General features: G+C 40.7%; 2 protein-coding genes across 9 annotated transcripts; both read right to left on the reverse strand.

Moving 5' to 3' along the window:
• Positions 1-4,413: 4,413 nt before the first annotated feature.
• Positions 4,414-8,615, reverse strand: CER1 (cerberus 1, DAN family BMP antagonist). The gene is made up of 2 exons (XM_057406281.1): positions 7,337-8,615; positions 4,414-5,914 (listed from the first exon to the last, which is right to left on the reverse strand). The coding sequence occupies exons 1-2, from the start codon at positions 7,862-7,864 to the stop codon at positions 5,621-5,623; spliced, it is 822 nt and encodes a 273-aa protein (XP_057262264.1). The 5' UTR covers positions 7,865-8,615; the 3' UTR covers positions 4,414-5,620.
• A 7,613-nt stretch (positions 8,616-16,228) lies between these two features.
• Positions 16,229-80,503, reverse strand: FREM1 (FRAS1 related extracellular matrix 1). 8 transcript variants are annotated; one of them, XM_057406255.1, is made up of 37 exons: positions 80,123-80,498; positions 71,992-72,489; positions 67,114-67,208; positions 66,246-66,547; positions 65,544-65,740; positions 64,563-64,886; positions 63,675-63,783; positions 62,443-62,571; positions 60,068-60,412; positions 59,258-59,400; positions 58,480-58,676; positions 57,220-57,310; positions 56,052-56,219; positions 55,324-55,532; positions 54,386-54,479; positions 53,651-53,903; positions 51,529-51,726; positions 49,532-49,717; positions 48,326-48,522; positions 47,267-47,495; positions 46,073-46,217; positions 43,796-43,937; positions 41,920-42,115; positions 40,902-41,166; positions 37,011-37,425; positions 35,524-35,725; positions 34,933-35,077; positions 32,464-32,593; positions 30,976-31,048; positions 28,505-28,654; positions 27,086-27,324; positions 25,049-25,096; positions 24,577-24,759; positions 24,205-24,330; positions 23,390-23,505; positions 18,197-18,282; positions 16,229-16,602 (listed from the first exon to the last, which is right to left on the reverse strand). In XM_057406255.1, exons 2-37 carry the CDS (start codon positions 72,220-72,222, stop codon positions 16,403-16,405), a joined length of 6,558 nt encoding a protein of 2,185 aa, XP_057262238.1. In that variant the 5' UTR covers positions 72,223-72,489; positions 80,123-80,498; the 3' UTR covers positions 16,229-16,402. The 8 variants fall into 8 exon arrangements, 6 of the variants coding, with proteins under 6 accessions (XP_057262238.1, XP_057262239.1, XP_057262244.1 ...); XM_057406256.1 differs by lacking the exons at positions 67,114-67,208; positions 71,992-72,489; positions 80,123-80,498 and having other exon boundaries at positions 66,157-66,310; XM_057406257.1 differs by lacking the exons at positions 16,229-16,602; positions 18,197-18,282; positions 23,390-23,505; ... (7 more) ...; positions 34,933-35,077; positions 35,524-35,725 and having other exon boundaries at positions 37,394-37,478; positions 80,123-80,501.
• Positions 80,504-124,837: the final 44,334 nt, after the last annotated feature.

The raw sequence follows: 124,837 nt of genomic DNA on the forward strand, positions 1-124,837 counted from the left end.
AAGACAGAAGACAGCACTTCCTTCAGAACAACCTATATATGTCCCTAGGAACAGGTACCACCAAAAATAATAGATATATTAATTGGACTATTAAAAAATATGGGGAAAAGAATCCTAGAAAGGTTGTTGTAATAAAAAGAACTACCTCTGCTTCTCTTCCATGACAAATTTCACATTTGAATTTATGGCTGCATGTAAAAGAATAAAAGGTGAAAGCTTTTCACTGATTTGAAGAATAAATGTAAATTATGGCAAACAGACAAGGAGTGGAAAGGAAGTCAAGGACTTGGGAAATAAAGAGGAAAGATAAAGAGGGATAGTATGGTTGATGAAGCTTTTTTGGTAGAATGAAGAAGAGTCAGTCAATGATGTAATCTTCTAATGATGTACCAGGTGTTTGCATTTCCATAGTGGTACACTGGCAATGGCCAGACATTAGATTTGTTGTCAGACAGATTGTGATTTACTTTTTTCTACTCATGTTTGTGCAGAGTAAATACAGGTTGCAGAATAAGGGCAATAGTCTATTCTGGCTCAGTCAACTGCACAGCAGTTCACATTTGTTAGTATTTCTTTTGGGGAAGCAGAGCACAAGAAGAAAAGCAGGCAATCATCTGCTGGACTCCCCAATTGAACTTGCAAAGGTTCAAACCACAGAGATTACTTGACACTCTTGACAGAGAATCAAATCCAGATAGCTAGATTAGGAGTCTTTGTGGTGAGCTCCATTCTGAATGAAAACAACGTACCTAGCGGAAATAAGAACTTTGCATAATATAGACTTTACTTAAAGTTCAGTATGGATGCCTTACACAGAGATTATTAAAAGTCTACAAAATTAGAAAATAACCCACATTCTTCAGTGTTGAATATTGCACAATGGCATAGAATTCCTCTTGGAATTTCTGATGCCTGTGCTGTGTTGTTGTTGCTGTTTATAAATTACCACAGGAGCCACCAGCTGTCATCATATAAATTTTATTGGCACTCTGTAAATATTAAATCAGCATGCTAAAATGAAGCCATGTGCAGTAACAGCTGATGCTCGGTTATGGAGAGCACATGCAGGAGAGAGGTATGCGCTGTGACTCCAGTGATTCTTAACTGCTTACCAAGCCCCCTGTTTTATGAGACTGTTTTCCAGGATTCATTTTGAGCCCAAATGTGCCCCTTGTACAGAAGGGATGCTGAGCACAGGTATCTCCTGGGTTGAGAAATCAGCCTTCTCAACAGTGCTCATCTTCCTATGTCCTTCTAAATTGTACGGTTTCCCACTGCCACTTCTTTTCTGCATTACTATTGCATTGTTACTTCTTTGTAAACCTTGCTGATGGCTGAAGGAGACATGTTAACTCTAGAATGGGAGCAAAATCCTTCGTGTCATGAAGATCCATGTCATAAAAACATAAACAGGTCTGTGTTAATGGCATGCTGTGCTGAAACAAAAGCTGTCCTGGCCCAGTTTTGTCAGTCATAAGGTCACATACTGAGGATGAAGCAATAGATGTGAAAGGAAAAGAAAATGTCTCTCGGGCTACATTTTCTGCCTGATCTAATTCCCAGAAGAATCAAAGGCAAGGTATGTTTTATGAACTGTCTGCCTCAGTAGATATAAGGAGCTCTGTTCGGATAATGCCCAGTGGGCATTACAGTAGATGTCCTAGTATTAGCTCTTCTAACATCTCTCTCCTTCCAGGAGTTGCTGACTAAAATGCAGGCAGCACACTGCTTGAATGCTTCTGTATCTATTGCAGTACGAAGGGAGTTTAAACCAGCTTCAGCAGAGGGTTAAGCTGAGATACTGCCCTTTTCATAAGGACAGCTGAGGCATGTGCCGGTTCTGTCTGAACACCCCGACTGCAGGCTGCAGCCGCCAGCTGAACTAAATGGCTGGTAATAGCAACATCCTAAACCAGCAGAAGTAAAATGCCTCAGAAAAGGCCTCAGAGAAACATAAAAGCTGTCCTTGACTTTTCCTATTATTATTCATTTTAGCTTTTGTTCCATTTTTAGTTTTTCAAGTTGAAGTGCATTTTATTGGTGACGTGGAGCACAAGGCACTGTAAACAGGATGATTTTTTTCTCAGTGTGGACAATTAACATTTTTATTGATATTCTTGCAGCAGGCCAGCTACAGAGTCTTCTTATCCCTATTCTTTCTCATCTGAGCAGAGGGAGTGTGTGCAGCTGTCAGGGAGAGATTTCAGGGGAGCTGAAGTTGGTGGCTGCATACCAGATATTCAAGGAGTTTGGTTTAGCAAAACAGCAAATACAAAATATTTATAATTCAGTATAAATGTTTCATGTTTCCACTGGCAAGCTGCCTGATGGAGGACCTGAGGTAGCCTCAACCCCACACCTCTTCACGTGCACCGTCCTGAGCAGCATGAGCTCGCAGACATGATGTGATTATACAGCTGTACAGACTGGCAGGGGGCTTCTGAGTAGAGAATCTTGTCGTCTTGCCATTTCAGCAAGGAGCTAGTACATTTAGGAGGAAGTACCGCAAGAGATTTCACCACCTGTCAGTAAAACATTTTAAAGCTTGTTAGCTGACAGCCATGGGGTTAGCTGTGAATATTTCATAAATGGTGAACAAACTACCAAGCACAGCATGAAGTACTGAGTGCAACTTCACAGTCTTTTCCCTGGAATACATAGTTGTACAGAATTTATTTACTGTGTGATGTAATTACATTAGGCATTAAAGTCAACTGCATAAAAACCTTATTTAAGAAAATTAAGATTTATTTTGCTTAAGCAGTTATCATAAACAGTTATTTTCAATTAATTTCAAGAGAAAGCCCACCCATTTGGAAAAGAAGCAGTAAGTAAAATGAAATAGCAGAAGTGTACAAACTCTGCTTGGAATTGAACTGAATTTTCAGAGACCTCTGCAACCATGGTCTTTCAGACAGAGTCTTTCTCTGTATGGTAGGTTTGTACAAGGAGTGCTCTGAAATGGAAGAGATCACATTAACTGCATCCGTTGTAAGCATGCAGCCTCTGTGTGGACACAACTGAAGTCATGCAGATTTGCTGCTTTAATGGAATTACTACTGGAAGCATCCATATAGTGATGCGGATCACACCCTTCACCTTTCTGACCCACGTCATTATACTAGTAGAGGCCATCATAGTTGTGCAGAGAGAGCAAAATCCTGCTAGCCCCTGGGCACAACATATTCCTAATAGGAAATTTTTTAAAGGCTGAGAAATCTGATCCAATTAACACATTTTTGATTTTGCAGAATACTGTGCTAATTACATGCAACCAGTCATTGCTGGGTTAATTAAACATTCATCAAAAAAACCTACAGCACTAATCTAATTAGCAGTTACTACAGCTGTCACTACCTCTTCTCACCTACTTTTAAGCTGTGCAAATTCACACTAAGAATCTGGTCCTGCAAACTCCTTATATGAATATGTTTCTTTAACTGCAATAATACTTCAGCACACAGAAGGCGCTTTAAAATTTAGGCTGAATACTGTGTAGTCCACAGGATAGCTTCAGTTGTGCCATCCTTATGTGCAAAAGTCACAGTTCAGTCAGCCATGTCAAAATTACAAGACTGGCAGATTTTTCTTTTTAATTGACTTGTCATCTTACAGGGAGTGTATGTAGGTCCTACGTTCAAGTGGTTCCCTGCAAGTATCAAACCTAAAGCATATATGCATTTCAGAAAAAAAGAAAATGCAGGCAAGCATTCTTATATATTCACGCAGCTTTAAAACGTCAGTGGTTAGAAGGCTCAGAAGATTTAGCTTTTTCAGATTAAAAAAAATAAAATTGGGAATAAAAGAGAAAAAAGTTGGGAACTTTGATGCCTTGTGTGCTTTTATTCCTTAGGCACGATTAAAAATGAACACTTATAATCACAATGACTCACAAAGTTTTAGTAAGGTGCTGAGATTTGGACCTCATGGTAAGGCAGGAAGCTGTTTCTTTCCACTTCCGTACAGTGTGCTTTAACAAAGCAGTAATTGTTAAGGTTGAATGTGCAATTGGTGAGGAGGAATCTACTGGAAAAAGCATGAATTTTAAAGAATTACTTTCTTCTCTGAAACCATACAGTTGCTAGCTGGTGCTACTTTGCCTGTTAGAAAAGCTTTTCTTTGGTCATAACATGAGCCCATTCATGCTTAATGCAGCCTAACCTGGGAAGGTGGATTTCTGAATCTGAGTGCTAATTCACTGCACTAGCATCCCAAGGATATCGATCAGCATTATAAAGCTATATTAAGTTAAAATAAGTGTGTCCTTTATTGCATTCAATACAGGGATGATAAGGCCTTGACTGCTTGTTATGTGGAATTACATCATATATGATGCCACAACATGCAAACAGCCATACAAAATTCGCACATCAGTCCTTAGCATAAAAGGATCAAGAGAAGGCTTTGTTCAGTTTTAGTATACAATTTTTATTATTTAGAACCAGGTTTATGTATAATGTAGGATAATCGTATACTAATCTTGAGTTCGCTGACTGCAACTGACCTGCAGAAGCAAACAGCTATTGCAGCAGTTCAGATCCAGTAGCAGAATATCATTCAGGTGCAATTTTCAGTAAATATTAAATGGGACTTGCGCTCCAAAGCCATGCTGAATGTATTTTTTGACAGGCTATGAAGACACTTCTGATCACAGAGCAGTTCATATACAAGGAATCATTTACCCAAACCTTGGCTTGGCCAGCTATTTCAATACTGATTTCCAGTGTCCCAAAAAAGAGCTGTGGATAGTTCAACAACAGAGGCTCAGGTCTGAGAGTTTGGCAATAGCAGTGGAGCAGATTTCCAGAGAACTGAATGAACTTGGTTAGAAATAGGCTGAAGCCTAGTTGCTGGAAGCTGATCACTGCCTGGTGTGCCAGGTTTGTGAGACAAATTAAGGGAGAAGCAGCTGGAGGGAGCAGGGAAGCCAGAAGTTCAGCTAAAAAAAGCCATGCATAGCAAATGCAGGCACATAGAAGGAGAGTAAGTGGTTTCTATGGCAAAAGAGCCTTTGCAACCACTATCCTAGTGTGTAATTTGTGAAGTATATTAGATTTCACTGGGAACTGGACCCCAGCTACAAGCTGTCAGAATGACCTTAACTAATCACAGCCTTCTATCTGCCTTATGCACATTTATATTTTATATTCTTCAGGCACTATCTTGATTGAAAGTAGACCTGTTTTTGCAAGGAAAAAACTAAAGCCTTATCAGTGTTGCCAATAAACCTGTGTTGGCAGTCTCTGCAAGCAAAGGGAATGTAAACCAGCTAATACATCTGGGTTTTGCACAGATAAATCTTGCTAGTTCTTCAGCTATTGTTTACTGGCATCCTAGAAACAGTGATAAGAAGGGTGGAAAATTTTTTAAAGGTTTCCCTTGTTAAAGTAAGAACTGTACACATAAGCCCAGTAATCTCATCTCCGTTTCTTTAACAACTGCAAGGAAACATCTGTTACATGTTAGGTAAATTTATTGTTGAAGCAGAGAAGCAGTTCAGGCAGTTTAATATTTTTGTGTATCAGTGTGATGAAAGCTTTAGTTTTGTTGTTGGGTTTGCGTTTTTTTTCTTCATTTACAAATTCTTATGATCAAGTTGTTAAGAGGTACTTTGCACAGATTAATAGTGCTGATGTACATTTGCATGCAAGTCTGATTGTAGACATCCAGTTGCAGAGCCTTTAATCTTCTGACTCTCACATTTACACTCTTCCACAATCATGACTTCTTTGACCACTGGAACAGAACCAGTGCAGTTGAGATCCAGGCGCTTCATGGAGAACTTGCTGGGCAAGCAATGAGAACAAAATGTATAAAGATGATCTTCTGAACCAGGAACATGGAAGGAACTACATTTTCCAAAGCACAGATTATTCTGCACGATCACCTTCTCACAGCTGTCATGAGTAACACCCTGAAACAGAAAGCAGTTTTAAGTTTCTGGTACATGGGCTTTGCTAGTAGGCATGAAGGCAAAACTCTCCCCTCATATCACCTCCCCACACCCTCTAAACACTATATTTTTCTTCTCAGAACACTTACTTTAAATTTGTTTATTTGTTTCTGTCAAGCAAGCAGCAAAACATAAGAGCTTTTAAAAAGAAATTATAGCCCTCCTATGAGCAGTTCTTAGATTGAACAACAAAGTCAAAGTCAGTTTCAGTCAGAGCCTTTGTGAGGTTATGGAGGAAATTCTGTTAGTCATATTTTCCTTTTAACTATTCCTTGAGTTCTACATTTCTGACATGGTTAAGCAGTCTTACCCGCATAGTAGGACTTAAAATAAAATTTTGGCTCAATCTTCTTTTGTATGAACCACAAGCTAGACTCAGCTGTAATCATGAAGATTTGTCTTCAAATCTTGTGGAAGAGACAATGTTCTTTAGCAGTATTTGGGTTTTATTTTAATGAAAATCTTGAAAGTGCAATAGAAGTTCTGTAATCTCTTGCTTTGCAAGAATAACAGTGCCTTGTATCAGGAGGGCCTACATCAACTCTCAAGCCTTAAAAAGCTAGACTGAAGTGAGCCCTTTTATACTGGCATAACTGCATCTGTCCTGGAGAAATCTTGCCATGTTACATGACAGAAGTAAAATAGTACAGGTTTCCAGGCCACATCTATATTTAATAATTTACATTTATATTTTGTCAGCTAGTGAACTAAATTTACTGAGGGATGTGAAAAAAACATAGTCCTTGATGGACTGTGAGTACAGAAACACTGAGAATAGACATTTCCTTACAAGTAATGCAGCTCTTATATCTATACTGTTTGCTTGTCTTTGTGTTGCAATATGACAGAATGGCTTCATCTGTGCATGAGACAATTACCAGTTCTCTAGCATCCTTAGCAGAGAACTAGATGTATGCATCAGTCTTCCAATTAATCCACCAGAAAGAAATCCTTGCTTAGGTCTAGGCAAACAGCTTCTCCTGTAAATACTTGCCCTGGAACTCTGTGTATTTGAATATGTGTATCTGAAGATACTTATTTTTATATAGGTAATTAATGTATAAAAGCTGTTTAGATATGTATTCATTGAATAGGTAATTACTAACCACTGCCCTGCTTGCTCAGACTGGGTCAGAACATCTTTTCATAAGAATAACTGAAAATTTAATGTGTGGCTTTCCAGTGCTGCAATTTAGCAATTTGCCTCATCATACTAAAGCTTTTCCAGACTTTTTCAGAAGTGTTTTTCAGTCACTTATTGTGTGTGAATGTTCTAAAGCAGCCCCATGACTTAGCAAATGAAATAACCCATGAATCTTTAGTCTCTGATTACAAGGGGCAGGGAAAAGGACAAGTTTATTGATCTTGGACACCTGATCTTACCTGGGAAAAAGGCAGCGTTCTGCAGTTTTGTTGGTGCATTTCATTGGTCTTGATTGGCAGGACAACCTCTTCAGATGCTGAATTTTTCTTTAACATGAAGTGATCCCAGAATTTCTTGGCATCTCTTCTATAGGAAGGTTCAACCTCCCTTTTGCTGGAAAAGGGGGATGGAGAGGTGTTTTCCAGAGAAGAGATCTCTCTGGGTGCTGCCCAGGTTCTCAGGCCTTGTTCTACATGGAGTTTTGTATCAGGAAGGATGAATCTGGACATTTTTTTCTCCTTTTGCTTCTCACTTTTAAATGCCATCTGTGGAATTGCTACAAAAAAGCTTGGTTCTCCCAGGGTTTCCTCAACACCTACTGGGTTTTCTCCTGCCAGCTCACGAAAATTCTGACTTTCAAGCAGTTTTTTGTCCAGATAGAGGAGGTGCTGAAATGTCCTTCTGCTTTGCTTTTGTGGTGAATCTCCATCTGGCTCTGTGGCTCCAAGACATGAGAGCACTAACAGCTGAAAGAGAAGCAGTGACATGACCCCGTAAAGTGCAAGCCTGGAGACCTGCTACTATTAGAGTGTGCTAGCTTTATACAAGAGCCTGGTGTCAATTTATGGATGCCGTCTGAGTGCAGAGGAGGGGAGTGCTCAGGGGAGACCTGGTGTGGCTAATTGCATTCATTTACTGTAGATTACAATTATGATAGGGGAGCTTGTGCTAATGAAACTCTGCTTTCAATCTGGATTATGTGTATTAGAAGTTCCTATCTAAAATCCTGTAACCCAGGATGGCGTGAGGGACAGAAGGAGTCAACAGGAGAAAATGTTTGGATAAGCTGTCTAGTTTAGGCCTAGGAATTAAGGAAACATTTGAGGTTGTGTATTAGCATGTTCAGTGTGGTCTTCATTGTTTATTTTGACTTTCCATTCCACAAAGCTAGAGACTGTCAAAACTGGGACTGTTATTTCATCACAACAGGAAAAGGCAAGCTGATAAAACTTTGTTAAAACAGAAAGCTGGATCTGGAGACATCAAATCAGACTGTGTTTTCAAAAGCTGAGTCTAATTCACCTCTGACCCAAGGCCTGCAGCAGCACTACCGCAAACTGGCAGACTGGTACTCCCACACCCGCAGGAATCTGGCCCTTGTTTCACTTCCTTCGCAGCAGGTTTGCAGCTGCTCTATTGCAGGCGTAACACTAACCCAGAATAAAAGGTCCTGGGGTGAATAAACACTGCACCCCATATTCTCAAAGATTAGTTAGCACTGCTACATCTCTTTTGGGTGCCAAAGCCACTATAAAGTTGGTATACAAACTGGGGATTTAAGCAAAACTGCTTAAAACTGACGTATTTTGTGATTCTGGACATCAGTGACTCAACAGAAGTATTTGAAGACTGCCACACCCCAAACCGGAGATGTCTTTCGCAAAATTACCATGCAATATATAAGGAAAAAGAGAAATCTGACAGAACATACAGAGGAAAGTGTTGGGAGGAGGAAAACATTTTCGGTCAACATTGCAAACATTGATCCTCACCTGAAAATACTAAAAGGAAATTCTGCTTCAGATAATTTGTTGTTTAGGCACTCTAATCTCTACAGACTCCTGTTTCTTTCAGAAAGAATCTATCAATAGACTGTAAACTTTGTAGCTAATCTCTTTATTATTCTTGACAATTTAGGTGGTCTGTATTAGGTATACAAGGTTATTTGACTTTCATTTCCAGCAAATAAGTTTATTGCACGATAATTAAAGTGGACTAATTTCTTAGCAACATGCTTGTGGGGCACTTAGAACATTAGCAAAAAGTTGGAGGAGCTCTAAAGCTTTTCCATACTTCATAATTCACTTGAGCTAAAATTTGCTGTAATCCTGACATCCATCCTGGGACAGGAATGCATGGAGCTCCAGCAAGAATGGGGCTCCCACACCAATCTTAGAGTGTATTTGCTCCTTGACCTCAGTGGGATGATCTTATTATGCAGCCATGAAGCACAAGCTTTATTACTCCTGTCATTTCAGCTGAAGGCAGTTTAATTCTGCCACTGATCTGGTGCCTTCCTGAAGTCTCAAGTGTGCCCTGGGAGGGCAGATTCTGTCACTGCTATCAGGAGTGAAATCATGAAAAATACTGGCATCTACAACAAGATGGGTCCTTCCATCATATTTACACAAGCATGTACAGTATTGAGGTGCAGCAACAGTGAATCAACAGGGTTGATTTGATAATTAATTAGCTTGGTAGGTAATTAAGTAGTCTTGAAGTGCCATTTAAATCCCCGTTTTATCTTTATTGGCCAACAAGTTAAACTGAAGTAATTGACCTTTGGAGCTAAAATTTCTTGTACCTGGTGCACGTTGGTAGTAGTTACGCAAAACTATTCGGCAAGAACAAGGACATTACATTTTGAGTTTTACTTTTTTTTTTTCCTCTTTATTTTAGTTGCTAAGAGAGTTACAAGACTTGGCTGATACTCAGACCTATGTATTATATTGTATTATATAGACACAGACGGGCCTTGCATTTGACGGTGCCTTTGAAACACAAGATTTGACTGTTTGAAGCAACATATGTTTTTGCAGCTCACCTAAAAATGTCTCTGTCAGTGCACAGATAAAAAATAAGTAAATAATAGTACTGGAATAATTGGGTTGCCAGACACTTCTATCTAACTTAAACTGGTCTGGGTTTTATTGATGTAGTCCAGATATTAGCAAGGAATGTATAAAAAAACCTAGTATTGACATATATGCATAGATGTTAAGCTGCTAGTGTTAACATTTGCAGTGCAATGGCACTGAAAATAACCTGTTTAGGATCTCTTCATGGTATGTACTATTCTATACTATAACATACAGAAAGAACAAAGTCCTGCCTTAGAGGGCTTTGGATATAAAAGCAGAAAATATTTTTTACAAAGGGTAGGAAAGAAGGCTGAAACAAAGCAGTATCAGCAAGTCACTCCAGAAAGCACTCTGTCACACAGAGGCAGAAAACAGAGCTCTCTTCCTGTCGAGGTCAGGCCAGTTCTAGTTCCTGGGTTTTGTTGGGTGGTTTTACTGGGAGCTGTTGAGAGACAAAAGGAGCATACTCAGCTCTGGTTCTGCCAGGCCAGTCTAATACTGCTCCTTCATGCCTATGATAGTAAGCTGTGGCTGCTTTCTGAGAGACCAAGTTGGTAAGAAATGGAACCTGGCACATCTCAGCACAGTTTTTTCTGTATTTACATATTGTCTAAATATGTTTTGGAGTCAGCTGCCTGTATAACCGTGCACAGGTAGCAGATTTCAGCCTCTCAGCTCAGGCAGGAGGCTGCCTGCATTATGGGAAGGCATCCCAGTTCAGACAGCAAGTTTGAAGAATCATTCTGAAGTTAAAAATAGTAAGTATTTAAAAGTCTCTTTGTGGTGTCATCAACTGCATAGAGTAATAGTTGACAATACAGATTGGACCGGACACATAACCATTATGTTACGAATACAGCTAATCTCAGATTTCTACAAAAAGCAGTGCTGTGTCTTTTATAAAAACTTGTTTTCCTGCCTGATTACCCTTTCATATAAGCATAGCACATGTTTTCACTGTATTTTGGTGGTTAAATCTTGTGGCTAAATGCAGTGGTGTCTTTCAAGCAGGCTTTGATTTGCCTTCATAGTAGCAATTTATTTGGGACATTCTGTTTTCACTAGAAATAGACACCATGAATATTTGCCCATCCTTCTAAAACTGTCAGATCTATAGATGACAAGGCCTATGCAAATGCAAAGTAGTCTTCATTTGTTTCTGAGTTGGAGTTTATTCAGTCATTATGGACATAAACTGAGTAATTAGTTACACTGCCAGTTGATGTCTAAAAATAATTCTTAGGCAGTGCTTGAATTACTTGCCTTCTGTTGAGCTAAATAGTCTCATCATAGCATGACTGATGATTAAATAATTAAAATGTATTTTATATATTAAAGCCCAATTCAATATCCTATCATTTTCAAAACACATCCTATGTAGACAGACTTGTATCCAGATATATCTTTTACAGAACCCATATGAAGACCTCAGAACTAATGAATTGGCACTGTGTACTTTATTCTTCAATAATTGTACTTATCAAAGAAAGCCATCTGTAGTCTTTGTTTTACTGAGTTTCGGGGAAACAGATCACATACAGGCCTCATGGGAAAGTTATAATTATGAAACCAAAAGGCTTTGTGTAAGGCATGATAACAGACTAAATCTGTTAGTTTTGTACCTTCAACCTCAGATACTGTACAGCATTAATTCTTTCCTTTGCTATTCAAGTCCTTTGTTGCATTGTTTCTTTCATCGCTCATTTGTAACTTCCTGTTCACATTTGCTTTCTCTTTTCTCTGTGCTGTGGTAACAGAACTGAGAACAGTCTTAAGTTTCAAGCTGGTGTCAAAATGGAGATGCTCACACTTGAAAATGTTCACTCATGTGTCCAGCAGGGCTAGGATAAATGTTCTTTTGTGTGTATTGGCCCATGTTTTCATGGCTTTTGGTACATACACATGATGCAATGGATGGTTTTCTTTCTATTATACTTCTCAAACTGGTATATTTTGGACAGGTGTCCACCTCCTGAGATATCTCCTGAATGGTACTGGCACATACATGCTGCCTGTTGAGAATGCATCCAACTCTGAACCCAGCCTGAGGAGCTATGTTGGGTATGTGTATGTGCTTGATTACTTCAGGTTGTTAAGCTGTGAGACAGTGAACCAGGGGAGAAAGAGTCTGGGCAAGGAGACATTTCAGTCTTCAGGGAAATGCATCTTTCTTAGATTGCCATGAATAGTTTGAAGAGAGCAGTGGTGATTCACTGAAGAGCGTGACACCACCAAGAAAATGTTTGTAACATAATACAGGGAGGAAGATGCAGATGGGGTTTCTTTTATTAAGTAAAAATATATTTAGACTTATCTGAACATTTAATCTGTGTGAATAAAATTATATTTTTTTGCTTATTGTAGTTATATCCAGTAGTTCAGATACCAGGTTCCTATTCATTAGGACTACTTCTGACTAAACCATTCTATGATTGTCTCAATGCTATAAAAATAAATAAACAAACCTATTGTGTTCTTCTGACCTTGTATGATTTGTGTACGGCTGTAGATGATAGTGGTTAAGCAATGGAATAAAAGTAAGAGTTCTCCTTATTACAATCTGCATAGCTTCCTAAAGGGTAATAAGAAAGAACTGACATCTGCATCTCTTCTGATTACTGGTTACTGAGGGAAAATTACGTTTAATCACATTCTCCTTTAAATCAAGGATCATATTAGAATTTAATTTTGTTTTTCTTTCTGTATAATTGCTACCAGACCTGTAAGTTTTGTTAACTTTACTTCTCAAAATAAACATAATTTTCTCTTTTAAAATGTTTTGATCATGGTACAAATGTCCTTTAGAGTAGTAATTCAGGAATAAACTCATGCAGAAGAAGAAACAGAATTCAGAAACTGTAGAATAAACAGCAGGTATATTATGCTTAACTGTAAGTTGTTTCTATTCTAATATATTTCTATATGCCCAGCACTATAGTTTATACCTCTAGAAGAAAAACTTTTATGAAATTATGAAACTGAAGAAATACATGTTCAGCATAATGTGTTTCAATTTTGTATTAATACACATAACAAAGTTAAACATAACAACATATATATTGTTCTGAATACAAGAGTTAACAATAGCACCAGTCTTGTGATGAAAATAATGTAGAATCACAGTATTAACTGAATTATATATATATAATTCTCTCAAAGTTATTTTTATAGTTTTAGAATGAGTGAATAAAGACTTGAAGGTTTTCAGTAAGTTTCAGTGTGTACAAAATAGATATGGAAAACTTTCTTGATTTGTTTTTTCAGATTAGAACCCCAGTCTCAATGAAGTTATTAATAACAGTACAAATGTTTTAGAGTATTCTGGTTTGGAAGAAGTGCTCCTGTGCCCAGTTGCCTATCCATATTTTTCATAACCTTTTTGTTTGAGTCAACTACTTCTCTGTCAAATTTGTTTGAAATTGCTCAACACATTTAAAAGATACTTGACGGAGAAGGTGATTACAAGTGATGGGCACACAAAGAGCTCATGTTGCCTTTACAGAGATCTGGGCTAACTGCTGAGTTCTTTTCACTGAGCTTTTGTGTCTTGGTTCTGTTGCTCTTAAAAGATATATGGACAGCTCTGATGAAATAAATCCTTCGTTTATCCAAAAAGTGTGGCATCCATAGGTGAATGCCAGATTTACATTGTTCTTACTTTCAGCCTCTTGAAATTCTTCTGCTGATCCACTGAACACTGATTTTCCTCTGAGTTTACTTGGAGCCTAAATCAAAAGTACTGAAGACTGAAAATATTCCCAATAACTTATCAGGATTTTAGGCCCTTCCTTTACTAAACCTCTTAGAGACAACAACTTCCCAGGCAGCAGAAAAACTGATTTATTTGTGCTTTCCCTGATTCGAGTATGATGTATTCTTTGTACTCTCCTATTATAATAAAAGCTGTAAAAGTTTGTGAAAAAAAAACACCCTCAATTTTTAAGAATAGAAAAATTAGAATTTATGAATAAATATTTGGAACAGTTTGTTGTATTGAGAGAAAAAAAGTCAGTAGCCTTTCAGGGCAGAAATATCCTTGTACTGCAATGTAAGAACTTTAGTCTCATTAGCGTATTAGATATAATGAAACCAATAAGCACATACAGTTTGTGCAACTGTCTATTTTGTACTAAAACCTTCATTCTCCTCAATCACTTTAAAGTGGTTCAAATGAAATCAAGAAGAGGGAAATCCTTCCGTCTCACAATAGCAAACCTCTGAGATCAGTGTTGTCTCAGAGTAGGCATGAGTTATTTATTAGTTACTGATCAAGTAATCACCTTGGTCAAAATTCCCTCTCTACTGATATAATTCATTTATTGAATAATTAGGAGAGATATTTAAATTATCTTGACAGATAGCAAGATAGCACCAATAAACTCAGCAGTTTCTATAAAAAGGAGGCCCTAAAGAAATCAAAGTTTATGTTTGTGTGACCAAATTCTCTCAGTCAGTTTACCCTGGAATTCCAGACCACAACAGCAAGAGTGCTTTTTTATATACCTTTTTTTTTTTTTTTTTTTTTTTGTCAGTGAAGACTATCAGAAGTAAAAACAGGCCTATATGGATATTCAGGGGTACTTGGTTGGGAGAATTTGAAGCAATTTATCTATCTGTATTGATCTAGAAGACTCACTAATCAAAAGTGTTGGTGTCTTTCAAAGGTGTCTAGAAGCTTGGCGTATAGATTACCAAGAAAAAGTAAATCTTGGGAATATTTTTGTCTCTGTCTGTTGATGCCAACAATAAAGGACAGGAGGTTCTGTCCACAATATTTTTCCAATTTACAATGCACTCATGCTTATCTGCAGCAGCCGTTTCAGAAAGGTTCTCTCCTATATAAAAAGACTGTCCAGCTACTCACATGCATATTCATTTAACATGGCAAGGAGGAAGGATAAATAATCTATGAAGCCAAAAGCAAGGAAGAGGGATAAATAATCCCTTACACAGTGTCCCTCAGCGCAGAGAGGAAACGTAATTATGCTGCATCTGTCCCTTGCAAGACTGAGGCATTGTGGTGAGGAACCTCAGGAGGAGAGTTTGCACTTCTGGTGCAAAGAGCGCACAGATGTGGTTGATCCAGAGTCTGACCAAATAGCCAGGCTGATGGGGGCAAGGGAAGAATCAGCTGCTGGCAGCAGGCAGGCAAATGGGAGCCATGAGAGCTTGTGAGGTGCAGGACAAATTCACCCTACTCAGTGCCATGGCAACAGTCACACACTCATTGTGTGCAGAGGGAGGGTTTGAGAGGACATTTGATTATTTTTTTTAGGAAGAGTGTGACTTGTTTCTTTTTCTGATTTTTAAGGCTGGCAGTGAGAATGTCCTAAAGCAAGATTTTTGACAGGTCTGATGTTAGGAAATGGTAACACTGCAACTGCATATATTTGAAATAAATTTAAGTTACGAGCAGCTGGATTTTTCCAATTACATTCTGTTTTTTAATCCTTTCTCAGAACTAAATCTGGATTTTTAATTATTATTTTAAAAACCCCAAATCCCTAATAAGGACTTAGATTAATACTTCTCTAAAGCTATAGATGCTGTAGTACAAAATATGTCTCACAATTACATTGGTTTATACACACATATAAATCCTATTGATGTTCATGTATCACTGAAGATAATATTCTAGGATTAAGCTTCAGTATTTTATTTTTTTTTTGTGTAAATCATCCTTGGATATACAGAGGTCCCATTATTTAATTACACTAAAAATTATAGCATTATCCTGCAACTCCAGAAAATGTTGAACAGCTTTCAGTAGGAATGTGAAACAATATGCAGCTCTGTGTTAGCAGATCCATTAGGATCTGTAGTTGAACTTGGGAGGCAGAAAAAAAGAATACAAGGCTTTGCTTCTGTTGGTACTCTTTCACTAAATCCTGGTGTTGGTATTTTTGTGAGAAATTGTACTAGGGTGTCCCCCAAGAAGCCCCAATCTCCTGACATAATGTCTCTCATCACCCAAAAGGGCCTGTTTTTATCCAGCAGAGTCTGCTGTCATTTCCACCCCAAGCAGTCTTCCTGCATTTGGGTAAAACTGCATTATCTTCTGCAGATGAAGAAACAGCCAATTCACAACCTTAAGAGCAAAGCACATTAACCAATGTGCTAGTATCTCTTCTAAAAAAAAGAAAGTACACAAATAAGTGATTAAAACCTTCAGGTCTAGCTCTTTGGTGTAGAACTACATAAAAGTGACAGATCCGAGTCTTTGGGAAGAGTTCAAAATCTTGGCCTGGACTGCAAAATCTTGGCCTGCAACTGACCTCTATTCCTTGGGTTAGAGTTCCATGCATCTGTGCCACTGGTAGCATATAAAATGAATCCTACTGATAATTAGGACAGTTTTCTGACTGCACACCCTTACATTTCTGAAGATAAGTAAAGCTGAAACAACATGAATGTCTGCACGCTTTTACAAGGATCCTATGTTCTTTACAGCTTTCTTGAACATATATAGCTCTTCCGTTTGACCTTCCTGCAGTCAGTTGCTTGCCATTTTCCTTGCTTCTGCACCAATACACAATTTCTTCCTTTCTTTGGAGAGTGGTAGGAGCCTCTCCTCCAGTTCATGTAGGTTACAGGTTCTCCTCCGTTCCACTCCCAATGTCCAGGATTGACTTGGTCACTCAAGCCTGTGTGAAATTGGTAAGAGCAAATCAGTGATGTTTATCCTCTCTTTAGCTGATGCCAACAGAGGCATGCTGTTCTATCCCTTTGTTAAAAAATGTATGCAGTATTGTGCTGAGAAAAAAAAACAAAAACAAAAACAAACGTTAGGAAGAATACTAGCAAATTACAATTTATATTTCAAAAGACCATCTAAATCATAATTGGTGTCATCTGAATACGGGAAAACACACTTTTCTGCATTATTGCCTATCTGTCTTTCCATCTATTGCATGTGTATCTCCTACCAAGTTTTCTTTTGATACTTAAGATGCCAAGCAGAATATTGTATTCAAGTCTAGGCAGCCCCAGATGCCCTCAAGATTCCTTCTGAAAATTAGATGCTGCAGATCTTTGCAGATCTTGTTTGCACTGTTGACATAAACAGTTGTAAAATTAGGTTGTGTTAGTTAATGCAGCCTAAAACTTGTCTTTTCACTTAGTGTCTGAGTTACTAAGACCAGCATGAGTGGCATATTTTCTAATGTGACTGTCTTCTTAGCTAGAAGAGACCAAGATCAGAAAACTGACACAATGGTCTTGTGGTCTTTGTTCTTATCAGAGGAGTTTATTTCTCTCAGGTTAACAGAAGCATCAGACCATTAAACCTGATCCCAAAGTAACTAGTTTTGAAAGCTAGTTTATTATAGCTAGTAAATCCATCTTATAAAATTACTAAGAGCTGAAAATTGCAGCATAGTTGGAGAACAAGAGCCTAAAATGTGGACAGTGTAGCAGAAACAAGGATTGGGAGAAAGCAGTAGCACTAGTCCATGAGCTAAGGCAGTCATTCACAGAAGGGGATCAGGAGGTACAGAGAAGGCCCAGCTGAGTGTTCTCTATTTCTCTTTAAATGAAAGATGCACAATTGATGGCTTGGCTTCGCAAGCGAAGATTCGGAAAGAGCTTTAACCATGCTTACTACAAGCACAATGACCAAGGGCAAGTGGGATATGCAAATCGGATTGGAAAAAAGGGTGCTTAGGCAATCAGGAAGTGTCCGACCAGGACTGTCATCTCCTGAGCAATTCGAGCTACCCATGCACTGGCCCGCCCTGTTGGATCTGCAGCTTCCCATGCACTTTGTCACCTACCGTTTTGACCCGCACAATAAGAAATAGCTAAATCTTAAGTAATGAGATTAAATCTTCTTTAGCTGATCATCTAACACGATTTCTGATACAGGATGACATCATTAAATTAGCAGTAACATAAATAATTAATGTTAAAAAGAAATGGAGATAGATAACAGTCAAAACAAAAGAGTAGGAGCTCCATCAGAACTTATTTAATCAGCTAGTATTAAAATAAGAAAGGTTTCAAGGCAAAACAACCGATCAAAGGGCAGCATGATAAACTCTTCTTTTTTATAAAGACTTATAAAATTAGCTAGGTAAATTATGGCTTGCAGCTTATGCCTTGCTCTGAAATAGGAAAATCAGCAGAAAGTGGAGGGCAATCCAGTGTCTGAAAACTGGACGGGAACTGCTGAGGCAGTTTCTGCTTTCCAAGGTGCAGAGGAGCTGTAATCCTCAGAAGTGACAGTCAGATGATACTTACCTATCCAAAAGGGCCTTCTCCCACTGAAGTCCCACAGCCACTGCATGTTTTGTTCATTAGCCACGCTGGCTAGAGTCCCAAGGTATCTAGGTTCAAGGAGAGAGCACAGAGTAATTATAATTCCACAGTGACAGACACCTCCCATCCACTTAACAACAAGGGCTACTGATTCTAGTAAAGCATGTAAATAACATTTGCAGGAAAACCACCACTTACTGGCATGACAGAATAATTGCATGAAAATAAAGTCTAAAAATTCTGTGTTTCTCAGAAAGGAATCTAAGTCCTAGTCTGACTTTCTAACAGAAAATTTAATCACGCAGGCAATTCAAAGAAGTGTATACAGGGAATATGTACCTCATACTCACAAACTGAGTTCTAAACCTTTGACACAATCATTGATACCTTCTTTTATTTAAAATAATAATCTGCTCACACTAAAACCCACTCCACTAAAAGATACAGCTTCATCCGTTTGGTAGCAGAGCAGACTATATCTTTTTAAATTTGCATTCTGACAAAATTAAAGCTTTGAGTAACCGTTAAAATCTTAGTCATGTTTCAAAACTGAACTAAATGCATGTAATTTAGGGGTCTGACTTGGAGGGGTAGTATGGTTCTGAGAAGTAATGTTGTTGGCAATGGCTACACACTCAGTTCAGCTCAAAGCAAATTGTGTATTAACAACACTATTTCAGAATGAAGCCAGTTCGTAAACTCTGCTCTGTGTTTGTAGTTAAAGTATGACAACCCCAAAGGAGGACTTGCAGACCTTTGCACTGAGAAGTCTTCCACCTAGAACCAAGCATGCAAGCCCCAGCAGGCTGCTCTTAAGCCATTTAGAGATCAGGCTAAATCATGTCGCATTAAGAGACAAATTGTATCCCTCATGTTTGCCAGGAACTGTCAGCCATCAGTGGCTCCACTTTCTTATTGATCCATCTTTTTGCCTGCCTTGATGTCATGTCGCGTTTTTACCTGTCGCACCTACTGTTGCCTTCCCTCTGATGCTGAGCCTCTCTTATTTCTGTTGTCCCGTATTTCTGACTGCCATTAAGTCTAACAGTGATGCCAACCCCTCCAGCTTCCCAGAACATCCTGGGTGATGCTTGATAGGGCCCAAGCAAACACAGGTCATCAAAGCATGTTTTAAGAGAGCTAAAAACTTTTCTAACAGTAGAATAAGTCAATGGCATTATGAAGATTTTGCTAATTTCATGACTGTTGCCAGATAACAGAGACAGAAGATCAGTGTTGCTCCAAAGGAAGTAAAGACTGTCTTCTTTCGGAGGTGGGACAACAACCAGACCTCCAGAGGGGCATGGCAAACTTGAATTCACTCTGGAGACCATAATCAGATCTTAGGGTGCAAGCCCACCACTAAGCTTGCTGCCCAGTTAGAGACCCATACCTGGAGCTCCATTCCTGTTTGCTGCCTTGTAACTCTTCTAGCAGTACTGCTCCCATGGATGCCATATAACACCACACAAGACAGGGAAGCAGGCAAATTTTGCATCAGGAGGAATTCAAAGTATTAGCCCACAGTATTCTTTACAGTCCCTACTGCACAAAATCTGGACCATTCCTTACACTGGGCACACGGTATGGACGAAATTCATTTTAATGCTAATGAATGCTCCTGCTGCAAAGGCCTCTTCCATTATCCCTGGAGTCAACCAAGCAGCAGGTGATTCGCTCTGTGCTCTGCTTTGCACAACAGGTCTGCCAAGGCCTGTGGGACAGCTGAGGGTTTGCCCTCACAGCTGCTGTAATCACAGCTGCCCTGGACCAAGCACTACACAGTAATGTGGGTACTGTCCTGGCCCCCCAAGTTCAGGGGCCTCCAGGCAACAAAGTGTAAAGGATCTTGCAGACATCTTCATACACTTTCCTCAGGTAGAGGTGTGGCAGGGTGGCCTCAGAGTCACTGATAATGACATTACAGCCTGTCCCAGCACAAAGTGGTTAGCAGCTGTCTGGTAGGGATCAGGATTGTGCACCCGCTTATGGTAACAGGCTCCCAGAAGTTCACGAAGGGAAGCTCCCAGCAGAGATTTTGACTGTGCTAGAGCAGTAAAAAGCTCAGGTTTAAGCTTTATCCAGGAAGGCAGGCTCAGTTAATTCAGGGTGTCTTCCCAAGGTAACTGAGTCAATGGCAGGATGCCATTCCCCCTCACAGTGACTATGGTTGGCCCCTGACCAAACCTGGGGCTAAGAAGGGATTTGGGCAGCAGTTTCTGTGGTGTCACTACTAGCTGAGCAAGAATAGAAATAGGGCATTTTATCTGGCTTCTACTTAAGGACAATCAAAGCCCTGGAACTAAGTAATTTACTTTCAATAATCATAGCTTACTTCCTGTTGTTTCAATTGCTTTAGAAAACGTAAAACCAAAAAGCGTCGATGTGTATCAGTAACTGCTGTATTATTTATGACATACAGGGGTGGTCTAAGCAATAACAGTCTCACACTTCAAGCCAAGTACCAGGGGGAGACTTCATCACTGTGAAAGGAAAGCACCGCAATAATTATAACGTTATCTAATCTTTTCTCCATAGGAGTGCATCCTAAATGCAGTCTGAAAAGCACACATGGCTGAAGAGAGAACAGCCACTCCAATTGTTAACACCTAGTCAAGGGTTTTGGTGTATTGTAGGGAAATGAGAACAGTCCTGAAGGAACATACCACTTAGGATAATATTACTAACTGTACCTCTAGGCAGAGTGCCAGACAAAGGAAATGACAAGATAATGTTAATTACGGAGTTATGTTAATCTAACACTTCCTAATTTGAATTACTCTAGAGAAGTGGTCATAATGTCATCTTGAAAAAAAAACCAAAACCCACACACATCATGGATTTCTGGGCTAAATTAGTCCATTTGAAATTATTCCTGTGTGTTTTGAAATGTTTGCTATCAACATTTAGCATCCATCATCTTAAAGCAGTTGCTCAAATTAAGGAAATATTTTGGGTAGCCATTGACCTTGAAGTATTATATGCAAAATATTAGCACAAAGACTTTGCTGATTTTACATCAAATTATCCAAGGATAATATTAATTGGATATTATTATCCAATAATAATATTAAAAGAGCTTTGTCCCATTCTAATAAATTTAACTTCAGCAAAAGCACACTTGACTAGCTATGAAAATCTATGCAGCACAGAAGGACATTTAATTTGACATGCTGAAGCAAATCCATGTCCTGTACTGATGGTGAAGGCAGGGGGGAGTGACTGAGAGGCTCTGCTTATCCCAGCCTATTGTTTAATCACCTACGGAGTAATCCTGTTGCCTTGCGATAGGTGTCTAATGTTGCTTACAATACTTTTGGCATTCAGGTGAGGCTGTCAGACATGACACAGAGCTTAAAGGAGCCCTGCACTTCCAGAATGGCAGCTGAAAATCAGACAAGGTACGCTGGGACTTTACATGACTCTAGGTACCCGAATCCCCATTCTGCAATCACTAGCAATAGCACAAGTTAAACCAGTCACTCACACAACTAGGACAGCATTAGGACAGGAGGGCAGCAGTTTAAAATAATGACTTTTTTTTTTTGTAGTAATAAAAATAATTCTTATTTTTTAGTGAAATGGAATGATTTAGTGAAAGTTGGTTCTAATATTTTTATTTAATGTCTATTTTTTTTTTGAGCTATTAAAAAAAACCTGAGGGTTGACATCTATGCTGATTTTATTTTCTTGTTGGAAATACCAGCTATTTAAATGTCAACAGTAGAAATATTAATAACAGAAGTACTACAACTGATGGTAGTGGTGATTGCCAGGGAGGAGCTGGACAAAAGCACAAAATAAAATTTATAGAGTTATCTTCTTGTATCACTTTTCAATGTGTGCATGGGGTTGTACTTTTGTAAATCAGTTCCAGATGGAGGTCAGGATTACTCCATTTATCAGGATAAAGCTTTTTTATTTTGTAATAGGCTGACATTAATTGAATCATCACTGCCATAGAATTCATTTCATTGTGGATTCAGTGATGCCTTGACTTTTTGTGTAGGTATTTAACACTGTCATTAACTTACTGTTATGCATTTTAACATCTACATTGCACACTAAATACTTCAGCAAGAAGTTACTTCCTATAAATATTCTGGATCACCAGGAGCACACTTTTTTAGGAAAAGGTGTATGTTCCCAAGGGATCAATTGAATGTTGAAGTCTCCGGGGAAAAAAAAAAAATAAATATTAGAACATTCATAGCTTACTTGATTACATAGATTTGCTTGGGTAAGTAACAAAATAAAGGCAGGTGATAGAAAAATATTTCAGAAGCCAAAATTTGAAGTAAACCATTCAACAATGTGAGATTTGTGGTAACCTCAAAAAGCAGGTAGCATTTATATCTTAGTAACGAATAGCTTCCATCGGTTGGGGGGTATGAGAACAAAGACTTCCCTTTTGTGTGTTACCAAGACAACATAATCTGGCATAAGAGTGGAATGAATCAAGGGTTGTTATGCATGCTGGTCCGTGTTTCATGTATCTGCAAGTTCTTCAACCACTTACAGAATACATTGTGTTTCTTTTATACCCAGTTCTTCCCTGTTTCATTTCTCATTTCATGGAGTAGTGGAGAGGTCTGTTAAAGCCCTACCTATTATTCATCTTGGTCTTCAACCTGGTGCTCACAATGCAACAGAAGGTACAGAACATGCACGACCCTAGGGCAAGCTCCATTCTAACATGGCTGGCAATCCTAGCATTCAGAAATCTACTGTTACGATTGAATGTTTTGAAGTAGTTATGGAATCTGAAGAACTGCATCTTCAGAAGAACATAGTGAAGCACACAGGAGCTGGCAACATTGTACTGTTTCTAAATAAAGTGAAGGTACAGCCAAGGAATTGGTGTGTCAGGGAGGACAAAAGACTGCTTTGTTCTATTTCTGTCTTCCCAGTCTAACTCTCCTGTTAGGAAAGTATCCTCACTGCAAATGGATAGCTTCAGGAATTCATGCTGTGAATAACGTGAAACAGTTTGAGAGTAGTAATATTGCTATTTTCCACTGGGTCTGAATCCCAGGGCTTGTTGTTCTTTTTCTGGGGAGTTGTGCAGCACAACCAAAGTAAGACTTATTTGAATGAACTCATCCTCAAGAGCAGCATTCAGCTCAGGGCAACAGCAGTGCACAGCAAATACATTCAGTCGAGCAAGTCTCTTACCGTTCTCTGCAAGCCCGAGCAGCAGTGTTCCAGGTGACCTTCTGATTCACTACCAGCAAGTAGCAGCTGCCCTTGTGATGGCTCCATCCAGGGGGACATTTCTTCGTGCTTACCTCCTAAAATAAAAGAAGTAAAAGGCAAAACAGACTCCTGCTCACAGCAATTAGGTCTGTGCACAATAATGAGGCTGAAAGATAGAGATGCTGCTTGTGGCCTCCCCAGAGTTAAGTTGAAGATGAACTTTGCTATATGTCAATAATGCTACAGCATTGATTGAAAGATGTGAAGAAATAAATGGCTGCCAGGGGAGCCTACAATTTATAACGAGTAGCTTTAAAAGTGACTTGATATTTCAGTTCCAAAACCCTCTTAAGAGACCAAATTAGTTTGGACACCATTTTCTGTCTCCTGCAGTCTGTGTAGGCAACGCACAGACATTATGTGCAGACAACATCTTATGTTGTGGAATGGATGTGGAAATGGATGGAAAAGGATACCCAAGTGAGCTAATTTTACTAACTCCCTTGCTCTGTCACAGACTTCATTCACTCACTGTCTCATCTACATCCCCACAAGCACCAAGGCATCACTGCTCATGTGTCTTGCACAGGGGCACCTATGGATGACAGAAAGGAAAGGCAATCAAACCCTTATCAGGTTTCTGGGAATCTTTTTTTCTGGGAATGGCAAACCTGACTCTGGACAATTCTTTTATTCACTATGCAAGTCAATAGTTGTTACACTTAGGTCCTTTGCTTGAAAGTCTCACTCATTGTAGACTCCATCTAGATGCATAGTTATGGTGGCATTTTTACCTTGCTTTGGGAATTCCAGAATTGCCATATTATCCCATCACACTGAAATAACTTTTGAGTGCTTTCTTCATAATGCAAGAGCCCCTTTAAATCTTCTGTACAGGCCTTTGGGAAAGAGTAGAAGTCCTGGAAAGAGAGATGTCATTTGAACAGTTGAAGGAGAAAATTACGGAAAAGAAGCTACTTGAAACAGATTAAATAGGTTTTATGTTAAACTTTATGCTGAATTGTTAATTTATCTGTGTATTGGTTAGACTCAGCTTTGGAGTGGGAAAGGTTAGGCTGCAGATCTGAGAAGTGTTAAAGCATTTTGGAAAACAGCATGTCTGAAAGCAGATGGTGAAAATGCCTATGAAACAAAAGGTTTCGTACCTGATGTCTTGAGCTTGGTCCAGATGCCAGTTCTGCCTTATCAGCTTGTGGGATTTCTGTGCTCCTAGAGGAGATGACATTTATCTGTGACTGTGCTTGGTTAATTACTGACACTTGAGATTTCTTGTTTGCTTTAGCTGATGAGGTGTCATCCTCTATTTTGAGTGATACCATCCCGTGATGCTTTGTTTCACAATATTACACACACAAAGAGAACAGGAGAGGGAAAAGCAAAGGTTAGCACATATAAGCAACTCTAAAACAAACCAAAACAAAATAATAATTAAAAGATAATTATAATAGAAATTGTTGCAAATCAAGGGAAAGTGATACCACAAAAAAAAAAAAAATAATGGTGCAAAGGAAAATAAAGTATGGGTCATAGTGAATTATTAAGAAAGAAATATTCTGGAAAGAACAGAATCAGAAAGAAATCATAGAAATCTCTGAAAAGTATTCCTAATACTCTTACTTTGAAAACCACGTCAGTTCCATTTCTAAATACAGATGAAGGATGAACCTGAAAACAGTAGAATAGCAGAATGAGATGGGCATATTCATGTATTATAGAAACAGAAAGACTTTATACGAGATTTACTACAAGATCTAGGTCACAGTTCATGCAGCACGTATCTTGGCTTTAGTTCTTTCTCTCTCAGAATGGAACCTGATCAACTCTGAAAACAGCCATTAAAAGTCACCTATTAGGAATGTGTTTATAAACAGATTTCACTAACCTTTAAGATTACAGTAGTGGAATGTTACTAAACCAGCTAGTTAAAGCAATATAATTTAAGCAGGAAAATCAATAGGCAAGTTTTAAGTAACAGTTTCCTGTTTAAGCTAGCAGTATTTTCAGCTCTAATACTTCAGGACCAGATGCACATCTTCTGTACATTTTCCTGACTCTACTGACTTGGGGCAGTCAACATGACTTCACCAAGGGGAAATCGTGCTTGACCAATCTCTTAGCCTTTTATGAGGAAATAACACGGCGGATGGATGATGGCAGAGCGGTGGATGTGGTCTACCTTGACTTCAGCAAAGCATTTGACACAGTCTCCCACAGCATCCTCACAGATAAATTGAGGAAGTGTGGACTGGATGATCAGGTAGTGAGGTGGACTGCGAACTGGCTGAAGGAGAGAAGCCAGAGAGTTGTAGTCTATGGGGCTGAGTCTAGTTGGAGGCCTGTAACTAGTGGAGTGCCTCAAGGGTCAGTACTGGGACCGGTATTATTTAATATATTCATCAACGATTTAGATGAGGGAATTGAGTGTACTATCAGCAAGTTTGCTGATGACACTAAGCTGGGAGGAGTGGCTGACACGCCAGAAGGCTGTGCTGCCATCCAGCGAGACCTGGACAGGCTGGAGAGTTGGGCAGGGAGTAACTTGATGAAATAGAACAAGGGAAAGTGTAGAGTCCTGCATCTGGGCAGGAACAACCCCAGGTTCCAGGATAGGTTGGGAAACGACCTGTTAGAGAGCAGTGTAGGGCAGAGGGACCTGGGGGGTCCTAGTGGACGACAGGATGACCATGAGCCAACACTGTGCCCTTGCGGCTAAGAAGGCCAATGGCATCCTGGGGTGTATTAGAAGGGGGGTGGTTAGTAGGTCGAGAGAGGTCCTCCTTCCCCTCTACTCTGCCCTGGTGAGACCGCATCTGGAATATTGTGTCCAGTTCTGGGCCCCTCAGTTCAAGAAGAACAGGGAGCTGCTGGAGAGAGTCCAGCGCAGGGCAACGAAGATGATTAAGGGAGTGGAGCATCTCCCTTATGAGGAAAGACTGAGGGAGCTGGGTCTCTATAGTTTGGAGAAGAGGAGACTGAGGGGTGACCTTATAAGTGTCTATAAATATATAAAGGGGGAGTGTCACGAGGATGGAGCCAGGCTCTACTCAGTGGCAATGATAGGACAAGGGGTAATGGGTACAAACTGGAACACAAGAGGTTCTACTTAAACTTCAGAAGAAACTTCTCAGTGAGGGTGACAGAACACTGGAACAGGCTGCCCAGGGAGGTTGTGGAGTCTCCTTCCCTGGAGACATTCAAATCTCGCCTGGACACATTCCTGTGTAACATTATCTAGGTGTTCCTGCTCGGGCAGGTGAATTGGACTAGATGATCTTTTGAGGTCCCTTCCAATCTCTGGCATACTGTGTGTGTAACTGTGTAACTTCTTTCTTCTATCTGATCCATAATTTAGACAAGATTAGAAACTGTGTAATTGCTGAAGTTGCCTGGTGCATGTTTCTTCCCCCGACTCTGTTTTTATTCTCTTGCATACATGGATCATCAAAATTATGATTTTTATTATTATTAATAATATTATTATATTTTTATCTCACAGTATTTTTAAACACCTCTCACTTATGACTCAGAGAAAATTCAGGTAGCTTATGGTTATTATACAGTCAATTAGGATGACTACAAAAAGCACTAAATGAAGATGTCACATCCCAATTAATTTACAAATCAGTCCATCACTGCATTACAGAAATGTCTTACTATTCTGCCATTTCCAGTCACTCTCAGCCTGGTCCTTTTCTGATTCACCAAGCTGTGTTCCTGCTGTGGGTCCCCTCCATTCTCTCTTATCCTTTTTGAAGGAAGCAGTGGGATCCTTTCCAAGGGAGCATTGCCAGGCCTGGGAAGTGATGAAGAGCCCGAGGAAACTGGAAACAGTGTGCCTTTCCCCCAGTAGTCATGCTTGCTTTGGCCAGAAGAATGGGAATAGCTGCACTGACCTGAAAGCATAAAAAATGGCAGATGGTCAGTTCTAACTGCATGAGCAGATAACTGGTCACGTTGACATGGGCACATAAACAGCTTGTCATTAAAAGTTGGATGATTCTTTCACTTGGTGTAGTTGATTTGTTGTTCATTCAGTCATCCTTATTTGTGGGGTTTGCTATGACTATGACTGCAACTACTACCTGTATATGTGTTTTTATGCATAATGTGTTTATCTACAGATCAGAATTTCAGTCAAACATCTGCTGAAATTACCTGTTTTCATGCACAGATTGGGGTTTGGAGTACTAGGATTCTGATCATGGATAGCCAGGTGTGTTTGGCTAATGTCAGTGGTACTTCTGTCACACCCAGATAACTTTCCAGTGTCCAGAAATCCAGGACACTATTGTTCCTACAAACGAATTACATGAATTAACTCCTGATTTACATTATGATGTTATAAAGAAAATAGGTCTGAAATTTTAAAAGGATTTTTTGTAAACTGAAGCCTAATTCATTGCAACACAAGTATTTAAAATATTGTTTCACTAAGGACCAGAGTTAAAAAAATTCTTGTGCTTTCAGAGGACTCTGCTGCCTTGCTAGCTATTTCAAGCTTTCTACAGTTGCTTGTTTTTCAGTGTGATTTTAGGAACACCACATTTGATGACTGAGAAACAGCATAATAGTGCAGGCACAAAAGCCTGAACTGTGATGATCACTGCTGTGTGCTTTAATGTTGTGGACTCTGTTTGTTAAGCATTAGAAAATGTATTGCTAAGAGCTGGGTTTAGTTGTTAGGATCTTTTTTGAGAGGAAAATAAATCTTTTTTTAGAGGCGTGCAACATTAACCATTGAACAATAACAGGGAAAAAATTCTAATGGACCTAAAAACATTATTCCCATTTTAATAAATGGGAACTGAACTCATGTTGTTATGAAAAGTGGTTTTTTTTCTTGCACCCTTCTCATTTTGTACTTACTGCTTACTGCACGCTGTGTTTCCTAAGAGGATGCATATGACTGTGTGAGAGAATAAAGAATCTGCAACTGTCAAGCCTGTTTTCCCGAAAAGAAATTAAGCATTTTGATCTGAAGGTGAGTGTTAGGAACTACTTATGGTTGAAAATAAGTAGCTACTCAGCCAAGATTGTCCCACCTTCTTAATGATGAAGATCAAAAGAGAATACCTCCTTTTGAGTCCAAAATTTTCACTACAGCTTTTGTCTGGGTGCCAAGAACAGCATTCACAGGGGAGTTTAGAACTACTTCAAAGACTTCATCATCTTCCTCTAATCCGTCATAGGTAATTGCTATATTCCATGTCTTGGTTGACATTCCTAATAGAAATAAACATTTTAATTACTCTTTAAGTGTTATTTCAATCAATCAGGGTGTCAGAGGAATATATTAATTTAACATGTCTGCAGCTAGAATGGAGTAGCTGGTGTATGCTATCATGCTCTTACCAACTGACTGGACTCCTGCTGTTCTCCCAAGTAACATTAAGTTCAAATATTTTCCTGAACAAATTCAAGTTCAAGTGCACATACTGTAACAAAAAATTGCTGCAGATGTGCAAAATGACATTACAATGCATAGATTTGGGACTTCCATTTCAATTTCTAGGAGAAAATCATATGGTTTTTATCTTGAAAGATCTATTCTAGAGACTATTTAAAATACTTGCAAATGGATCAAAGACTCTCTTAGATTGAGGTACAACTTTTGAGGCAGATTTTATACTTGGTTACAAAACTTTTGCTGCGTTGCTTGCCTTTATTGCATAACTTCAGGCTTGTATTATGGAAATGATCTTTTCAAGATAAAGGACGAGGCTAGTTATTAACCCAAAAGGCTAAAATTTGTTCAGGAAAGGTCAGAGGCAGCAGGACAGAAACAGACCTCAACATACCCATTGCTGTCAACAAAACTTCTTGGGAACTATTTCTGCATCACAAAGTCAGCACTGACATCCAAAATTAGTATCAAAGGTACATGTGCAACATTGTAAAAATAAATCTCTACATCCTTATGACACTGCCTAAGCTCTATTTCCTTCGTCTTTTCCAGTATGAATCTTCTAGCTAAGAGAAGCCGTGTACAGTCCCATATACTTGGTTAGGGTCTTCTGCCCCTTTCCCCTACAGTTTATTGTTTGCAGTCCGATGTGCCTATCAGTCCAGTCAAGAGCACAGCTGAGGGTTGTTTTTAAAGCTTTACTAAGTAATTATAACTATCAAAAACTTGATTTTAGAACTAAGAAACTGATACCTTGAACATAAGAGTTTGGAGGGTGTTTCCCTACAGTTAAGTCTAAATAAAGAGCCACGCAAAAAGGACTGTGTGAGGGAGCTCAGCAGGCTTAAAACTGAGAAGGTGGCCAGAAATGGGAAACAGTGTGTATCTCCTGTCACAATTTCTTTGTAACAATCTTGAGCCATTTTAATTCAGAGTCTGGCAAGCCTGCCTGTGTAGTACATTAGAGGAAAGAATGATGGAATCCTGGGTCAGCACAGTATTAAGGACTTTTAACACTTACCTCTCAGATCTTTCTTCCATCTTCTAATTTAAAGAAAGCAAACAAAAATCTAAGGATAGATAAAAGGGTCTCAGAGAGTGGCTTATTGGTTTCAGAGGTTTCTCGTGTGTTCCACTGGAAATTAGGGCAGATTTTCACCTTTCCACACAGGTTTTTTTGTTTACTGCTGTCTGCTGGGTGTCCTCTCTTATCCACCTCTGAAAAATAACCTGCATTCGCTCATTCTATACCTTTACATAAAATCTCAAGATGGACTGTAGTTGAAGATTTACAAAGTAATCAGATTTGTGATTCAGAACTTAAAGCCACATTTTTTTCTATGGAATAGGCAAGCAAAGCTTGGGTATATATGAATTAACCCATGGGATGCAGTGTTTTTTTTTTCTAAAGTCCCCAGGCTTTGGCTGGAACTGATGTATTGTATTCCCCATATCTGCTTTTCAAATGCAGGTAAGCACTTAGACCAATTTTAATTATCAAGTAGATGTCATTTATTTCAGCCTTTCACACATGATGTATTTTGTCTCCTCTGTAGTCACTGTGACTTTCTGCCACTGAAATCTTACTGCTTACAGTCTTGGGATAACCTCTGCTGACACAGCAGGAAGCATCCTGGGAGGCTTGTGCAGACCCCATTTTATAAACTCAAATCCTGGACTCAGCAAAGGTCAGACTGCTGTTATGATTACAGTGCAAGCAAGATGAAGTCTAACACTTATCAGGTTCCTTTGCATCTTTCTGGTCTTGGATACCTTGTATAACTTAAGTTGTATTCAGTTTTGTCCACATTTAGCCAGCATCCTGCATTTTACCTATTATGCCTGAAATCTTTAAAGCATCTCATGGCTCAGCTTAGGGTGAGTCCTCTGCAGCTTAGCTGTAGGGGGATAAGGAGGCATAATTACAGCAGTTTTGAAACTTTAACTATAATAAGATACTAATTCACAAAGAAAGCCCAGAAAATTCACAAAGAAAGCATTTCCAGAAAATGAAGTGTCTTTGATCGCACTCAGGTCCTCTAGCTACAGAAAGGTAATAGGTTTCACTCTCCAAAATGAGAATTGACACTTTCAAAATCAGTGAATTAACTGTTAAATTATTCATTGCACTGGTTCATACCTGGATCAAACTGAACAAGCTTGGAGGAAGTTACTGTAAAGTCCTGTCCCAGAACAGCAGATACTTCGTTCACCTGAGAAGAGAGCAGACACTGAATGCCATGGTGTGACCAAAACACTGCATTCTGCTGTGTGCTGAAGTTACTGTGTGCCTCTCCGCAGAGTCTATAAAAGACATGCCAACCCATAATACATGTGCTGAGGCTGAAGAAAAGAAGATAAAGGCCTAAAGAATAAACCTTGTGATGTACAACTGTCATTCTGTCCTTACTCACGTTTTAAAACTCCTCATAAAAGACCTGTTCAACTTAAAATTTTGCCTCCTCCTCTTTCAAATAGCTACTTGACAGCATCAGACAACACTGCTGTTTGCCATGCCTGGGGACCCAGCCATACCTGGCTCCTGGACAGGCACATCCTGGTGTCCTGGAAGAGAAGAAGCAGCGTGGCCACATTTGCCTATTTAGCTATTTGTGAGGTTTTGGAAGAAGTTTTTGTACACAGAGCTGACTGGCAGGCCCCAGAGACTCATGGGGATAGTCATGAATCCCTATATACGTAAGTCTGGGGACACCAGTGACTACCTGGATTTTCATAGGGAGAGGACATCAGTTTCCACTGTTGTTCACAGTTCTAGGATCGGTTTCACTGGTCTTTTTAGTCAAGTGACAACCGGAGTAGAGTCACTGGAGTCCATGAAGGACAGGGCAGGATGGTTCCCCATGAAGTCAATAGCAAAATTTCAGTGATTTCAGTGAAAGAAAAATCAAAACTATGTTTCCAATTAAGGCGATCATGCTTAGCAACTGTGAGTTTTAGTATTTTTCTAGCAAGGGGATTTGGTAAAATCCTGGACTTTCCATTTTATGAGGAAAAAACTTTGTGAAGAGTAGTTGCACAAAACCTGGTTTACAAAATTATAACGTGTTGCTTTCAGACTAATTGTTTGGTGTATTTTTTATTTTTTTTTTTCCAAGTAAGACAGAGGCTGTTACTGAATATATAGGGTGTTCCTGGGACTTCTTACTATGCTAATGGCAGTGGGGGGAGAAATGGGGAAGGCTGTCATGACTGTGGAGTTGAAGATCCCATAGCTCCCTGGCTCTTCCAGCCTGAGCAGGGAAATGAGAAGTCCCAAGGCCCCAGGTTGCCCAAAGCCTGGGTTTTAATGTGGCAAATCCTGGAAACCTAGCTTCTGAGCACAGTGCCAGAGGAAAATGCCTGCTCTGTCACAGAAGGTAATCAGAACTGAAACACCACTCCAAAACATTCCAGTTGTGGTTAATCATCATTTCTACTTGAAACTCAGAAAGTTTGTTAGCAATTTTTCAACCATCTGCATAGCAAGGACAATGTTCTGGTAAGTCTGGTTTGAATTGCACAGCCACTTTGCTGATTGCTTAAGTATCTTTTAAGTCCAAGGGAAAATTTAATGGACTGCACTGCTTACTGTCAAGTTTCCAGTTAGGGGTTTGTCTTTTAGCTTTACCTTCACATCCACAAAGGCAGACTCTGCGGAGTGTCCAGCCCTGGTGATTTTCAGAGACACCACTCCCATGGTCTCACACACTTCATATTCAGTCTGTTGCATTTCAATCCGAGACCACCGTAGCTCCAGCCTGCAGGAGAGGAGGGAAAGCCCTTAAGAAGCAAAGCCACCTCCCCTGCTGCCCCCACCCCCTGCTGCCAGGTTCACTGAAGAGCTGTTTCTCTGCTGACTGCTGATTTAGCCAATACACATACTGAGCCTTTGTTTCCAAATCAGCATATTTGTCTGATTTGGCTGATCAGAAATGAGGAGAGACAGCTAACAGATCTTCCACTCAGTCAATAAATCTTCCAGTCAAGTCCTAGTCTACCTCATGCCAAGTCTGAACCTTGTTTCAGATCTAGATGGATGCTGCAGCATCTTTGCAACAGCAAATAGGCCAAGACAAACTATCACTGTTTCTTCCTGGTTCCCTTTAACCCTGTAGTTTTACTTTACTCTCACTCTCCTGTATGTTCTCTGTAATATCTTCTTTTATTCCCACCTTCCTTCATCTATCCTCTATCTCTCCTCCTGTAGCATATAGGTCACACTCTAGGACTTTGCACATTTACCCTACTTGAATTCTCTGTGTACTTCACTCTTCAACCATTGAAGTGGCTGAGTCCAGGTGTCTCATACACTGAATTTAAAATCCTCCTCAGAGGATTGCATGCTGTACAGGATAGCAAATAAAGTTCTTGTGTTTTTAAAAGCTGTGACAAGAATTAGTGAGAGTCAGAGAGAAATGAAGGAGAGCAGAAAGAAAGAAAATGAGCTGTGATACTTACTTACAAAACATTTTTAACTTTCCTAAAACAAACTTCTAGACCTTTCAAGGTAGATGAACTCTAACATCAGTGGAAGTTTCTTCCTGTCCGCCTGTATCCTCTGATACTAATTTTGTGAGAACCCATTTAGAAGCTGATTTGCTTTATTTTTGCGAAAGAGGGTGCATGTACCAGGTGTAGTTCAGCAGCATTCAGATAAAAGCTGGGATTAATTTTTAATAATATCAAACTTGTATTTTGCACCAGTGATCATTAGGTGATAAATTAAAAAAAAAAACAAAACAAAACAAACAAACAAGCAAACAAAAAAAAAACCTACAAACAAAATAACAAAAAACACACAAAAAAAAACAAAAAGTGAACAAACAACAAAAAAATACCTCTCACAAGCTTTTAAACCCAATATTAAAATTACTGTCTTTTCCTTAAAAAAAACAAAATCCCTTTGTTCTGAGATCCAGTGCAGCTAACAGAGAACTTCTACTTCTCTGAAACTCCCATTTTCCATACAAAAGGTGCTTTCTCTTTGCTCTTTCTGTAAAGCTATGTTATGCATTGCTATTTATATACAAGAAGCCACACTTTCCCAAGAGGAATGGCAGTGTTTTGATGGTGGTTTAATATTAGTACATCTGTGAGCCAGCACAGTGCAGCTGGGAAGAGCCTAGGCTGGCTGTGTTCTATGTGTTTGTGTATGGGGACATCTTTTGGCACAGCACATAACTGCCAGAACGCTCTCTCCAGCTCGGCTCTGTTCAATCTAGAGTGCAGGGTAGCACTTTGCAGAGGAGACTGGCCCTTGGAACCAGCTCTCTGATGCTTTTCTCTCACCATGGGTCCTGCTTTGTGAATAGCCACTTTAGCCCAGGAAGCCCAGAATCATAGAACCATAGAGGAGCTGGAAAGGACCTTCAAATAACATCTAGTCCAATTCCCCCATCTTCGACTAGACTAGGTTGCTGAGAAGCACAGTCACATGTATTATTTTTCTCTGTTACTTGTGACTAGATGAAGTGGTTGAACATTCAGCCTTATTTTCAGAAATAAAGAGAAACATTGCCCTTGCTGTAGAGCTACTCTCACTTTGGCCTTAATCCTCAAAGCACAGTTCAGATGACACCCCAGTCTCTAATTTTTGTCCAAGAGGCTTATCATATGTCACATATAAGTTTTGGCAGTGGATGTGTCCCCTCCAACTTCTTTCAGTGCTCTTTTGCAGAACTATGTCTGTCTTAGCTTTTGCTGCTTGAGAGCATTCCCTCCATTGTGATCTCAAGCTTATGAAAAAAGCGCTGCCATCAGCACAGGGCAAGAGTGACCTCCAGCTGCAGGACCATGTACATGAAACAACAGTCCAGTTCTTCAGGACTCAGTGTCTCCCATCTCCAAAGCCCAACTGCCACTTGCAGTAAACTCCATTATGTTTTCCTATGACACCCCAAAGGATCAAGTACTGTGCCCCAGTCTAACCTGGAGCTGGCTCTTTGTATTTCACCTCCCTGAGGGAAGAAACCTTTCTACTCTTCAACAGAACGGCTGTTTGATTCACAGCTACATTCATGCCTGCGTGGCTTCAAGCCTGGCCTGTGTTCATTTGGTGTGGGGAAAGCACACACCACCAAGGGTTGGTCAGAGTTACCTTTGGGGCACTGCTGAGTTTCCACTGGCATCTGTGACTTGAAACTCCAAGTCGTCTGCATTCACTTCCCACAATGGGTTGATGACATAAAGCATGATTTTGCTGTTTAAATCTTTCTGGCTAAAACTTTCCTGAATAAATCCACCTGGGAAAGAAGAGGAACATTCAGGTGAATCAGAAGCCTGTTAATAAGAACCACATAGCTCATACAGGCTGCTTTCAACTTTTTATTGAGCACTTAGAAAATTTGAACTTGCAGAAATGTGGTTTTATAGCCAAACAGCTATATACCAGCTTGGTACAAGCTCCCACCAATTTCTTTCCATTTGAAGTATTTATCAAATGGCCAAGTTCAATGTTCTTTTTTTATCTTAACAAAAAAACAAGAAATTTCTCAAAGGCAGCTAGTAACAATCATCTCAAAATCTCTGAACATTCATGATGAATGTGACACTCAAGTTTTAGTGTAAAAGCTTTCTTATTACATTCAAATCTTGCCCAAAATTTTATAAGAAATTTTGTTTTTTTCTATCATGCAAACATGAACAGGGTATGTTTGTGCCAAAATACAGAGATCATAGAAGACAGCACCTGTTGTTATGTTTTCCAGGTAGCCGTAACGAGGACCTTGTAAAATCTTGAATATTATTTTGTCATCCTCTGTATTGGGGTCAGATGCCTTCAGGGACCTGGCAGTAATGTAGATCCCATAATTGCCATTCTTCAGCAGTTCCACATCAGAAGAGCAATGGAGGTGAATAATTTTTGGTGCCATTTTGTCCAAATGATCCACCTAAATCAAGGTTAGAATAATGGATATTCATTTCACAGCATCAGAATATTCTCTGTCTTACTTTCGTTAAAAGCACTGTAACCTGCTACTGCACTGTAACTGCTACCTTAGGGTAGCAATAGCCACTTTGACTTGCAGTGTACTCCAAGAGTCTGATCACCAGTAAAGTACTACTTCCCATGAGGTGTTTCCAGGCCCACATTGCCCGGTCACTTGATGTATGCAGTGGGCTACAGCACACACTGGGGAGGGCAATACAAATTCTGTGTACCTCTGCCTTGATGTCCCACACTCCCCATAGTCTTTCTCCTTTTTGATGTAATTTTTTTCATAGCAAAACAAGGGCTTCTCACCAATATTTTACAATAACAAGCTTGGAAACCTAAAGATTATGATAATCGTAGTCATAGACATGGCAACTATGTCTCCTAAAATCTGTTCCACCTTTCATAACTTCTAATGAATCTTCTAGCACTCTGCAACAGTTGTTGCTGGTTTTATACCTAATCTTCTGATGACACAGCATCATTGCTCATCATGTAACTTCAGACTTCATAATAAGGAAAAGTTAGGAGCATTTTCATTAGTATCAGTGTTTTGAAAACTACAGAATTTTGACATAGAGTGCAACCAGGCCTGCTTTTCATCCTGAAACATGCCAGATACATACATACATAGAAGAAGCACCTAAGCCTATGACACAGTGGGAAGAACTTGAAAATAAGGAAAATGGGAAGTGAACAGAAATAGTCTAGTAAGGGAAGGAAGAATCAGAGCAGGCAAAGACTACCAGAAGGAAGACAGGCTGTCTGGCTGTGGGAGCAAAGTGTCTGTAATTCAAGATTCCTGTGATGTGAAGATCAACAATCATGCTAGTGTCCCTCACATGCAAATCAGGGAGTCAGGTACCAAGTGGGTAAGCAGAGCAGGAGGAATTTCATTCCTCCCAACAGCTGGGCTCAGATTTAGAGTTGAGGTTTCTGTGTAAAATATTTCAGCAAATATAAGTACATACTTATATAAGCAAGATGTCTTTTTTTTTTCTCAAACAGTCTCTCTCTTTGAACTCTATAAAATTCTTTGCCTGAGTTAGTAGTTAATTACTTTTAATTACATTGTGGCAAGTAGTTAATTACTGATGGAACACAGAAAGCAAACATTTTAGCTGACAAATACCTCAGTTAAATCATAAACTGCAGCAAGTACCAGTTCTCATCAAAATTACTATGTTTTCCACCTTACCATGCTATGTACCTCTTTTAAGTAAGCCTGTAGTCACACTTGCCTGAATGGTGAATGCCACTGGCTCACTCTGCACCCTCCCTTTCACGATGAATCCTTGATTTGTCCTATCTGTTGCCACAAATGTAAATCTGTCAATCTGGGAATCCCCACCTCCGTGCTTGTATGCAACATCCCTGTTGTCCACATCTTGCTGGGTGAAATTGTACTGCAGTAGCACAACCCCTCGGTAATAGAGATGACCGTATTGGGGCAGCTGAGCCAAGAGGAAGGTAAGGTTTTCTTTGGCAGTGTCTGGGTCTGAAAGCTGCAGGAGGTCAGGAGAAAGGAGTGCCATAGTGCCTTCCACTAATCTTAACCCCATGTTCCTAGACAGTGTGGGTAAAGCTTGGTCGACTGCCTCCAAGGAGATCTTGAATGTCCCGTGCTTAGTCCTTATTCCATTGCTGATGATGAATCTGGCAAAGAGAGGCAAGGTAGTCTTCAGCATATGTTCTTGATTCACCATGTACTGAAATGAAATGACAATACACACCTTTACTACAGGACTTGCCTGTGTTGATACTTTAAAAGTAGTAGAGCTGGTTCGAGCTCAAAGCCAGGCTGTGGGTGGGGTGGGTGTATGACTTAAAATCATGAAAGCAGATGGCTAGGTATATGTCAAGAGTTACAATTGCATCTGTAGCAATCTGAGTAGATGCCAGAAGAATGGCTTTGAGGATGTACTCATCAACCTAGTAATCATAACAGAGCTGATCTAATCTGCTACCTTAGATACAGATGGAGCAGATCTAAAATGGCAGGCTGGCTGCGGGCTTAGTGCACCCTCTGGCTTACATAAACCTTATGAAGTTGATCTTGTACGGGACACTGTCACAAACAGTTGTTTCAAGCACTACGAGGGCCAGCCTAACTGGCTGCTTTTCACATAGCATGCTTGTACCATTCAGAAGTGAAATGGGAACTGGTTGACATTTAAATTACCTGCCTCTCCTTGCTCTCTTGGCTGCACAGATCAAAGAAGTATTTAAATAATTAGAGGGTCAAAGCCTGGCCTATTGTTGCATGCCTTGAATGTAAGTGACCTTCAGTTAGGTCATGGAGTAACTTACTGTGTCACGCAGACTGTCCATCTAAAATTACTCACTGCCTTCACCAATGCTTGATGATTAGGCTTGATCAACTTGTAAACTGGCAGTATGCCATGTAACAGATGGGAATGAGCATAGGCAGACCAGGAACTATATAGCAGTTAGAAATATGTTTACTGAGGATGGTATTCCCAGCTGGGAACCTAGAGACATCTGTCTGCACTGACCCAGTGCTATTGTGCCAATAGTAAAAGGGTTGTGCTATTAGTAATTTAGCTGAAATCAAATACAGAACTAGAATGATCAATAGTGCAATGCTAAGTCAAAAAGGGGCAAAACACATTCAGTCAAGACCTTAACCATTTCTCAAAGAGTCTACAAGATTGCAGCAGAAGTGAGTTTCCTCTGGTTCTTTTGATGGCTGTAAAATAATTTGGATGATTTAAGTGAAAGACTTAGATAATTCCATTCATGAAACTGAAGACTCATCCAATCTTCTACAGAGCACCAGATAGGAGGAAACCTCTGGGATATATATCAGACTGAAATTTACCATGCAAATGTCATACACCATTTAATTTCACAGGTGGTGAACTGCCTGTGTCCAAGATGTCCTTTTTTCTGCACTTTGGGAGATTTTGGTTATTTCTGTTTTATGGCTGCTTCGTCATTTCCTTAGGAATAGAGAGCAGCCAATATTCTCCTCACCCTAATGAAATTCAGGGGACAAATCTCAGGCACATTTAGGAGGACATGTTGCGTGATTTGATTTCACCATTACCAACATTTCATGCTTTCTGCAGTTTGATGGCAACAAAGTTGGCTGCAGGACCTACCATCTGCCATGGCATTTAAAAGATAAAAATGGAATCATAAATAGTGCCAGCTTATTACAAAATCGAGCCGGCATGTCAAAATGGAGGACATTAGCATGTTCTTTTCATATCCTGCTGCCAGCATCTGATGTCAGGTTGCTAACCACTTGAAGTTGTCTGTCCAAACAAGCACTGCCAAATCTTTCTTCCAAGCCACCAGCACCAAAGAATACAGGCAAATTTATGTCTGAAGGAAGTACTTCAGTGGACAGTAAAAATTTGATCAGTTAATCCCTCCTCCCCCTATAATTACCCATGTAATTAATGTAACCATTCCTTGTTCAAGTAATCATAATACTCTACCACAATATTTGTATGTCTACACAAAACCAAATTCTTTTCAAATGACAACATCAAGGATACTAATTATTGTGATTTAAATAGTTATTGAATATCAATATTTATTAAAGCGTTATAAACTCACTTTTATAGGCTAGTAATCTTACTTTTCTAGTTTTGTTCATAGCCATTGACCTAAACAGAAGACACTGGGTTTATCCACATGCATGGTTTCCCTGGAATCATTTGGTCTGCTTTTCGTAAGTGTGGTATAGAGGTCATACTCACTTAAGCCACTCCTACAGCCTAGGGTTGGCGTGACTGCAACCTTGCTTATATAAGCCAATCCTAGTTTTGGTTGTAGTGTTTCACAATCGAGAAACATAAAGCCAGAAAATATTTGTTCACTTTTTCTGTTACAACTCAAGTAGATAAGACAAGTATCCGTTACATGGAATTTAGTGGGAGGGATAGTTTAAAATGTTTAAACTAAGGAAAATTCCAAAATTACTTTTGGCTTAATTCTAGATAATGTCACCTGAGCTGCCCCATGTCATAGGGAGATTTATTTAATGTCTCCATGCCCTGCTTGCTTGACTTTCCTGCAAAATACCTCTCAAAACGAATGACACAACATGCTCTCTAATCTTCATCATGCATCATGGAAAATGCCATTTACATCAGGAATCTAGTCATAATAGAGTGTAAAAAGTGGTTGTTTCTAAATTTCAACACTTAGAAGACAAATCCTTAATTTTTCTTGGTCAAAATTGAAAAAACAATGAACTTTTCATTTTGGGTGGAAAAACTGAATTTTGTAGAAAGTTCATTTTCTGTCAAAAAATGCTTTCAGACAAAATAGACAATGCTAGCAGGAAGCAAGTTTGTTTGTTTCTGAGAGGTTCTTTTCCCCTGAATTTTCTCTCTTTTACAAAACCGTCCCTGAGACTTGGAGCAACAATGTGTATGCTTTGTCTTTACCTGATGATAACTCATTACATCATTTCACTCTATAAACAAGGGAGGTTCATTTAAGAATAAAATAAGGAAGTATTCACTTTAGGCTAAGCAGACCCAAGAGGAAAGTTCAGAACTGGGTGAAAGTAAACAAATATCTCTAGGCTGCTGAACTGGATCTATAGGTAACAAGGTTTACCTCAAAAATCCGATTGTCTACATGAATTTCTGAGCTATTGTGATGTGAAAAATAGGTTAAGTGGACTGATTTTCACTTTGTTCAAGAACCATTTATGGATTCAAAAAGCCTGGAGCCGAATTAGTATGATAAGTAAGAATAGACAAGAAAGAAGCTATTCAATACCTGAATGGACCAGTTTTACCACATCCAGCTGTAGCAAGAAACCAAAGGAAAATTCCACAAAGTATGTTCTGAGTCCTTCTCCAGCACTTATATCTTTACAGATGTGTATGGGTGCTATAATACTATTGACGCTAGTAGGATTGAGTGAATGTGATCTGGCTACAATTTCAACATCAATTAGAAAATGCATTTATTCACAACTGTGTATATTATAGTAGAAATATCTTTGCTATCTGAATACTCTGAATTCCCACAGGCTTTCCACCTATTTTTAATTGTTTTTGTTTTTTCTGTGTTGTGAGTTTTTCTGAATACCGAAAAAATCCAAGGGGGAAAGCTCAGGAGGTGAAGTGTTTGTTATCCCTTACCTGAATGTATCTTCAGGAACAACTGCCTTTGTATTGTGAACATAGCAAACTATCTGTCTTACTACATCCATTTGACTGAAGCTTGTAATGGGGATGCCAGGATAGCTGACATACTCTATTTGTCCATACTGGGGTGGGGAGGTTATCACATACAGAAGTTCCTCTGGCATGTCAGTACCATCCAGTGCAAGGAGGACGTCGGTTGTAATGTAGCCCTGATCCCCTTTTGGCACTGTAAGAGGCTTTATAAAAACAGCAATGTCTCCTGCAAGATAGACAAAACACTAACATAGTCATATTAAATCATAAGTTGATCTCTTTTGCATTATTTAGCCACATGCAAGCCATCACCAGCAGAAAAATCATAGGGCGGTATGATTATAGGGAAAGTCAGTCTGGAAGGTACTTCAGGATCTCTCTAGTCCAACCTTCTGCTTGAAGCAGGGTCAGCCATAAGATCACCCATAACAAGGTTGCTCAGGTCTTTATCTATTAGGGCTTGAAAACTACCAGGGATGGAGACAGCACAACCTCTTTGAACTTTTTTTCCCATTTTAGCAGTGTCAGGTTAAATTGGTCTAATTTCAGTTTCTAATAAGAATGCAATAAAGGAAGAGGGACCATAAGAATAGAGCATAAGCCTGGGAGACCTAGCTGTTCTTGAAAGGCTTTTTGTCTGCCTTATTACATTCTTGCAGTTTTCTTGTGCTTTTATTCAAACATAAATCTAGTTTCAGAAGGATATTTTCAACTCTATTTGAAAAGTAGCTGAGAGTCCTGAGAGGCAAGGTGCAACACACTGCCTTAGGCAGTGCCTTTTCCAATCCCAGGGCCACTTCTTCACCAGCAGGAGCATCAGGGCTCTGGCCAGAAGTGAAATCCATGCAGAGACCTTTCAGGATCTGCAGGGAGACTTGTCAAGGGTCTATATAATGTTCAGGGAAGTATCAGGACACATATTCACATCATCTTTGTTTCAGAAACAGGCTGTAAAATGTCAAGTCTGACAGATCTTTACCCTTTTCCATGTCCTTGATATTTATGTAGAACTCCACACCTGGGGACCTGTTGTACCCGTCCCACAGATAAAATGTAAAGCTGTCTTGGTTCTTTGAGCCTATAGTTCCCATATGGACATATCTCACAAGGTTCATATCCAGGTCTTCCTGACTGCACTTCATTCCATTTTGGAGACTTATCCAGCTTTGGCCTACCTGGAAAGAGTAAACACCCTTTATTAAACAGATAGTCACCTATGCATCCTTCTCAGTTACTTTTACTCCAGGAAATACATTTCTGCGCACTTCTTTTTGAAAACCAACAAGATGAATATTAAATGGTTCCTGACCTAGCATATGTTTTCTATTTCTTAATTTCACAAAGCTGCCTTTGGTTCCTTCCTAAACCATACCTAAAGGGATATCAGAAGTGAACCCATGGGAAACTTCAGGAAATCAGAGAAATTGAGAGCCCCAGAGGTTGTCCTTTGATGGAAAGAATTGAATTGACAAATAAAATTTCCTGCTTTTCTGAAGATAGCACAGTAGCTGGACTGATCTGTGTATTTGACATTTAGCCTGCAGTAACAGCGTCAGTTGCTTTGGAGCAAAGCTTATCAAGGACAGAGAGCTCAAACACACATGGGTTCCCTGAATGTTCAAACTGTCAGACTTCAGCCAGTGAGTGGGATCCCTTTAATTCACAAGTCTCATGTGAGTTTTGGTCATGGACCTGTTGGCATGAGTCCAGAGGAGGGTCATGAAGATGCTCCAAGGGCTGGAGCACCACTCCTATGGAGACTGAAAGAGTTGGGCTTCTTCAGCCTGGAGAAGAGAAGGCTCCGGGGAGACTTTAGAGGAGCCTTCCAGGACCTAAATGGAGAAAGCTGGAGAGGGGCTTTTTTGTTAAATCAAGTAGTGACAAGACAAGAGGGAATGGCTTTAAGCTGACAGAGAGTGGATTTACGTTAGACATCAGGAAGAAATTCTTCATGATGAGGGTACTGAGGCCCTGGCACAGGCTGTCCAGAGAAGACGAGGATGCCCCATCCCTGGCAGTATTCAAGGCCAGGCTGGATGGGGCTTGGAGTGACCTGGTCTGGTGGAAGGTGTCCCTGCCCATGGCAGAAGGATTGGAACTAGATGAGCTTTAATGCCCTATCCAACCCAAATTGTTCTATGATTCTATGATCCTGTGATCCACAGGTTCTTACAAGGATCCAACATCAAAATACTTTCCATACTTATGGGTCTTAAAAAATGATTTATTTTTTTTTTTCTATTATATATGCATGCAATTTAAAAGAGGTATTTCCTCTAACTTTGTTCCTTCATGTGGCCTATATTTGGTCATTAATGGTCAACTTTCCTTCCATTTCCAAACTTTATTTTCTGCCTTTCTTCTTTCTGTATCCTTTTAATCTTCTTCCTTTTTTCCCTTCCTTCCCCTTATACTTTTTTTTCTAGCTCATGATTTATCCCTCACTCTTTCACACACATCTCCCTCCATTCTTTCTGAATCCTGAAGTAACTGAAGTAATGGCTTCCTTGTCACTTTTTTTGATCAAGAACTTTCCCCCTTCACCTCTGTCATCTTTGACACTTTGTTTTTGCCCTCCACGTGCTGATTCTCCCAGCGTCTCTCTCCATTGTCGCCTTAGATGATCTGCTATGCTTTTCACCCTCTCCTTCTCTTGAGGATCTGGCCTTTACTGTCAAAGCCTGTGAGACGGCATCGTTGCTTGGTTCAAACACTCTTTCAACAGTCAAACAGGCCATAGCTGTCTCCTTCAAAATGTGACAGACACTTGGGAGAAAAGGAAGATGAACTTCATTCTATCCAAAAAAGAGAGAGTTGTTTGCATGCCTGCTTTTTGTTGAAGTACAAAGACTAACCTTGAGCTGAAGCTGACCGTTTTCTGGAAGTCTTTCAAATATATAATAAATTCTCTCCCTGGGGGTGTCTTTATCTTCTGCAGACAGAACAGCACTGGAAATTATTCGAGTTTCGCCCATGTTCACCTCTATATCATCCTTTCTGCAAAAATTGAAAGTCATGTATTGATGCAGTAAAAGAAAAGTAACCTCTCTGACAATGTAATTTCTCAGACCAGCTTCTCCTTAGAATGGTGAAAAATAGCAAAGCAGATACACACAGCAGTAAGGGATTTATCACATCTGTCTTAATCTGGAATCTATTCCACTTACCCTCATAAAATCTATAAGAGGGTGGTGTAAAAAAATAGGCTGAATTGTATATTACTGCTACGATATTAATACTGGCTCCAATGAACTGATTGTACACTAAAGACTGTCTTTCAACTGACTAGTCTGTCACTTAAAAAGGTACTTGAAAAGGTACTACAAAGGTGTAACCAACTTCTTCTTTATGCTGTTTCTAGCACCAATATCTCATCTTGAGAAGAAGCTTTCAAGGGGAATGTGCCAGGGCCTTACCTTCCCCAAGGGCACTCCTTGCTACAGGATGCAGTCCAAGAGCTGACAGATTGAGCTTTTGGCACTCACTGTTTGCCAGCTAAAAACATCCCATTGCAAATTCTTCAGTCTGTTCACCACCACTAATGGAGATGAGACCTGAAACTCCCTGAGGTGAAAGGGTGTCCCCAGATCAAAAGGTGAGAAAAAGCTTACAAGTATTGTCAAATGTTCACCTGTAAAACCCTTCAGTAGCGTAAGGGAGCTCCTACCCCATGGCAAAGATGTCATGACTGAATGTAGAAGCTAAACCACTCCAACGCCAAACTGAACACATTTCCTCAAAGCACTACTGCTTAAATACTGGGAGCATACTGTGTATCAGTGGAAGAGTAACAGGCAAGAAGCAGTAACTTCTTATAATGAAATAGATATTTTTCAAGTAGGTGGCTCACTGTGTGCTGCTCATCACAGGAGTGGCAAATGGTGAGTTCTAACAACACCAGATGAGGCAGCAAGAGTTTCTGGATCCAGCTGGGCAAACCTAAAAACACTTGATTTCTTGTACTCCATCACCTTCCTTCAGAGAGAAGGGGTGGAAAATGTTGTATCAGTCTTTACCATATGAGGAACAAATAGGCAATTATCAGTATGTGATATGAATTCATAAACTATATCATTTATTCTAACAAGAAATGGACACTCTCTCTTGTTAGCATTATGTGATCCTTGATAATCTTTCAACTATAAAACTAAAATTTGTTAAAGCAGGAAGCTCTGCACAGTAAACAAAACAAAATATTCAAAATTCTCTGCAATGGGAAATGTATGTCTGATCTGAAGGCAGGCCAAATATCCTGAGGGATCAGAAATGCCCACATTATTGGCAGCCTGCTGAACAGACTGTGAGTCGTTTCTGAAATGCAGACTTCAGAGGTTCAAGCTATGTGCCCAAAGCTTTTGGGTTCCCAGCTCCCCATCTGCCTGACTGGGACTGGAAACCAGGCAGGAAGATGGAGGCCCTTATGCTCTGTAGCAGAGCATTAGCTAAAAAATGGGGATCCAAAGGGAAAAGCCCCTTGTTAAAATGTCCAGGAGGTCCATCTTTCTCACAGCCAGCTGCCTATCTGCAAATGGTAAGCCAAGCAATTTCTGAATATGTCTATTTCATTTCTCTTTCCTAGTTTTGAACTGTAAGGGAAGTTAGCATGCATCTTTTCAGAAGCTGAATTATAGCTAAGAAAAGAGAAAATAAAAGAATCATTAAGATGAAAAGCTTTCCCCTGTGAGGCAACGAGGCATCAACTTTGTGGATTATCTCATGCCAAAATACATAAGTGCTTTCAGAAAGATGTTTTAGACATGCAGTTGTCCCAGGGAAGGGCAAAGCAAAGTAGCTGCAGTCAATACCATGGTGGTCAGTAGCTGGTAGAGGTGTGCAAACATGACAGCTCTCTGACAAACATCTTCAAGTAAGCTGTAAAAGGCAAAATAAGCATGCTCCCCCACTTTTTTTTTTTTTCTCACTGTTCTTTTAATGTTGAGCCACATTAAAGCATATCCTTATTTCACTAGAAATGTTTTTGTTGAACAAGCTGATAGAGACCCATATGGAAACATCTGTATTGACATTAGTCTGTGATTCTCCCCATGAGTTGCCAATTTGCTGTTTTGATCACTTTTGGATCATTTTGTCTAAACTTATCCCTCTGTCAGAGACAGGAACATGTGGCTTACTTGCTCAGCACTGGTTTCTCATCATTAACTGGAATGACCTTTACTGAAATGGTTCTGATGACTTTATGTTTCCCATCTGATAACTGGATTCTAAAGCTGTCAGTGAGGTTTTCGGAATTGTCATGCATGTACATCAGCTTCATTCCTATGCAGGGGGCGGTGGGAAAAAGAAGAGAGGGAGAAAAATGGAAAAATCAAATAAATCTGACTGCAGCAAAATCTCTCACATCATTTCTTTCTGTTTTCCCCTCACCCTTCTTCCATCTCCCTTCCCCACATGACCTGTCACAGCAAGCTGGTTTCAGCTACCAGAAAATAAGCTTGGTGAGCCGATGATGTTCATCATTGTCTCAAAGACACCAGCATGACTGGAGAAAGGAGTGACTCCCTCCACAAAAAGGTCTCTGTTGGTCTGAAAAAAAGGCACATTTCTTCTCCTCTCTTCATTCCAATTTATTTTAACAGGGACCATAGCAAGGGTGAGACTATCAGGCAACACTCTTCTGTGCCTTAATTCTCAGGGATCTTTAAACAAGCTTCAGGGAGGACAGCTGACCTTGTGGCTGTGATCATAGCCAATCAGAGGATCTGGGCTGACGGTAGCTTGGTCACCATTGTGGACGGGAAAAGAGAAAAACCAAGCAATTGGAAGAGAAACAAAAACAGCACTTGGGAAGGCTGAGGAATTTGGGGTGAGAACTTGACACTTCTGAAGGTTCCTATTAGGCAACAGAGAAAAAAAAATCTCTCCTCAGGTTTGGAAGGGGCATAGTTCCCAGGAGAATCTGCTCCAAGATTTTGCCAGGCACAGAGGTGAGACTGAATGGTCTGTAGTTTCCCAGGCCTTTCATTTTCCCCTTCTTGAAAATGGGGATTATATTTCCCTTTTTCCAGCCATTGGGAACTTCACCTGACTGCCATGATTTTTCAAATATGATGGACAGTGGCTTAGCAATTTCATTCACCAGCTCCTTCAGGACCTGCAGATGGATTTCATCAGGTCCCATGGACTTGTGCGTGTTCAGGTTCTTAAGATGGTCTCGAAACTTATCCTCTCCTACAGTAGGCTTCCTAAACATCATCTTGGAAATACACATAAGGCAAGTGACTAAATAAGTGCTAAAGGTTTCTTACTGTGCCACCTTGCCTCATTGAAGAGATGAAAGACCAATGTCAGAAGAGTGCTGCACCTACCATTCTTCAGTAGCTCCATGGAAAAGTCATGAACAAGCAACTCATGGCTGTGGTGGTCATGGTTGATTAACTGTCTGTAGTATAGAATATCTTTGCCATGAACTCCATTAATAAGGAACCCGTACAGAGGCCTCTGTACAACCCCAAATACCAAATGGTCTTGAGGCACATCCAGATCAACTGCATTGATAACAGAAAGATCCAGCTCTTTCATCTCCCCTTCTTGAACCTAAACACGAAAGAAAAAAATGTCAAATTCTTTTACATAAAAGAATCTGAGAATTTTAGCTCAGTTTCCTAAGTAGGTTGTTACTGTGTGTGAGTTTGTTTTCTCCACCCGTTTCCCAGTCGCTTTTGAATCAGCTACTGATTTCAACCACTTTAAGTGACATAGAGAAGTAAATGGTTGCAGTGATGAAAAAAGAAGGTGAGATAAGGAGTTTGTAATGCCCCAATTAATAGAAGAGCTGTTAGGTAAATAAACTTCATATTAAGTGCCAAGGAGAAAGAATTTGAATATATAAAGGTATGCATGTATAAATAATTGATGCATATACATTTATACAAGTCATGCATTTTTTACTTCACAGTAACATTAGTTTACACTGCCTTAGCATGGTTGCTAATGTTGCTCTTCTCAAGAGCCCCCTCTGCCAGGGGAAGGCAGAACTATTATTTATTTTAAAATCAGTCTTCAGAGAGGGGACAGGCTAAGCCCAAAGCATAAAAAAACCACAGGAAAATATAAAAGCTCTTGAGAAACCAGAAGCAGCATGAAGATCCTTCTGCTTTCCAGATTATGTGTTTGTTTAAAGATTGAGCACTTTTTTTTTCTCTTAATTGAAAGTTACCAGAGCTGTGCACTAGTACAGTCCCATTGCAGCTCTCTGTTACCAGTTTACATGGGATTTAATGGGGCTGTTTCCTGAACTAGGCTGAACTACATGAGCAAAGGAAAGATGTAGAGGAACAAGTGTCAGAGCAATGTTCTTATCTATGTGAAAAAGTGTTTTCTGGTATAAAATAATTCTGTAACAGACATTTTGATTAGTTCCTTACAGTAATATTTCCTGCTATGAATTCCGGGACTTCATCATTGGTTGGGTTGATCAGCACATAAAATGGAGTCTTTGCGGAGCGATGCAGCCCATCAGTGACATAAAGCACAAAGTGGTCTGCTGTTGGTTCCATTTGCTCATGCCTGGCTTGTACATAGTTTATATTCAGAGCTTTCAGGTGCTTCAGCTGAAATGAAGCTAGATATTTTAAAGAGATTATGAGTTAACACAATCTTTTCCAGCCTTCTGGTCTTATCATAAAAAAAATCTGAAACTGTGTAGTTCTCAAAGAAATATCTTGGATTTTGCAAGGGTTTTTATAAGTTTTCAATTATTTTTTTGGCTGAAAGAGTTACACTGCAAGTTACCGCAGGACACGTGCCCTTCCCTTGAAACACAAATGCTGCTTGTGGGACTGCAACTTTATGCTTCCCAGTTCAGTCTGCAGAACAGAGCTCCCCCAAAAAGACCCAAATGATGGGTAAGACCTGGGCTCTAAGTAGTTAAATTGATTTTCACTTGACTGATCTGGTCTAGCTGAAAGTATCCCTGCTGATGGCTGTGGGGTTTGGAACTAGTGGAATTTTAAGGTCCACTTCAACACTAACGTTTCTATGACAGACCAGGAAAATGAGGACCAAAAGGCTCAGTGGTTCCGAGTGTCTGCCTGGAGACACTGGTAAAAGCTGGTAGCATTACAGAGCATGCCACAGTCCATTTCACTGAGGATGAAACTGCATTATAGTGTTTGAAGATGGGCAAGGGAAGACACCCAAGCCAACCCACATCTCTATCACTTCTGTTACTTTGTCTTGAAAACTAACATGGGACCCAGGCTTTTCAAGTTCTCAGCTAAAGCATTTAAGTGACAGAGGTTTAGGTGAAGGGAAGTGCAGGATCCTTGCATGGGGGATTGAAGGCAAAGGCAGAGAGAGAGCAGGTTAATGTCTCGTATTGTCACTTCTAATCGACTGCAGCTGGAATGCATAAAGCAAAGACTGGGTTATTTACTTCAAGTGCTAATTCTTCACATTTTCAGATCTGTAGTCTTCCTTTGAACTCCTCCCTCACAGTCCCATTTGCTCTGCATTTGCCAGCACCTGCCTTCCTCAATAAGTCCATATTAATGTACACACCACCAGAGCCCACAGCACCAGAAGCCCTCTGTATCTCATCTACTTGATTACCGTATGTCACTAAGACTTACCTATACTTATACCAATGTTGCTCTTCTCAAACCCAGGAGAAGGCAGTATATTTTCAATGTAACCAAACTGAGGAGGAGAAACCAAGACAAACTCTAAGTCATCTGCAGTGGTGTCAGGGTCAGTGGCAAGCAAATGGTTTGTGGTAAGGGCTGCTGAGGAGCCCTCCTCCACCACAAACCTTGCACCTGCGCACAAACAATATGATAAGCATTATTGCTCTTTTAGCTCATTTTGCTGTCGCTTTTGTTAATACAAATGAAAGTAGTAACTAAGGGGGAAAAGACAACAAATACTGAGTTACCGAGGGGGTTTGGTTTAAGGTTTTTTTTCAGTGCCTACACTGTTAACCCTACTTTTGCCATCATGTATGTAGAGAGGAAGGGGATCATGAAATTATTTTGCTGGTAAATCATTAGGTATAGTCTATGTGCTGCTCAAAATCAGTTGTTACCTGTGTTAGTCAGAGCATTAATTATATGAGAGCTGTTCTGAATTGTTCATAATGAATAATATTTCATGCAACACTGCTTAATTTCCCTGTTGGGACAACGCTTCATTTCCAGAACATTACTTGGGTTAAAGCCTGCCAATTATGAAACTACTCATACATATGCTTAGATATTCTCTGAGATACATAACATATATTTTATGCTAACAAACAAATGACACTGAAAAAGGCAGGCATAAAGAAAGCATACCTTTATGTGTATACTACAGACCTCATTGAAAGCCCAGGAAGTCAATGGAAATTTTGCACAATGAGGTCTGTTAGGCTACATGTACATTACCAAAACTATTTCCATTTTAACTAAATATTTTTGATTTTGAAAAGTATTAGTAAAAATATGGGTTCAAATCTATTCGATTGATTGCACATATAACATAAATTTGGCTTCATCTATTAACAGAGTTAAATATTGGTATTAAAAGATTCTCTCCTTTTATATAAGGGCCAGAGTCTAAATTTCTTTTGTAGATTTTACATGTAAAAGTAGATAGATACTTACTTTATGTTATTGCATAAACAGTGCATATGACTATTTTCTGGACCTAAGTTCAGTTCAGAGAGAAGATATTGATCACTTTTACTCAGACATAGCTTACTATAATGGTTTTGGCTGAAGTGGGGTTAATTTTCTTCATAATAGGTTGTATGTGGCTAAGTCTGGGATTTGGGCTGCAGTGTTGGTAATTCAGCAATGTTTTGGTTACTGCTGAGGAGTGCTTATACAGCCGAGGCCTTTTCTGATTCTCACACCACCCCACCAGTGAGCTGTCTGGGGGTGCACAAGGAGTTGGGAGGGGACACAGGTGGTGCAGCTGACTCTTACTGTCCATAGGGATATCCCAGAGCATATGGCATCATGCTCAGCCTGCAAAGCTGGGGTAAGAAGTAGGAAGGAAGGAACATTTGGAGCAATGGCGTTTGTCTCCCCAGGTAACCGTTAACATGGAATGCTTTCCTGGAGATGGCTGAACACCTGCCTGACCGTAGGAAACAGTGAATGAATTCCTTGTCTTGCTTTGGTTTGCTGGGTGGGTGGCCAGTGAGTTTTCCCCTTTTAATGCTGCTGTTTCTCTCCCCAATAGCACCAGGGGGAGTGAGTGAGAGGTTGTGTGGCGCTTCGTCGCTGGTTGGCGATAAACCATGATGCCTACGTATGTGAAGCAAGGGACATGCATAGGTGGAGGGGAATAGATCTGAACACTTATCTCTAACCACATGATTTAAACATGCAGCTGAAGAGCCACAAGCAGTTACTCACACTTGAACCTGCAGCTGAATTTGGTGGCTATACTGTACTAGCAAAAGAAAAAAAAATATCGATGGATATTCTGATTCAAAACTGTTGTATGCTGATCTCAGGTAACTCTTTCTGATGATAAAGAAAAAAATCCCAAATAAACAAACAAATAAGTAAAATCCCTGTGTCCTTAGCCATTACAGTACTGCGTAAGCCCACATTATAACTGTGTAGTGAGAGGAATCTTTCACCAGTTGCAATTGATGGAGGCTGGTTGTCCACTGGAAGTACAGTAATGTTAAGGTCATATACTGGAAATGGATCTTGAAGCGGAACTGGAGGAGAAAGAGGTCCATCATAACAGCAGTCTTTCACATCTATGCCAGCCTCACTGTCAGAGACAATGAAGGTTAAGATCTCAATGGAAGGAGTCAGGCCAATCTCCCCACCTGGAAAAAATATTGCAGATCAGAGTAAACGTTTTACCAAAGCTTCATGAAGAATAGTTTTGTATCCTGCAAGGACAGTCTGCAGTATTCAAAATCAGAAGAAAAAACAAAATTACTAGAATTCTTAATTCTGGCTGGTGGGGGTGCTGTTTAGTAAAGAATTTGGTTTGCTGTTTGCAATTAAGTTTAACCAGCTTCTATTCTAGAATAAAAGGGTGCAGAAAAGTATGCAACTAAGTATTACTAATAGTTATAACATTATTCATTCAATTTTGTAACACTATATTGTAATAAAATTGCTAGTAGTACTCATAATTCTGTTCTTTGTTCACTAAGGCATTTGCAAATCATACATTCATGCAGAGAGTTTTTCCTTCATTCCTTCTCAAAAAATGTAGGAAAAGGTCATTCTTTTAGATATGTATATACGTATATATACTCTCTCTATGACAAATGGTAATATCCACAGTGTTTCAGAAGAAAACATTTTTGCACACCTAAAAATGCGTGTATTCGTATATGCCTCTTATTCCTACAAAATGGACTATAACAAGGGCTGTGCTTTGTATGTGTACTTTTTTGCAACTGTATATTATGCCCATATGTAATCATGTTGAAAATGTGGGCTGATACAGCACAGGACTGGGAACTACCACCCCTTGCAAGAAGCGTCTGTGGCTGAATGCATTTCTCAGCATTTCTGGCAGCCTGTGTCTTGCGTTGTTGCAGGATATTTCTAATATGCTGTCTGCAAAGAAGGGACAGTGATTCCCACCATCTCTTGTGATATCTGCTGTTAGAACATTTGACTGGAGGCACATGCAGAAATTTGGGAATGAAAAAACGCCAGCACTGCACCCATGAAAGCAAGTTTCTGCCCTTCATTACTCTGAAAAACACTGCCATTGAAATAATGTTCCTGGTATCTTTCGGCTGCTGAAGAAAAATTTGTTATGAGTGGCCATAATCAAGTACTTGCTTCTCTTCTCAAATACCAGCTGCTTATTTTAGATGGGGCCAAGCCTGAAAATTTCGCATATATAGCACAAAATTACAGACTAATTACATAGAAAACCACAGCCTTTGAAAAAAGAGAAAAAAACAAACAAGACTAAAGCTGTCATCAGAGACATAGAAGACAACCTCTTTAATGCTAATAAAAATATGACATTAAATAGGAAATAGGGTTAACTGGCCCTTGATTTCAGTGTGTAATTAAAAAAAAAAATTTAAAAAAAAAACAAACAGTTTGTTTTTTTTTTATTTTTTACAATAAAACCACAAAATAACATCTTTTTAGCATTGTGGTTCTCCTGAAGAAAATCTGATCATCTACCTTGTGGTACAGAAAGACTATAAACAGTCCAGAAATGGACAGCCATCTAGATTGGAGAGGCAAGCAAGTAGTACTTCAGGCTGTTAGCAGTTTTCTATTAAAACACGGCATCCCAATTTACAGTATTACATCCCTTTATTTAAACATGACTCTGGAAAAAGGTTGAAGTGGGCTTTTTTAATGTCATGAAACAAATAAAAAGGCTCTATTTTGTACCTAATTCAACAGTAATACCCCCCTTCCGAAAAAAAAACGAAAAAAAATACCAAACAAAACCAAAAAACTGCCGAAGATATTTTACCAGGAACAATGAAAGAAATCCTCTAAGGTTATGATATTTCCATGGAGCTGTTCTAATAATTTTTTCACTTCAAACAGGGATTTGGAGAGCTCATTAAAACATTTGGTAGTTTTATATCATCAGCGCTCTTTCAAAGCCACCTTATTTTTTTCCCTGGACAAAACACATGTGGTTTCTCAGCAGTTCCTGCTGAGCTTCTGCAAAGATTATATGAATTCTGGTTAAGATTTCCTTCCAGAAAACTCTGTGACCACCTTCCAGCCAAATTCTATCATGAACTCACTTACCGGTGTGCTTATATGTGACTAAACCAGAGATTACATCAGCTTGGGTGAACCGATCCACAGCAATGCCAGCTTTCCTCACCAGCCCATGATAGGGCTGGCGAGCCAGAGTAAACATCAGTTTCATGTCATCACTGTCTGCATCTGTGGCATAGATGTACTCTGAGGAGAGGACCACTTCTTCACCCTCTAGGCAGTGGAGCACGGGAACAAGGCCTGTCTGTATAACAGGTGGCTCATCATTCACAGGCAGCACCTAATCAGAAAAATAAGTTAAGATCTTTTATCCTTCATTTCAATGGAAAGCTGTTGTTTTAATACATTGCCTTCCATACTGCTCAAACCAGCAGTATGGTGTCACGGCCAGAGTACACTGAGCTTTCCTATGAACCAAATGAAACCAGCTGAATTAGGGTCACGTTAAAAATTCAAAGACAAAAATAAACTGAACTAGATAATTGCAGCCTGAGAAAAATCTCAGTCCCCAGATTTAAGTACATAGAGAATAATTCCAGGTTAAAGAACCCAGACTAGAGCAAGTGCGAATGCCTTTCAGCTAGGACAGGCCAAATGTCTCAATTTGCCACATAAACCTGATGCCTAACAAGTCCATTATCTTCCTGATGTCTAACAAGTCCATTATCTTCCAGTTTCCAAGAGAATGCAAAGACTTTCAGACATCAAGCTTTACACTCTTCTACAGAGTCAATTGCTTTCAGAAATATGTAACACACTGACCTTGACCTGCAGAATGAACTCTACAAAGTGGATGCCATCTGTAGCTGCAAAGAGGATATCATCAGTGAGAGTCTCAGAGCCATTGTGCCGATAACTGTGAAGGAAAAAAAAAGAAAAGAAGAGCTACACATATTTCACATAGACAAAGAAGCTCTGCTTTCTGCTTTCTGGTCATGACAGAGTCAATATGGATCCTTCCCAATATAAAAAGCCAATCCCTGTGCCAGTGTGTCCATCTAAGACTGCTTATTCTGGATTAGGATGTCTTCAGAAGACTTGTGGGGTCTCCTACATGAAGAAAACTGCCAATAAAAACCAGACAACAGCTGGGAAAAAGGTTTCACTGAGGCTTTGTCATCCTTGTTCTGGCTGCTTGTGAGATGTCTGCCAAGCATGTATGCCCTTGCTGTGGTAGGTGCCTACTCTGACTACTAGATGGAAATGGAGTCAGAGAGCTCTTATTCTGCATGCATGTAGGAAATCAAGTCTCATTCTTGCCACAGATATATCAGCAGCATTTTCATCTCTGGGTTAATTAGCGTTAATACAAGTTTTCTTGTAAACTCACAAAGTTTAATAAACATGTGATTTCCTTAAAAGAAAAAAGCTGCAAGCCACTGCCTTCTTCACAGGAGCTGCATGTCTGAATACAGAATTTGCTTCTTCATCTGCATGGGGCAGTGCTATATAGGGAAACCTATCTAAACCAGACATGGTCACTAGCTCCCACTTTCTGGCGACACAGCAGCTTAGCTTCTGCAGTGATTGTTGCAGTCCTGAGGATCAGCCAGCAATCTTGGAGCAGCTCTGCCAGAGCTGTTCTATGGTGAGTATTGCTGGCTGCAGCCCCTGCACCTCACCAATTCATTGCAGGGCTTTCACTCATCTGACTGGAAAACTCAGCCACTGTAAGAGGAGAAGACAGCCACTCTTCTAACCTAACTGCCAGGGTACGCAGATCCCCACAGGAAAGCCTGTCGCCCTCATTGACAGGAATGCCATCCAGTTCCAACGTCCCATGCTGAGGCTGTCTCTGCAGGAGGAGGAGGAGATGCTCCTGTTTTGTGTCCACATCAGAAATGAGAATGTGTTCCTCTGTGACAGGGCTCAGGCCACCCTCTTCCACTCTTAAATGGTTTGTATAAACCTGCATGGAAGAGAAAATGCTTAACTCTCTTTTCTATTGCACTTCCCAATATACACCAAATGGCAATTTCAGTTTGCTCCAGTGTAACGTATGACACCTTAAAAAATAAAATGCCAATGGCTGTGTTAGGAAAACCTAAGGAATTTACTAATAGCAGGCGCTACTACACGCAGCCCCTTCTCCATCCTGTTCAAGGAGGCTCCTGGCCTTTATGGGCAATAGGCAGAATAAAGAGGAAGGATGCATTTTGTTAACCAGGATATGGCATACATATTTTTGTACAGCCACTCAGGCATTGGAGGTAGCCCTCAAATTATTCAACACACAAAATCACGTTGCACACTCACCACACTTTCCCCTCCACTGTAGTCCCAATGCAGGCTACATTTAATGCACTGAAACCCTGATCCCATGGAAGACTTATTTTTCATTTCAGTCAGAGCAAGACCTCTTTCTGCATTTCTGTTTCTACTCAGAGCCATTTCCAGTCCTTTCCTCTTGCCTTCACCACCACCCTACCTCTGGTGCTTGATTGTCCACAGGAAGAATTGTAATATTGAAGCATATCCCATGCAAAGTGCCACCATGCTGATTGCTGACAGAAAAAATAAACTGGACATGCTGAGGTTCAGGCCCGATGTCCTGCAGCGGTGGCATGTAAGCAATTTTCATATAGTTCACAGCATGCTGCAAAAAGAGAAGAGGGGTGAAGGTAAGAAGAGATAATGAGAGAGCCATAAACCCATTATTTGGGAGAGCCAAAACTGACATTAGGGACCTTTCTCACCCCCCGATTAGATGGAATCTGAACTGCCAAAATTAATTCCGTAAACTTCGCATCTACTCTTTGTATACTGGCAATACCTTGATTAAATGCATCTTTAGTTACCAATCAAGTAAGTACAGGTTCAAATACTCAAACCTGTAGCAAAAAGCACAGGCACAGTTTATAAATGTTGACAGAGGTGATGGCCTGTCTCCTTGATGGATCCCTTTATGAATGCTGGCCCAAAAGCCTTTTCTAATGAAATGTTTTCTTGTAAACTAATGAAGTTTAACAAACACACAGGAACTGCATGTCTGAATACAGAATTTGCCTCCTCCTTTATTTTCTTTTTTCCAAGAGAAGGCTGCTGAAAAAGGCCAAAATAACCACCAAAATCTGGCATCCAGACACCCATATTAGGCACCTGATTAAGGATTTGTAGGCTCAGAGATCCCATTATGGCACTGCGATGATCATCATTATCATCTATTACAATTACCTTATCAATACATCAGGATATAAACCAGGGCACTTTACTAATATTCGTAAGACATCCATCAGACTAAGTGGAAACATAGCAACAAAATCCTGAAAGAGGCCTCTTTCAGCCTGTATCAAATCTATTGGTGGAGACACTGAGAATAAGCAGAAAACTCTCAAGGCCTCATTTTTTCCTTCATCTTAAAATCATGCTGGATCCAAACACAGGCTACCCTAGGAAACTGCAGCCCCTGCTGGTTTCAGAAGGAAAGTTATGTTTACATGTTGCAGAACTGAAGCATAATGGACATTTCTTTCAAAAGCTGGAATTGAATTATAAAAGTTTTTATTTTTAACCTCTTCCTGCCATAAAGAAGCTGTATACTTGTAACTTTCAAATCGTTTAGAACAGGTTTTAATGTCAGGTAATATATAACAAACCTGAGCAAAGGACCGCAGTGCAAGAGCAGCAGGGTCCTTGACTAGTTTGGGGATGGTGTCCACCATAAAGAGCTTCCCAGCATCTGAGTGGCTATACAAAAATAAGTATGTCACATCCTGGTTGCAAAACTGAAGAACAGGAAAACCAACAGTCACATAGCTCAGTCAGTCTTGCATTTCAAATTAAATTCCCACCCAAACTATATTCTTTCTTCTGTACTTTCTATTCATGTAAACATTATCACAGAAAACTGACTACAAAAAAATGTGTATCAGGATGGTCATGAAAATTTATTACATACCTTTTAAGCAAGCTCTGGGTTTGATACAAGTGTGTCTCTGTACAGCCCAGATACCAATTACACCTCCTGAAAGTCCAGTCCATCACATTCTTATTACTTACAAACCTGCATTTACTTTTATGTAGAAAAATAAATTACATCATGCATCTTTAAACTTCTGAAATGAACCCATCTCCAACAAGTGAGCTTTCCAACAGCGGTAACCAGCAAACTAGATAACCATGTAGCTGTTTGACTGAATAGGGGACCAGCATAAACAACCTTCTTCCCAATTGCATGCTGATCCTCTGCTATTTGAGGTCAAAACTGAAATTGATGTTCTTCAGCTTGAACTGTACAATGGCTGGATTTTAAACTTTTCTATTTGACAAATTGTTGCAAATGCTGTCATGAATTCTCATGAATTTCCTACCAGTGAAACAGCATCAATGACATGTAGATGGCTAATATACCCCATTCATTCCACACACTCATTGCCTCCTTAACTAGTTCTGCTTTCACTGCGCCCCGTGGGTCCAGGACCAGGAGTCCTTTGCAGTGCCATGGTGATAATAATATCCTAGAAAAAACTATAGCACCTCATGTTCTCAGCCTGGGGTAGGCCCAGGTCAGTCCCACTCCATCAGTAAGAGACGTGTTGTGACTTGTGCTCAAGGCTGCACAGGATCTCATATGGCAGTGTAAAATGCAAGTCCAACAAAAGGAAAGAAAATATTTCAGGTGCTTTCCTCCTTATTTCTTGCTAAACTATGGGGCTTTTTTAATTACTCCATGTATTATTCTGCTGCTTTCAGCTTTAGCTCACACTTAATCATCAACAGGGAGGTGCACCATCTGTTGCACTTTAAGTAAACAATTGAAGAACCTGATACACAAGAATGCTACTGCCACTGAGGCTGCTTCTCTTACGTAAGTCATTGCCCAGTCCCACCTGAAAGATATGGCAGGTCACACCTACCCATGTGTGCAAGAGAAAAATGGGGAAGTGGTTATGGTGTATGTGAGTTCCCTGTCCTGATCTTCCACATCTAAGAAGTAGAGATGTTTCTTAGTTAGGTGAGCAATCTCAGTCTCCTTAACAATCAGGTGACGGGTCACGCCCGGGGCTTCTCTGGGCAGTTGATCATCCACAGGGATTATGTGCACCACCATCACCTGAAATCAGGGAGAGAGTGCAATCAGCAGACATTCATCTCAAGATGAGATTGTCCAAGCAGTTGTTTATAAACATGCACACAGACAAGTAAGTAAATCACTGGAATATGATATGCAGGATGTGGCTATCATGCCCAGTCATGAATACATGAGCAACGGAGATACACAGCAGTTAAATGCAAAGCCTATAATTCTTAGTAGTTTCCTTTTAAATTGAAATCAAAGTTAAATTCAGTATGTCGGACTCCTGGGTGAGTCAGTTCTTCTCAGTTGACTTCAGGAGGGCTGTTTTGTTTGTTTGTAGAATCTCCAAATCTAATCTGTTTTCAACATTTCATTTTACACTGCAGCAAAAAGCCTTTGCAATGACCTTGTCTCTCTGTGGCTCAGGAGAAAGAAGTACCCTATGGGAAGCAAGAACAAGAGCTAGCTCTGAAGACCATTACTTGTTATGACCAGGGTAGCAGCAAACAGAAGAGATCCATACCAGTTTGATTTTAAAGTCTATCAGAAGGCATAAAATCATCATCCATTTGAAGGAAATATGCGGGGCTCTGCCAAAAGATGCTTCATTTTCATACCTGTGGATCTGAGAGATTGGGGGGTTCATGGCTATCACACAGCACAAACTCAAGGTAATCTTCAAATACTTCTCCTCCCAAGTGATGATAATACATTATTCCATCAAATATATCCTTCTGAAGAAAACTGCTGACAGAATACCCTGTTGAATTGAAGAATATATCTTATATTGAACAGTGCATGATTTTAATAACTCATAAAAATTATGTTAGCTGTGCAAGTAACTGGTGAAGCAAAATGTCCTTTTTCTCACCCTAACTAGGGCAAGTCCTTTATTGCATTGTCTCCCACATTTCCTGAAGATCATCAACATCATTTTTTACGTCTCTTAAAGATCATTCAAAAAATTATACAACACAGCAAATTGGCCTAAAGTCCTGTTCAGAGGACAAGCAGCCTCTACAGTCTAGCACAGGAATTTCTGAGTTCAGTTCAATGAAAGGAGAACTTTCTTCCCTTTTAGCATCATTAGCATCACCTAATAACTTTGAACTTTGAACTTGTCAGGGATCCTTATAGATCAAGTAACTCCTGACTAGCCCAACTTTTCTGGAGGAGGAAAGTACATCAGGCAAATAGACTGAAAAAGAAAGAACTATGGGATAAATTGTGTTCACATGTACAGTTATCCTGGTGCCAAGACCAACTTTCATTAATAATGGGTCTCTACAAAGAAGTCCAAATTTTCCATTATTTGTTCTGAGCCAAAATAAATTGTCTAATCGTAACATTTAATGCAGTTTTAAAAAGCAAGGGGGAAGGGAGGGATGAACAAAGATAAGTGTACTATTGTGGATGTGTTTCATTACCCATCAGGTTTGGTCCTGGTTTCTTCATGATTTCTCCAGCCTGTGGTGGCTTGGTAATATTGAATAGTATGTAATCATCACTGGAATCCATGTCAGATGCATGAAGCATAGAGCTCTGAATCAGGATCATCTGTCCCTCATGAACTTCTATGACCACATTGCTGATAAGAAATGGAGGGCTGTCATCTTTAGGGAGGATATTGATTGGAAACTTATGGCGAATACTGTGGCAGCCATCAAAAATCCTAAATACCACAAAATCCTTAGTAGAATCACTGTCATCATGATGGTAGTGAACGACTCCAGCCTGAATGTCAGAGACTGTGAATATGAATCCTTTCCCTCCTGTCAAAACAATGGAAGAAAACACGTCAAAAATGTCCAGTTCAGCCCAGAGAAGAATCCTTCCAATTTGAATGTTATTAAGAGAGAGAGAAAGAGAATGCATTTCCAACAAGAAGAATCAAATGTAATTTTTCCTACTGGAAACAAGATTGTAGAAGTTGGAACAGTTAATAAGAATGAAGACTTTGCAACTGTGCTAGCAAAGAGATTCCTCCAAATGTCCACTGAACTAAAGCTAACCAGAGATATAAAGGATTTCTGACTGCAATTGTTACCACTTTAATTTCAAACTTTACTTTCTTATCAGAATATTTTATATGTACTTTAAGCATCAAAGAGAATATGCTTTATAATTACAGATCAGCATTTCATTTCTGATTCTTGTTTTTCCTGTATACTGAGGCTACTCTATAATAAGACGATTTTACAGATCTGCTTCTATAAACATGTTATGTACACAGACAAATATTCATGCAGGTTAAAGGTTTCAAGAATTGAAAGCTGATGCTGGAAGAGATGATCTCCCCAGGGTCTCCAAGGAATATATTGCCTTGCCCTCCAGCCTGTGTAACATCAGCTGGGACACACACTCACTCTCTTTGCTCCTTGCTTGAAGAGTATGGACAAAATTTATGATGGAGAAATAACTACCTCACCACCAGAAATGACAGCAATTACAGGAGAATGATCCTGCAGATCAGCAGTAATTTCCTGAGATGAAACACACTTCTGGACAACTTCTGTTTCCATTAAATTCCAAATACCACCTTCCCCTTTTTTTTAAATACTTGTATGTCTCTAGGCTATGCAGTTTACATTAATACATTTAACTACCAAAAACTCCAGCATTGACAGAGGCAGCATCTTTCTACCCTGCCAACAGCAGAGTGACATTTTAAACCTAACCATTTTCCCAAAGAAAGCAGCACTATGCTGCCTCATGAGACTTCAAAGCAAAATTACTAACGAATTACATCTAATTTAATTGCCTCTTTTTGAAATAAACCTTAAAGCTTTCAATAAATAGCAACACTATCCATATGCTGTCTGTATTTGCTAACAAATTAAAATCACTCCTCATTCCTTAACATCTTCAAGAAAAATGTAAGAAGTTACAATACAATGACTGCATTTTGCCTAGGTCATGCCTGCTCAATGATAGCATGCCTGATTCCTTTAAAATTTTAGCATTGAGATGTAAATGTATAGTAAGAAAGTAAAAGTTAAGTAGTAAAAGTTTAATGTTAAGTAAAAGTTAAGAAAGTTAAAAGTTTAAAAGTATGATATGAAAGTAAAAATAAAGTAAAAGAAAGTAAAAGTTTAAGGTAAAAGTAAATGTATGTTAAGAAAGTAAAAGTTTAAATACTGAATCTTTCAATACTCTTGTATTCTTGGGCAGAGGGAGCAGAGCTCCCTGCCTGCCTGCCTGCAGCCGGGAGTGCTGCCTGCCTCCATACATGCTGGCTGGTCTTGCCCTTTGCTCTGGAGGGTAAACCTGCAGAAGACTCATTCTCAGGCCCCAGAATTTCTTGTTTTCTTTGAGGAACCCAGAGCAATATACGGCCATGCTGGTGTTAGTCTTGTTTTTGCAGTGGCATCACAGTACTATCTGTCCTCATTTTGCCTCGGTGAGACAGGTCAGCACCAAGCATGTTACTAGGTGCATTGGCTCACTGGGCTGAACTCACCTCCAATGGAGAAATTAAGAACCAATTTAATTTTTAAATGGAAGTGGTGTGTAGGCAAAATGCCAAACTTGCATTTAAGGGCATGAACAGCATAAGTAAACTGCTTGCAAAAGTAAAGCAACTGGTTTTCTTTATGAGCTTGTGATTTTTTTTTAATTTCTTACTGTGCATCCAGATATTTTCTTCTGTTCCTTTACTCTCATGTAAATCTGGCTCTTAGGCTGGCAGCCCTCAGTAGGGAGTGACATAAAACAGACACTATCAGTGTCTTATTGACTGCCACATTATCATACCCATTTGCATTAGAGAATGTTCCCAGGCCCTCAAATCGAAGTTATTTACCTCTCACTGTGAGCCTCCCATGCTGTAAGCCATCAACTGTAACTAAGCGAACACTCTGGATGTCATCATCTACAATTTGAAAGTGTTGCCATGTGATCGGTCTGGATTGTCCTTCCAAGAGATTGAGGCCTGTAAAGAGCAGAACTTTATTTCACCAAAGCATCTGCGACATTCGAGGTGAGCAGCATCTGGTCAGATGTTTTCTAAAGGTATGTACAGTCAGAAAAAAAGACACGCTTAAATCCATCTACATACCTACCTGTGACAGACATTTCAAGGCCAATGCAAAGCTTTGGTATCAGCTTTTATTCTGGGATACTTGCCTTAGTCAACTGTCTTTAAGGAATTTTTTTTCAGAGAAATAATGTATTTGATTCCAAATGATCTGATAGACTAGTTAGGCACTTTTCTGAATATTTGCACAAAATGGAGCACCACAGTTGAAATTTCACAATGCCTGAAAATGGGTGCTAAGCTTCCTTAGTGAGTCAGCACTTGAAAATATCTATTAATCTTCATGAATGAGGATGGTATCTCTTTTACTCTGACAGTCATTTCAGGTGAGGTTTCTCTGGGAGACATGAAGCCTCTTCTTTTCAGGTTCCTTCCTTTCCTATTGTGAGGAGACTGCACTTACTCTGGTATTAACTTCAAGACTTGTTTGATCTTGTATCTTTGCCTTCTGAGGATTAAATATCAATGTACTTTTCACCCTAGATGGGAAAGCCTGTCCCCTTTCCAATGTAAGCATTATAAATCTCTTTGAATTAAGCTTAACCCTCTAAGGTTTCCAGGTTTCTGGTGGCTGGTGGTGTATCATGCCCTTCTAGTTGTTTGTTTTTACCGACTTCCATTTTAAGCAATATCAGCAAACACTGATCTTTCCCACACAGTACCCTGCTACTGTTTTTCCACCACGTATTTGTCTTACTATTTATACTCTTTTATGTCCAGTTCATTCTTGAAGAAAAAACTATATACAAAAATCCAGATTTTCCTATAACACCCTTTTTTTCTTTATTTTTCATTCCAGTTAAACCATAAGATTATCTGAAGATGGTGTAGCATGTTCCCCCCCCCCAATGGATAAAGGGAAAGAATAGATTTACATTCTATCAGTTTAATGGTCTTTAAGCCCCAGAAGTAAATCTGAAGTTTAGAGCTTTGTCAAAGGTCTGTGTCAAAACATTATAAATTCTGTAGCAAAATAAACTCAGGAAAAAAGATCTCACCTGTGTTCCATGAAACCCGAGGAGCATTTGTATCTGTTGTTCTGATGGAAAGATGCACAGTGATTGGTAAACTCCTTTCAAAGTAGAAGTCATGAACCTCAAACTCCACCTGTTGTCAAAACAGACAAACTATTTGTTGAAGAAAATATCGAACTCTTGTTCTTGAACCTGCTGTGAAACAACACTGAAAGCAGAACAGAGAAGAACCACTTAAGGAGCCAGTGGTTTGGTGGGATGACTGATCCCCATACTAAGGAAACAGCCAAGATTAAAAAGAGATAGTCTTTGTCAGGATCAGGTGCCAGTTACTGTTACTGTTCCTCTGCTTTCCACTCCTGCTTTTCCCGAGCTTACCTTGCTCTGATTTTGTTTCTTTGGTGTCATACCTTTAGTACCAACCATTTTATTTTGTTTGGGATATTGCTTAACTATCCTATCAAGTAGTTATAACTACCAGCATATTCATATACTCCTTTAACTCATTTATCTTCCTTTCATATCTCCTTTTTAAGACTATTGCTTATTCCTGAGAGTGCTGGCACACTGCTAAATTATACAAAATATCTACCAGCACTAATTACTGAAGAAATGAAGTAACACTGTGCACCTAGCAGCCAACATGGGAAAGGTAGAAGTGGTCCTCTTTTTGCTCCCATAAAATGTAAATGTATTCCTACAGCCTTGGTCTCATAAATCAGCACTGTTTGTTTCCTCACTCCAGACCCTGCTCGCATTGTTTGCACCATGTTCTTTGTGTTATTGACTTGCTTTTACTACTCCCAGCAGGAAAAAAAAAAAAACAAAAAAACCAGGAACCAAAAAATCCTGGAATCCTGGTTAGGTGGAAACCAGAAAATACCTAAAAATGCCTATACACTGCACTGTTACCTCATAATTCCTCCTCTCTGTGTGGCTGACATTTGGAGGCTGATAAGCAATGAGCATGTCACTGAGATCTTTCCATGTGAAGGAGCCAACAGGTTTTGTGTGGTCAGATAGATGCGTGATGAAGCCCCGTGGAGGTGGCTTGGTAATGTTGAATACAAGTAGGGACTTTGGAGTTTCATTGTCTTCAGCATCGACAGTTGTGGTTGTAATGGTGGTTAAAATAAATTGGTCCACTTCCAGGGTGAGCTTTGCCATTGGGACAGCTTTGGGTATTTGATTGGGAGCACCGCCTGTAATCTGAACAGGAAGCCATGCATGCTCAGTCTACAACAGGAAAAAAAGAGACAAATAAAAGGACAAAGTGAAACAAACAGAATACATTAAACGTCTATTACGCCCCATGTAATTAATTGGGGTACATGTTAAAGCAATAATTATTTTTAAAAGGAAAAAAATTAAACCTTTTAATGAGAAAATGCCTAAAGTAAATATTTAGACCTCATGAAAAGGTCTTCAAGGTTCATTAATCTTATTTGTGCTCTTAATTTTGGGCCAAAACAACTTGCTTAATTTGATGTGAGTGTAATGTATAACTTTGTCTGACAGAAGGGTGCATGAGCCGTTAATTATTATTAACTGAATATGTTCGTACAGCTCTTAACTTATTAATTACTATATATGCTGAATTCAGTACATATCATTCTCTATAAAACGGTGGAATTATGTCAGAATTAATCTTTTTCTCGGGCTAAATGACTTATGCCTGCCAGTAAACAACCAGAGATGTTTCTCTGTACCCATAGTGGTCCAAGCATTGAGGCATGGAGACAATGTAATAGTGTAAGATGATGGAATAGTGTAAGAACTTAACAAATTTTCAGGCTCACTATCTCTCTCCAAATGTGAAAAAGAGCAACAAAACTTAAATGTTTTGAAAGCCAGGAGGACAATCAGACATCGTGAGGTTGTCCGAAAGTCTACCTTGTGCAGAGTTTTGCTTCTGGTGTCTGTGAGATCCAACCTCACAGGAATATAGTCATTGTCAGGTGAGGGAGGGTCAAGATGCTGATATCGAATCCCCATCCGCAGAAATTCTTCACAGCTCATTTTTGTGTTGTGAATGACTCCCAGTCCCGGTGTGCAGCTCTTATTTCTGCACTGCTGGCCCAGACTGTTCTCTGTAATCCAATGGAAGCAAAAGCAAAACAGTTACCAGAGCAGAAACCAAGATGGGAAGTCTATCCCTACAGCTAAACTGACCCTGATTAAAAGTCAGTGATGAGAATTAAGGTTCCTTTCATGACTTAGGTTTTCCTACAGGATTTTTTTTTCAACTGACATCTTCCAACTCCAACCTCCCTTGGTCTCTTGGGTAGGTGTTGCCTCCAAAAGCTCCCTGTGCTGTTTCTACCGAGTCTTGGCACTCACAAAGTGTCCCATTGGTTCATGTATCTAAGATACAAAACCAGACTCCAATGAGGGGACTACTGACCCAGTTCTGTGGTCTGTGTTGTGCCCCACACAAACTTCATGGCCCTTTCAGTTTATACAAAAACTCAAGCTGTTCATTAAGCTTCACATAAACCACTCTTACCCAGCATGTCTGAAGCAAACCACTTCAGCATACTTAATTTGCTGGGACTCTTTGAATCTGCTAGTACAAACAACTAAAGCACTTCGTACTAGGGCCAGGGAAGAAGCTCTGTGGCTGATCCCCACGGAGCTGCTCTTGCTGCACTTCCCCAGCAATGAGCTGCCCATGAGCAGGCAGGTAGGTTTCCGAAGAGGCTATGGAAATGGTGCAATCCAGATTTATCTTCCTGTCATAGTCAAAAGTGAGGACGTTCTTGTCAATCGCTCTAGACAGACCATAGTACTCAGGGACCTCCAGGGCACGGGAACGCATTTTGATGATGTTACAGTCTGGCTCAAGTAACTGCACACGAAGGATGAATGTCTCTACAAACGTTTCAGTTTCTGTAAACCTGCAGGTGATAGAAGGAAATTAATTTGCTTCATCCCATCTTCTGTCACTCTGTGACTTTGGCATTGGCTTCACATTCTAAACTGAATATTTTAACCACTTTCTCTCATGTGCCTTCAAACCCCAGACCACCAGAGGCCATGAGGTGCCAGATCCTGCTGCCAACATCCTCATACTTGTACAAAGGATGTCTGTGTGAAGGAAGAGGTTGGTTGCTGCATGCATACAAGGGTCTGTGTCACTATCAGCCGGACAGCGCAGAACGTACAGTGCTCTGAAAGTTCTGTTGTCATTTTCAATAACAAAAAGAAAAATCTCTGATTATCTGTAACAAATAAGCAATACATGATATCTATTAATATCACCAAACATGTTATTTAAATGTAGCTGAAATACATTGTGAGAAATGTTTCTGTAAGCAGCTGGTCACTTGTTGAATTATAATGCCACAACTGGATCTAAGTAGGTACAACAAGTATAGCAGAACGTGCTTTTACCCTGAAAAATGAACTGCTTGCTCTTCCCAAGGGCAGCTGTGCTTCTGGTAACAGTGAATTGGTTGCTTACCTGTACAGCCTGAGCATGACTGCATCTTCATCTAAAATTGGACAGCCATTGTGGGTGTATTTGACTTCATCAGGAAGGAAGTGACAATCAAAAACCTGTGAAAGAGAAAGAATAGACAGATATAACACTGTCAAGGGTGCTGACTTCACAGCTTCCATTTCAACTCTCTCCAACTGGAAATTTTTAATCTGTAATTTATGAATAAGTATTCACCCATTCTGTTGTCTCCCAGTGACAGTCAGAGTATCCACTTTAGAATGGGGCTGCTGGCACTCTACAATTAGAAAAGGAATAGGCCATATAGATGTGTTTGTTGCAAGCTGCTGAGTCCCTCCTCCAGTGCAACAACTAGTTTGAACTCACACATGCACACAGTTGTATTCAGTAGTACAACTTCAGTGGATCCAAAAAGGCAGCAAATTCCTGCAGTTTACTGTTAGATGTATTAGCTTTTAAAGTTGCTCCTGGCAGTAGCTTGATTAGATAGTAAATCCTGCTTTATGGCCACTACCGCTGGACTACAAAAGTATTATCTGGTGATATTTCTCTGTTGGAAACTTTGTTAGCTCAGATTTGTTGCAATTTTTTGGAATACCAGCTTTGTACTGGTAGCCTTTTACCAGATCCGATGTCATCTCCATGCCATACCAACGCCTAGCCCCAATGCCAGTGTAATCCCACAGTATAAAAGCACGAAGAATTTCTATATTCCGTCCACCACCAAATTCAAAAGAGTCTAAGAGACATATCTGATGCAGGCCAAATTTACAAAGCTGTCTGAGCACAGTTTAGCCATCTAAACCAGACACTTCTCTCAGTCTAGTTGTTTTATTTAATTGTTTGATGACTTGCACAAGTAAGTCAATGAGTAGAAATGCCTTTCCCAAATGGAAATAAAGATTACTTTAGAGAGTTCTGACACACCATTCTTTGGGGAAGGGATTTGGATTCTGGGGCACATGATTTTCATGTCTGCACACACCAGTTTGCAAGTCTGGCAAATTACAATTCCCATGTAACTATACTTCTTTATAGATTTTTAACAGCTGAAAGCTGCTAGCATTGATAAAACCTTGTCTATGTTATCCTTGTGATAACATGGAACCCCTACATGGTCCATGCATAGATGGAGAATACATATGTATTTTATATTTACAGTAAGACAGGGAACATTCTTGTCAGCACAAAGGCAAAAAATAATAATTACATTTCCTGGGTGTCTCAGTTTGAAACTGCATGTGTTTTTTATGGGCAGTATGCGTATACAACTCTTGGGACATCTATGTACTAAAGTAAAATTTGTTCAGTACTCGGTAATAGATATAATGAAGTCATTAGGAGCACAGATTAATACAAATATACAGCTGACTGACAAATTACCTTCTGTTTTGTTTAGATTTTCAGAAAGATGAGGTCATTTCTTACTGCCAGTCATTTCTTAAAATGCACCAAAAGAATCATGAAATTGAAGTGACTTGCCTGAATTACCTACATCTCCCCAGCCAATTTGGAGGGTGGTGAAATGGAAGGGCAATTTTAGTGAGGCTCTGAAATGTTGACTTGAAGTGCAGTGCATGAAGAAATTCTTTGGATGCTCTGACTTTCAGTGTAAAAACAAAATAATACTTCAATTTCTCATTAAATAAAATAGTTTGTTAATGTATGGTTAACTGAAGCACATCATGACTGCTCTTTGGATTTACACTAACACATATAAGAACTAATGACTTCTTTCTAGCAATTACACAGAATTAGAGCTTTTGTCTTTCTATAATGGAAGAATAACGAGTTGATCAGCTTCCATTATTACTGACTTGTCCACTTCCACTGAAGTTATTCTCAGATGCTCAAGCTATGTGGTAATGGTTCTATATTCCTGGTGACTTTTAAATGTGTTGCTGTTTTTAACTTGTATCAAGAAACACACTGTACAAAGTCTTTCTATTTTTAACTAAGTGATGAATCAGTTGATTATCAGATCCATATACACAGATTTATCCCTCTTCCTAACGGCTAAAATAATCTTGGAATAATCTGTAATATAGGGTGTTACAGAACGTATGATTGATTGCATTTGTTTGGACTGTTTAGAAAGGAAGGACAGGAACAATTTGTGGAAATCAAAATTGCTCTCATATGATGAAGGTTTTGACAATGTTGTGGCTGTTCTGTTGTGTATTATTTTCAAATGTCACAGAAGTATGTTATTTTTCAGTGTTTAACAAAAAACAAAGACGTCTTGATCGTACTTAATGCCTTTTCTTTCTTAGTGCAAGCTAACATAAAGAAAGGTAACAGTTAAGTAATTAATTAGGTAGTAGAAGTGATGTCTTCAAAGAAAAAAAATTTCAAGAAGTAGTTAGGTGGTGTGATACTCTAAAGAAAAGAAAAAAAGTACATTATACACAAAAGTAAGTCATATTATAGCTTCCAGGAGTTTAGTGTTGTACACTGAAGGTGAGATTCTTCACTGGCGTAAATCAGTATAGACCCCTCGAAGTCAGTAGGGTTTTGGTGACATGTAGTTCTGGTGCGGACCTGACAATGAGATACTGCTCAGATGATGTTCAAATCAGAGGGGACTGCCTACAACAGAGGAGATGGTCTATGGTATCAAAGAATTAATTTCTTTCTTTCTAAAACATTATTAGTTCCACCTCCTAGTTGATAACAGGGTGATGGAAAATGAAAGACCTTTCCACAAAGGTCTATTACCATTGACTGACAGTCATTGCACATACATATAAGACAGAATCTGCTTTGCAAAAAGAAACATCTGTTTTATGTTTCCTAATACGTTTTCTTTTTATACGAACAGGCAATTCTAATTGTCTATATCGTTGAGTAAGACAAAGGGGTTCTAAATCTTTTCCTAATTACTGTCGAGCTTTGTTTTTTTCCACTTCAACTGCTTTTCAACTACAATTTGTAATTAAATCGTCATACATTCCTAGGACATTACTCATTGAATGGCAGTAAAAGAGATCATATCAGAGACATGGCAGAATTTCCTGGTAGAAAGAGCATTAGTGGCACAGGGTTGGCTGGACCCTGGCACCATTTTTCAGGAATGATAAAAGCTCGGGCAGCTCTTTACAGTGTGTGGCTCAAGATTTTGTCATTTAAAACAAAAGCCCTCAACTTACAAATGCTGTCTTGCTGTTTTCCAGCAGGGAAATACGACTTGAGATAACCAGAACGCCTATCTCGCTGGCAGTCTCCCTGGGGGACACTGAGCTGTGGTGTGTCTGGAACTCCCACCTCCCCACGGCTGTGGAGAGGAAAAGGCACCTTGCCTAGCAGGATAGCACTCATATCAGAAGCCACTCAGGGCAGGTATCCCAAGCATCACCTGCAGCCACAGCACTCCTCTGTCCTGGTACGCCAGTGCCACCGGCCCAGCAGAGCGCACCCGCCCTGCAGGGAGGCCTGCAGCCTCCACATGCAGCTGGCTGGGCTCTCACTGAGGCCCTGGACAGATGGACACTTAACACGGATGGGGGTTGGGAGTGGGGAAAGTCCCTGGGTACATAGGTATTTTGTAAAATAAGGTGTGTGAATACAGGTCCCCGAGAGTCTCCGGAAAACCCTTTGCTGGAAGCATGTCAGGTTACAAAGGACAAAGTAGCTTTTTCGACATAGCTGGGTCCTGCTGCATATAGAGGCTGAGGCAGAAACCAAAAGCAAAGTCACTCCCTCAGCCAGACAGCTTGCCTACAAAATAGGTTTTCCAACAATGACACACCTAAGTCTTTCTTTTTCTTCTCATGGGCCAAACTAGGCAGAGGAAGTGGAGCAGGGGTACTATGGCCAGAGCCCCTGTGCTGATAGAGAGCAAGCCCTGGGGTAGTCTCAGCAGCGGCACTGCACTGCTTCAGGACAGTCTCTACAGAAGATCACACATTGCCATGCTCATTGCCTCCTGTATTCCCTAGCATGCCTCTGCTCCTTGTAAGTGCTGGTTCAGCCACAGTACTTGTCAGTGGTTATGCAAAAATAATGTCGATGACTGAGCCGCGAGCTTTGAAAAATATGTTAAGCCTGGTGCTCCTGCCTCCATCTTCACAGAGACCACCAGAAATCTCAGAGAGGATGTTTAAAACAATATACATATACAAACGTAAAGGAGCATATACTGTATGGTGCAACAAAACTTTCTGAAAATAGGCAAAACCCCTTTGGTTATGCTTCATTCAAACCATTCATCTTCTATCTCTAGCATCACACCTTCATGTCAATTACTTTCAGCTCCTTCTCTGCCATGACTCAGGTGGGGAGATTTGTAAGGCAAATGAGTAGCAGAATGGTGATATGTGACATACATTTCATTATTCTTATGATCTTGACATTTTAACAAAAACAGTTGGGTTTTTTTCATGTACTCACCATCTGCTAGCAATTTAGCTGTAGCAAAGCAACCGACGGTGTACACAATGTGCTTATTGTATGTGATGATTTTTTTTTCTTAATTGCTCCCTAAGTAGTGGCTGCGTGACTGAAATGTGAAATGCTCTAGCAGGCTGTGCGTTATCCGAGGGGCGCTGGTTACCCTCATGGTGGAAAAAAAAGCAGCTGAGAGACTGGAGAATGCCTCCTAACCGAAAGGTTTGAATTACCCATTCTCTGCTTGTGAAAGGATACTCTGACCAAACTCACTCTTAGGCACCTGTAATACTGAAGTGAGCTTTAGGATTTCAGGGCTGCAGCTCTCTGTCAGCTGGCTACTTTCAGGACAAGGCTGAATCTCATAGACCATCCCATTTTGTGCCTTTTGGTCATTACCAGGAAAAAAAAAAGTCAATAAAGCAGCTCTTTCTAGTTTCTCCCACAACTGTGCACATGTGGACACTCAGAGCAGAACAAACAGAGCCCAAATACCTGTGGAGTTAGTTTCCCAACCCTCTGTGTTATTGGCTCATTGATCACAACTTCTACTTTGCAGGCATCCTTCTCTCTGGGGATGGAAAACTTGAGGTTATCTTCTGACAGGAAGACAGACTGTCCCTTCATCACTTTCACCCCAAGGTTGACACTAATAAAGGAGGCGCATACAACTCTTAGTAATAAAGGCAGCAGTAGAAACACCCAGCTTTTCTCAATGGGCTTCATATTATAAGGGAAAGACAGTTCTTTTCCACCAGTGAAAATGTTCCAGAAGTCTTCTCTTTCTCCACCAGCAGACTTCCACCATACAATGAAGGACCAAAATGTTATCCACAGGTAAATATGTACCACATGTTTTATATTAAGATGAACCCATTGACTGAAATTTGGACAGGAGCCTTTGAAAATATGCTTGGGTTTTTATGAAATTCATTGGTTAAGCCTGACAAAATGATGAATGTGTCCTCAGAGTGCTTTAAAGTGTTGTTAATCCTGGGGGGGAAAAGAAAGAAAATTAGGGAGGGGGGGGAATTAAAATAACCACACACACACAAAAAAAATCATTTCTTAGAATTGCAGTTCATCGCAAGCAGCAGCTTGAATTCACGTTTGAATGCTATTAAAAGCACACATGCTCAGAAAATTAGCTATGTACCAATGAGACTCCCTCCTTCAACAGGTCAGCTCTCAATATGAATTCCAGACACCTTTGATCCATATGATCCATAATGAACATTTGTTGTATAGTATCCTTTGTTACCAGCCTTTTTTACTGCTGGACTGAGTAGATATTTATAAAAGTGTTTGAGGATCCAAATAATGCGAAAATGAAGGAGTAGACATTTGCCCAGGTTAAATATACCTGAAAATGGGATAACAGAAAAATGGCCTTTTGTTAAATCCATTTTTTCTTTGCCATTGAATTTGTGGGGGAAAACTTCCATTCAAAACACATGGCAAGTGACTCTTTACTCTTTCTGATACAGCAAGTAACTATGCCAGGACATCAACATGGAAGCATATGAAAGCTGAGGTTTTTCTTTTTCATGCACACAAAAAGTAATCATTCTGAAAGCATTTCAGTGAAGAAAAGGAACAAAATGTAATATGAAAAAGAAATAGAAAAGTTCCTCATGCCCTCCAATTCCAGTTAATCTTCATCTTTCATTTTCATAAACTTATACAAAAAACAGAGTTCTGATATTGAGCAAGTCCAACTGAAATCCTTGTAAGACCCAAATTTCTACAGCCCTCCAAAGTAACAGAACGTATGTCCCAAAGAATAGGCAATGGTATTAATTTAATTAAATTTCATAAGATCTTGAGTATTTCAAGCTAGTGAAACATCAACATTCCTTTTGTCTCTTGTAAATTTTTAGTACCCTGACTACTAAATTGTACAGTCTGATTTAACCCCAGTCCTACCACCGTCTGTGAGATTTCCTGAAAGTGAGTGAAAAACAAGATCCGTGTATATCTTGATTTTCTTCATTGCTGTTAACAGGTGTTTTCTCTGCTGTTTCTGGCAGGATGAACTTCTAAACAGACTACAATTGTATACATATATCTGCCCAGTTTTACCTCTCAGTGAAAAGTGACCAGTAGTCACGAATTTCTTTAAAATTAGTAACTTCCTAAAATAACACAAGACAGACCCACTCACTTCAGCTCAGATTCAAGACTGGAGACCCTGGAACTAACATCTGAAGTTAGATGTATGTTGACCATGTAGTCTGGGCCACAAATTTCAATGCTGCTTTCCTAGCTTTTTACCTGAAACTATTTCAATTTTGGTCTAAAATTGTGCAGCCAGATCAGTCTGAACAAAGTCTGAGAGGAAATGTAGAGTTCCAGCCAGAGGAAAAGGAATGAAATTCATGTTCAAAAGTTTTTTAATTTGTTCAAAATCTCAATTCCTTTTAATAAAGTTTACTTACCCAGACAGCTTACACTAAAACCCAGATATGTAAATGTGCCCAAAGTACTTGCTAGTTTTTGTTTCTCTTTAGTGGGATGGCTATGCATAGCACTTTACTGAAATAACCACATCTGAGACAGCAATCAGCTTCCTAAAATTCACAGTTTTGAAACACAGCCTAAATCCCATAAAGGACAACTTGGAAAGATGGGGAGAAAAACAGATTGCACTTCAGCCTTCAGGTGAGAATGTATGGTTTGCAGCAAGCGCATCCTTTTAACCTGAATATTTGATCGGCGTTTGTCACATAGTGCACGGGTTGCTAGCATTTATCCAATATAACCTGTGTTTCCTTAAAATACCAGCTGCAAAGCATGGAGACATATTCTGAGCAAAAACCTTCTCTGTTGCTGTGCCCTTTTCCCACTTTCTGCATCGAAGTGAAGCTAGGTCTAAGGGAAGTGAAATAACTTTCTTGGCACATGTCTCAAGAAGATGTTCTGCCTCCTGTCTCCTTTGACTTCAGGCATGTCAGGATACTTGTCCAGCAGGAACATCCTGGCACAGGAACTGCAATGGATTTTAAATCCTTTGATTCCAGACCCTGACGAACAAGCAGTGCATGAATAAGTCTCAGCTTGTTTCAGAGAAGACCCAGTTTCTGAAGCCACAGTGGGGCTCAGATAAGAAGAAAGTGACTAGAAATTTTAGACTCCGACTAGAACCTGTCAAAGTGCTGAGAAGCAGTCAATAACTGAAGCATAGACCCGGTGGTTTATAGCCATGACAATGCCAGTAACTTCATGCTCCATAGTATCAGGTAAGGGCATTGACTTACAACACAAAATGCCTTTATTCATAGGGCACTAAGTACTTTATGAGAAATTATAAAATTGAAGCCTGAGCAGTTCCGAATTTCTCCACTGCCACCTGTATAGAACCACAAAAACACATTATAGTTCAGAGACTGCCTAATCACCAGTTCAGAAATAGCACTGTTTGGGAAGTGTATTACTCTCTTTTCACCTTCCATATGTGCTTACAAGCTGTCTGTCTGCAACAGGCACTGCCAGAAGTTTCATACAGGGACTTCTGCACCTCAGCTCTGATGTTCAGTTGATCAGTTTCTGGTGCCTGCCTTATAAACCCCAGCAATGGGTGCCAGCACAAACCCCAGGCACAGGTGATGGTTTCTTTGCTGCATCAAATACTAACAGCAGAAAGGCTCTGAAAGGAGCAGAAGACAGTGTTGTCTGGCTTTCTGGACCCAAGTTAATTTCCTGGCATATTTTTGCAGAATACTGCTTTGTACCACACAAACTCTCCACTAATTCCCATGAGATCCAGTATAAAACCAGACTGGTATAAAAAATCCATGAGATCCAGTATAAAACCAGACTGGTATAAAAAATGTGACAACAAAGACCTTTCCCATAATAAGAGATTGACTGGCCAAGCTGACCCTGAGATCTGGGGGCTGGGAAAAAGAGTCCCAGAGACGTGTCCAAGGCATAGCAAAAGGGAGACTTGGCAAGGGGATCTCTGAGGATCTCCTCATCTGCTGGCAGACTGTTGCCCCATCTGCAGATGAGCCCAGAGGAAAAGGTAAATGGAGAAGGAGTCTCTGAAGAAGTGGTGGGTGTAACAGAGGGACAGACCAGAATGGGAACAATGTAGGGGAGGGTTACTGAGACCTTCAGATGTGGTTTGTTTAAGATTTCCTCCAAATGCCAAAAGAACTAGTTTTTCCCCAGGGCTGCTCGTACAGATGTGAGAAATGATGCAATGGTTAATTGAAAACATTAATATTCTCACTTCCTACCAAATACAACTGGCTTTCAAGATTCTTAACAAACAAAAAAAAAAAAGAGAGACTAAAAAAAGGACTGCTGTAGAGTTATCATAATCACAAATTAGCTGACAAAACTTCCTAATTTGACAAGTGCTCACTGGCTTCTGGAATGTGGAGAACTGCATTAAATCCTTAAGAGCACCCACAAAGAAATCTAAATCACTAGTGACCTTGAACCAAATATCAATGACACTCAAAGTCTCCAATTGGATTTGGATGAGATCGCAAGAGTTTCTCTGTGTGTGACAAAATCTTTGGTTGCCTGGGAGATTTCACTGAACAATTGGATCCAAAATTGCCCATTTCTTTTGCCAGGCTTGAAGGGGATTATGGAAAGTGACTGTTGTGGGCTGGGAGTTGGACTGGTTTGTTTTAATGAACACCAGAAAAAGTTTACAAGAAACAGAAAGAACATTGGGTTTTTTCTTTTTTTTTAGATGATGGGATTAAAGAAAAAAACAAAATAGTAGCCTTCCACGATTTCTATGAAACAAGACCAATATTATTACAGCAATTAAAACTTAGCCCAGGGCAATGGAAGGATCCTGAGCTGTTAAATTAGGGGGTTGTCACTTCAGAATGTGCAATTAACATATGCACTGCTTTGACTGGTTTTTTTTCTGTGTGCTACAAAAAAGGATTACAGGTCACATAGGAACTTCAGCAAGGTATTTTCTGAGTTAACAAATGGTAGATAACAGTTCTCTTCTTTTTTTTTTTTTTTTCTTTTCCCTCTCTTGGCTTTGGTCTGAGAGGAGCAGTCTATAACAACATGTGGGTAGTGGGATGACTTTCCCTAATCCACCCGGAGAATGACATAAAAATAAAATTAAACCACCCCTGATAATGGAAACTGTAGATGGCCGAAGAGAGTGTAGTAGATAGAGGAAATCCCCCAAGTCCATTGACTTTGAAAAGACATTTCATTTCAGTAAGAATCTAGTAATGGGTAGAAAAGAAACTAGTGAAACTCAGCAAGCAGCCTAGGATTAGTCAGCGACCACTGTGCTTGCGTTACAAGGACAAAATGATTAGCTTCACCTTGAGCCGTAAATTTGGTGAGTGAAGAAAGAAACAACAGTACTGCATTCAGTACCTAATACTGACAACAGAAGGCTTCTAACTCTGGATCCCCACGCTCTTTGCAAGCTATGGTCAGATCTCTCACATGAAGTGCTATAGATGAGCTTGAGTTATGGCAGAGCAGCGCTACCAGAGAGTGAATGCATCTCTGATCCACAAGTGTGAGGTGTCAAAATCCATATAAAAGAAGCAGTAAAAGGATCTTGCTCAGGCAACAGAAAGGTGAAGGCGCCGAGACGAGGAGCCTGTAACCAGCTGCCCAACAGTAACATTGTTTCGCTACGCCTCGAACTGCAAGGACTGGCACTTCAGCGCAACAATTGTTGGGCAGCGGGGGTGAAATGCAATACCACCGACATTTTGCACATCTCCACAGTGTTACACTTACGTTCCTGTCCTCAGTAAGTTGTGCGTGGTAGCATGCAACCCTGCTCTACTTGGAGGTACAGACCAATGACATGGCAAGGGACTTCCGCCTCTGGCAGACCCCCTTTTACTGGTAGAAACCTACCTGAAGCGCAGCATGTGGTTTTAGCGGGTTTAGAATAATTGATGCACTGCTGTTGACTGGATGGTTAAAAGAGTGAGGGAGAAGGCTGAGCTTTGAGCTGACCGATCCTTGAGGGTAATAGCAGATGTTTTGATTTTTTTTTGAGAAGGAAGGCTTTTCAGACTGTTCTTCACAAAAACAAGCTCACTGGAGGATGTGCCCCATTTCACAGTGCAAAAAAAAAGGACTTGCAATCTGCTGCACATGTTACACAGAGGATTTTTTTGAATGCTTAAATTTTAACAGCTGGTAGATGGTATGGTTTACACTTTCCCACAAACACAGTGGCTTGGTTCATCTCTTTGAGCCTTACATATGTGAAATTTAGGTGCTCGTTCGAAGGTTATGCCAGAATTATTGCTACATTATGGGAGCAAAAAATGTGTCTCCAAAAAGCATTTCCTTCCAGTTTGTATAGCTATCGTAGGGAAAGAGGATAGATTTGGCCCAGATACAAAATTAGGTTTGCAAAGATGGGGACCTCACTGGGAGTTTGATGTCCATGCATACAAATCTAAAGTGATTTCAGATTCTTCTGTGAAGCATATAGGTTACTTAGATGTGGTATGATTACCTTCAAATTATGTTTAATAAACAACTATCATACACTAGAAAGTCACACATCTCATCAAATTTAATCTAGATCCAGTGAAAGAAACAAAACAAACCCATGATTCCTCTTTAGCTAAGAATTTTCATTTACATATGTATATCCTTACACATTCAGGATGCCTGCACAGTGCAGCTACAGCCATTCAGCTCATGTAATTGCATAATGGTTTTAGACAACGTTTGTCAGAAAATCAAACACAATGCAGCAACAGTTTATCTTCACAGACAGCTATTAGAGTTCTTTGAACTACTGTTGCAGACTTCAAAATCACAGCAACTAGAGACTGAAATAACACATTTGTTAGGGAGTGTTTAACAACTTCCCAGCTGTAGTCTTTTCACGTTTTTTTACCCAACTGCTCAAAAGGTAGCTGAATCGCCCTGAGGATCTCGTGTTGCAATGTGTGAAAGCATGAAGTTTTGCAAGGACACCCCAGCTACAGTAACTGTAGCTCACACAGACATTAACATGAGATAAATTCATCTGGGTCCACAACTGACTGCCACACAATCTCAAAAAATTAGAGAAGAAAAGTTAAAGTATTGATGACAAATCATCTGCTCAATCTCCCTTTATGTTCAACAGGTACAGTCAAGTGGATTGCACTTTTAATGTGTCACTACTTGACTAGCATGTGCTATTTTACTGTGAAGTCTTTACTACACATAGTTGTTGTCATCTAAATTCAATGTTAGGTTGATGAAATCCATAACCATTTCTTTTTCCTTGTTGTAGTGTAACTAATATCAAAGATTACTGTTATCAAGACTACTTCAAGGACTGCAGAAAATAAATGTAATGAATGAACAGGTATGAGGTACTCTCATTTAAAAAAAAAACTCAGTCCTTGTCCAGGCACTTGTTTTATCATTTGTCCTTAGACTTGCCTAATTCTCCTGAGAGCAGGGATCTATGCTGGAGAAAATATTCAAAACCTAAAGGAGCCCAGACCCAAAACTCCTCATTCTCTGGGTCAAAACAATTTGCATGCAGTCATGTTGCATGCAAAACTAAACCCTAGGAAAAAATCATCAAGAAAATGCTGGCAGGCACACAGCAGTAACAGCCAAGTAAGGGAAAAGAGATGAGACAACAGGAAATGTGTGTGTTCTTTTACTGTGAAAGCAACTGGAGATTTGCAGTTTCAATGCCTCCCACAGACACCTTGGACATATGTCAACAGCAGAGATGCATTTTGTCTAAGGTAATGTTCAGTCCTGAGTTAGCTGAGATGGTGAACTAGTAGAATTTTCTAACTAGCAAAAATAATTTGCAAAATCACTTTTTAATAACTGTTCCAAGAAACTGTGTATAATAACCTACAGAATTTGTTGAAGTGTCTCAGCACAACATAGAGTTACAGCAACTAACCATTAAGGGGTGATGTTTTTGAGTTTGGTTTTAGATAAATGCGTAGAACGCAGCAGGAAATGCAAAAACTGTGCAAGCATGTATGTGACTTCCCTGAAACACACATAAATATTTACACATACATACGACCAATGAACATCTGTCTAATTCAGATGAATGAAGTCAGCTGTCTGAATGTACATGGAAATGTGAAAACTCTCACAGATCTCTACTGCAAAATAAAAGTTTACAGTTTTAAAGTATGCATTTAAAAAATAAGTTCTCCCAGCTAAATTACATACCTCCTTTAGAAAGACTTACTAATACTGAATGTTTTTCAGTTCTTTTTGTTACATCTCTCCCAGTGTATCTTACTAAAAAGACCAATTTAAGAAAAGAAATTTTGCTTTGTGCTTCCAAGCTTTTATAAAAGAGAAAACTATGTAGTTTTATTAGAGCTGATGGAAGAAAGCCAGCATAGTTGAGAAATCTGTATCAGCTTGAATATTAGAAAAAACTAAGTCGCTTCGAATGCTTAACTTCCAAGTTAACTCCTGCTAAACTACTGGCAAGAGCCAAGTGCCTGCTTTCCTCGAAAGTTAGAACTGAGCTTTCATCCATTCAAAGTATAAACATTACTGTCCGAGTGCTTTTCTGCAACATTCAGCAGCAAACTGAATGTTGCAAGTGTTAAACACTGTTACAAACACAAGCATGACAGTATTAAGTGTATACTATAAACTTGAAGCAGATACTTACAGGTAGCAGCGTTTCTCCAGGCGGCCAAACACGAGATCATACTAGAATAAAAAGAATAATGAACGTCACTGACCCAGTAATCTCTGGTTTAAAAGGCTGGCAGAGAAAGAAATCCAGTGAGTGGGAGACAGAGAGGGGGAGGGGACAGGCAGAGGTAGATGAAATTCCAGTCTTTCTGGTCAGCTTGGCTGTAGTTTTCTCCCTACTCCAGATCCTCAGTAAACACTCTTTCCTTGCAAGACTGCTCCTGACTGCAGAGTCACAGAGTTCAAACACTTTCAGGCTCCCTATGATAAGGGCATTCTGAGATGCCTTGGAGTGTTAACACTCAGCAATGCTTCACTGGCAGCCAGCCCCAGATCTTCCCTTCCCCTTCTGCTAGTTAAGTCTGCTGGGACTAAAAACTGCGTTCCTGTTAATAAGGTTTGCTCATTTTAAATCCCCACTTCTGTTAGCTTATTTGCTTCAACACATACACACACACACACACACTCATTTATAAAGATTAATAGACAAAGGGGTGACCTAAAATCTTTTCAGATCAATCAGTTTTCCCACATGAAAAGAAAAAGAGTCCTTATAAAAATACAGACGTGACTAAGTTCCTTTTTAAGATGATAACAAAACAGGTCTGCTCTTGTTTCAAGGTGGGTGATGAAATTAAAATCAGGTGAATTAACAATTTAATAGTAATGCATATTGCCTTCTTATAAATGTGATGTTATTTACAAGCTGAAAAGTTTGGTTAACTGCTGTTGAAAATCCTGTTATGTGTTAAAATATTAAGGATTCAAATAACATATATTCATTTTACTGACTAATTGCAGTTGCAACAAGGGAAAATCCATGACTATTCAAATTCTGATTTCTTATCCCCATTCAGAAAAGCAGGATAGAGGAAGGCTATAGGCCAAGTGCCATCAATTATTTAATACCTTGTAAAATTCAAGCTATCTCTCCAGCCTTCTGTCATGAGATTCATATCAGATTTGCAGCTTAGACTGGTTGGTGGGAATCTAAGTAAAATTTGCTACCACACAGTGGCTCGTTGGTCATCCTGAGAAGTAAACTTCACAAGCCACATTTTCAGAGTACAGAAGCAAATTGCAATACAGAGACAGAATTACCAGGGACAGATGACCCTATGCCCATTTCAGCACAGGAACTAAAAGCACTTTTAAGCACAGGGGACAAGCAGATGTTCAGCCCAGCCGCAGTGGAAGAAGGACAGCATGGGGAAGAGCTTCTGACTCAGGTTTCCTTTGTAAGCATGGGCCAAATCCAGCATGACAGTAACTGCAGTATGTTATTTCCCCTTGCCCTCTTTTGAACAAGCAAGCTGAGTTAGACCCTCATACGGAAACAAAACTGCACTATAAAAATGCAAAACTGAAGTCAATAGTATGGAAGAAAAGAATCAACAGATGTTAACTGTGGCATGACTTGAAGGCAGATGAAGAAAACAGATGACTGTGAGAAATTAAAATGAACTCAAAGCTACACCATGTGTAATAGGATACAATCTGTGATATATTTGCTTGTAAAAAAAACACTAGGCGAAAAAAAAAATTCCTTGAGGTACAATACTAACATCAGATTGTTATACTGTCCTGGGTTTCAGGAGTATTTACCTCCTCTAAGTCCTGTAGATGACTATGGGTTCACTTGTATGTTTGTGTTTGTGCTTGCTGGAATGTAGCTTCTAATTCACCATGATGAATGGCCTGTTTGTATTGCCCAGTGGTCTGGTTAGGATCATCAACATAACTGTACTTACAGGCTGATTAAAAAAGTGGCAGCTTACTTTAAAGTATATGGGTCTCTGTCCCAATAATCCAAAACATAATTGCAGAAGTTCTTTTCAAACCATTTTGATTACTTCAGCAACGAGCTTGGTATCTAATTTCTGATTGTACACCTTAATTACAATTTGTTTTTGCAGTCTATCAGAGACATTATCCAAAGGATAGACTGAAATTACAAAAGCTTTTCTTGAGAAATGCCAGAGCACTGAAAAGAAGACATTCACTTTATACGCATACTAAGCCTTTTTATTTCAACATTTGTTCACACAGGGAAGAGAATAGTTCGGTTTCCTGTGAATGGAACTTAAGCACAGTATGTATTCCTTTTTAATTACTAGCTAAAATTGTGCAGCTCAGACTGTTGACATGAAGGTAATCAGTCAACTCTTTTCTGTAAGCTTTCTTTAACAATAAATCAGTCCCTTTCTTTCCAGGCTTTTATTTGGACAAGAGGAAAAGTGTACCTGAGGCACACACATACAAACCCCAATCTCTCCTCTTTCATTTCAACTTGATAACTTTTGAGTTGATGAGCAAAGTCCTGAACTGCACACTGTCATCTGCACATTCAGTCAATACTCCTGTACGGAGGGTGAGGTTCTGAGAGTAAAAAAAGACTTGTGCTAATCCCAAATCTCAATTTTCTTGCACACAGGAAGATCTGCTGAACTGTGGGTGAAAAAGATAACAATTACTTCCCAGGTATTTACTGAATGGCAGAAATTTTATTCTGTGAGCAGCAGTACCTGGCTGCAGCAGTCCACTCTCCAATTTCTAATGCAGGCTGAGGAGAACATGATAAAGATTACGTTTAAAAAGGGAAATATTATATCTACCTTTTCATCCTTCCTTAGCCTATGTATATTCAAGTCCATAAAGATTCACTTAACTACTGCAAATGTGGGAAAGCCCTTGAGTTCACTTACTTATGTTCTTCCTAAACATAAAAAAGCAAGGTTAAAAATGTAATAAGATTAACAATGCAAGGTCAGACAGTGAACAGGAAAATAAGGATTGATATGTTGATAGGAAGCTGATTCTGCAGGAGGCTGAAAATTCACAAGGCTTGCATGGAGACTTGCCTAGTGGTTCTTATGATCAAGTTCATAAGAACATGATAAGCATGTCCATGCCATTACAAAAACAAACAAACAAACAAAAACAAACAAACAAAAAACACTACTTCCTATAAAAGAAACAAAGATAATCTGGGAATACTGCATGCTTGTGGCCAGAGTCACTGCCTGGGGCTTCTTTGCAGCTGTGCACTGCCACCACAACTAAGAGGGTAATGCTGCTGCTCCAGCCTGTCATCTTCATCCACAATAAACTGGACTTTACAAGCAAGAAGTTAATAATGAAATTAAAAATTAAACAGACTCCCAGCTATTTCCTTTTTTTATCCAAAAGTATTTTCTGAAAGATTAGCAAGGAAGTACTGTGTAAGATACTCCTTTAAGTTCTCTCATAGAAGACTGTGGATCTATTGGTTGTCAGGTACAGTTAAGCAAGAAACTTGCTTAATTCGCATAGTACAAAGCAATTAACACAACAGAGAAAACAGTCATTGCTGCAGGGAGTACATCCATTTCCTCTTCCATTTCTGAGGCACTAAAAAGCCTCATCCAACACAAAGACACCAAAAAAAACCTTCTGTGCTTGGTTAAACCCTCTATTGCCCACAGCCACTGCAGCAGTGGTGCTCAAGAAAGGTTGCTGCAGTAGCAGACTGAATGGAGAGAGATGCCTGTACAAAGACATTGCGGCTTTCAGACTCCTGGTGAGATATCCTCATAGTCTGGAACACAGTCCTGGGTAGTTTTGATGACTTTCATAATGAACACAATGGTTTGTGACCTGGTAGTCAGGCTATCTAGATTCACATTACACCTACCCATTTACACGCATGGAGTGAAGCAGGCCTTGAGATTTGGTACATCTGCTTGAGTGAAGAGCATTGGTTTTAGCTGTATTCCACAAAAGCATTATTTTCTTTGGGAAGGAAGAAGACTGGAACTTACATTTTGTCAGTGCTAGAGTTTATGCGACATATGTTTAACTCTCTCTGTAACCAACAGTAGAAATGTCAGTGACACCACAAACAGCACCACAAAGGTTTCTACACTATTGAGTCCAAAGTGATAAGGCATCACACTGTTGTTTCATTCCTGATAAGTACCAGAAAATATTCTTTTCAAAGGACCATTGCCACTGAAACTCTGAGTCTCTCAGAGGCCTAACCTTTAGGGAGTTATTTTCAGCTTCAGTGGCAAACAATTGACCTCTTAATTTATGAACCATGACACTGCTGTGCTGTTGAAAAAAACAGCTGTGACCTAAAGGGAGTTTTAACCTGTATACACTCCCACTAAAGAGAAAGAAAGGCAAGCTTTACGGAAAGTTAATCTTTAGGGAATGAGGGATGTTACCCAGATCCAACCAACTAAAACCAGCCATTTACTGAATATAAGGAAGCCAGTATTTACCCTACTGTAAAGCCTCAAACTAGCAGAGAAAATACTGCTATTTTCTTCAGCGTGCATTTAGAGATTTATTTTGGGTTGAATAGCAGGGAAAGTCCCTCAGCAAGAACAACTTCCCCTCAACTTACTATTAACAGGTAATGAACATGGCAGAGACATGCAACCATGTAAAAATGCTAGCCAGATTGAGCATAACATTTAAAGTTAGAAATTCTGGACACTGGTTTCAACTCAAAAGCTTTAGTCCAGCTTCCTGGAAAGCATTCTGTGTCTCAGTTTTTCTATCAAATAAAAACTCTACTCACCTGTCATGGTTTAAACACAGTCAGGTAACTTGTTCACTCACTCCCAGTGAGTGGTGCTGGGCTGACAACAATCGAGGCCCCCCCCGCCCCAGGGCTCTCCCCTTCCCCCCTCCTGGAGGAACAGGGAGGAGGATCGAACGGGTGCAACTCCTACGGGTTGAGACAAGAACAGTCCAGCAACCAATGTACAACACAAATCACCACCACTACCACCATCAACAACAATGATAAGAGAAAATAACAAGGGAAGAGAATACGATACCACCGGCCAAGAAACGAGTCCCGCCCAGAAGCCCGTGTCCTTCCCGGTAACTCCCAGTTACCCCCCACCCCGGGCATGACATGCTGTGGTATGGAATACCTCCCTGGCTAGCCCGGGTCAGGCGCCCCGTCTCTGCTTCCTCACGGCTTCCCCTCCTCCCTGGCAGAGCATGAGCCTCACAAAGTCCTTGGTCAGGGTAAACATCACTTAGCAACAACCGAAAACATCGGTTTCACCAGCACTGTTCCCAGGCTGCAAGTCAAAACACAGCACTGCACCAGCTACCACCAAGGAGAAACATGACTGCTACTGCTGAACCCAGGACATTATCCACCCCTTATTCCATACCATTCATGTCGTGCTCAGATCCCACATTTTCAATACACCATCGCTCTCCCACATATATACATCCATATACATACAGACCAAGAGGAAAAGATCATTTTCTTAGTGCATGGACCAATCCCTATAATGCTGCCGAGTCCATTCGGTCCATGATGTTCAAAGTTCATTCTCTGTTGGGATGATGGCTGGAGGGAAGTCAGGGCCAGTCGCTGGTGACCTGGAGACATCTAGTTTATGGGCTATAGAAGTATTACACAGCAGGCAACAGCATACAATTGAGTTCACTGGCTGTTTTCCCCTAAAATCAAATCCCCTTGAGGTATACATCGGACTTCCCCATCTTCCCACATTACCCACCAAGTATATCCAGGTCCCTGAGCAAAAGCAATCCCACGCGTGGGTTTGCCTTTACCTGAAGCAGCAATCACCCAGACTGTCCTCCCCAGCAAATTCTTCATATGCACCACGGGAACTTTGTCTCCCTCTACAATATGTAAAAGTTCTGACTGGGCTGGGCCGGCCCTGTTGGCAGATCCTCTGGTGTTGACCAACCAGGTGGCCTTTGGTAAATGTGTATCCCAATGCTTGAAAGTTCCCCCACCCATCGCTCTCAGTGTAGTTTTTAACAGCCCATTGTACCGTTCGATTTTCCCAGAGGCTGGTGCATGGTAGGGGATGTGATATACCCACTCAATGCCATGCTCTTTGGCCCAAGTGTCTATAAGGCTGTTCTGGAAATGAGTCCCATTGTCTGACTCAATTCTCTCTGGGGTGCCGTGTCACCACAAAATCTGTTTCTCAAGGCTCAGGATAGTGTTCCGGGCAGTGGCATGGGGCACAGCGTATGTTTCCAGCCACCCGGTGGTTGCTTCCACCATGGTAAGCACATGGAGCTTGCCTTGGCAGGTTGGTGGCAGTGTGATATAGTCGATCTGCCAGGCTTCCCCATATTTATACTTCAACCATCGTCCTCCATACCAAAGAGGCTTTAACCGCTTGGCTTGTTTAATTGCAGCACATGTTTCACACTCATGAATAACCTGGGCAATAGTGTCCATTGTTAAGTCCACCCCTCGGTCACGGGCCCATCTATATGTTGCATCTCTGCCCTGATGGCCTGAAGTGTCATGGGCCCACTGGGCCAAAAATAATTCACCTTTATGTTGCCAATCTAAGTCCATCTGAGCCACTTCAATCTTAGCCGCTTTATCCACTTGTTGGTTGTTCTGGTGTTCCTCAGTGGCCCGACTCTTGGGTACATGGGCATCTACATGGTGTACCTTCACCACCAGGTTCTGCACCCTGGCAGCAATATCTTTCCACAGTGCAGCAGCCCAGATGGGTTTACCTCTGCGTTGCCAGTTGCTCTGCTTCCATTGCTTCAACCACCCCCACAGGGCATTTGCCACCATCCATGAGTCAGTATAAAGTACTGGCCACTTTTCTCATTCAGCAATGTCCAGGGCCAGCTGGATGGCTTTCACCTCTGCAAACTGACTCGATTCACACTCTCCCTCAGCAGCTTCTGCAGCTGGTCATCCAGGACTCCGTACAGCTGCCTTCCATCTCTGATGCTTTCCCACAATACGGCAAGAGCCATCAGTAAACAAGGCATACTGCTTTTCACTTTCTGACAGTTTATTATATGGTGGGGCCTCTTCAGCACGTACCGCCTCCTCCTTTGGTGACATTCCAAAATCTTTGCCCTCTGGCCAGTCCATGATGACTTCTAGAATGCCTGGACGACTGAGATTTCCTATTAGAGTTCGTTGTGTGATTAGTGCAGCCCGTTTACTCCATGTAGCATCAGTTGCATGATGTGTAGAGACCCTGCCTTTGAATATCCAGCCCAGCACGGGCAACCGGGGTGCCAGGAGGAGCTGTGCTTCAGTGCCAGTCACTTCCGAAGCAGCTCGAACCCCTTCATAGGCTGCCAGTATCTCTTTCTCAGTTGGGGTATAGCTGGCCTCAGATCCTTTGTATCCCCGATTCCAAAACCCAAGGGGTCGACCTCGAGTCTCCCCTGGAGCTTTCTGCCAGAGGCTCCAGGTAGGACCGTTCTCCCCAGCTGCAGTGTACAGTACATTTTTTACATCTGGCCCGGTCCGGACAGTTCCAAGGGCTACTGCATGAACTATCTCGTGTTTAATTTGCTCAAAGGCTTGTGGCTGCTCAGGGCCCCATTTAAAATCATTCTTCTTCCGGGTCACATGATAGAGAGGGCTTACAATCGAACTGTAATTTGAGATGTGCATTCTCCAGAACCACATAGCACCCAAGAAAGCTTGCATTTCTTTCTTATTAGTTGGTGGAGACATTGCTGTTATCTTGTTGATCACATCTGTGGGGATCTGTCTACGTCCATCTTGCCATTTTAGTCCCAAAAATTGAATCTCCTGTGCAGGTCCCTTGACCTTACTCTGTTTTATGGCAAAACCGGCTTTCAGCAGGATTTGGATTATTTTCCTCCCTTTCTCAAAGACTTCTTCCGCTGTATCGCCCCACACAATAATGTCATCAATGTATTGCAGGTGTTCTGGAGCTTGCCCCTGTTCCAGTGCAGTCTGGATCAGTCCATGGCAAATGGTAGGGCTGTGTTTCCACCCCTGGGGCAGTCGGTTCCAAGTGCACTGGACACCCCTCCAAGTAAAAGCAAACTGTGGCCTGCACTCTGCTGCCAAAGGAATTGAGAAAAATGCACTGGCAATATCAATCGTGGCATACCACTTGGCTGCCTTTGACACTAGTTCATACTGAAGTTCTAGCATGTCTGGTACGCCAGCACTCAGTGGTGGTGTGACTTCATTCAGGCCACGATAGTCTACTGTTAGTCTCCATTAGACTTTCGCACTGGCCATATGGGGCTATTAAAGGGCGAGCGGGTCCTGCTGATCACCCCCTGACTCTCCAGTCTACGGATCAGCTGATGGATGGGAATCAGGAAGTCTCAGTTGGTGCGATATTGCCGCCGGTGCACTGTTGTGGTCGCAATTGGCACTTGTTGTTCTTCAACTTTCAGCAACCCCACAGCAGAGGGATCTTCTGAGAGACCAGGCAAGGTGGACAGCTGCTCAATTTCCTCTGTCTCCAAAGCAGCAATACCAAAACCCCCCGGTACCCTTTTGGGTCTTTGAAGTACCCTCTCTTGAGGTAGTCTATGCCGAGGATGCATGGAGCCTCTGGACCAGTCACAATAGGGTGCTTTTGCCATTCCCTCCCAGTCAGGCTGATTTCAGCCTCCAGCACAGTCAACTCTTGGGATCCTCCTGTCACTCCAGAAATACAGATGGGTTCCACCCCTTGACAGCTTGATGGCATCAGGGTACACTGTGGACCGGTACCTACTAGAGCCTTATACTTCTGTGGGACTGATGTGCCAGGCCATCTGATCCACACAGTCCAGTAAATCCGATTGTCCCCTACCTCCACCTGGCTGGAGGCAGGGCCCCTCTAGTGGTCATCACAGCGTTGGACACTTAAGTCGTGGTAAAAGGGATTATTCTTCGTTATCACAGGAGCTGGAGTAAAATCAGCTCTTCCACTCCATCTGGGAAACTGCTCACCAGAGACTGAAGCCATAGCTCTCATGGGACGATCAGTCTTGGCCCTTGCTCCCCTCTTCAGTTCACTCACCCGTTCCTCCAAAGCTGAAGTAGGTTTTCCATCCCACTTTGTCATGTCTTCTCCGTGATCCAGCAGGTAAAACCATAGGGTAGCCCGTGGCATATACCTCCTGTATCTCCTCTCTCGAACAATAGGACGCCTTTTGTTAATAGCTGAGGCATGTGTTGGTACACGTGAGGAGCTGGATAAATCAGATAGATCGTCCCTCAATTGTTTGAGGTCCTGGGAGAGTTTTTCCACAGCTGAGATGATGGAAGGGGTGAGATTGTCTTCGAACTCTCGGAGTTTATGAACCATTTCATCCACTGTTAGTGGTACTATGTCATTCCAGGTTACTGTTGCCAATGAATGGGCATATGATGACGGTGCATTCCGTGTAAGTTTTCACCACATGGGTCGTGTACATTCAACTTCATCTGGATCTGTGGGTGTATCCCTGTTATTCGGCTTGATGTGATAGATCATCTCTACGATGGCTGATTCCCTCAGAGACTGGATGCCTTTGTCTATAGTAGTCCACTTGACCGAACAACTCATAACATCGTCCTTGTACGGAAACCTTTCTTTCACAGCTGCCAAGAGCCACCTCCAAAGACTGAGGGACTTTTTCTCTCTTGCAATTGCTTTGTCAATTCCCCCTTCTCTAGCAAGTGATCCCAGCTGCTTGGCTTCTGTACCTTCTAGTTCTTGACCATCAGCCCCACTGTCCCAGCATTGGATTAACCAGGTGATGATGTGCTCCCCTGGTTGTCGGGTAAAATCTTTTTGCATATTCCGTAGCTCGGTTGAGGTCCGAGGTTGAGAAGTTACCTCTTCTTCTTCTTCTTCGTCATGTGATGATGACTCCTGATCAGATGCTAGACCGGGTGGTGAATTCATTGTTTCGTCATCTCGCTTCACCCTTCTTGCCTCCTTTTTGCTTGTTCTCTTGCGTACAGGGGCAACTGATATTGGTACGAATTGGTCCTCTGGTTTGGCTGCAGTGATTATCACTGTGATTTGAGTAGCAACTGTACTTGTTGCTGGGGGTGGTGCAGCTGCTGTGCTTGGAGCTGGGGTAACCATGCTGTCTGTTGCAGTCGAAGTTTGAGCAGCTACTGTACTTGCTGCTGGGGTAGCTGTGCTGTTCATTGCAGCCAAAGTTTGAGTAGCTGCACTACTGTTGCTTTGCCCTCAGATCCGCCGACATTCTTTTCCTTTTGAAGGTGCTGGATAGTGTTGAACAAGGCCCTGTAAGCGTAGGCCAAGCCCCAGCACGTTGCCATGATTTGTCCATCTCTGGTATGGCCAGAATGACCACACACCTCATTTAAGTGTTTTACTAATTCTTCTGGATTTTGCAGTTGTTCGGTAGTGAAATTCCAAAGTACTGGAGGGGCCCACTGACCTAGATACTTGCCCATACCAGCCCACACACCCTGCCACTCATGGCTGTCCAGCCTCAGGGAAAATCTCTTGGTCCTCCTATATCGTCGTTTGACCCCAAACAAGACGCAAATCTGATTCTGCTTAACTCTTGAAATCAGTAGTGGGCAAAACACACTCTGTATGTGTGCTAGCATGGTGATTCCCATCACCATCAGCAAACAAGTCTCAACATCATTAAAAGACCATTCAAGAACTTCAAAACTCTCAAATGTAACTGGTCTGGGGGGAGGACTGGGAGGGTAAAAGGATGTCTCCTTCACAGGTTGAGCACCTGAGAAGGAGAAAAAAGATGCGTAATTGCTAAGCACCTCCATCATATACCTCCCAAAGTATAAAGGTGGTGACCACACTGGGAACATAAGCCAGATCAGTTTCATGATCAATGATTCTATTGTATTACAAGTCATTACCATAAAGTACAATGGGACAAAAACCTTAGCCCAAGCCCCACACTTGAAAAACACTAATACAGCAAATACCGGATGGACGTAAGATACGATATACTGAAACTGTGAGATAAAGAGGAAAAACCTTGAGAGCCAATAAATCAGCATTGTGATGAGTGACTATTAACCCAGTCAGATCCGTTGTTATCTCAACCCCTCGTGCCCCACGTTGGGCGCCAAAAAAGAACTGTCGTGGTTTAAACCCAGTCAGGCAACTTGTTCACTCACTCCCAGTGAGTGGTGCTGGGCTGACAACAATTGAGGCCCCCCCCCCCCCCCCCCCCCCCCAGGGCTCTCCCCTTCCCCGCTCCTGGAGGAACGGGGAGGAGGATCGAGTGAGTGCAACTCCTACGGGTTAAGACAAGAACAGTCCAGCAACAAATGTACAACACAAATCACCACCGCTACTACCAACGACACCAATGATAAGAGAAAATAACAAGGGAAGAGAATACGATACCACCGGCCAAGAAACGAGTCCCACCCAGAAGCCCGTGTCCTTCCCGGTAACTCCCAGTTACCCCCCACCCCGGGCATGACGTGCTGTGGTATGGAATACCTCCCTGGCTAGCCCGGGTCAGGCGCCCCATCTCTGCTTCCTCACGGCTTCCCCTCCTCCCTGGCAGAGCATGAGCCTCACAAAGTCCTTGGTCAGGGTAAACATCACTTAGCAACAACCGAAAACATCGGCTTCACCAACACTGTTCCCAGGCTGCAAGTCAAAACACAGCACTGCACCAGCTACCACCAAGGAGAAACATGACTGCTACTGCTGAACCCAGGACATCACCTCAGTTGTGTTAAATGACCTGACCCACTGATGCCCTAGTTATAACAAAGCTATTTGAAATCATAGTTGCTCTTCAGCAGTCAAGGTGCATGCTTATAAAACACTGAGATTCTTAACTGGAACACATTATGGAGAATAATAATACTATTTATTTCACTTATCATGAAAAATGTTTTATTTGTATTTACTAAAATTGCTCTCTGAAATACTGCAGTCTCTTAATTAAAACAATGTAGTATCTCCATTGAAAAATCCATGTCTGATAGAGATATTTCTAAGCAGTTTGATTTTTCTCAAAATTATTCATATCTTAGGCTAGGTCTTCAGTTATTGCTGAGGAACAGTAAACTGATGTCTTTTAGGACTTCAGTATCTTGGCAGTCCCTGCAGTCCTTGGCCTGAATACACCTAGAGCACATCACACTTCTAATGTTTTTTCAAATTATACAGCCATAAGGATCAGCATACGTACCACAAATCATAAAAACACCTCTTAGTAGCCATGTCTTTCTTTTCAGAGATGTGAGGGAGACCAGGCACAACTGGGTGCACAGCACCAGAGCACTCCTGTCCCTTTCAGGGCAAGCCTTACCATGGTTTTGGGACTATGTGACCATCAGAGGTGGCATGTCCATCACTGAATGAGGATAGTACAGATGATATATAACAATGTAGTAGTAAGAGAAAATCAGACTAACACTGGTCTTGCATAGCATCTTCTGCAATGTTAAAGTGCATTCTTGCATGTTTAAGCTTCCTCTCAGGACTTCAATCCTAGAAATTGTGGTTATGAATATTTGTACTTATGCTTTCAACATCTATAAAGGTATTGATTCTTCCCATTTTGTCCCAGGCTGCTGCTGTACACTGCTTATCTAGGGTAGAAGATAGAGGTTGGCTTTTTCAAATCTTAGGTAACATAGCATGAAATGGTTGGTGGCAGCTAAGATGGCCATCAGCATTTCTAAGTTTTGAGAGTGGGGACAGTCTGGTCTGTCACACAGGTGTCACCAATGAGGCCCTGGATTAACCTTTTTCCATCCCTTCCTGAGACAACCAGTATGTTCACAGAGGGCACAGAAGGGTCTTTGGCACAGTTGGCGACAGGAATGAAGGCACTGGAGGAGCATCCATGTTTCCATAACAGAGGAAATTAGATTCCAGCTTGTGAAGAGCTGGCCTATTCTTTAATGAACCTAACAAGGGATAGAACTTTTTTTTTCCCACATCAAGAAGCACAGGAGAAAAAGGGTAAAGACTTCAGGTTCAAAATGTAGTCAGATACCATAGGCGAAAAAAGCCCTAAACTACATGAAGGACTGTTGCTTGCTGGTAGTCTGCCCACTCCTTGTAACAATGCTCGCAACTAGGCTTCAAACTGCATGTTCAAAATTCCAGTGCTTCCCCTCCCTTTCTTTAAAGTGTGTTATTCCTGCTCCAGTCATTCCAGCAAAATCCCGACACAATATGGTCCCGTTAATGCAGATGGGGAATTGTTCTTGTAGTTAAACTACTATTTATCACAAACTGAAAGGATTTTAAGAATGCTACTTTATCACTATTAAAAGAATATCAGTGCATTCAGAAAAGGTGCCTTAGTTGTTTTAACTGAGATCAGTCAAAGTAAATTTACTGCGAGTCTAAAGATATTTATCCAGTCTTTGAAAACTGAGCCTTTTGGGGGCAGGGACTTTATTTTGGCTTATGTGGATTAGACCACAGCTGGCACAACTGATTTTCATATCAGTTAATGCTTCTAAAGTTTTACCAGCTTTCTTTGTTCAGTTTACATTGCCACTGACTATGAAATATCTGCAAAATAAAGTTTTCTGAACAATATCATCCATTTTATTTCATTTTGTGCAGAAAGTTGCAAGTTCTATGAAGGCAGAATGCTTCTCGGAAGCATAATCAGGTAAGACTAACACATAACTGATACCTCTCCTGCCCTCAACCTGTAGCTCCAGTAAACCTGTACATTTCAGTATATTGTGCTTATCCTTGTACGTGCTACACGCAGCATCCAGACTGAAAACCAAGAATTCTAATCTTCATAAAGAATTTCCCTTCCTTCTGAAATCTACATTTTTTTCATGGAGAAAGGCTTTAATAAGGGTAACAGCATATTCTGAAATCACTGCAATCCCTGGCTGTTTGGAAAGTATGTTGAAGTCTTCAAACACAGGATGGTGCTTTAATCTGATATAATCCTCTAAAGGTTGCTTTCTGAAGAATTTTCATATCTTGGCATTCAGCCAAGGTATTATTAAGACAAGAGTTTAATTAGAGAAAGTTGAAAGAGCCTTCTGAGATACAGGAATAAAAGAAACCCAACTTGTATGCACCTAGAGAGAGCTTGGGGAAATCTAGGAAGGTGTGCATTAATTATAATAGTAACAGATACGATCCTTGCTTGCAGTGAAAGAAATTATCAACTGGAAAAGTACAGTTCAGACTCCTCCAGAAAATCCCCACTGCACATATAGTTATTACTGTGATCTTCCTGCTATAACAAAGCCCAGCTGTGGCCCAAGCAGGATCCACAGTTGTCTGAGCAGACGCAGAACTAATGATGGGAAGTACAAAGGAAAATAGGAGAGAATGTGCCTGGGAGGTTTGAAATATAAAGCCAAAAAGAAAGAAGGACAAGGAATACAACAGAAAAGGACAGCCTGAAACCCAGGCACTGGGTATAGCCTCCAGCTCCATCTCATGCAGCCTAAGGCACACCTTTGTTTTGGTATTCTTACTGAATAATGCGCTAGTATTCAGTAGTAATCTGTTGAAGCCAAATAAACACTCCTCCAGCCTGACGTACAGACAGATAAAAACCATCAAGGATTTGATCCAAGAAATGCAATTAAGCCAGGTCAGTGGAAGAAATTAATTAATTTTTCCTCTTTTTTTTTTTTTAATTTCTTTTCAAAGTGTATCTTAGGGTGACAGTAGATAATACAAGGAGAAGGAGAAAATTCTCAAGCAAGAACTTCTGAATGACTGAGAAAGGGCCTTGAATAAGTGTTTTGAGTTAACTTTGAAATTTTCCATGTCTAGAAAAAGAAATCGTAAAACATACACCACAAAACACCTGTACAAGTTACCAAGAGCAGAAACTTTCCTAAAAATCCATCATATGGTCACATCTGTAGCTGATAGCAATTAATTTTTAATTTTTTTTTTTAAATAAAGCAAGTTCTTCCTTTTCTTCCTCTTTTATTGCTTTTTTGAAGCCATTGTTTTCCCAAGTCTTTAATGACCAGATGTAGCTCCATCTCAGTTTCTCTTGGGAGTGCATACTTTTTATTCTCAGTGTCTGCTCCTTACTTGAACCATTCTTGGATTTTTACTTCATAAACTGGTTAGTTAATATCATGGTTTCCCAAACCTCTGTGCTAAAATTTGTACACTCACATGCTTTCTTCTTGAATTGGATCAGTATCTACTGCCTGTTCTGGTTTCTGTTTTAGTTCCTCTTTTTCAAAACTAGACACTCTTTTTTTTTCTACAAAGTATCAAAAGTAATTTCTTTCCAGCTGAGGTTTTTTATAAAGTACCAGTGAATGATAGCGTGACAGTCTTTTCACTTGGAAGTTTGTCCAAACAGAATTTGAAATTAGCCAAACTAGGTCTAAGTAAAAAAGCACACAGGAAGCCTCTTGAGGACTGCAGTGTGTTGGCCAGAAACTAGTGTTGCCAGAGAGAGCTGGGTGTTGTGAGAAAATAGAAATATGTACAAGCAACAAAGAAAATTCTCCCATTTTCTGACCTCCCTCTCTCAAAGGTCAGAGTTAGATTCAAACAGTGAAAGCATGAGATCACGGAAATTGAGCCAGCTGCTAAATGTCAAGGCCAACAACAAAACATGTGGAATCCTAGAAACATAGATTGTCTTGATTTGGAAGGGACCCTTAAAGATCCTGCTATGGGCAGAGACATCTTTTGCTAGGTCAGGTTGCTCAAAATTTCACCAAACCCTATTTTGGTACAGATTCCACAGGATAGATTGGGGCATATCTTGTGTCAGTGTCAGACTGAAACGTCTAATTACTGTATTTCTCCATAAAGACAGACAGAGAGAAAAGGAAGCATCTCCCCCAGAGCCTGAGCATAGTTGTGAGGGACCTGCTCAGCCTTAACAGCAGTACAGTATGCAGGGATGTAGCTACGAAAGCAAAGGATGTATGCCCTTAAATTTGAATTGCCCATCTCAGTTCCTTGCAGCTTTTGCAAATGGCACTTTCCAGACTCCATTCAGAGTCAAACTGAATGATTTCAGAAAAATAACCTACTTAAAGTTCAAGGTTACTTAGTTATTTAGAGGCATCTATGTCCACAAGCCCAGAGGAAGCTTTACTTGGAGGGTACCATCATGCTGAGCAAACACTCCCTGGCTGGTGCTGAATGAGTTCATGCACTGGCTAATGAGCAGTCATGTCAACATGTAGCTTTGCCCTGGAGGATATACTCTGCTTAAGCAGAAATAATTAGTTGAGGCCCTACATTAAGACTCACTGAGAGCTGCAGTGGCATCCATTTGTGTCTACCTCCCAGCAGCTTGTGACCACCGTTGTTTAAAGGTCACTGGGCCAGAAGCAGGGTCAGTAGGGAAGATGGCCTTGGTGTTTCTCAGCAACAACAGCATAAGAACCGAGGTAGCCACCAAGCTATATTCAGGATGCAGTGAAAACAGCAAGGATTTAAAACTGAACACCAGCGTAAAATGAGCTTTTATTCAAAGCAGGCAGCTTTACTGTAATCCACAAAACCAGGGCTTTGAACTCACATGATTAAAATCTTTAAAAAAGAAAAAAGTTGTATTGTGTGCATATACAGAGTTTTACAGTGGTTGGTTTTGGTTCATTTCCAGGAAGATTTTCTTTTTAGCCATTCAGACCAAAGACAGTAAGATTGAAGTTCTGCAAAACTGAATTTTTATTGGTTTTGGGGAGAGAGAATCCTTTGCTATGTGGGCATCAGATCTGGTAACTCTTGCTTCCTAACCATTTATCTTGTCACCACCCATAGCAACATCACTGGATGTTTAAGGAGACTTCAAAAACTAAAAAAGACATTCTGTTAAATACCCTTTTGATTAAAAAAAATAAAGACGCAAAGAAAAGAAGGTCTCTAACATCATAGAATAGCTAGTGTTGCAAAGGACCTTAGGATCATCAAGTTCCAACCCCCCTGCCATGGGCAGGGACACCTCACACTAAACCATGTCACCACAGGCTTCGTCCAACCTGGCCTTGAACACCACCAGGGATGGAGCATTCACAGCTTCCCTGGGCAACCCATTCCAGTGCCTCACCACCCTTACAGTAAAGAACTTCTTCCTTAGATCCAATCTAAACTTCCCCTGTTTAAGTTTTAACCCATTGCCCCTTGTCCTATCACTACAATCCCTAGTGAAGAGTCCTTCCCCAGCACCCCTACAAATGCCCCTCAGATACTGGAAGGCTGCTATGAGGTCTCCATGCAGCCTTCTCTTCTCCAGGCTGAACAGCCCCAACTTTCTCACCCTGTCTTCATATGGGAGGTGCTCCAGTGCCCTGATCATCCTCGTGGCCCTCCTCTGGACTTGTTCTAACAGTTCCATGTCCTTTTTGTGTTGAGGACACCAGAACTGTACACAATACTCCAATATAAAATATTACAAAGGTTTAAGCTGCGCTTAAAATCTTCTGGGAAGAGCAGAAATTTAAATGTACATCATAGATTCACCATTATAAAGTGTATCAAACCACTCTTTGCTAATATTCAGCCAAAAGCCTCATCAGTGGAATTTACTGAACTATTCAGTCTAGCAGCCAGTAGTTTTATTAAAACCAACCAATACAGACAACAGCAAAACCCTATTAAGAACCTAGCCAAAAACTGTAGTTTGATACTTTCAGATCACAAACTTAGGTTACTTCTGTAATTACACAGATGTCCCCCTAAAATTGACTTCAGAAGGGAGTAGCGCTGTTGGGTGCCACTGTTGGAAGACACTTTGTGCACTTCTTATACCCTGGTTAAGGCCAGCACTCCACACATGCAAACTAGCATTGGACAGACACACTCTCTCCGTGGGCACTGTGCCGGCCACAGACCATGTGGCCATACAATACCACAGTGGGATACTAGAGACCTCAACTTGGGTGCACCATCTTCTGTGCTTGAGGAGCTGAATCCAAGTGGTAAATCCGAACATGGTGGGAGCTGGGTGGGTCCTCAGGAAGCCTGAGGCTGAGGAGCAGGCTGCTGACAGAAATCCCAGGCTCAGCAGACATCTGCAAACAGCTCCTTCCTCAGGCACAACCTGGGCTGGGATAGCTTGCCACTATGAGAGGAAACCAATCTGCAAACTGAGAGATCTGGGCTGGGGGTGGAGGGTGGGAATCAGATGGCAATACATGGTTCTTTCCTTTTACTAAGCCTGCTCCCTGCATTCTCAATCCTGCCAAAGCACTTTTACAGAGAATTAAGGTGTCAGCTAAACCTCATCCTTCAAATACTTAGCTCAGACAAGCAAGAATGTGGTACTTTGCTTGTGACTGAAGAAGGCAATTACTTACATATGCTGTTAACTTGTAAAATTATGTGGGGTTAGAATAAAAAAAAACAAACAACCAAAACTACTGGAGGGAGAGGGGGGTTATTAGTACCCATGAGGGAAAAGAGTAATAACCTGCTAATTACTGTACCTCAGCAAATTTTGGAGGGTTTGGGTATTTTTAACAAAAATGCATGCTTTACACTGTTGATCTCTGCTGTATCTCCTCAGCATAGCTGACTTCCTCTGCAAAAGACTCCTTGCAGAAACAAAGAACTGCTTAGTGAAATTTTTCTAACCTTCAGTCAATTATGCTTATAAGCCCTACCTAAAGTTAAGGGCAAGTTCTTAACCAGACCGTAGTGTTCAATGTAAAATAAATGTCGACTTTAGTATTCAATATAAGCTAGAGTAGGCCAGAAAATCATCCTCACTTCCCCCACCTGCCTCTCCCTTTTTTCTCCAGCAGAATGAGGGATACTGATTAACAAGATACCAGACAAAATAAATTGTCTGTCTTAGTGAAAACGCTTTTTTTTGTCTCTAACACTGTGCCCTTATTTCCGAAGCTGACCTGGGTCACATGCAGGACAGCCAAGACACTTAATAAGAATGTTTTAAACAGAGACACAGGCTAGCTACAAAACCTCAGAGTTCTGGTCAGGTTTTGGGGTGGAAGACCATCTCCGCTGAAGCCAGCTAGAGTTGTGACAGTGATATTAGTGATTTTACACTTTTGAGCTCATAGTACTCTTTTGTACTCATACCTCTTGGGATTCATAGATTTTGATTGGATACAAAGTAGACAATCACATCAAATAGATGAAAGACCCTTTAAGTTAGTAGTGGTTTGGGATTTTTTTTAAGTCTATGTATGAACCAACAGCCTCAGAGAAAACACATTTTAGATTTCAGTTTCCAGACTTTTTATTCTGAGGAGTCCAAACAAGTTGTACCAATAACAGGAAGTTACTGTGTTTCAAGTGAAAAGGAGAGGGAAAAGGTCTCTCTTATAAAAAAAATCTTAAACAAGCTGGTGTCCTGCCTCTTCTGTATTACTGTGTTCAGCCCATGTTTTCTCACTGTCCCGCATGACATCCTTGTCTCTAAATTGCAGAGACATCAATTTGATAGGTGGACCACTCGGTGGATAAAGAACTGGCTGGATGGCTGCACGCAAAGAGTTGTGGTCAATGGCTCAGTGTCTGGCTGGAGACCAGTAACGAGTGGTGTCCCTGAGGGATCGGTGTTGGGACTGGTCTTGTTCAACATCTTTGTCGCTGACATGGACAGTGGGATTGAGTGTGCCCTCAGCAGGTTTGCCGATGACACCAAGCTGTGTGGTTCGGTTGATACGCTGGAGGGAAGGAATGCCATCCAGAGGGACCTCGCCACGCTTGTGAGGTGGGCTGATGCCAACCTCATGAAGTTTAACCATGACAAGTGCAAGGTCCTACACCTGGGCCAGAGCAATCCCAGGCACAGCTACAGGTTGGACAGAGAAGAGATTCAGAGCAGCCCTGCGGAGAAGGACTTGGGGGTGTTGGTCAATGAGAAACTGAACAGAGCCGGCTTCAGTGTGCGCTTGCAGCCCAGAAAGCCAACCATATCCTGGGCTGCATCAGAAGGAGCGTGACCAGCAGGTCAGAGGAGGTGATCCTGCCCCTCTACTCTGCTCTTGTGAGACCTCACCTGGAGTATTGTGTGCAGTTCTGGTGTCCTCAACATAAAAAGGACATGGAACTGTTGGAACAAGTCCAGAGAAGGGTCACGAGGATGATCAGGAGACTGGAGCACTTCCTGTATGAAGAGAGGCTGAGAAAGTTGGGGCTGTTCAGCCTGGAGAAGAGAAGGATGCATGGAGACCTCATAGCAGCCTTCCAGTGTCTGAAGGGGGCCTATAGGGATGCTGGGGATGGACTCTTCACTAGGGACTGCAGTGATAGGACAAGGGGCAATGGGTTAAAACTTAAACAGGGGAAGTTCAGATTGGATCTAAGGAAGAAATTCTTTACTGTAAGGGTGGTGAGGCACTGGAATGGGTTGCCCAGGGAAGCTGTGAATGCTCCATCCCTGGTGGTGTTCAAGGCCAGGTTGGACAGAGCCTTTGATGACATGGTTTAGTGTGAGGTGTCCCTGCCCATGGCAGGGGGCTTGGAACTAGATGCTCTTAAGGTCCTTTCCAACCCTAACTATTCTATGATTCTACGATTCCATGATTCCCAATCTTCATACAAGTTATAGATGTAATTCTCTGGAGTCTCATTTCTACCAGTTCTGAACCCATCTCCTGATAATTTTTAGCACTTTGCTCTTCTCAGGCGTCCCACACAGTGAATCCCCCTTCAGTCCTGTCAGTACCAGATAGGGCCATGCAACTCCTATGTTATGGCAGTTTGCAGTGCTGCTGAGATAGATACCCTCATTTGCTGAGGTGCTGACCCTCTGGCATCTCCAAAATGCTGGTTCTACGTGTTAAGGGGACAGCGTCACGTCAAGAGAGACTTGACAACAAGGTCAGAATCAGTATTTTAACAGTGTGTACATTTCAAAAAATTTAGTGGCAATGTGCATTAAAACTAAAATATTTCTGTGTAGAAAACTTCAGTTACCTTCCTTTCAAACAGCAGTCAAACAACTGTCTAACCTGCAGGTCAGGACTTAGCAGCACAACAGTATTTCTGCTCTCTCATTTTCCTTGCCTGAGCTTCAGTTGGCAAGCAACTAGAAGCCAGGAAGGTTTTCCCTTTCTGAGGGTGTTTTACAACAGATGGTTACAATCAGTTTTTACGGTAAGCACAAATGAACAGTGATGTTTAAATTCTTAGCATCCTCTAGATAAGATCTCATGTAAACAGAAGTAAATTGTATATAACAAATGTCTTTAAATGCATTTAAAGGGACCACCTCTATTTCAGCTATCCTCTCTGAAACTGAAAGCATGATTTCTTGAATATCCACAGTTCAAGGGGCCCCAAGTTGACATCCTGCTGAATTAACCAAACCAGCTCTTGCGAAGAGCACTGCCAAATACTGAAGATGACAGGATATGAAGTATGTATATCAACTTCCAAAACCAAAGTAATTGCCAGAGTACCTATTCATGTGGGCTTTGCACAATACATTTTTATTCTATAATGAGGACAATTTCTTCACTCCCTGTAGCAAATACATTTATAAGATTAGGAGGCCTGTGTCACCATTCATGTGACTAATTCACATGCCATTCTCAGCCTTGCCAAAATGAGATACTAGTATACTGAAAAGCATATTTCCTCACCTCTAGGAGGCGAGAGAAGCAGGACAGGAAAGTTCCCTGCAAAACCAGACTGGTAATAGCTGTAACTGTTAGCACTGGTTGTATCATTTACAGTTTAACAACAAAACAAATTGGTTGTTTAAGAAATTAAAACTTAACACTACTTACTGCAAAAAAAAACCACATTTCTATTGCTAATTCTGCTTCATAACACTTTGCTGGTTATGATGCTGGTGCATTTGCTTACTTCTGAAGAGATTTACTCTTTCCCCATGAAAGAAGTGTTCCCTGTTATTTTTGCCATGAGCAGAGGGAGCTCAGGGGTCAGCAGCCAGTCCAGGATATTTTTTGCAGGAATGCCAAAGTAGTATTTTGTTTATTAGCTTGCAGTGCTGTTTTCTCTGCTTCTTTGTTCTCATCCTTCCACCACCATTTCCTTTAGAAAGGCATGGGGAAAAAAAAAAAAAAGTAAGAACAAGAAAGGAAGATCAAATATTTTATTTCCTTAAAAATAGTCTGCAAAAATGTAAGTACAGGAGAGACATAAACTGTGGATGAAAGAGGTCTACTGCAGCAGAAACTCTTTTCCTCTTTGGTCAGAACATCAGGCCTTGGCTGCTACAAGTTCCCTTAAGGTATATAGGGAACTGGCAAAATTATTACCTTACTAGAGTGACGAAACTGACAAACCCAGCAAAAGCAGTGTTAAAAACAGATTTCTGGGAACTTTGTTTTAGCTTTTGTTAACAGCTTTTTATCATGCTTTGTAATAACGGCTTGGCTAACACTTTGAAGTGTCTTCCTGTCAATCAAAGAATACATGCTGACAACACATAGGTAAGCCTCCTCCCGGGCCAGGAAATCCACCAAAACAAGAGTAGAGCAAAGCAACTACTCCTGATGCTTCTTAGGAAGAAAACACCCAAAAAGACTCTTCTTAAAAACAGAAATGTAGGTTCAGAAGAGGAGGTCAGCTCTTTTTAAAAGCCAGAAAAGCTGGAAAATAGATTAAAAAGCTTATTTGAAAGCTCTTTTATGGGTTGTATTTCAGCCCACCAAAAAATAATACAGAAACAATAGTACAAACAAAATGTTTGTTTCCTATGCAAAACAATTAAATGTTTACTACTCAGATTTCATTGCATAAACTCCTTTCAGTGCAGGGCTGCTCATGAGCTCACAAAAACTCACTCAACTGGAAGATGCTTTTGTGGAGCAAGAAGAATGCAGGGTGATAAAGTGCCATGATGATAACACAGCAGGATAAAGTAAACATGTTTGTAGTCCTCTGTATTGCTGAGCACTGGGTGGATTTTTACTCCCACAAAATAGAAAAAAAAACAGTTCTGTTAATTAAACACAGATGGACAGTATCCTTCTGAAGAAAAATCACTTGTTAATAGGATATCTAGTTCAATTTTCACAAGGACTAATCCCCCCATCATATTCTGCCTTTATAAAAACATTCAGCAAATTACCTTCATGGTGTTGCCTCCTATTTTTCAAAATCACTGGTAGATTTTTTTTCAGAGTTGAAGGAGTCACCAGATTTGGCTCTTTATTTCTGCCCTGGAAGTCAGGGTAAAGTAAGCAGGGGTACAAACCTAAATGTAGGCAGAAAAGCATTTGTATTCCACTTGCAGGAACATTATCAATCCTTGCATTTTTCTGAATCCTATGACTGGAACATTAGGTTCCTGTAGTACAGAAAAATGTCCTCCCATGTTTTCAAATCACACCCTCCCAGTGTGACAGCCATAGCTAGTCTTCTCCAGGACTGGGGTCTCCACGTATTGTACTGGTTGTGTTAATCTCTTCTTGTGAGATGTATTCTTAGAAATTAAGTCTAAACACGTTACATGACTTACCTTGACAGAAGTTCAAACCATGAAAAGTCACATTATCTAGCCTGAGCTAATAAAACTCTGTGATTAACACAGACAGAGACAGCTAGATTTACAAAAGCTGCACAAAGACCTCCTCTTACCACAGTTAACTATAGAGTGTCCCAGACTATTCTGAAATCACAGATAACCATAAAACATCAGGCACGTCTCCCTTAGATCATATATTAACATACTTAAAATGTTTTAGTGAAAAGGGACAGTTCTCAGGGTGACCAGACATGCAGGTTCTCAAAGCACCCGGTGTATAACTTCCCTCCATCATTTTTATCACACTGCTCATCCTCCATTTTCTCCAGTGGTAGAGAAAAAAGCATGTGTTTGGTAACTGTGACAAAGAGTTGGGGCCTCCGGTGTAATTCTCAGCATAAAGAGGCTTAGGAGAGCAAAAGAAAGAATAGAATTACCGTGTTTCTTCTGACAGATGCTTAAGTCCCCAAGATAGCCAGAACACATACCAAGTAAAGGCTCCATTAATAATTGCCAATGCACTGCACTCTACTAATTAAAGTTTTGCCCTGGACAAGATTTTAAGCGCTGGGGAAAATTCCACATTCTGTGAAGCTAAACAATATTTATTCTGGGCATCGTGCACAGAATAAAGTTAAAATCAGGCCCAACAGGTATTAAAGTAAGCCATATTCTGTGCTCTTAGCTAGACATTAAGCAGGAAGCATTAATTTGATTTTTAATGAAATACTAAAAAGAAGAAGGACAAGACAGCAGTGATTAAAATAACTACAAGTAAATATTTGGCAGACTTACAGAATACTATTAGAGACACATATATGTTAATATAGAACACATACCTGTGTAAAATGTTATTTATTAAAAGTAAGGCATAGGCAATGGAGAGACAAAGCTGCAAACCCAGAGCTGCCAGAAGCTGGCAATGGCACTGAATGCCAATATGCATGCTATTCAGTACATGGTGCCATCATGTTGGTGCTTAGACACTCTCAGCAAGAGGATCCTTAGACTATATCAGCCTACGTGGATGACTGTGTCTCTTTTCAAATGTATCTCGCAGTTAAACAAGATACTGGTTTAATGGCTAGTGGGGTTTGCACTAGATTCCCATTGTCTCACTTCTGAAACATTAGCATTTTTAGCATGCAAACATAGGAATTATTTTTTCAGTCTCAGGATTTTTCTTCCATGGAAATAGCTGAGGCTCCTAGCAATGACAGGTCCAATTCATGGGGTTTGCACCTTATTCTGGGCTTGGGGAAATGCAAGGTTCCTGAAGAAACACTAAGTTCCTGGGGTGCTCCTATCAGCAGTTTCTGACTTACAGTGCACAGCTTTGGGAAGGTGACAGAACAGGGAATGAATTGTCTGCTCTTCTCTCCTGGGGAGCCTCATGTCAATACCAGAGGCAACAGTTGCTTTCATGTCAATAGGGAAATCCATTCACTTGTGAAAATTTGCTTACTTCCATGCTTCACATTTTTATTTAACTAAATCTTAAAAGGGGGGGCGGGGGGAAGAAGTGCAACAGAAACTTCTCAGACACTTCAAAATCTGTAAAGGACCTTAAGATCATGTAGTTCCAACCCCCCTGCCATGGGCAGGGTCAGCTTTCACTGGATGAGGTTGCTCAAAGCCCCATCCAACCTGGCCTTGAACACTTCTAATGATGATATGAATATGTTCCTGCATGAGGAGGCCGCCATTCAGGAGCAAGTACAAAGGCCATGTTATGCCACCAAAGCTGCTAAACTATGTGGGATCTCATTGTCTTTAGTGGGTCTCCTGTACAAGGGTTTTATGTAGTACTACATAAAGTTTCTTGTCAAAAGGTTAGAGAATTTTTCTGCTTGTACAGAAACACTATTTTTCTTGAAACAAAATAGTTGGGATGTTGTCAGAGAGTTTTAATAGTCCAGTTCATTCTGACCTAGCAATACCTTCTTCTAAAGTAGATGATAACCAATACTAAAATTCACCACTGTTAAAAAAAAAATGACACGGGCTTCTCATTAATAAATAATCCTGAGTAAGCATCCTACTACAGTCTGTGTTCAAGGAGTCTGAAGGTCATTAAATAAATCCTGTGAACTGAGGCATTTAATTTCTCTTTTTTAAAAGGAGTAAACAAAATACTAAGAACACCTCAGGGGAAACCCTCTGTAGTAGCAGTAAATTGCCTTAAAGGGTTTTCTTTTCTCTCCCATTCAGATGAATCTCTGTGCATTCTCAAGGCATTTCAAGCACAGGCTATGCAAGGGCATATCAGGTTCACATCACTGCCCACAGCTTGTCTGGTGCAGTGGTAAAGCAATTTGTTCTATGTCAGTAACAGCATTCATGGAGTTGTGCTGATAAGGGGGCCTAGAATGTGATTTATTCCTAAAGCAGCTGAAGATGGAATTCCAGCTGTGTTATGCTCTCTTTGTTAAACCAGCTGTAAGTACAGCCAGATCCCTGCAAAAGACAGGGAGATACTGGAAAGATGAAAAAGAAAAACATCTCCAGAGACACAGCAACTCAGCGGCTCCAGGGTTATTGGCAGTCAGCCTGGCATGGTTAATAGTCTTCTGTGTGACAAGGAACATATGGCTTCCACAGTTAAAAAAGTTCTTGAAAAAGTGTGTCAGAGAAGGGAACATTAAACCTCAGCAGCTTCACTGGTAATAGGCAAAGGGAATCAGTGGCAATATCCTTCCTGGAAAGAGCTAAAACAAGCCCACAAGTCCTTACTAGATCTGGAAACTGAAACCTACAGCTAATGGAAAAAAAAAAAATCTATTGCATTGGGTCACTCTGTCCATTCTTACAGAGCCATAGAGCTGACAGAACTAAAGCAATACCACCATCCCCCAAAAATACATTTGGTGGTTTCCACATGTCCACAGCCTGTTGAATCTGGGAAAAAGGACTCTTGGGTATACAATGGTTGTCTGTCTAGAAGCAGTACATGGCATGGCCACGTTGCCTTTGGGAGCTGCTAGATATAACCTTGAATTTGCAGTTGTCAGTTGTCCACATACAGTATGCAAACAAACCTGGGTAGGAACCAGCCTTCACCTCCTATGTGATACTAAAGAGGGAAGCTGCATATCAACATGAGAGGTTTAGTTCAAATGCAAACTCCAACCTTAAGAAAACGTGCAACTGAGATATAACTCCATAACCAGTGTTTGAGCATACTGACAATTGACCTCTTGACTATTTTTTCTCAAAGAAACAGACCCAGCAGAGCTTCTAAAAGCAAGAAGCATTGCTAAAAAAACACACTTGATGCAACCAGAAATAGCTGCAGTGCAGGGGATGGAGCTCACCACCCTAAGAAAACCTAGTCCAACTTCAGTAACATTTGTCAAAAATTTTTAACTCAGCAGCTAAAATCTGTGCAAGTTTTCATAAAAGTTAACAGCGTCCTCTTTTGGCCTTCTCTTCAGTAAATATTGCTAGCAGGTATGGCTATCATATACACATACCCCTTCACACGAACACAAAATTCAGTTTGACCAATAATGTTTTACACAGTGAAATAACGATTCACATACCAGCTCAGATCCTTATAAAACCAGTTTGTTCTAGAGTATATCTGGGCAGAAAAGTTAGTCCCTATCCCCTTGAGAAAGAAAAGGGGATCAGCAAGAAAAGCTGGGAGATTTGCGGCAAGCCCAGGTGGTGACACTGTGGAACTGCTCGCCACAGGGCAATATGGACCATAATGATTTATAGACATTGAAGGGGAGCCCTTGCAGGTTAGTGGAGAAGAAATCCACAGAGCTACACAAAGTACGCAGAAACCATTTCTAACTCAGCAACATGAGAATGGGAAAGGCCAAATGCTTGGACAGCACAGAGTGCAGGAAAGGGAACAAAAAGGCTGAAATGTTGTGTAGTTGTCTCCCTGTTTCCACCCTTTTTCCTCAGTGTCTACTTTCAACACTGTTGGGAAGCAGAGCCTGGACCTTGCACAGATCCAGTGCAGATTTATTATATTTTTGCAATCTTCTGAAGAGCATGGTTTTAAGATTAAAATTAGAAGAAAAAGTAACTCCATATAAAGCCATTAATAACAGCTGCTTAGTTTTTAATTAGTGCTAGTGTTTATTCTTTTGTAGAATGAACAGCTTTAACCAGTGCCTTGTCTCAATAAATCTTGTCATTTCAGTGGACATTTTACATTTAGAGATAGGGAGAAAAAAAAATCAGCAGAGTCACATGAACCAATCATTGTCCTGTTGCAGTAAATTTCCATCACAGCACTAGGAACCTTCCCTACTCTGAAGTTAAAAGATTGAAAAACAAAACAAAACACCCAAGCACAACTCAAATTAACCACAGCTGAATTACTTAAAACAGAAAACACTGCTCTTGGCAGTGGTCATCTGACCATCCCATTTTCAAGTTGCTTTTAGAAAGAAATAGTTTCTTTCTCCATTTCTTGTTAATCTGCTTAATTTCATTCTGCAGGTCCTGTTTAGTTGCAAAAGATATCCTTTAAAAAGGTATCCATTAATCATAAGCAAAACCAAACTCATAGACAAAAATCATAGCTATAAAAAACTACAGCAATTTATGCTTTTGTATGCCAGCCGGAGTACCAAGTCTTTTCTTTGTCCATCATGTTAGCTCTCTGAGGACACATACATCTGCCAGACTGATGGACACTGGACCAATGCTTCTCCAAAACATGAAGGAAGCAGGAAGCAACTGGAAATGATTCCTGGAATGTCAACCCCACACCACTCTAATTCTATGTTTTGTTTCAGGCCCAGATTTGGCTGTAAGTAGAGCTCACTACAAGTTAAGGGTGACATTTTTTCCTATAAAGTTTCAAACAACCCTGGTTTCTGTAATAGCAGAAATATTATTGCTTTAATATTTCTGAACTTTCCAGATGGGTATCACAGGACAGGCTGTGAATAACAGGGAGTGCAGAAATTCCTCCAGGAGTCCAGCCTCAGTCTTGCTCAGAGACAAACAAGAAATTACAATTGGCAATCTTGTTCTCCTGAAAATTTCAGTGTGAGAACTCCAGTTGTCACATCATCTTTTTAAATTATTAATGCACAATGAAAGTAGTTGCCTTAAAAAGGGCACCCATTTGTGACAGACCTTGAAATTTATGTGATTTACTTGGCTTATAGATACTATGAACTTTGATAGGTCCAATAATAATTCCTGCAGAAGTATCTTGTTGGAAGGCTACACTATACAACATGGACTTCATCAGCTGAGGAGCAAATCCAAACAAGATTACAGCGCATCTGTAACACTTACTAGAGACATGCAATGAACAAGGTGAAAAATCCTACAGAAAGCGCAGCAATTCCCACCTGACACTGAAATTGGGAAAATGTGTGAGAGAATAGAATCATAGAACCAGAGAATCATAGAATGGTTAGGGTTGGAAAGGACCTTTAGATCACCTAGTTCCAACCCCCCTGCCATGGGCAGGGACACCTCACACTAAACCATCTCACCCAAGGTTTCGTCCAACCTGTTCTTGAACACTGCCAGGGACGGAGCTTTCACAGCCTCCCTGGGCAACCCATTCCAGTGCCTCACCACCCTAACAGTAAAGAATTTCCTCCTTAGATCCAATCCAAACTTCCCCTGTTTAAGTTTTAACCCGTTACCCCTTGTCCTATCACTACAGTCCCTAATGAAGAGTCCCTCTCCAGCATCCCTATAGATATCCCTTCAGATACTGGAAGGCTGCTATGAGGTCTCCCTGCAGCCTTCTCTTCTCCAGGCTGAACAGCCCCAACTTTCTCAGCCTGTCTTTATACAGGAAGTGCTCCAGTCCCCTGATCATCCTCGTGGCCCTCCTCTGGACTTGTTCCAACAATTCCATGTCCTTCTTAGGCTGAGGATACCAGAACTGTACACAATACTCCAGGTGAGGTCTCAAAGAACATCTACATGCTCTAATGAAAGAACAATACTGATGAGATCTCCTCCTTCACTCTGCAGACCAAAAAGTATATTATTATCTAGTCCGCAAGACCTCTAGACAGTGGGAGCTGAGGGAGTGAAAGCTGAAAGATGATGTTGCTAGTCTTCCTGGATGACTGAGCTGTGACTGCTTAATAGAAAATGCAGTTCTGACAAGAAGAAACTGACTAAATATAGGGCTGGTAGGCTGCAAATTTTGTCTTTCTTATGAGTTCTCAGGAAACATTAAGGCAATACAGTGGAAGGAGGTCAGAAAATAATAAGCAGTTAAACCTTACAAAATCATTATCCTGCATTTTAGCTGTAGCAACTATGCCTTTCTTTCTCCCCTGCAAATTCAGAGTAGAATATACTCATTTTCCAAACTCGGGAAGTTGAATTCACTGAAACATTTTCTCTCACCAAAGTATACAGGTTAAAAGCTTCAACAAAGACCTCATATACCAAGTGCTAATTTGTCCAACCACAATTACGAAATTGTTTCTTGCAAAAACTTCCCAAAACTGAAAGTGAAGCAAGGTTATTCAAATGAATGTCGTAGCGCACCAACACAAGTTTTGTAATTTCACCTAGAAAAATATCTGCCTTTTAAGTAGCAACCCCTAATATACTTCTTATTACAGATGTAACATTGATGCTGTTCCTCACCTGTTTCCATCAATAACCGTGTATCTTTTGAAGAATTACTGATGATGAAATAGTTATTTCAAATGGTCAAATAATAGTAAGAAGGAGCACAAGAACTGAGGTTCTGAACCGATGTTCCACAAAGGTGAACACCAAAGAATGTAATTCATCAGCAGAAAACTGAGGTTTTTTACAGAATGTATGTTGAATAAAGTCAATCAGAGAAATTGAAAAAAGTCATTAGAACAGCTCTTCCCAATTGAGAAGTTACTGCTATTCATGGGAACATATGTTTAGTGACATTCTTTCTAAACCAATGCAGGATTCCTGATTCTTCTACCAAGTTTCTGCAGGGAGACTTTTTCTGGTCTTTGGAGGAGATAATTCAATAATCAGATACCTCAGGCAGCTAAAAATGCAGTTCACTAGCCTTCCAGCTTATAAATGACTAGCCAGGGGCCTTGTGAATAGTTTCATTACCTGAAAGGTCCATCTCCATTACTAACGGATGAGGAGTGACCAATTCAACCATGAATAATAACTACAAAGCACAAGAGAAATTACAACCAGACTAGCAATAAGTTGCTTTCAATTATGCTTTCATGCTTGGAATTCCAACAACGTAGATATCCAAGTGGAAAAGGAGACAGGATCATGAAATCCCAGGAATGCCACAGCAAAGGACAGGAGACATACTAAGTGTTCGCAAGGAAAACTGGCAGTCAGTTTATTGCTACTCTGAGTTTGCAGAGATTGCACTGCTAATAAATAAATGGAAGGATGAGGATTATCCATCTAAAATTAAAAAATCACAATAAGCCAAACAAAACACACCATGTATTCTGAAAGACACCTAAAATAAGAATGTTACATTGAGATACATTCAAACCGACAGCAGAGCTGGTAAAGGCAGTCACAGGTGAAGGCTTATGAGAATACTAACCTCAATTAAGTGTCCCAGGCAGTAATGCACGTTGTGGAAGAGGAGACTCGAATACCTGGGATATCCCTAAAACAGACATAAAAATACTTACCCAACATTCAGGTAACAGACGGGGCCACACCAAAGCAGGTTATTGCAATGGACCACTGTGCACCCCTTCCACCCCAGCTGTGGGTTTCTAATGCTGCTGCTGCCCCAAACATGTACTCAATACTGATGCACACTTGGAGCTGCACTTCGGTTGCTGGTGCAAAAGGATCACAGAGCAGCAATGATATGAGTTCACTTAGTTTCAAGTATTTTAACTGCAAGCGGAAGGGAAATTGGGCCCAAGCTGAAGGCTTTGCTAGCTAAGGGCTATCAAACCCTTTTTCCAGCCATCTTGTATTTCTGAGGTTTTGCTGGCTTTTAGGAGGCCCTGATCACTAAGGGCTTGCGCTTAAATTGCATTGTTCAGCTCCCTGTGTGGTCTTCTGCTAGATGCTTGATTAAAAAAACACTTCCAGAATTAACTGCTAAAGAACATGCCTTTGTGAAGCGGTTTTTGGTCCATGAAAGCTGTGGCACATATGGGGGAACACACAGCATAAGATTCTGTGACCTTTTCTGTAAGATAGAGGCCATATTTTTTACTATTTTTTAATCAACTTGCACTTATATCAACTTGTAGGCTGTGGAGAAGCTTTGCTAAGGATTTTAGCTAAATACGTAGGCTGGATCTCTAGTTTACAGTAGGTAATCCAATCCCCTCACCACAGCTGTGGGAGATTAGAGCAGTGGCTAAGCTCTGACTGAATCTTGAAAGCTGCGCTGCTTCCTGGGCATGAATCTGAAAGATTACAGAGCATATAAGTACTACATAGCATGAAGAAGCTAAAAACCCAACGGCAGCCCAGATTTGCTGGACTGGTTATATTCAGTTTGGGCTTCTGAATCCTCTTTCCTTTCCCTGTGACTGCCCTATACTCTTCTGTGTGGCACAGGCATGACTAGAAAGTAGTCATGTCGGTCAGCTGTTAATCAGTCCTACCCAGCTCACCTCATTTCTTCTTGTAAGTCCTGTATGTCAGTTTCTGCACCTGCCAAGTGGGAAGGCTAGTGTTTTTCACTGCAGTGCATCACTGTCTACAGAAGAGCAAGCCATGAAAACAGACCTTGCAAGTGGGTTCTTGCAAAGCTCAGTAGTTATCTTTGTCACCAGTTGTATATTTTCAGTCAAAACTAAGTGGGAAATATTTATGGAATCTGGGGACATGGGAAAAAGGACACCAAAGGAGTCAGCAATTCATGCTTACTTTGTAAGTGAGTACTTTTGCTTATAAAGCACTTTCAGTTTACAAATGACTGGACAGGAGCCTTGCAAATAGTTTCCACATGTTAGTGAGACTCAGTAGCTGTTAAGGAAATCACGTTTTAGAAAATAAGATTGTAGCTCATTGCCCATATCCTTTCATATGACACTTTTTTGTCCCTATTGTCTTCACTTTTAGTCTGAAGTATTTATTGGGGGAATAAAAAAGTAAAGTTAGGCTTCTTGCACTCCCACACTAAGCTTTTTCCTGAGGTGTTATCACACCTCAGGACACCAAAGACAAAGTTTCCAGGTTTTTAGCTCTCAGGAATGGCAGCAGAATAAGCACTGTGAAAGGTGAATGTAAGTGCGTTTCAACACAGTGGTATTTGGGTTTATTTTTGCAGGCTGTTACATATTTCCTTGTAAGGTAATATGAGATGAGAAGGTATTAGAGAGATTTCCTGGATGAAAGAGAAATATTCAGGTCTAAGAGAGGGTGGTGCACATCTAGGATAACCACACAGAAATAAATGTCAAATATACGAGAATGTGAAACTGGGCATTAAAAGCCCATGAAATGGACACACTGGCAGAGGCACCAACACAAAAGCTGCTCTGTGACTATCCCTGAAGTGAGAATAAAACAAAAGATTTATGCAGGACCAAGCCCTTATACATGCTCTGGGTACATCAAGGCATTTAGTTCACATGATTAATTCTACTGAATGACTCTGAGGGTCTGATGCATGCAGGTATAGAGATATAAAGGTTTCAGCTGTAATAGATTATTTTTTTTTTCTCCCTAGCAGCTGGTGCAGTGCTGTGTTTTGGCTTTAGTCTGAGAACAATGCTGAAAACACACCAATGTTTTAGTTGTTGCTCAGTAGCGCTTACCCTGATCAAGAACTTTTCAGTCTCTCATGCTCTGCCAGTGAGGAGGGGCACAAGAAACTGGGAGGAAGCAGAGCCAGGACACCTGACCCAAATTAGTCAAAGGGGTATTCCATACCGCAGCACGTCATGCCCAGTATATAAACTGGGAAGTGTTACCTGGAGGGCACAGATTGCTGCTCCAGTCAGGCTGGATATTGGTCAGCAGGTGGTGAGCAGTTGCATTGTGCATCACTTGTGTTTATTGTTTTCTTCCTTTTCGCCTTTATATTCTCCTCTTGTTAATTTCCCTTATTATTATTATTGGTGGTAGCAGTAGTAGTTTTGTGTTTACCTTAGTTACAGCACTGTTCTTATCTCAATCCATGGGGTTTATATTCTTCTGATTCTCCCCCCAGTCCTGCCCAGGACAAGGAGGTGAGCGAGTGGCTGCATGGTGCTGCATTACCAGATGGGTTTAAACCACGACAGAGGTATTTTTCCTATTACACTAAAATCAAGAATTTAAGGGACATTAAAAGTCAGGAAATAAGATACTGCATATCAATTCACTTATTACAAAAATGAAGGAACATAATCAGCTTTTATTAATAAAAAGACATAGATACTAAACAAGAAGGATTTAAATGGGAATGTAGTTCTGTAACAGAAGTAATGAAAAGAAAAAGCCACACTCAAGCAGTAAGAAACACATTTTGAGGAGGAGGAGTCAAGAATAATTAGTACCTTGTGGGACTGGAGCCCAAGGAATTTTACAAAGTTAAAATTACAGTGATGAACTAAAGAATCCAGCAAAAGATTTAAGAATGTCTGAAGCCAGGGAGTGTTCCTCAGACATTCCAGACAAAATGCTCTGCAAAAAGGCATCAGGCAGTTCTTTATGAGCTCTGCAAAGAGGATATTTGAGCTTTTTTAATACTCCTGAGGCTAGGATCCTCTTACAGAGCAGACACATCACTTTTGTTACCAGATATTTTACACTCCCCCAAAACTGAAAAAGGATGGTCAATGAAAAGGATTAGAAGAGGGCCACAAGAAAAAGATGAAAAAGCATATAGCAATTCAGTAGTCAAAACAGAGAAAAGACACTGGGGGTTCCCTTAGTGCTTTTTACTACATTTCAATTTGTTTGTTAACTAAGAAAAGCAATTATATGTGATGGTATTCATCAATGAGCTTCTGGAGAATGAAGGGATAACTAAAAATAAAGGAAGAATGTGTTCTTGGCATTATTAAGCATGCACACACGTGTGAAAAAAACACATACAAAAGAGGAACTCGGGCAAGGATCTAGGTTCTGCTCAGCAGCTGATAGCACTGGGAGAAAGCCAAAAGCACTGCTGGAAAGCCTTAAAATTAAGGGAAATGGTTGAATTCAATGCAGTGAAAAGGAAAACCGGTGAGGAAGAGACATGAAAAGTACAGAAATGTGGTTAAGAAGACAGGAGATAAGAAAGCAACCTTTGCAGACTCCAGCATGGCCAAAGACAAAGCTGGAGTGATCATGGTGGTAGTTAAGGTGTCATGTTTGAGGTCCAGTCAGTACTTTGATATGCTGTGGAGCAAAAAAAAAAAATGCAAGGGATAAAAGAGAATGAAGTCAGAAGCTCTTCCTAGTCTAGCAAGACGAAAGATAGATGTTACATTTCTGGGGAGCAAAACTGATCTGACAAAGCAAGCAGAGCCCACAGTACAATGGCATATTTGCATGTCTCACTCCACAGACCAACAAGTCACAGGCGTGGAGCATGGTGTTGTAAAGGGCAGAACTGGCAGCTGCTCCTCCTGCCTTTGAGCTACCAAGTTTTTTACACAGCTACCAGCTTCAGGGGGACCAACACAGATCTATGGTTTGTACACACTAGCTCAATTTTAGGGCTGGAAACAGATACCAGCAGATCAAACAGTGCAGACAGTGGCTGCAAGATACAGGTTGTCAAAAGGAGAAATCAGATGGGAAGAGTTGGCAGTTACTCTACAATACAATTCAGCAGTTTAGAGGGGTTGCTCTCAGCAAAACAGAGTGAATATGTGCTGTCTACCTCACTGATGCTGAGAGTCAGAGATGTGATCAGGACAGGTAAAGCACATGTTCACTGTTACCACAAGGATGGAAGTTTTATGTGGAGGAAAGACTAATTCAATCAAGAATGATATCACGAACCTGAGGAGGCATCTAAGTACATAAACAATCCATAAATCATTTTCTACAAATTCCCGTTCTAGTTCATTGAAGCAAGAAAGAAATTACTAGGGAAAAAATGAAAGAAGATTAATTCTGGAGATACAACAGGGGAAATTGTGATGAGTCAAAGGGAAGGAGGCCAAGGTCCTAGAATGATCTTCTTAAGGAAATCATTGTTATGTGGTGGTCTACCCTAAGACAGTTGATTCACAGCACAAGGTCTTTTCTTCATTCAAATAGGGAAACATTTTTATGAAGGATTTACACCACGAAAAGAAGCAGCAGGTTATATTTCTTTGAGGGGAATCTGTGGTTTTGAGTAATGTAGTAGTTTATTCTAATTTCAATTATGGAAATTTAGGACAGGAGTATATCTCTATATGTGGGCATGGTTGATCTAAACCAAGAAAATATCTTTAGTTTGTGTAAAATATTTCAACAAGTAACACCACAGATGGATTACTTTTATCCCCATTTAGAGACACAAAGGCGAGCACTGACCTGCCTAAGTTCAAACAGTGCAGTGCAGGAGAGATGAAAGACTTCTGTCTCCAGTCTGTCTCCAATCACGTGTTTTCTAACTTCCAGATCCTTTTTACATAGGGTTTTCATTCCAGTCCCTACAATCTCTGCACTTTATTGAATCACTAGGTCTGTAAAACAGCAAGATGGTGGAAATCAGTAGGCAAGACCTACGGATGGACAGCATCCAGAAATATCAGTGCACCATTTTTGATCCCTGAAACAAAAGTTCTGCAGCTCTAGCCAGAAGATGCCTTTCATTGTAGAAATGAGATTGTCTGTTCCAGCATCCTCTGACTCTCTTCCTGAGGACTGACATAAACTGTGCATATTAGCCAGAGAAAGAGCTACCAGAGCTGCTGCTCTACTGATGCACCAGAGCAGCCAAGGGAAATAACCCAAAATTTTTTTGTGATAGGATGAATCCACCCAAGGAATAACTCCATGAGGGGCAGAGAAGGTGCAATTACAGAAAAGGGCCTCATGGGAATGCCTTAGAGATAGAATAAGCCACACTGGACTGTGTATCTTCTCATCTTAATCTTCCCTGTGTTTCAGAGAAATCAGAACAAATCTTTTTTTTTGTCTTTTCACTTATTTTCATGCAGGATTTGCTGTTCCAGCCATGCCTGCACGTACTGACTTGTAGAACTAATGAGCTTAAACGTCACAAAAAGTTATCAACAGTTTGCCTTCGTCTCACAGATAGACATTCACCGGCAGTAAAATTCCCTGCCTGACGCTGCGGTTTCAGAGACTTTCAGAGCAACACTTCATGCAGCTTCCATTTGCACTCTGCACAGTGATGTGAGAGACGCCTCCTTGTGGGCACTGAAACTCGGAACTTGTCCACAGTCTTCAAATGTAGCTCCTGGAAAATCCATGATCCTGCAAACTGCTTCAGCTCCAGCCAAGTTTTAATCTCAGCTGCGCTGTGCAGAAGGACAGCAGCGATCTCATCCAGCTACCTAGCAGGGCGGGCTGCTTTTGAAAAGAAACCTTAGCAAAAGCAATCTTAGCAAGCTGAGTTTCCTCCCTCCTTTTTTTTTGTAAGACTGCAGGAGGAACTGATGTTTTCCCTCCTGTTTTCATATTTTCCATTTCATTCCCCTCATGCTGCACATCAGGGAGAAGGTGAGAGGATAGCTGTGCTACCAGGCTACCCTCTGCTTCCAAAACAATGCTTTCAAAAAGCCAACAATCAAGATTTCCTGATAGAAAAAGTCTAGAAAACTAGAAAAGTGAGATGCACTCTCTTTGGCTGGGCCATCTTACTTATTTCTATTCCTAGACTGACTCTGTTCTTTATTATTTTATTTAGTTTTTTTGGTGTTGTGATGCCTTAATCACTCAAAAATTACAGTTGGTATTAGAACTTAATGTTTGTTTCTTCCATTGCCACAGTTAACAACGAATAATTCTGGTATGATCATTTCCTCCCACCAGGACTCAAATTCAACCCCCAGGTATGTACCCCACAGCACAGCAAGCACTGCCTGCAGGCGATCCCAAGAAAAGGCAACAGCTGAAAGCAGGGACTAGAGGCCAGGGAGATTTTGTACATGCTTTCAAAAGAGATTCATGTCAACCTCACTTAACTGTTGTATCCTGCAAAGATCCCAGTCAACAGGGAATTCACATAGCCATTCTGGCAGCAATGTAGGGTCTTGCTTCACGAGTTATTTTAATCCACACAGGAGTGTCTGCAAATACAAGTAGTTGAAAACCCTAGATATTTTTAAACATTTTGAAGCTCAAGTGACTGGATAAGTAAATAGGTGAATAGAGAAAATGACAGTTAAAAACAAAGCCTGATTTTGTATTGCATCTGCTTAAGGTCCTTTTTCTTCCACAAAGCTATAGTGATAAAACCGTGTAGCAGATGCAGGCATGTGGCCAAGCAGATAGTGACATGAGGGAAGAAGTGTTACAAGTCTTACAAACACTTTCCCTTTTTGTGTCAAAACATGAATTTGTACATAATATGATTCTTCCTAGTTACATTGAAAAGGCCAGTCATTGCCTTTAATAGGTTTTGCTTCTAACAGTTCCAAGTATACAGGCCAGAAGAAGTGTTCAGAGTAGGACCGTAAAGAGTTACAGGTAATGAAACCCACCCATGACAATTCGGTATGCAGCTTCAGGAAAGCCACAGAGCAGTGTGGGGTTTGGGGGACTTTGCATTTTCCGCACACAGGCTGAGCCACACGTATCAAACACAACGTGTGCTTCTAACCTGACCATCTGCTCTGAAGAAACAGGAGTGTGTCAAAATCCAGAAAGATCACGCAGCCCCACTGTGGACTGAAGTATTTTTCAGCTGTGCATGACATTACATACTGCAAACCACATGGCCACATGAGGAAGCCTCCACCACACTGCTTCTTGCAGTATTTGCCTTTCTGGCCCCATGGAGCCCAGGCTAAGCTTTTCCTTTCTCTAGCAGGGAGCCTGTCAGTTTGCACAGGACACCAGTAAACACCTGTCTGTTTATCCCAGACTTGCTTGCATTTGTAAACAAGCTGATTTAGCCGGAGTGGGATGCAAGGGAAGATTATGAGCTATGAGGTACAGATTGCTTTGATTTGTTTCACCAACAGGCACAGCCTGGGGCTGTGGAGGAACGGTGCTATTGATGTTAGCTCTAAAAGTCAACCCAAAGCCTGTGCAACAGGGGGTCCGAAGTGAAGCCCAGTCAGCCGCTCATGAAATACTGGTTGTCTTGGCCAGCAGAGCAGATCATGGTCTTCTTTTCCTGTTCATTGGTAATCCATATCCCCCAAAATGTCCCTCAGGGGGACTTTGCACTTTCCTAAAATATTTGCCCATGTTGGGGTTTTAAAAACATTTTGTTGTGTTGTTAAAAGGAAACAGGGGAAAAAGTAATTTTTTTCCTCCAGTTGACACCTTGTTGCCCCTTTAGGAATATTTAAAAGCCCTTTTCTGAAGAGGCACTTGTTAATCAGCTACTTCTTAAAAGCACAGGCATGGTATATGTGCTGCTAGAGACCACTGGTATAAACCCTAGGGACTGGGCATTCCAGCTCAAAAAGTAGATGTCTGACTTTAAAAAAACCCTTATCAGTGTTTCAGGACTTCATGCTTGGCAGCCAAAAACTTCAGAGGCACAGACTAATGAAATGACGTGCCCCTGGAAGCACAGCATGTCATCACGACCCTCAGAAGAGCAAATTCCAGTTCAGACCACCATACTTTACCAGTCCAACTGGTTTCAATTGCCCCCCCCCCCCCCCCCCATTGCATTCTTGCTGATGGGCAAGCAATTTCTCCTTCAGAGACCCAGAAATATTCCCACAGAGAACTTTCTTCCTGTGGATTAGGGGGGGGCTTTGTACTTAGTCTAAATTCATTATCATTAAAAGTAAGCCTAACAGCTGCAGCAGCAGTTTCAGCTGAACTGTCACCCCAGCTACTGAGGCTCTCCAGTCCTTTTCACATCTTGTATTGAAATCTATCTGTTGCTCCTCATGTTTGTTTCTCTAGATTTCTTCACTCTGTCTTCCTACTGTGAGAAATGCTACAGAACAAGCACCTATACAAAATAATGTGCAAATTAAGTGCATTTTTTAATGTACTATACAACAAATGTGATAAAAATTGTTTTCAGAGTTTCTGATAAGAGTCAGGCCAACCTGGCACAGGCCCGTATGCTTTAGACTTTTCTTAATGCCCTTGTGCATCAGGCATTCATTTTGTTTCCTTTCAAATGCCTCCTGGGACATCAGTTCCTCTGCAAAGCCCACTGATGCTTAGTAGAAATGCCACCAGTCCATGAGTGAAAAGAAAACCTGCTGGGACCCCAAGGCAGACACTGTTTTCTGTACCGCCTAGCTACTTACACTCTATCACTACTTGAAATTAGATTATGCAGTTGCTGAAACACGTGAGTCATGTTAGTTTTATGCTGGATATACATATATAGCATATATATATATATATATATATATACATATATACACACATATAATTTTCTTGAAGGTCATCCTTGTTTCTGTGGTATGAAGAGTGCCAAGAGCTCTTCCTGTACTTCATAGTGAAATTAAAAAAATGGTAGCCCCAAAGTAAATTTGTTCTATATAAGAAAATGGCAGTGTTTTCCTTATTTTAACTAATTGTTCTGTGGGACCAATAAACCAGGCCTGTGTTTCATGGATAGACTTGATGTGAGGTGTTTCTTTTTTTTGAATAGCAAAAAAAGGGCCTTTTCCCTGTTGTTTACTCAACAATTACAAAGAGCACTTGCGCACAAAGTGAACACTCCATTGCAGCAGCTATGGGTTTTCCACAGATCTGCCCAGAAAAGAAAATGATTGAATTAGGAGCAATAATGGCTCCTTTTTTTTGCGAGTGAAGGAAAGCAAATATTATTTGGATGAAGTCCAAACAAAGCTTTCTCAGCACATGCTCTTTTATTTGAGGGATAAAGCCCCGCAAAATACCAAGCCAACTGCAGCTTGACAAGTTTGCCACCTACTGAGGAAAGCGCAGCACAGCAACGACAGAATAAGAATAAAAACTTCGCGCTGAAGCTGTTCTATGGTATAGCCATGCTCGCTCTTGGAGACTACGGATATAGAGGCTTCCGGACACCTCTAGACAGCTGGCAATGGATCGATTAAACAACAGAAATACTTCCTCTCCTACTCCTTTATACATAAATCCTTAGATACACTGTTTTAACCTGAATCAGTCCAAGATGTTGTCTTATAAACCTTGAAAATGACTGAAAAAAGACTCCCAGCTTCTGCAGGGAACCTATAAGTTCTAGACATCCAAGGTACTGAGATGTCCTAGGTCACACTGAAACCATTTCTAAAAGTACATCAGTGGTAATTTTTTATTCGCCTCCTGGGCTCTGCTCAGAAACAAGAGTCTGTGTTTACAACAGGACAAATATGGGAAATAAATACTCTGCTAAAGTTTAGAAATACCTGTTACAGTTTGAAAAACCTCTCAGCACACTCTTGTGTGAAAGGCAGGGCATATGCATAGCCTGAGAGCAAAGCATAGTCCTTTACGCAGGCCATGGAGACATCGCTGACCGTGAGGGGGTTGCTTTTATTTCCAATCACACAGGTAAAAGCTGTATAAAACTGAAAATGCTATTCAAACTGTTAATGGAGCCCCTTCTGCAGATGAGTTTGCTGCCTGGCACAGCAGAGAGCAACAGCTCCACAGCCAAGCTCATCTCCCTCTGTTTGGAGGGAGCCCTGGCTCCCAGGTGGGATTCCATTTGTATTTGGAAAGCATGAGGATGATCAGACCTACCAGAGACATCTTGCACTAAAAGTAGTCACACTACATCTGTAGCAGATGAGTACCTCTGCTTCAGCATAGGCCAGTGACATCATGGCCATCTGAGGGGAGGGATGCTCTGATTCTGGAGACAGCTCTACTTCCCTCCTACAATAAACCTCTCTGTGTTTGTGCCTACGCTGCAACTATGGAGCAAATGCTAACACGGGGAGAAATGTTCTCCAAGTGCCACAAATTCGTATTTCTAAGGCTCACATTGTTACACGAAATTATGCCCAAGTGGAATAATTACTCATTTATTTTAAATAGATGTTTAAAAAGCATATATACACACATATATATGCCTACATGTTAATATGTATGTATCTGCATGAATGTATAAGTTTACACCACAGCAACCGATACCTTACAAATACATGTTGATAGAGAGAAGCACATGAAATACATGTGCAACAAAGATGCTGAACATTGACCCAAATTCTGGTAACAGGGTAATGTCTTTCAAAAACATCACCTCTGACAAAGATAGCTCTGCAGACCGTCACCCACATAGATATATATGCAGATACACTGCATCTTACACAAGCAAAAAATCTAGGTTTGAGTGGTATGACCTAAAAACCAGAAACACTTCTTGTTGATAAATTATGATGATAATTGCCATGCACAGAGAATGGCATGCACTACTTAAATTACTGGACTCACAACGTACTTTTGGCTCCAGACAAAGGCATAATTCACTACAAACTGAGCTGGTGTCCACTGCTGTGAGCTGCTGTGTCAGCACTTTTAGAGCCTCACACCAGTGCACATCCAGGCCGCTCAGAGCCCTCAGGGCCAGCAGTGCAGTGTGTGAGGCAGTTCCAACACATACAAGGCGAGTGTGCTCCACTTCCCAGGGCAGCGGTGGGAAAGGGCAATCAATGCTCTTCCAATAACAGGTTAAGAGAGTGTCTGCCTGAGTGAGTAGCTTCCCTTTTCAGGAGGTAAAACTAATCCCCTGCTGAGATACTCCTGGTCAATCAAATTGTAATGCTATAGTAAAGCTGATACACACACTCTGTGCTGTGATTCAGAGAGCAGTAGCTTCTAGCAGACTTGTCCTGAGAAAATCTTATAATGTTGTCCCCTAACCTAATAGTAATTGATTTTTACAGTTATTGTAGTCATTGCAAGATAGTGACATAGGTTTGTACACTCTACACTTCTCTGGCTTTCTTCCCGGTATGATAAATTAAGTTAGGGGAAAATATTTTGTTTCTTATGTACATCAGCAGACTTAATCTACAACTGGAAGTAATTTGTCTCACAATGTCCCCTAAAATGAGCTGCACACCCATCCAGTCCTGGTGCTTTATTATCTGTTTTTTCTTGCAGGCTGTACAGGAGCCCCTGTTTCACATTCTCTCTCATTTTGGCACCTACCTGGAAACCCTGGGTAGGAAAATTACATATTCTCAAAGTTTTGCAAAACTTTCTTTCTCTCCTGTCAGTGGGCTGGGATGTCAGTGCACCAGGACCCTAAGCCCAGTCCTGGCACCAGGTTCAGTGCCTGTGTACTCACCTCAGTTCTGCTCCTGCTCTGCTCTGAATTGTGCACAGATCCCATGTTTGAATTGCATGAGATCCAAACAAATAATGTACAAGACAGTCTGAGAAATTTGAAAACACTTAACCTCCACCTCTCTCAACCACACCTCCAATGTCATTTCAAATACACCGTTACCCTTCACATCCTAAATGTCCAAAGGAGTTTGTCTAGCCCCATATGCAGCGCTGTGCTTTGGATGTGCCAGATACTGCATCTGCAGACCTCCATGTCAGAGTGTCCTCTCAGCTGCTATTTTGGCTGAGTCCCCAGTCATGTCCTCATGTGTCTGCAGCCAATGCAGCCAAAAGGACAATGGCCAGTTTACAGCTTTGGAGACATGAACCTATGACACCAGTTTCTGAAGATGTTTTATTTTGGTGATACTGATAGGATTTGTACTGTTCCTTCAGTTCCCAGGTCTTGCTGTCTGCTTTTCAGACTGCTGCTTCCTCTGTGAACAGCATCTCTCTGTAACATGCAGCTGTCTGTACTCAGTCCTCCAACTGCTTCACCAATGACCAGAACAGTGTCCTAAATAACATTGCACATATTTCTCAAGTTCTGCTAATCTTGTTAAGGCTACAGCCATTTGTTTCATGTTCTGAGAAATAACTCCCACATCATCTTATATTCTCAATTTCAATTAGCTCCTGTAAAGGGCAACCCCTTTTTTCTCTGCAGCTTGAGGGTCCTTCTTTGTGTTGGTAAGGGTGAGGACAGCTAACAGCAGCCACAGCTCTCCCTGGGGAGCAGAATCTGTGCCTTCTGGGAAGTGCTGATTTGGTCACATAGGTTATTTACAGGGGACAAGATAAAGGTAGGAGAGGGCATGAACTTAGAAGAGAGAAAGAAAAACAAATCACAAGATGCTTTACATCGATTGGTGTTCCAGGGTCCCTGCCCAGGGGCTGATGCTGGGCCACTGTGCTTTGGCAAGGCAGTAAGGCTGCAGTTTCTGCTGTTGATCTTGCCTCTGCCATGGTCAGGAAGACTTGGGTGTCTTCCCTGGTATTGGTGAGGGAACACCCTCCTAGCCCAGGGTTTCCCCTGGCACCATCTCTCCCTCAGCATCCTGCAGCAGGAGCATCACTGGCAGTTCCTCTTGTGGCTTAGTCAGATTCTGTCTGACTGGTCATAAAACTGCCCTAAAGTCCCCCTGTACCAAACCCCTTCTTTCCTTTGAGAAATACACTGTTCATATGCATTCTGCTCTCTGACCAATAATGATATACCATTTTCATAAAACTTAAAATGAATGATCTAACTGCTCTTGAAGTTGCCTTCCCATGCAAGGCCTAACCATTTGTGAAAATGCAACCATCCACACACCCATGGTAAGAGACAAACCCACCTCCCGTACCCTTGATTTTTTTCAGGTGATGGGTTGAGAGATGGAGCAGTTCTGGGACTAAGATGAAACCTAACTGCTAACAAGCCCAATTTCAACACCTGCATCTATCTGTCACTGGAGAAGTGCCACATCACCCACAAGCCCTACCAGGAATGCCTTCTCACATGTTCAAAATAGTACTCTCTGGGCAGGGTTATTTTTAAGTAGGAAAGTTCAAAGCTGTGATTTTCTTTACATCACCTAGCCTATTTAATTTCCCTGTTCAATAACTGCAGGGTGGCATCCATTCCATTTCTATGAAGAATGTCTGCAGCATGTTAAGAGATCTGTAAATTTATGCAGAGGCTCGAGGCCCTGTTTCTGCACACGCAGTGAGTATCACATGAACAGCAATAAATATCTTGATTACAACCAGCTCCACCTGCCAAGCTTGAGTAGGAACAGCAGGGAGGAATATTGTGTACTTGCTGGTCCTGGGCACAGTTTGGGACTGGGCTCTGCTGCTGGGTTTCCCTCCCCTGGAGGGAGGGAAGCAAAGGAGGGAAAGGAAAGGTTATGCATCAGGAGAAGGAAGAGAGTGTTTTTTTTCCCTAACTCAAAAAAAGCATTTCTTTGTTAAAGCCGAGCTTTGTGTTACCTTTCAATTTCGCAGCTTCACTGATATGCTCCTCATCCTACTGCTTTGAACTGCAGCAATGGGGCAAAGCAGCAAGGAGCCTTGTGTAAGCCAAGAGCATGTCAACTTTTGTCATGAGAGCAGGGCACAGCCTGTTCTCATGTGTCCAGCCTCTAGGTTTTGTAATCATATTCTGCTCATTTAACACTCTTTAATGACATTGCAGTTTAGCAAAACGTAGCTTGTGCAAGCTTCTAACACATGAATTGCAATGAAGTAACACAGCTTAAACTGGCTGAATTTCCGGAAC

Source organism: Pezoporus wallicus, unplaced genomic scaffold (assembly GCF_028554395.1).
Source record: "Pezoporus wallicus isolate ANWC-B61680 ecotype Strahan unplaced genomic scaffold, APGP_CSIRO_Pwel_v1 contig_2132, whole genome shotgun sequence".
In the NCBI taxonomy this organism is placed as follows: domain Eukaryota; kingdom Metazoa; phylum Chordata; class Aves; order Psittaciformes; family Psittacidae; genus Pezoporus; species Pezoporus wallicus.

Coding starts and splice junctions, on each gene's coding strand:
- CER1 (XM_057406281.1), bottom strand. CDS start 7,864: ATGTCACTGCTTCTCTTTCAGCTGTTAGTGCTCTCATGTCTTGGAGCC. Junction 5,915..7,336: donor GAACGCTGCCTTTTTCCCAG/GTAAGATCAGGT, acceptor TTTCTGTTTCAG/GGTGTTACTCATGACAGCTG.
- FREM1 (XM_057406255.1), bottom strand. CDS start 72,222: ATGAAGCCCATTGAGAAAAGCTGGGTGTTTCTACTGCTGCCTTTATTA. Junction 60,413..62,442: donor TGGGAGGCTCACAGTGAGAG/GTAAATAACTTC, acceptor TTGTTTTGACAG/GAGGGAAAGGATTCATATTC. Junction 43,938..46,072: donor GAGAAACCAGTGCTGAGCAA/GTAAGCCACATG, acceptor CAATTTTTGCAG/AAAGGATGATATAGAGGTGA.